We start from the raw sequence: 121896 nt of genomic DNA, 5'->3' as shown, positions 1-121896 counted from the left end.
CAGGATGTGGTCAGGCTCAATTTCTAGTTTCTATTATAGAATAGAATGGAAGGATATTTAGTTGAAACACATTTGGGCCTTGGCACTTTTTACTGATGTCATAGGACTTATTACATGGAGCGAGAAACCCATGACATTTGTATTGAGTATGATAATTTATACTATTATTAGAGGAAAGACGGCTTTTACTGCCTTTCATTCAGCCGAAGATGGTAATGGTGATATGAACGTATCCGTTTGAAAAGTCAACATGGCACTGAATAGGGGTATAAGTAATAGAAATTCTGGCCCAGATGTATGGTAGAGAATTACACATTTTCTTTCTTAAAAATTTACCCGTGTTGCTTTGTGGAATTATGTAGGGGAGAATAAATGATCAGCAGAGCAGTAATGTAAAGTATGAATAATAGGATTATTAGCAAAAGTTCCATAGTCACTGTGCTGAATAAAGATGCTGGAGGAGCAATAAGACAGTAACAGGCATATGTGTCACTATAATATCTGCTCAAATAGTCTTTGGAGAACAAATGTAAGCTGTATATTTAAAATAATGTAAGATACATCAAGATGCAATATGCACTTGGAAAATTAAGACTTTTTAGCAATTAATACATAGTTGGCATATTACAGATAAGTCTATATAGGACACAAGAAGCTACTGCTAGTAAGTTATTTTCTCCTTACCAGTGATATGTGAAAATCCTATCAATTATTCAGAGAATATTTTTTTTCAAATTATCCATGTTAAGCAAAAAATGCTATGTGGTAAAGAAACAAGTTCTTTTTGTCTTAATGTACAAGATATGAAAGAATCAAAGAATTCCCATCAGTTATATTTTTATTCTGTCATCCTAGAGAGAGAAATTTCCTCCAGTCAAACATTAATTTAGTGTTTAACTAATAAAGGTTTACTGTGGTAAACTGAAAATCTTCATGTGTAAGTATTTTGTCTAATGTTGGTATATGTGGCCCAGAGACTTTCTTCTCTCAGTTTGCTATAATGACAATTCATCTAATCCCCAAGCCCACTGTACAAAATAAAACATGTGGATGTCAGCCAAGCTAGTTGGGTGTTGTCCACTAAGAATTACCTGTCCCCAAAAGATAGATCAGAAAAAGAAATTCTGAATTGAGCCTAATCAAACTTGGAATTTGAGGTACTGATTTAAAAAATAAAATAAAATCAATTGAGCAAGCCACCAAACAAAACCAGACAGGAAATATTTTTACCTATAATGCCCCTTCCAAACTTGTTTCCAAGTGCCAAACACATTTTTTATTTGAAATGATAAAGACAGATGAAAATAAAAACTAAACCAACACACACAAAAAAACGTATCCCCTTTTAGGGCAATTGTATTTAGTGTTCCTTAGGGGCACATTTAAAGAAACCTCACATCAAATATGGTACACTCATACACACTGCTGGATTTTGGGTAGTTCTACTACCTGCTATGGGCTTGCTATAAAAGGACTAACCTGACACTTGAAAAACAAACAAACAAACCAATAAACCACAGACAGACACACAACAAAACCAAACATGTGTGCACTTAACTTCTTTCAAGAGAAGCAGCTGAACAAAATCTACATCTAGAAATGGATGAGAAAATGGCCCTGAAAACCTGCTATACCAAACACTTCTACAGACAAGGCAAGAATAAAAGCAAAAATCAACATTTGTTTTCCTGATTTCTTTAATATAGTCACCATATTACATGATATACTATTAGATTCCTTCTGAATATCTACTCTACAAACCTTTTGGTACACCAGTGGGAATCCTGGTTGAAAGAACGTTTGTTACCACCCAAGCCCTGGTAGTACTTTTAAGAACAGTAAACTAATTCATATGCTTGGACCATAATCAATGGGCAGTGGCATTCATAATCTAAAAATGGATTAATGCACACATTCAAATTACATTTTCAAATGAGAGTTCACACAAAGTCAATTTCTTTTCTCTAGTAGCTGTCACTCAAGAGGTGGGAAAAAAGGTTTCATTTCTTTGTTCTTTCATGTTTGTTTTCTTCTTGCTTGTGTGCTTCAATTTCTTCTGCATCTTTTCTTCCATTCATTTACATCCATTTTATAAGTTAAAAATTTTAATTTCAGGAAACCAAAGTCTGGTAAACATTGAAAATAGATCAGAGGACTCACAAACTCATCTCTGTATGATGTTAAATTAATGGCAAGTTGTTTTTTTTTTTGAAACAATAGAACAAAGCAAATCCAAAAATAAGCATATGCCAATGGCGCTGCTTATTTAAGCAACTGGCGTTCCTCGATGCTTTTGAGGCGTTTCTTCCGGGGCTGTACAAAGTCATCGTCTGAGTCATCGCTACATCTATTATCCTCTGATTCATTCTTGAATTCAAGTTTAGGAAATCTTTTTTCTGGATAAAGGTTCTTTAGAAGTTCTTCAAAATAACTTTCAAGTTTTATACCAGCATTGGCTACTTCTGAATCAGGCTGTTGGAGACAGACAGAAGTAGGAATTAAAAAAAAAACCTGAAGGCCCACATTTTAGACAGTTAATAAAAGCAATCATTTACATTTCGACTCGGGAGATGCCAGCTTAGGTAGGAAAGTCCATGAGATTCCAACCAACCAACCACCAAGAAGTCAGGAGTGCTAGCCTTGAACAAAAAAGCTCAGGGACAGCATCTAGGCCCTGAGTTCAAGCCCTAGGGCACATAGGCACGTGCGCACGTATGTACACGTACACACACGTACACACACACACACACACACTTCACTGTATTGTTCAAAAAGAGGTAGTAATGGATTGATTGGATTACTAAAGACAGATCAATAAAATGCCATAACCACAAAATCACAAAAGGGGTAGTTGTAGAACAAATGAAAGGAAATGTGTTGTAGAATGAGCAACACACTGACAATCCAGCACCAAGTCTTCAGTCTGACAGATGGAGATGAGAAAATTTTGAGAGAGAACTTCTGTACATAATATACTTAATATTTCAAGATAAATATCAACAGACTAAAGTCTTGAAATGCTATGGTTTAAGATATGAAGATAGGAATGACAATTCTTACACTTAGAATATTTCCTAAGTTGTCTCTATTAATTAGCTTTTTTGTGTGTGTATTTGCACTCAAAGTAAATAGGAATAAAGTCTTCCTAATAACCTCTTGTATACCCTGAAGACCTGAAACGGTGGGAATTTATTCTAGCATAGACATCTTGGTCTCTTTGTTGAAAAGGTGTTTGTTTTAAGATTACTTCTACACATTGTATTGCTTCCCCTGGCCCCTTACCTCATTGAATTCAGCACAGTTTTGAAAGATCAACCTGAAATCAGCTACAAAATCTTCAGGCTTTGTGTACATGTAATAATCCTCTTGGAGTCTTTTCTTGATAGTTGACAAGTCCATGGGATTTTTAATTATTCTGTAATAATCAGGCACCTTGCAAAATAAATGAGATAACACCAATAACTAACTGCTGCCTTGTCCTAAATACATTGTATAAAGAACATGACATGAAATTGGTTTCTATTGCTTTTCTTTTTATTTTGTCATTTTCAAGAAAGCTAATGGTAATATGCAGCAATTAAAAAAAAAATTTACAATGATCTATTTTCTACATATTGGCAAATGAGTTAAGTCAGTTTTACAGAAAACTTGTGACAATTATTTTCCTCACACATTCCCATAAATGTCCTATATAGTCCCTCAGCAGTAAATAAGAAATTATTAAATAAGAGTAAAACATCTAGTAGGATTTGACCTGTTTCTACTGTGCTCATTTTAAAACAATCTGCTTTGTTATTATAGAGGTGATGTACGGAGAGATTACAATCACTTGAGTCAGGTAATGAGTAAATTTCCTTTCATACAGTGTCTTTCCTCATTCTCTCCCAGTCCCCTCCCGTCTCCATCCACAAGATGTATAGTTCACTTTCATCAGTGTCCAGTGAGCTCCATGCTGCATTTTTTCACCCTTTCCTCCTTGAGTTCTATATGTTTCTTGCAAACTACTGAAGATGTACACTGGAATATACCATACACAAGGGAAAGACACAGAATCACCAAAAATGGAAAAAAATAAGAAAAAAAAAAGGTTTCCCTTGTTTCAGTATGCATATTGTTTTATGCATATGAAGAGGCCCGTAGACATTGCACCTTTGTGTTTCTCTCTTTTGATTTCACACTGTGTATCTAGAATTCAGCATAGTTCATCACATCCCAGTATACAGAAGATGCACCGCTGGTCTCTCTGAGCTTGTTGGGTGGAATACTCTGTAAATAACTGTTAAGTCCATTGGGTTATAGTGCCATTCAATTCAGATGCTTCTTTGCTTCTCTTCTGTTTGGTTGATTTGTCCTTTGATGAGAGTAGAGTGCTGGATCCTGTCTACATGCCTGTCAGGTGGATGAGATTCTCTCTCTTCAGATTGGAAGTGTTTTCTATTATTTTGTTGGATAGGTTTTCAATGCCTTTTAGTTTTGAATTCTCCCTCATCTATCCCAATTATGTGTAAGTTTGATCTTTTGGCTGAATCTTCCAATTCTTGGATTTCCGAGTGTTTTAGCCATGTCTTTTATTTATTTTTTTTTGTTGTTCTGATTTCTCTGTTTTATCCTCAACTCCTGATACCCTATTTTTTGTTTCACTTATTCTAATGCTTATGGGTTATGCAGTAAGGAAACTGAACCTTTCATGCTTCCACGCTCTTTGTTGAAGTCAGTTCTCAGGGTGTTAATTTCTTCTTTTAATGAGGTGTGTAGTGTTTCTATCTTTGCAAATCTTTTTGAACGACCTGTATAGTCTTTGTCATTTCCTCCATGCACTCTTCTTTTGGATATCCCCTTTTATTTCTTGTGTAGCACATAATGGGAATCGGCCACTGGGTCTAAGCCCAGGCCAGGACATCAGACCACCCTGCACAGAGCATAGCCCTCACAACTGACCCCAGGACACATTATACTATTTGTACCACCCAGAGCCAAAAGTTGCTAGAATGTCTGATAGAGAACCATCCAGCGAATCCACCACTGAACTTAATACACCCCTCTCCACCTTCAAAGAACTTAATACACAATCTGAATGACGCCAACAATCCCTAAATGCATAATTCACAATGAATGATTACAAAATTCATGGAAAATGAGGACGACAAATCAAATCTAAAAGCCAACAACAATCCAGGGAAGGACCCTAGGGAGAAGGGCTGCTTCCCACTATGCGTTAAAGAGCAGTTGTCCCAGTCTAAGTCCCCACTCAAGTCCTGGGCTGGCATCTTCTTCCCACAGGGTGAGGGCTGTGTTTAGGTCTCTGGGACAGGTGAGAGTCTTGAGGAGGTGGGGTCCTGCAGGAAAAAATCATCCCCACTCCAGTCCTGGCCTAGCAGCCACTAGAGTCCTGGTTGTAGTTTTCTTGGGGTGAAGTGTGCCATTAGGATCCTAACTGATAAGAGAGAGCTAGAGTGATTCCCTATTGCTCCACCACCATCTTCTGGGCTTCCCACTTCTCTGGGTTAAAATTGAAAATGCTGGGGGAGAGGGGAAGAAAGAGAGGGAGGGGAAATGAGGGAAGAGGTTAACAAATAGTACAAGAAATGTACCCATGGCCTAATGTATGAAACTGAAAAAATTTAAAATGCTGAACTGGCAGCGCTTTGCTTCATTTGCCCTGCTTCTTTTGGGTATAAAAGACCCCTTTCCATGGAAGCATTTCTTTCCATTTATGGGCTGGGATGTAGCCAGTAGCAGATCATGTGTCAAATTTTATTACCCTCTCCCTCCTAAAAGAGGTTTATTATTTTTTTCATCTTTGATCATCAGTTCTCAAAAGAAAGAAGTTGACTATTCTGTAGCTTTCTGGCCATTAATGGTGACTTTTAAACAGATTTATTAGTGTATGTTAACTGTAGGAAATAATTTTGCTGTGATATTTTCATACATGCAAAAGTTGATATACACAAAATATATTTACTAGTTTCTTCCTAGCATTGCATTAATTTTTAAAAATGTATCAAACTGTCAAGAATTCATTCAATTTAAAAAGGTATTTCAGACATTCATAGAAGAGTCTATTTTCAGTGGTAGAGCCCTCCTAACACTTTATACATCAAAGTCACATCAAAGTTTCAGTCTGAATGTGTTTGAAGCCAACAGTTGATCCACACCTATACCTTCCTCAGCTTTTCTCTACTATTAAAACTTAAAATCCTTTTAAGTCTAGACCTATAGATCAAGTAAGTACAAAATGACAGTAACACTTACAGTCAGAGGAACAGGGTCTTGAAAAGCCAGGCTCATTTCGTGGCAGTAAAGAAACAAAAGTAGGCGTTCACACTTCTAAGCAAAAATAAAAACATAACACATCAATGAAACGACAGCTTATTTTCAAGAAGAATTTTATAGGTCTCAAAGTGACAGTAAGAATTAAAGCTAGATTAATACAGGAGAAATACTGAATCCTGGTGCTTTATGCTCCTATAGTCATGAACTATAGTGCTTGACGATTTAGTACGTATATGGCATTTGAGAGTCTTTGCAGTTAAATGAACAAAGACCTTTGGTCTTTGTAATGATTGCTCACTTTACTTTGTGTGTGGTGAATAATGGTTAATATAGGAAGACCAGAAGTTTTAATGAAGAGATCCAGAGGTGGGACTATTTCCTCCTGGTGTCAGGTCCTAGGGTTCCACGCTTCGAGTTCTTTCCTGTTCTCCTTATACGCTCTCTTTTCCCAGTCAACACTCTGGTATTGTATCCGCAGTGTTTGTGCCTCCTGGTGTGCAACAATTCTAACACTGTTCTCTTTATACTTTAGCAGAGGGGCTTCAAAGTGTTGTAGTAGTAGTAGTAGTGTTAAATATTAAAAGCTGTTACATATTAGCTAGCTTTGAGGAATAACCTGGAATCATGTGATGAAAGAATGGAATTGACAAAAGCTCATCTCATTCTCTATTCTCAACAGATTCTGAGGAAGAAAAACTTAGGTAATAAGGATACAGTCTGTCCTACTCAGGTTGAGTATTTTTAAACATTTATAAAATAAATAAAATATAAATATATAAAATATGGTACTGACTTTTTAAAATTAAAAAGTTTGTGCTTAGTCACTTGAAATTTCTCTTCTTTTATTAAAAAATCATAAAGGAAAAAGCAGTCAATATAAAATGAATGCATGTTAAGATAAATTCTGTGTGACATGCTAGGATGGAAATGCTCGAGACTTACCCTTTTGTCTATTGGTGATAACTTCACAAGGCTTTCAGATTTCCTTTTTTCTGAGTTATGACTAGGAGCGTCACAATCATATTCAACTTCAGGTTTTGATAAATCTCGGCAAAAAGTACAAATCCATTCTCCACTGTTGGGATAATATAATTTTGAGTTTTTCTTTCTTTCTATCTTTTCCCAAGATACCCAGGCTGTCCTTGAACTCAAGACCCACTTATTGGGCTGGGAATGTGGCTTAGTGGTAGAGTACTTGTCTAGCATGCATGAAGCCCTGGGTTTGATTCCACAATACAACATAAATGGAAAAAGTTAGAAGTGGCGCTGTGGCTCAAGTGGTAGAGTGCTAGCCTCGAGAAGCTCAGGGACAGGGCCCTGGCCCTGAGTTCAAGTCCCAGGACTGACAAAAAAAAAAAAAAAGACCCTCCTGTCCTGCTTCAGCTTCCCAAGGGCTGGGATTATAGACTATGCCACCATATCTGGCTCTACTACACATTTCTAAAGCATGTCTCTCTCTCACTGCTTCCCTTTCTCATCTCCCCCAAGCCATCTTTGCTTTACTGAGCATGAATTTTAATCACAAGAGTAGTTATGACATACCTAACCTAGTAGATACAGAGCATCTGGCTCAGAGAGGAAATAGTAGAAACTTAATGCACAGGCCTAAGTGTATGTTAATAGTAAAGTCTAATGAAAGGCAAGAATGGGCTGGGAATATGGCCTAGTGGTAGAGTGCTTGCCTAGCATGCATGAAGCCCTGGGTTCGATTCCTCAGCACCACATATACAGAAGAAGCTGGAAGTGGCACTGTGGCATGCTGGCCTTGAGCAAAAAGAAGCTCAGGGACAGTGCTTAGGCTCAGAGTTCAAGTTCCAGGACAGGCAAAAAAAAAAAAAAAAAAAGTATAACTGTGAGATTTATCTGTATGTGAGGCAGATTTTCCCCCAAAGCCTTCAGGAAAAAGAAAACTACTAGTAATATTCTCAGAACTATAAGCTTGAAATTAATTAAATTTAAGGAACTATAGCCTTGAAAGAACTGAGAGATTAACCCAGTATCTCGTCATCATCATCATCATCAACTTATTGAGACATCTGTGACTAATAAAGCCCAGCGCCTGGGAAGTAAGATATACTCACTGTGGGCTGGGCATTAGTGGTGGCTTATTCTTGTAATCTTAGCTACTCAGGAGACTGAGATCCCAGGAATGATGTTTAATGCTAGCTAGGGCAGAGAAATTCAATTAACCAGCAAAAAGCCAGAACTGGTGGTATGACTTAAGTTTTTTGCTTGAGCAGGTGCCCAAGACTCTTTAAGGTCAAGCCCTAGTATCGGCACACTTACACAAAATGTCTTCGCTTGTGTAGAAAATATGCCCGATCAGCATTGTTCTTCATGGTAACTCCTGTACTAACTTGACTACTTATTTATGAGTGATGAAACGGTTTCACTATGTAGCGCATGTGGGACTAAACCTTCTTAATGGATGCGTTTAACCAAAAACTGTGAGAAATAGTGCAGTGTGAACCACCACGCCGGGCAGGTTTTCAATTTTAAATGCTTTAGTTCCCTAGTGCTGGGATTATGGGTGTGTACTGCCATGCCTAGGTCTGTTATTTTTGTGCCAGTACCTGTATTTGAACTCATGGACTATGTGCTATCCTTTAGCTTTTTTGCTCAAGACTGGTGGAAGTTTGGTATACCTAGCTTTTATTTATTTCTTAATTGTCATGGCTGACTAGGGTATATATGTATATATATATGTGTGTGTGTGTGTGTGTATGTGTATGTATGTGTGTGTGTGTGTATGAAGAACAAGGAAAAGGAGGTATAGAAAATTATATTAGAAATGTTAGTGTATGTATTTCTGCCGAGTCCAATTTAAATCTCTACAAAGATTTTATGTAATGAAGATCACCACAAGCAGTGCCATTATTTAAGAATATTCTTTATAGCACTAAGGATGGAATGCCATGCCATGTCTATTCTAGCCAGGCACTCTATCACTGAGCCACACTGAAAGAGTAGTGGGGGAAGAGAAACACTATCTTACCTTGGAAAATTTGCCAAGGTGGGCACATGGCAGGAGAGATGGAAGACTTTGGGGCACTTTTCACAACATAGAAGCTCTCCTCCATTCTGACACACCGCACACCAGTCCTCATTGGGGTCATCGTCCTTCCTCGTCTCCGCAACATGAAGGGGCGACTTCTGGGGGGCGTCCAGCCACTGGGCCTTTCCATTGGAGGAATTTTCCTGGAGCCCAGGCTGATCTCCTGTGCTGTCAGGGGCATCGGATCTCAGCACAGGTTCCTCAGAAGAAGAACCTTGGCTACTATTTAAGAGCAAGGAAGTAAGTATGCTTCTGGGATAGTTGGTCTGCAATAAGAGAGAGAACAGTGCCTGTGTTCAGGAAGGATCCTACTGTTCACAGCTGGCCCCTGTCCACAGTCCTCTCATCTACAGCTTCCCACACAGATTGGATCACAGGTATATGCCATCAGCACACGTGGCTTATTGAATGATATGGAGGGAGGTATCACTAACATTTTGCCCAGGCTGGCCTTGAACTGTGATCCTCCCAACTGATGTCTACCTCCTGAGTAGCTGGGATTAGAGGTATGAGCCACTATGCTGGGTGGACTTTCAGTTTTAAATGCCACATATATAATTTTCTTCCTATGGAAGATCGTGGAAGTAGGACCTGACATACTGACTCCAAACAATCCTCCTTTACACCACCACATAATAAATTTTGTATTAAGGATTTATTATTTTTTTAGTTTGTAGGAACCATTGTAACTGTTTAATGGTTAGCATCTACTTATTAGTGTATGTCTGTACTAAATATTGTTGTTTTTGAAAAATCTTTGTTTCATAGGGAAACGGTTCCAGTTTACTTCCCACATTTTTGAAAATGTGTAGTAAGCTTATATCCTAACTGTATTGCTTACGTCTATCTGCATTCAGATATTTGTTTCACCATAGACTGTAAACAGTTTACTTTAGAACCATAAAATATATTGTAACCACACTTCCTCTATAGGACAATCTTTTGTTTTTACTGATCACACTTACATACTCATCTCTATGACACTCTCCTCAGTGCAATGGGATGGTTTTTTGGGGGTGTACTATATGTAGTTGGCCTCGAACTCAGGGCCTAGTGCTCTCACTTGGCTTTTCCACACAAGGTGGCCCTCTACCACCTGAGCCACCCCTTCACTTCTAGCTTTTTGCTGGTTAATTAGAGACAAGAGTCTGTCTCATTTGTCTGCTTGGGCGTTCCCCCCCCCCCCCAACCAATCCTGAGGCTTGAAACTCAGCCTGGGAGCAGTCCCTGAGCCCTTTAGCTCAAGGCTAGAGCTCTGCCACTTGAGCCACAGTGCCACTTCCAGTTTGCTGGTAGTTAATTGGACATAAGAGTCTCATAGACTCCTAGGGTAGGCTGCCGAGTATCTAAGATTATAGGTGCGAGCCACTTATATCTGGCTATGAGATGGTTTTAAATACTGTACAAACACTGATCTCCCCTTGTGTAGTTTTCTGTCCTTCTGTTCTTGTACTAGACCGGTTACAGTAGGGAATACTTTTGTCTTTCCTCCTAAGAAGAGTATTACAAGCAACAATGTAATTACATTTTGAGGTCTAGATTCTTCATCTGATTCTTGTTTCACTATAACAACAGGGAAATCATAATTTTCGGGTGGTCCACTGTTTTCTTGTTTTATTCGAATTGGCTCCAACATGACCACTGGGACTTTGTGAGTAGAATCTGCTCCCGCTGGTTTGCTGGAAGAGCCAGAGCTATAAGCGTAAAAGGGAGAGAGAGAAAGAGAGAGTGCGCAGGACACCATGAAAAATCTAAAAATGTTACATTATGAACCTCACATTAAGTACAATAATAGCACTCTGGAATAATGTTTTATCTTCACAACAGTAACTATTATATTAGCAAGAAATGATGCATAACTGAAATTCCAACTGTTCAATTGCTATATGTACACATTCTATTTATGATAAAAATGCTTTATAAACCAACCTGTCTAAACAGTTACATTATATACCTGAAAAGATAAAATCTGAATTAAAATAATTCAGAGGCTCTATAATTTAATTGGATAATTAAACTTACTTAAAAATAGCATTCTTTAAAAGGCTCTAATAGTTTCCTCTATAGTAAGTAACAAAGAGAACTTTATGTTTTCATGAACAGCTTGTTAATGCATGAAAACTAGGACACATCACTTCTGGTGTTCTGTCTGATACTTAAAGAAAGTGGGGGAAAATATTACACAGCTACTGTGTTCTATAGGACTACAGGAAATGTTTCTCCTCAGAAAACATTGCCTTCTTTGAGTAAGGAAGTCAAAAGCAGGAGCAATTTAAATAGTAATAAAGGGAAGTGCAAAGCAGTAACTTAAAATAGAATCTCAATTGTAAATTTCTATTAGAGTAGAACACTGAGATTCTTACAAAACAATTGTTTTCCCTAAACTTGTTCCTATAATAATGCTGTGATTCGACTTAGTTTTTCCTGTTTCCTTAGTTGTTCCTTTCTGTATCAAGTACTATTTATTTTCAACTTGTAGACAAATATTTTTAATCTCTAAAAATAAGGTACCTAAATCTCTTTACTAATTTAGTAAATACATAGCAAGCAGAGACCAGAGAATTCTAATTAGAGCCTTTATGTACGGCTGCTCTTGGTCTCCCTGGGTTCCCCATCTGTGGGTTCAACCAGCGGTGAATGGAAACCAGTCTGGAGAAAAACACATCTGTACAAAATGCAGACCTTTTAGGGGTCACTGGTTATTCCCTAACCAACATGGTTATAACAACTATTCATATAGCACTTACATTCTATTAGGTTACATCTAGTTGAAGTTAAAGTGCATATTAAAAAGGAAGCATACAGGACAAGATGTGAAGGCTATATGCAAATAATACACCATATTTAAGAATGTTAATATCCTCAAGAGGGTCAAGGAACTTAATTCCCCATGGGTACTAAGGGTCAGTTGCTTTAGAATACTTTTAAGTCTGCTTACCTTCCTCGACTCCCAACGCTGGAGGCACTAGGTGAACGTATTGGGGGGTGAACGCTAGTCATAGTAACAGGTCCTGAGGAAATCATACATATTGATAAGTGAATGAATTGCTGTGGATTCAAAATCATTTCTACTGAAAGAACTCACTTATTAGTACTATGCTGAAATTGAAAACACACAATAAAATTTGATAAAACGGGGCTGGGAATGTGGCTTGGTGGTAGAGTGCTTGCCTAGCATGCATAAAGTCCTGGGATTGATTCCTCAGTATCACATGAACAGAAAAAGCCAGAAGTGGTGCTGTGGCACTGTGGAATGCTAGCCTGGAGTAAAAGAAGCTCAAGTACAGTGCCCAGGCCCTGAGTTCAAGCCCCAGGACTGGCAAAATAAAATCAAATAAAATAACTCATAAAATGGTGAGTAATTCCAGAGTTCAAGGAAAGTCTGTTATTGGCTTGTTAGACTAGCAAGTTTCTGATCTCAGCCCTACCTACTGACTTTGGGTGGGAGAACCCTTTGGTGTGGAGACCGTCATTCAGTAGAGAATGGATTAGCAGCACTGGCCTGTACGAGTTGCCAGAGCATATCTTTAAAGTATAACAATCAAACAGTATCTCCAAAATAGGCACTGGTGGCTCACCCCTGTAATTCCAGCTACTCAGAAGGCTGAGATCTGAAGACCACAGCTGGAAGCCAGTCCAGGAAGGGAAATCAGTGAGACCTCTATCTTCAATTAACAACCAAAAAAGACAGAAGTAGAGTTGTGGCTCAGTGGTAGAGGACTAGCTCTAAGCTTTAAAAAACCTCAGGGATAGTGCCCAGGCCCTGAGTTCAAGCCCTAGGACTGGCAAAAACATAAAACAGAAACAAAAAACAAAAACATCCAAGTCTTCCCTGTAGAGTAACCAAGTATGATCTCAGCAAGGACTCTACGTGACAGCAGAGCCACGGAAGACAACAAAGTGGTAGGGGTTGATAATAAAATAAGTTCAGGGAGGAAAACAAGTATCAAATCAAAACAAGACCAACCTGTGAAATATAATGAAAGTCAGACAGTGGCAAAATACGAGATGTTCTTGACCACTGCCATGAAAACAACGGTTAACTTCTGGTGGCAGTATAGATGCCAAGGCACTTTGTCCAAAGCCTACCTAACTCAGATGGCTTTAAAAATACTTTGATGACATTCAGAAATGTTTTGTCAAGCCCTCTTTTACACTCTCACCAATGAGTGTTACTACTACTTCAATCTTGGCTAGTTCAATAGTTAGAAACCAAATCTCTTTTGCTTTTCTTAAAATGAGTTTACTATTTTATTGGCTGTATAATATTCCTTTTTAAGGGCAGTATCTATTATGTCCTTTGACAATGCAAATATATTCATTATTTATATGAAGCTGTCATGTGATAAACAGCCTGTCATATTCTGTGCAAACTTTGTGTTTAAAATAAGGATATCCCCTTAAATTCTTTAACTGCATTATGTTTAGGTGACTGATGAAAGACTTAAGCAACTTTTCTTTCCTTATTTTCATTTAAAACCTGTATTTTGCTAAGGTCTCCAGGAGTAGTGCTAGAATGTTCCTACCTCAGAAGAAATGTGGAGGTATGTTAACAATTCTTAGAAGACAACAAAACACCAAACAAACCACCAAAGACTGATCTGTGTATGCTCACATTCAGAGTTGTCAGCTTAATTTATTAATAAGCATATAACACTATATTCTCCTAGAGTGCTAGAGTGCCTGTAAATTCTGTTGAAACTGAGGCCAAGAAGCGCAATTCCTGTTTCCTTTTTCATAAGAATGCTAACTTTAAATAACATAAACACTCAAGATATATCTTATTCATTGGTTTTAAAACAATGAGACAGAGGGGGATTTTTAGTCACTTCAGGTAGAGTTCAAAAACCATTTACAAAAATCAGAGAAGTTGACTTTACCTGCCAGTCCTGGCGAGGGCACTGATGAATTTGGTGACTGAACCGCTCTGTTTGAGGGCGGTCTTGGCTGGGCCTGATCTGTAGTGGAATCCTTCCTTACCACCACAGTGTCCAGCAGCATAGTACTGGAACAATCAATCTCAAAAAAACAAAAAACAAAAAAACCATTTCAGCAGGGAAAACTGCTTTTAAACATTAAAAAGCCACTTTAATCTCTCTCTCTTTCTTTTTTTTTTTTTTTTTTTTTTGCCAGTCCTGGGCCTTGGACTCAGGGCCTGAGCACTGTCCCTGGCTTCTTTTTGCCCTGTTGGTATCAGCAGCCATTCGAGAGCCCTGCTGACTCCCCAGTTCCTACACTATGGGTGCCCCTTCCCCACTGGAGACTTGGGCTCCTACACTCAGTCCCATCCCTGGGGGCCAGTTCCCCACTAGCTACCCCCAAAGCCCAAGCCAAGGGTTGGGGGAAGGGCCGTCAGTTATATTAAGATTGTCATTATTGTTTTAAACAAAACAGAGCAGCATAAATAAAGGGTTATCTCAATTCAATCCCCCCCCCCAAACAAACAAACAAACAAACAAAAAGGAACAATACTTGCTGGGTGCTGGTGACTCATGCTCTAATCATAGCTACTTGGGAGACTGAAATCTGAAGATTGAGGCTTAAAGCCAGTCTAGGCAGGAAAGTCCAAGAGACTCTTATCTCCAAATAAGCAGCAAAATGCTAAGGGATAGTGCCTTGGCCCGGAGTTTAAGCCTAGCACCAGCACAAAAAAATTACTTAGTGTTTTAGAAGCAAATATTCCCTCATGCCTAAACATCAATTTTTGCAAGCATGTCTATGTGATTAAAATCCAGTTCAGATCTCTTATATCTATTGCTTTTCTCAAAAAGGATTCTATAAGAGAACCACATCTTACAGCATAATGCCATAGACTGTAGAGTATGTAACGAATCAACTTCTCGTTCATGCCCATAGACAGTTCTGCATTGGTCAGTATGATCTAGCAGAAAATGTCTGATTACTATTATACAACTTTTTTTAATTTCTATATCCTCATTTTATCAGTCTAGCTATTCAGTTCCCAGTCTACCCGCCTATACCTTTAACTTCTCTCCTTTCCCACTTTGGGAATCATCTAGAAAACTTTTAATGCCAGGGCCCTGATAATCTTTTGTATGTCTCAATGTTCATAACTTCGATTTTTGGTATAGTGTTTTTTTTAATGTTTCTAGAATGACTTCCAGAAACAAAGCCTTTTATCTTTTACTAAACCCAGATTCACTGACAATCTTCAGCAGAGTTTGTGAATACAATTTTTTGTGCATACTTACATCTGGAAGAGAAGGAAGATTGTAAGAGCCTCCTCCTACTGACGAATTCAAATCGATCATAGGTGAACCAAAGCCCTTTCCGTCGCAGCCTGCAGCACTGGTGATGGTGGGACTGGAAGGCGTTGAGGACGTGCTGCTGGCGGTGGAGGGGACGGCCTGCCCGCTGCTGACCTGCCACTAGAGGAGCAAGAAGGCAAGTTAAACAGGCTGCCCACCCTCAGGCGTAGGTGGTGAATTGCACCTGGTCACTCTTGCAGACACAAAACGTAGAGACAGTCTGCTGCGTGATTTCAATGATAATTTGAATGAAAGATACAGGGATGGGGACAGGTATGCGTGATTTTTAGTGATCTTGTCCAATAATATAAATAAATAGCACCAATTTGATTGCAGGAGTACTACAGTACATAGTCCTAGGAACTGGAGGGTTGAAAACATACTTTTGGGGGGGGGGGGAGGGGATCTATTTTCTTCTTTTTTGTGTGTGTGGTTCTGGGCTTGAACCCAGGGTTTTATACCTGTTAGACGTTTTCTTCATATGTATACCAGGCCACACCTCTGGCCTGTACACATACATTTTCTTCTATCCCTAACTGAAATATATGAAAATAATAAGCATAGGGTTTTACTCATCTTTGTTATTTTTTATATGAACAGTTAATTAAGCCAGGTTATCTTAGGAGCTGAGATGAAATACAAAACTATGGTAATGTCAGGCTTGCTGAAATATAGAAAGGTAAAGCATTCTGTGTGGTTGCCTTAAAATCTATAAAAAGAATTGGATGGCTTGATGGACACATGCATGGCTGGACAGGCATACAGAATAATATGTGGTGAAGCAAGCAGAACAAAATGTCCTCTTTGGAATTCTTCCCAGTTCTAGTATGTTTGAAAATTTTCATAATAAAATTTTGGGGGAAGGGGAAAAAAACTGCCAGTCACACTCATATTGTATGGATTATATTACAGACAGATCATGGCATTTTAATTTTTTTAAGAACTTAATCATATGCTTTGCTGTAAAAACTATACACAGAACCATATGAATGGGCTGTGAAGGTCATTTTACCCTCCTACCCACTTCTCATATCTCACCTCCATATATCCCATCCTCTCTCAAGAACAATTATATTTTCCCGTGTAACACACACACACACACACACACACACACACACACACACACACGAGCTAATGCCTCATAGAAGTTCTGTTTTTTCCTCACATGGTATATGTAGGTGATCATATATAGATTAGTATATATTTTCTTAGGATCTAAAAGTATTATTAGTTTGTGTGTCCTACTATTTGTTAAATTAATCTATTAAAACAAATTTCCTACTATATTTTTGTCTGATTTGTGTTTAGATTTTTAAATTTATTTATTTGTTTATTTATTTGCCAGTCCTGGGGCTTAGACTCAGGGCCTGACCACTGTTCCTGGCTTCATTTGGCTCAAGGCTAGCACTCTACCACTTGAGCCACAGCACCACTTCTGGCTGTTTTCTATATATGTGGTGCTGAGGAATAAAACCCAGGGCTTCATGTATACGAGGCAAGCACTCTTGCCACTAGGCCATATTCCCAGCCTGTGTTTAGATTCTTGGTCAGAAGATACTTAGGGGAAAAATTTAAGTATAACTGGAGAAAACGAAAAACTGAAAATAAACATAATTTAAGATTTAAAAAAATGGAGGTTGGGACCTATCTTATCTCTAATGATAAACTAGAAATAACTATCAACTTCTCAATATTATTTAAGAAACTTTGGGGGTGGAGGCATGGCTCCTGTGGTAAGTGCCTTCCAATGAATCTAATGGGTCAAATACCAAGTTCAAGTCCCAGTTTCAGATTAAAAAAAGAAACTTTGTTATACCAAAGCCAAACCAGGTATACACACAGACACAGTGCGTTTATACATTTGAAAATACTTTCTGGTGATTGAAATGTTGTGAAATTATAGAATATCATCCTCTAGTCTTGGTTAAAAAAAAAAAGAAATCAAAATTGGCCTACAAGCCTTCAGCTGGAAAGACTGTTGACTCAGACTATGAGATTTCAGAGTACCAGATGGCTTTTAAAAATAAAGTAAAATATAAAGAATAATTTTACCTGAAGATATTGGGAATATAAGTGAAAAATCATCAGATTCAATATACAACCTTACCAGATTAGACATGTTGCAAATTGAAATTGTACCGTGCTATTTGTTTCCAAGTCTTCCTGAAACATTCTGTGGAATACAACTTGGATTTGTTAGAATACTTGTCTTTGAAAACAATGTGCTCATCTACAAGTTTACACACCAGAACTGTGAAAGCTAATCCTTGGGATTGGATTATACTGAGCCTAGAGAACTGGCTTTGTTTTGCTTGTTGATCATAAAGCCCCGAGATGCTTTCTCTTACCTTAGTCTCTATGAGTCTATCTGTGATGAACTTTGTGGTTCACAGTCATTACAGAAAATGAGAAAAAGCAAGCTTACTCTTGTTCTCATTACCTACTGCTTGGTCTATAAACCCAATGTAATTGGAAAGAGGCAGAAACAGTGTAAGAAAATGAGAAGAGAGTAGATATACCTGTTTAATGGCTTGTTGAGCCAGGAAAGCCATTTGTAGGGGGTTGGGTTTTATTGCTTGGCGTGGTATACTCTGGCTTGGTGGGTACCTTGGTTGCTGAGGATGAGGAGGAAGAACTGGCCCATTGGGTTTAGGGTTGTGATTTTGAAAGTTTATCAAACGTGGAGGGGACTGCTAGAAAGAAGAAATTTAACCACTTCAGTAATAATTACATCATATAAAAATGTTATAGAGATCTTTTTTTTAATTAAATTTGAAAAAAATGACAGAAACCTTTCAACAGATGAATGAAATTATTATTACTACTAAGATTACAAAAATGGAGGAAGGTAGACTTTCAGAATGAGTGTAATCCATTTCTAAAAATGACTTTATTAAGAAAGAACCTTGGGAATGAGGTTATTATACCAAGATGAATGTAGGCCAAAGGGAAAGCAGATGAAGGTCTACTGGGTATCCTTCCAAATTCTGGACTGTATGTGCAAAGAACTTCTTGCTTCTGACCTCCTCAAATGAAGTGATGATGGAATAATAGTTGCTCACATCTACTGAGTTGTATAATGCCTAGCGTTGCTTTTGTGTGTATTGGTACCGGGCCTACCACTCTCGCTCGGCTTGCTTGCTCAGTGCTGACACTCTGTTGCTCACACCAGCCTTCTGGTCCAGCATTTACTTTGAAGATGGAGTCTTGTGGACTTTTCTGACTGGGCTGCTTTCAAACTCTACTTCTCCGGGTCTCAGACGCCTGAGTAGCTGGGATCACAGATATGAGCCTCACCAGCTGGCTCAGATATTGATCTAAGTGCCTAACATGTCATTCATTTACTCTTTATTTTTTTGTGCCCATCCCGAGATTTGAACTCAGAGCGCAGATGCTGCCCCTGAGCTCTTTTGACAAGGCTAGTGTTGTACCACTTGAGCCACAGCTCCACTTTTGACTTTTTGGTTAGATCTCAGCCTCCTGAGTAGCTAGGATTACAGGTGTGAGCCACAGGCTCCTGGTTACTCATTTACTCTCAGCAATAATCCTATGAGGTAGCATTCTTATTTTACATATAAGGAAATGGAGATAAAGAGAACTTAAGTAATTTGCTCAAGATTAATATAGTAAGGTATAAATCTTGGCTTTGGACAAATAGTCTAACTCCAAGGTCTTAACAGCTCATTCTTAATGAAAACAGTTGGTATTATTAATAACATTTAAAAGCAAAGGAATTTCTTTTCTTACTGAGCTCTGTCATTGAACCATATGATATGAATACCTTGGCTTTAAAAATGAGAACACTAAAGATGAGAAAGCTTAGGTAACTTGAAAAAAAATCAAACAGTTAGTAAAATGTAATATTAAAGCTTCAAATCAAATATACCCTGTCTTACCATTACCAAAATGTGTACTGGTTTTTAGCTAGCTGTTAAGATATTATAGTCCCCCAAAGAAAACAGATTTTGTGTTGGGTATAGTATGGCACTCCTGATAGCCCAGCACTTGGGAAATTAAGGTAAGAAGACTACGAATTGGAGGTCACCTTGGTATTATAGGAAGAACCTATTGCCACCTGTATTTATGGTCGGTATGATCTGCACAGCCAAAAAAAATAGACTTAACTGCTTATGTATAGGATTTCCCAATACACACATACAAACAAACTGGTAGGAAATGAAGAACATAGGGCAGCAGAACAGTGTAAAGTTTACAGGACAGGGTAAACTAATAGGTGAAATATACAGATATGGACATTTGGTAAGAAATGATGAAAAAGAATGGGAAAGAAGGTCTAGAAGGCATAGAAAAAGAAGTGTAGGTAAGGTAAGGGCCACTAAGGTGAAAACTTTTCTAACTGGGAAAGTCTGGCTGTATAGTAAAGTCTATCCCCTACATAAATAACATAAATTACTACTAAAATTGACAAATGGACAGTGAGATCAAAAGCAATCTGGAGAAAAGCAAGCTAAAGGCCCAGAGGTTACTTCTGTTAGCTGCTGTTTATTATATACATCACTCGCTTCACATAGTATTTATCAATTGTTTCAGTTCATTACTTTTTAGTGGAAAGGCAATTAGGTGAAATGATGAGTTTAACCCTGTTCTGGTTAATAAACTACTCTACTGTGTCTCAGATATTTAAGAACAATATTAACATATGCAAATGTTCAGCCTAGGCTCTTAATAAATGTTTGCTCCTTTCCACATTGAGCTTCAGAAAAACACTTGTACAATGTCATTCTATCCTCAAGTTTCCTAATTTCAACTCTGCCAGTGCTCCATGGTGTCTAAAGCACATACTTCCATGAACACTCACCAAAGATCTTTTAAGTTGTTTTCTACTACTTTCTGTAAAACTTGGGTTGAAACAAAGTTTAAAGCAGTTATGAAGCTGGGTGCCAGTGGTTCACATCTGTAATCCTAGCTACTTAGGAGGCTGAGACATGAAAATATGAAAATCATGGGTTGTGGCTTGAAGCCAGCCTGGGCAGGAAAGTTCCTGGGAGATTCTTTATCTCCAATGAACCACTCAAAAAGCTGTGGCTCAAAGTGGTACAGTGCTAGCCTTGAGCAAAAGAGCTCTGGGACAGCGCCAAGGCCCTGAGTTCAAGCCCTATAAAACCCACCAAACAAAACAGGTATGCTAGGATATAACTTGGATTTCACATGCATTCTTTATTAAATTGCTAGAAAGTCATGAACTTCAAATTCATCATTATACCTCAGGCCTTTATAGAAATGACTTAACAAAAAACCAGGGTCTAGTTGGGAATATAACTAATTGTAGAACACATACATGCTTTAGTATGTGTAAGACCCTTGGTCCCACCTCAGCACCAGAGAAAAAACACTACTGGTGCCCATAACTTTAGTGAGGGTTGAGGGTCCTATGAAAACCATTAAAAAAAAAGTATGCCATTTAACTGCATTCTCCATAAACAGCAATATTACAGCTGGGGATGAGTGGATGCCTGTATGAATAAATTCTGAGCTAATAGCAAGTACAAGGCCTCAGTTCAAACCCCTGTACTGCCAGAAACAAAAATAGAAACCAAACCAAATTCTGGCCTGTTTTGTTGTTGAGAGTAAGAATACTTATCCTAGGTCTTTTAAATCCTATTCCATTTTATTTGTGTCATATATCACAACTACTTTAACTCTTTTGCAGAAACAGGTAGAATGTAAGTTAAAGAAAAAAGTAATGGAGAATGAGGATTTCTGAATTAAGACTTGTGGATGGGATATTTGCTCAGAAATAAAGCTTGAAGACGTTAAGATTCTAAAGAACCATATTCCTGCCCTTTTCTATTCAGATTCCATTTTGTCCCAGTTTCTAAGATGCAATGTGATTTTTCTAAGCACTGTTTTTCCAGAGACAACTGGTCCTTGAAGTATGAGCCATTCTGAAGCACTGACATAGGAATTACAGGTACACAGCTTTTCCAACCAACAACAGGTATGGGTTCTTTGGGAAAATAAACTATCTCCCATGCGAACTAGAAGGTAATAAACAGCAGATGAAAATGGATGCACCAACTAATTTTTAAGTTGTACTTATTGATAATTCGGTGTTAAGTGAGGGATTCCTAGTGTGGTAAATCCTATACTTAAATTAAAGATGGCAGACGTGTTGGTTATTGAAGGTTGAGCACAATTATACTACAATTATCTAAGTTAGGACAGGCCTGCTTCCAAATTTACCTGATGAGAGATGGAAGGTTGCTGGATGGGCCCCTGCATTCTAGGGTTTGGTAAACCCACAGGTGCTGGCCTCCGTTGCACCTGTTGCCTCTGAGCCATTACCTGTTGCTGCATATGCTGGAGTCGTAACTGAGCTAGGCTGATCTGTGTTGGAAACTTGGATAACTGGTTTGAAGGTAAACCACCTGATGACTGTGCATTCTGTTCCACCACAGGATTCTGCTTAGGCATTTGTGGCTGGCTCTCTTTATCTTCAATTACTAAAGAACCTAATTAAAGAGAAAAGAGCATAGGATAAAGGGTTTTTGGTATTTTTTTTAAAAGACTGGTGAAATGTCACATTTTATATGGATATCTTTGCTATACTTAATTACCAAGGAACTTTCTGATCCTAGGACTGCTGTGAACTCTTAAAAAACAAGAGAGAAGTTCAAAGAAGTTTTATTTGTACAGATTCTATCAACCAAATTTACCATATGAAAATGAGATTTTACAAAAAATTACTAATTTAACTTGTTAAAAAGAATAGTTAAGTCAGAGTAACCTTTTTTTTTTTAATGAAAAAAAATATTGAAAATATATTCAGTGAAGAGTGGCTTCTTTTTTTGTCCTGGTACTGGGGCTTGAACTCAGGGCCTCCCACGCTCATCATGGCTTTTTTTGCTCAAGGCTGGAGTGGCATTTAAAAATTTAAATGACTGGCTTAAGAGCTAAATTATCATGTGTTTACCATACAACCTATTGTCTATACTAAAAGATATGACGAAAATCTGATCTCACACAGATATGCAGTTGGAAAGGGAATCTGACTATTTCTTCTTTTTTGCCAGTCCTGGGGCTTGAACTGAGTGCTCAGGCCTGAGCACAGTCCCTGGCTTCTTTTTGCTCAAGGCTAGCACTCTACCACTTGAACCACAGCACCACTTTGGGCTTTTTCTGTTTATATGGTACTGAGGAATTGAACCCCAGGCTTCATGCATGCTAGGCAAGCACTTTACCACTAATCCACAATCCCAGCCCCGAGAGCTACTATTTCAAACATACAAAGCTAATGTTGGTTCTAGAAATAAAATCTAGAGTATGTCTGATTTTTTTTTTTTTTACAATCCTACATTTTTTTCCCACCATTTCAATGCTAGCTCTGGGCTGGGATGCAGCTCAGTGGCAAAGCGCTTGCTTAGCAAGTGCAATGTCCTGGGTTTGATCCTCAGCACCAAAACAGAAAAGACAAAACAAAAAAGTTAAAAATGATGCTAGCTCTCATAATGAATGGTTTCCAACTACAGTTTTAGAGCTTATGAGTATCTAGTGGCTTTATAACTTCAATAGCAGAGATGTATTTCTGATTTACTAAGCATTCATTCTAAACAAAAGTGTAGCTATCATTTATTAAAAACTTACTGTGCATTTGGTGCTGTGACAGATAGGTGTACATGCTATTTGTAAAAGGAAATGTTGAATAGTAAAGGGATCTAAGATTTAGAGACTGAAAGATTTATCAAAAGTCCCCAAAACATTAACCAAATATTCATCAAGTGCAATGGTTTTTACTAGCAACATTTCTCAAAAGCCATGGATAAACAAAAGTTTGAAATCTACTCTCCATCACCTCTCCTTTTCGGGAGATTTACAAGGTATAAACTTCATTGTAAATAAAATTACTAAGCTGTAGGAGGTGGACAAATATAGTCAAAATTCAAGACATGTATGTGAAAAAGAAGTGGGAACCCATGTGCCTGGTGATGGAAGGTGGGAGAACGATGTTAGGCTTGACGGATCAAGTTTCACTCTACACACATAAATGCAAACGCTACATTGTAACTCCCTTGTATAATCATCTGAAGTCATTTTTTTTTTAAATTACTAAGATGTAAATGACAGCTATGTTAATTTTTTAGTGCTTAATTTTTGTGAGCCAGCGTCTCATTATGTATCTCCGGTCTATCTCCAACTCAGTTATGTAACACAGGCTGGAGTGAAAATTTGTGATCTTCCTGCTTAGCTTCCAGGTGCTGGGATGCCAGGTGTATGCCAGCATGCTTGATAAATCGGTTTTCACAAACTCATTTAACTCATTTATCCTGTTCTGTTTTTAACTATGCAGATTCACCTAAAACTATATTCATTTTACATAAAGTTTAAATAGAATTCTTAGATCTATAATGTATTTAACATATTAAAACTGACAATGCTTTAAGCACATACACCGTTAGTGCAGATTTACTGTGTGTGTGGCAGTCTCAGTACGGAAGAATGCATAGTAGTATGGTAGGGTGTGGTAACCAAAGAGTTATATACATGCTTTGTATTTCTGAAGCTGCTTCATCACTTTGGTAAGGAAGGTGTAGGCTGCCTACTATCAATAGGCTCATGTCTATATATACTTCTAAAACTGGCCTGCAGGGGTCTCTTTATCACCTCTACTTCAAATATTCTTTTTGTTCTTCCCTTGAATGGAAGAGATCTGTATGAATGTAAGTCTATTTCTTCCTTTCCTAGCATGTTCCAGGAGCACTGGGCCTCTCTCCAGCCATGTTTTTTTCTTTTCTTACACAGAATCTAGCCTTAGGGATGAGACTGCAGCCATCTTTGATGATTCTGAAGCAAGTCAATGAATCTAAAAACATGTTACCAAAGGGAATACTGGTTTTTTATGTACAAACAATGCATAAGGAATTTTTGTTTTTGTTACTTCCCTGTGAAGAATTAAGGAGGCAAAAAAAGACTGGTTTAACTCAGCAAATAGCACAAGAAAGCAAAAGGGATAACTTCCTGCTGAACTGCTTGCAAAGATATTCTAACTCCTAATCATCATCAGTCTGTGATTATTTAATGAGCTCTAATTCTTAGGATCTGGATACTTTACTGTATATTTCAATTAGGTACACAAACACACAAATACCCATTTATAATTATTAGGCAAACTCTTCCCTAAATAAGATAAAGCCATTGAACCATTTGGTGATTCACAAGTGGACCTAAAGAAAAGCTGAGAACAGTATGAGCGATGATATTTTAGCAGAAAAGGTTCAATATACAACAACAACAACAACAACAAAACTCTGGGTTGGGGAGATGGCTGAGTGGTAGGGCACTTGTTTTGCATGTGCAAGGCTCGGGGGCTTGGATTCCCAGGACCACAAAATATATATTTTTAAATGTAAAAAAGTCCCTTATGCACAATCTAGAGGCAGACTGTTTGATAAATCTAGAGGAAAAAAAATACAAACAAGATTCTATGAGGTCGGAGGGTAACCCTCTTAAATTCCTATACCTACCCTGTAAGTCAATATAAGTATCTTCATATCACCGAAATATGTTTATGTACATGCACATTTGTTTCTATAGACAGTCATTAATCATATACTGGGGAAAAAAAGCATGTCTTTTAAAAAAAGTTAATGGAAACAAAGTGTGGGAGAAAATGCACATAAAGACCTACCTAAGTTGATAATATTCTGGGCCCAGAAACTTGGGTCACAGTGAAACTGGATGGTGTTATTTGTCACGGGGGAAGCATCACACCTGGCACGAAGGAGGTGCCGCAGCCGGTACGTAATCTAGAAGAAGCACAGAGACAAACAAGTGAACATCAGCATCTTTATCAGGAGAATAATGCATCATGTCCCAGTGAAGATCTAAAAACGTTCACTTCTATGTGTATGCCAACACACAATAAGCAACTGTAAGAAGCTTATAAAGTGGCTATGCAACATAATTTTCTTCTCCAAACACATTACATTTTGAAGTACATCCTCAGGTGCTAAGTTAAGAGTTTTTTAAGTTAAGTAGGTGTTACAAAGAGCCATCTTTGAAACTTGTTATACGACACTCCTTGCTTGTCTCCCATGAACATCTCTAATGTCCCATCCAGCCTTGGAAGATTTCACTTCTTGGCTTACTAACATCATCATCTCCAGCATAACCATCACAATTCTGATTTCAATATCCAACTACATGATCCTTCTCTGTCATTCCATTTCATTTTCCTTCCCGATTATTCAATATCTAACTTAAGTCCCAGGACAATCAATCATTTTCTTGCATGAAACCTTATTTCCTTTCTCAACTATATATCCTTTTTCTCCACTTTCATGAACCTTTTCCCCACAGAAAACATAATGAAGCACCCCACACTGATTAAGTCTTCCTGCTTGAATATAAATGGACTGATGCAGCAAGCGACCTCACTTTAAATAACTTTATTTATTTAAGGCACACTCTTAAGGCTATCATATGACATTCTGTTGGTTCATTCACTTTTCTACTTTCTCCTGAGTCACTATTACCTAACTTCCTTTTTCTTGTGAAATTTTTGGCATCCTCCCCAAACCCATTCTTATACTCAGCTTGCTTAGTATTTCATTGAGAAAAAAGGAGCAGGAACCTTCTTGTGATTCATCTTCAAATTCCCATCAGCTTGAGTACTCCCCCTCCTCCAACACCAAATTTTCCCCTTTTTTTGGTGGGGGGGGGGGGGATAGCCATCACCAGCTTTAACTTCTTCCAGCTAAAAACAAAACCACTAGCCAGGCACTGGTGACTCACACTTGTAATCCTAGCTACTCAGGAGGCTGAGATCTGAGGATCACAGTTTGAAGCCAGCCTGGGCAAGAAAGTCTGTGAGATTCTTGTCTCCAATAAACTATTCTTAACAGCCAGAAATGATGCTGTGGCTCAAGTGGTAGATACTTGAGCACAAAGAGGCTCAGGGACAGAGCCTGGACCCCGAGTTTGAGCCCCAGTCGGCAAAAACAAAAGAACAAACAAACAAACCCCCAAACCCACTGTCCTGAGCTTCTATCAACTGCCCTGTATATAAATGTAACAGAATCTTCAAAAGACTCACACACACACACACACACACACACACACACACACACACACACACACACACACAGAGTCTACCATTCATTCTTGCCTAAAACCATTATACACAGGCTTTCTGGGGCTCCACCTGCTCCCATGGGGCAGGTAAACTATAATGGTATAATTTCTTCCTAATTTCACTAAGCTGGAGGAATACATATAGGTTCCAAAGTCAAAATTATTTTTGAACTCTCCCCTTGAGCTAAAAAAAAAAATAATAAAAAATAAAGGCTTGGGTTCCCATTCCCCTTGCTGCATTGTATAACCTGTCTCCACTGTGGGTGCTTTCTCCTCTTCAGTACCTCCATAAGCACGGATGCCTCAAGGCTAAGCATTTCTAATTTTTCTTCCAGACTCCTCTATTTTCAGCAATCTCATCTAGTCTCATGGTTCAAATGCTTTTAAACTTCTCTGAACTCCCATTTCTAAATTGCTTACTCAGGATCTACACCTGATAGGCATCCCAAATCTACCTATCTAAAAGGGAACTCATTTAAGGGTTGTTTTGTGTGTGTCACACTACTGGCCTTGCAATCTTGATGGACTTTTTTTTGCTCACAATGGCGCTCTACCACTTGAGCCATACTTCCACTTTCAGCTTTTTGCAGGTTAATAGGCATTAAGAATGACGGATTTGTCAGAAAAAGAACAACTCTCCTTCTTTGTGCAAAAAGCTCAGGGCCAAAACCCAGACCTCGAGTTCAACCCTCATGAATGGCACAGAAAAGGAGGAGGAAGAGTAGAAGGGGAAGGGGTAGGGAAAGGGGGGGAGGGGGAGGAGGAGGAGGAAGAGGAGGAGAGCTTGGAAGTGGTCCTTCTTTTTCTATCTTATGCAACAGTTTGAGAAGTTACCTCTATTTAAGCCTTGTAAATTTAGCAGTGAATCTGGTTCCAGGCTTCTAGCTTTATTAATTTCAACTTCATTCTCTCTCTCTCTCTCTCTCTCTCTCTCTCTCTCTCTCTCTCTCTCTGTGTGTGTGTGTGTGTGTGTGTGTGTGAAGGAGGCTGGAATGGGATTTAAACTAGGGGCTCCACATTTGCTTGGCTTTCTTACTCAAAACTGGCACTCTGCAACTTAAGCCACATCTGCAGTCTAGCTTTCTGTTGTTACTTGTTTTGAAGATGGATGGGCTGGGAATATGGCCTAGTGGCAAGAGTGCTTAAAGATGGAGCCTCTTGCACATTTCTGCCTTGGTAGCCTTCAAACCATAATTCTCCAGTCAGTCTTTTGAGTAGGTAGGATGACTAGTTTGAGCTACCAGTGTCAAATTTTCTTGTTTCTGTGGATCTTTTTAGATTTGGTAGAGCATAAAATGTTAAATTTATTTAATCTAGATTTTCTAATTTATTAGTTCAAAAATTCCTTATCCATGTTTCAGATCTCAGTAATGTGTTATAACATCCCCATTTGCATTTCTAATTTTACCAATTTGTTCTCTTATTAGCCTAGATAAGGGTCTGCTAATATTTTATTTTATTTTTTACAAGTTCTGGAATTTGGACTCAGGGCTTCGAACTCTGCATGCTGTTCACTGCTGATGTTCTACCACTTGACCCACATAGGCCTCCAGCTTACCTTTTCAAATAATTAATTCCTTGTTTCATTGACTATTCATAGCATTTTAGTTGTAATTAATTTCAGCTATTTCCTTCTAACAGTTGGCTTGATTTTGTATTTTTAAGACATTCAGACACAGCCACTAGTTGAGACGTATTTATTTATTTTTCCATTTAATGGCTCTTTGAAACAGAATCTTGCAGTACGTTCCACAGTGGCCTGGAACTCAAGATCCTTCTCCTCTGTCTCTTGTATGTTACAGTTGTGCAGAATCATATCTGGCTTTTCTTTTGAGTTTTGTTTTTTTTAATGTAGGATCTCAAGCAATAAACCTCAAGTGGCTGAGATCTTAGGATCAAGGTTCAAAGCAAATCAGAACAGACAAATCTGTGAGACACATCTTCAATAACCATCAAAAAGTCAGAATTAGAGGCATGGCTAAAGTGCCAGAGCTCTGGCCTTGAACAAAAAAGTATGAGGTCTTGAGATCAAGCCCCAGTATTGGCACCAAAACAAAAACAAACGGCTTTTGTGGATCGCATAGATTGTGATATGTGTTTCTAATCGCACTGGATTCTAGAAATATTTAAATTATCTCTGATCTCTTCTTTTGAATGACCCATTGATCATTCAAAAGTCTACTTTCCAATCTCAACATGTTTGTAACTTTTTCTTGGTGTTGATTCTGGTAAATTTATTCCATTGCACTCTTGATAAAATATAAGAGATGACTATAGTTATTACTGCATTGATAAGACTTGCTTTGTGGCCTAAAATACAATCTATTTTGGAGAAAAATTCCATGAGCTGGATAGAAGACTCCACTAGATCTATAGTATGTTTAGCTGTAAAGTGTCTTCCTGGGTAATCTGTCTAGATGACCTAGGCATATTAGTTAGAGTTTGGTATTTATTAAGTTACCCAGTATTATTGTATTGGAGCCTATCTATCACTTGATGTCCATAAAGTATAGCCACAGAAACACACAATCTTTAGGCCTTTAGAAGGATTGTTCCTACAATTAATATGTGGTTAACTGTTTTTTGTATCTCCTCACTAATTGTGGCTTTAAGTACAGAGTATTCAATATGATTATAGATTCTGCTGCTTGACTTTCTTAGAGAAAGTTTGGAATATCATTTGCCACTGTTTAATCAGCTTATTTTTCTTTTTTTTTTTTCCTTTGGTGCTAGCACTGGTGCTTGAACTCAGGGTCTTAGCTTTTTTTTTGTTAAGGCTGGTACTCTACCATTTGAGCCAATATCTTCACTTCCAACATTTGGGGGTTAGTTAAGTATAAAGAGTCCATGTGACTTTGAACTATGATTCTCAGATTTCAGCCTCCTTTGTATCTAGGATTATAGGTGTGAGCAACCAATGCCAAGTTGTTTCATTTTCTTTTATTCTTTTAATGTTTAGGGTGTTTTTCTTTTTTTAATCCAGCCACAATTTGTCTTTGGTTGGAGAATTAAACCCATTTACAGTCAAAATTACTATTCATTGGTATCATTATTTCTGCATTTGGTTATTTTTCTAATGTTTGACTCTTTTTCTCTCACATTTCCTTATAGTAGTATTTATTCCTTTTTGTACTCTCATGGTTTTATTTATCTTCCTCTTCTCTGTGTAGGATTTCTTTAAATATCTCTGCAATGCTGGCTCAGTGGTTAAAAATTTTGTTAGTTTATCTTAGAAGGCTCTTAGCTTTCCATTCAACTTTGGAAAATAACTTTGTTGAATACAGCAATATAGGTTGGTAGTTTTCTTCTTTTAAGAGTTTAAAATATATCATTCCATGTCCTTGCAGATTTTATTTTCTTTAAAGAAATGTATTGGGACTATAATAGGTTTGTTTTATATATGACTTGGCACTGTAGTTTGATGCAGGGAGGTACTTTTCTAGTCATGACTGCTTGTGGTTCTAAATATCCCCTATACTCAAATGCCTATGTCCCAAAAAGTTAGGAAAATTTCTGAATATATTTTCCAGGTCTTTAGTCCTATACCTCAGTGCTCTTGCATACAGTAAAAATTTGTTTTCATCTCTGCAACCAACTCCAAAAGTCTCAAATGTTGTATTGATAATTTCTTACTTTTCTTTATTAGTGTGAAACAGTAATTAACTAACACAGTACTCAAGCTTTATTTATTTATTTTAATTCTGCTTGATCTGGCCACTTGTAAGGCTTTCACTGAGTTTTTATTTTTTTAATTAGATTTAATGAACTTTTCATTTCCAAGATTTGTTTCATGGATCTGGAAATGTGGCTTAGCAGTAGAGTTTTTGCCTAGCATGCATGAAGCCCTGGGTTCGATTCCTTCGTACCACATACACAGAAGGCTCTGTAGTTCAAAAGTGGTAGAGTGTTAGCCTTAAGCACAGAGAGGCTCAGAGACAGAGCTCAGGCCTTGAGTTCAAGCCCCAGGACTGGCAAAAAAAAAAAAAATTAAGTAACATGACAAATGTTTAGAATTACACCCAGTCACACTATAGGTAATCAGTAACTATTTTGCTATTACTTATTATTAAGTTCAACTGATGTGATGTACAAACAGGAGAGTAGCAGGTCAAAACTGAAGGTACATTTAAACCATGGTATTTTTAAAAAACAAAATATTTTGATTGCTGGGTGCTACTCAGGAAGCTGAGATCTGAGGATGGTGGTTCAAAGCCAGCCCTGGGTAGGCAAGTCCGTGAGACTCTTATCTCCAATTAACCACCAGAAAACCGAAGTGGCCACTATGGCTCAAATGATAGTGTGTTAGCCTTCAGCTGAAATGCTCAGGGACAGTGCCCAGGCCTAGAGGCCCCCTGATTGCCCCTCCCCGAAAAATAAATTTTGATCAATTAAAATTTGGAATAGATAAAAACAACACTTAAACAAAAACCAACAAATAGCTACATGTGGGTTTTTTGTTTTGTTTTCTTTTTGTGAGACAGGGTTACTTACTTAATATGTTATCCTTGCTGGTCTTGAATTCCTGAACTCAAGTGCTACTCCTCCCAAAGCCTTCTTGTGTTGTTAAGACTAGAGGCATGCACCACTATGGCCTGCCCATTTCTTAATTTTTAAGCAACCCAATGACTCTGCTATTCTAGCGAGTCCATTATAGAACCTAAGCACCATACTTCATCTTACCAGTCTCTTGCTGTAAAGTAATGCTGTACTGCTGCCACTGGAAACTGCCCATTTAGAAAAATGCATGACATGTTCCAACTGCTTAGAAAGTCCAGCCACTTCCTGTTGTTGCTGCATAAGTTTCATGCGATGGTCCTTTGCAAGGCTCTAAAAAGAAGAAAATAGTTTTAATCTGTGTGCATGACATTCACCGGTCATTTTCAGGTCACTGAATTGGCAACCACACAGACTATGAGCTCAAATAATAGCAGGCAGAGATGATGGGCATTGGTGACTCATGCTTCTAAAAAATCGTAGCTATCTTAGTTATTCAGGAGGCTGAGATCTGATGATCAAGGGTCAAAGCCAGCCCAGGCAGAAAAGTCTCCGGGAGACTCTTATTTCCAATTAATCACTCAAAATTGGGAAGTGGCATGTGGCTCAAAGCGTTAAGAGTGCTAGCCTTGAGCAAAAGCGCTCAAGGGACAGTGCCCACGCCCTGTGAGTGCCCGGGCCCTGAGTTTAAGCCCTGCAACTGACCAACCAACCAACAAAAAAAACCCTGAAATGTTTTTTCCTTTAGTGTGAAGGTTTGCTTTCTGTATAACAAAAAGTCTACTCTCCACACATTTTCAGCCCTTGGTTTTGGTTTTACACATTATGGACATTAGGGTCTGTTAATGTATCTTGCTACACAGAAAATGGACAAAAGTATGGATTCTTTATAATAAATATTAAATTTACTATTCACAGATAAAATGGATGTGCCAAATAGGGCAATGAAAACTGGAGTCCATCTGGGTTATTTTAAAGGTTGCTACTCAACAAGTTTATTCTTGACCTGACAAAGAAAGGGAAAAGGAATAGGGCTTTCTACCAGCTCAGCCAAATTTAAAATGTTTAATAGAAATAAATATAAGGGTTGTATTCCAAAATGGATTTAACTTTTCATTAAAGAATGAACCTAGATATGTATACTATTCAGTTCCAAATTAGGAAAATGCATATGAATTAAATTCTATTAGCCATTTAAGGGACTAAAAACAGTCAATGAATGTTTTTGTCAATCTAAGTTTAGAGGGAAGGTAATTTACCAATTATGCCATTCCTGATATTTGTGAGACATAAATGTTTCTTAGGAAAAACTGTAGTGGAAATAAAAATCTGTTGTAAACAGAAACTATAGTTTTTCTTCTCTGAGGTAACAACTTTTTGAGCCTTAGCAAAAAAAATTGGTTATAGGGCTGGGAATGCAGCTTACTTGTAGAGTGCTTGCCTACCATGCATGAAGCCCTGGGTTTGATTCCTTAGTACCAAATAAACAGAAAAGGCGAGAAGTGGTGCTGTGGCTGAAGTGGTAGAGTGGTAGCCTTGAGCAAAAAGAAGCTCAGGGACAGTGCTCACTCAGGCCCTGAGTTCAAGCCCCAGGACTGACAAATAAATAAAGCTGGTTATATTTTTGCCTTAAATATTTGCCCTAAAAGAAAAATTTGAGGGCTGGGGATATGGCCTAGTGGCAAGAGAGCTTGCCTCGTATACATGAGGCCCTGGGTTCGATTCCCCAGCACTACATATACAGAAAACGGCCAGAAGTGGCGCTGTGGCTCAAGTGGCAGAGTGCTAGACTTGAGCAAGAAGAAGCCAGGGACAGTGCTCAGGCCCTGAGTCCCCAGGACTAGCCAAAACAAAAAAACAAAAAAACAAAAAAAAAAAAAAAAAAGAAAAATTTGAATCAAGATAGATAGAAAAAATAGAGGCACATTATATATGTACACTGAAAATTATAGTCAAAGTAAAAATAATACTGATAGCCAAGTCTATCTTCATAAATTTTACTGGTTTATTTATCTGTTTTTAGAGTTCTTCAAGTGATTTTGATATAATGTTTGGAAAGTAGTGTATGGATTACTAATCTCTATGGAAGCAAACCAAAGTGACATCTGTTAAGAGCCTTGAAACCTTCAAATTCTTCTTTTCGTGTCTCTTCTTGCAAACAGAATACAAAAATCCTGCAGAACTTTAATAACAGATACTATAAACGGGGTCTCATTCCTTCTGTTCAAAGTATTTTTTATAGATTATTCTTTTTTTTTTTTTTTGGCCAGTCCTGGGCCTTGGACTCAGGGCCTGAGCACTGTCCCTGGCTTCTTCCCACTCAAGGCTAGCACTCTGCCACTTGAGCCACAGCGCCGCTTCTGGCCGTTTTCTGTATATGTGGTGCTGGGGAATCGAACCTAGGGCCTCGTGTATCCGAAGCAGGCACTCTTGCCACTAGGCTATATCCCCAGCCCCATAGATTATTCTTAATCTTTATTTCCTATATAGCTAAATAAGTCATGGGAATAACTTTCTAAGAAAGTCCTTATAATTTGGTCAATTATGAAATAAAGATGTCTTATTTTCCCTCAATTCTGCAACTACTAGGATTCCTTTATTCTCTTCTCATTTTAAACTACTTCTTGATTAAATTCCCCCTGCATCAACATACTCAGAGAATATTTATAAGCTAATGTGCACCATGTACAAAGCTGTAACCTCATACTACTTGAAGTCCAACAATGATTTTGGATAGTCACCTTTATGAGTTTTAAGAAAAGTCAGAAGACACGTCCCTAACATCTCTTGAAATGCTGCTTTCACAATTAAGACTGTAAAAATTTTAGAATAGGAGTTGTACAATTTTACCTCATTGCTCAAAAGATTAAATATGCACTCATACATGGCTTAACAATGGGAATGTATTATTAGAAATGTGTCATTAGGCACTTTCATCCCTGAGCAAAACATCATTGAGTACTGACTGACACATACTGACACAAACTAAGTTGGTTATCAAGTTACTAGGGGACAAAATGAATCCACTGTTGCATACATATAGCTTGTTGTTGCATGACTGTATCTATTAAGACTACATGTAACTATCAGTCAATTTTTCTAGAAAGTTTTGCTGAACTTGACCCCTTTGGCAATATAAAAATATCACTTCAACGAGTGTCTAAAATAAGTCATCTCTTCAACAGTCACATTGCTTTCCCCATGAGCAAGGCTATATATTTTGTGCTAGAAGGCATACAAGGGAAAAACATTCCTAGTACATTATAAAGCTATAAATGATTTATAATAATGTAGGACCTGGCCAAAAAAAAATAGAGAACAGAGATGTATTTTAAATCCTAAATGGAAACAATGATAGGGAAAGAAGTATGACTTCAAATGCACCAACACATTAGAAAACACAATCTTAAATCACTGCAACCTAGTGGACCCTGGCAGTAACTTACCTCTAGCTGATGTAGCAGAGCTTTTCCTTTTTTATTTATTTCTACCATCAGTGTGAAGATAGCAACTTTAATATCCTGTTCCACCTGCTTTTGATTTTGATTTACTTCAATTATTCTGAAAATTAAGTGAAAGGGGGAAAACATCTAAACTTTAATACAGATTTGTAAAACACTGTTTTAACTTGACATTTTGTCAAAATTAGATCAAAATGTTTTTAGCCCTAAAAAGCTTTGTTTCTGAATTCTTCTATTTAAACTGACTATCTTGAAGACAAGACAGGAGAAATAATTCTTCTCAAAGACACAGCCATTCAACTTAGTCCTAAAATCAAATAAATAATGTTGGAAGACTCTGAACACATTTTAAGAAAATATGGTTTGAGAAGATTATGATGACACTCAGGAAAATTAATAATTTGCTTTAAAGGATTGGGTGGGGACAGTAGACCAAAACTAAGATTTATAAATGAGGAAAGTGTAAATGTGATCTTATAGCATCTGAACTACTAAAGTTTTCATTAAAACTAAGTAGAACAACAAAGACAGTAAGTAGTGGTGTGTTTCATTTAATAACACATTTACCTTGAAATAAGCAGCAACACAACTATGTTTTATCAAACAAGCTCTCTTTCTTTGATTAGAGAAAATTGGGAATTCCATTTCATGGTGATGAAATGAATCAGAAAAAGCATAAAGCTCCATGCTTGAATGTTTTATAAAAGTAGGAAAGGACAATAGGGCATGTGCACAATGTTATGAGATTAAACAAAAAGCCTTATTTCTCCTGCTGCTTCTTCCATGGCTACTTTCTAAAATTTATGAACAGTAGAGATTTCATTCTCTGTTGGAAATTGGGTAAGATCATTATCTGATTCCTGTACTAATACAGGTTTAAGAAAACTAGGAAGAATTAACAAATATCCAATCTCTTAAAAATTCATTTAAATCTTCATGATGGTAGAATGGATGAATAAAGGAAAAAGCAGTGCTTGTTTGCAAATATCTGTATACATGAACATGATTTAGAAGCAACATTTCTCAGCACAGTACTTTTAATCTTACTATAAACAGGTAGGCTACAAAGAAATACAAGTGGGCTCAGCTATTACTCAGAGATAGAGGGCTCAGCTATTACTCAGAGATAGAGAGCTTGCCCAAATAGGGCTGTTGTTTCCATTTCTAGTGCTCTTTTCCACCCTCAAAAAGAAGCAATTAGCATCTGATGAATAGGTTCTTTAAATTTTTATCACAGTTCAGAAACCCAATTGCATAAACTACACAAAAAAGCAAATAAACAAGTCTGAAGAACCTACACCATCTAATTGTGAGAATTACCACATAAGCTACAATGATCTTTGGAGTGGGGGTATTGGCCAAAGGAAAAACACGACAGAATATATGCAGTGTCTAGAAATAACAAATAACTTACAAGGTGAACATATTTTTCTTTTTTTTCAAATTTTTATTATCAAACTGATGTACAGAGAGGTTACAGTTTCATACGTTAGGCATTGGATACATTTCTTGTGTGAACATATTTTTCTATGAAGGTACGAAGGCAACCCAATACATAAGCCATCTTTCCAAAAAATCATACGGGAAAGAATATCTATCTGTATGTTTTTTAAAAAACAAACACACACCTTGAACCACGGCCTATACCATAGTGGTAGAGTCAAGAGAGTTTCTTTCATTAAGTGTATACATCTTTGTTTTCAAATTATAATTTCTACTTTTTTGCCACTAGATGGGAGAAATGACTGCAATTATCTCTCACCTGTTTAACAAATGTTTACCACAAGGTTTCAATTGCTCAGAATCAAAAATTTTAAAGCCCATTTATTATCTGTTTGAAAAATCACATTATTCTGGTTGGAATATGGTAAAGGAAATAATATTTGGTTAATTCTAGGTATTACATGAAAGAGTATTTTTTAAAAACAAGAATGTTAACAAGCTAGTTAAAAACTAAAAAGTAACCACTCAAGTTAAGCTGTATGACACTTATGTAAAAATCACAGTACTGGGATAGCAATAGAAGGTTAATTCCTATTTAACAATCTCTTTTAAGGAAGTCAATTTAGAGAATTTCCTGAAATATTCTCAAGTGCACCACTAGGATGGACACAATTTTCCCAGTGAACCTAACTTATAGTTCCTTCCACATCTCCTTTTTAGGTTATTTCTGCTAGACATTTCTTGACCTACTTAGGCAGGGGCATGTTATTTTTGTATGCAAAACAACAAAGAAAAAGGATGTACCATTGTGTGTGTGTGTGCGTGTGTGTGTGTGTGTGTGCGTGTGTGTGTGTGTGCGCGCGCACCCTGAAGGACTAAAAAAATGAGCTTTAGACAACTTTCCTCCATTGCTGAATTCTGAAATGTGAGTTTGGGGACAGTTGCTTTTCTTTTTTTGGGGGAAAAGGCATAGCAAGTAGTAACTACCAACTGTTTATGCCTTCTATCACATAAAGAATAACAGGTATGCGAAATAGTGTGGCAATTCCGATCTCTAGTGTTCTAAACATTCCACTTCTTTCCTGGTAGCCCAGGGCAAACATTTGAAATTTGAGGAAACCTTAAAAGCAATTAGCATATGATGAAGTGTTAAAATATTCTACCACACTGACAAAAAATGGTTCATTTTGTCTTTAAACCTTGATGTTCCTTTAAAATTAGAGAACACCAGATCATTATAAAAACTTAGCAGATAAATGAATCATTACTGTAGTTCACTGTCACTTTAGTTTTTAAATTTCAAGGCTAAAAACATGCTTTTCAACACAAAAGTTTCTAAAAAAAAAAAGTCTTACTACCATGTATTGTTAGAGACATCTGATTACTACATACTTAATGAAGAGTCAAGAAAAATACTCTGTTCTGAAAGTAAATACATTTATATTAATAGCATAAATGTACATTTACCTGCTTTGGATCTGATTTCCTGTATATTTAATGTACTTTGTTTTTTCCATCAGTTTGGTGATCAGTGTATCTATTATCACTTTCTGATTCTGAAAAGCTTCTTCTATAAACTGATATCTGAAGAAAGCAAATAAGCAAATTATTTTACACAAATATCTATATAAAAACAAGGGTAAGAAAAATGATTAAGACAACAGAACCATAAAATAATCTTTAAGAATTACTTATGTAATAATATAAGTATAATGAACTATATAATACATATATACTATATATAATATATGTCATAGTAGGCAGACTTTTCTCTCTCACAAATTATTCCTTTAGGAATAATAATGGACACTCTTGAAATTATTTCCTAAGTTTAGGTTTACTCATAGTTTTAGAGGCTTAGATAGCTTAACTTGACAGACCTGTCAAAAAATAATTGAAGATATATTAGCTTTATTTTATTAAGTATTTGTAATTTCATAATTAGTAAATTTTAAAGTCAATTTTAAGCAATAGATAACCATGTCCTACAAACCACAAACATATGGCTTTAGATAAATGGGAGCTTGTGGAAGAGTCAAAATTCCTGCTTTAGGTAATACTACCCTCAGATTGTACAGTACTTACAAAATGCACTGACTTGGAAGTGAAGGCAATCTGGCAAGCTATGTAAGATGGCACAGGAGAAGCCCTAAACATGACAGGCAATAATGTCCAAGACCTTATGAAGAGCTTTGAGTTTTTCCATAAAACAAGTAACACCATTTCTAAATTAATACTTTTTTTTTTTTGGCCAGTGCTGGGGACTGGACTCAGGGCCTGAGCATGGTCCCTGGCTTCTTTTTGCTCAAGGCTAACACTCTACCACTTGAGCCACAGCGCCACTTCTGGCCATTTTCTGTATATGTGGTGCTAGGGAAATGAACCCAGGGATTCATGTATCTGTGGCAAGCACTCTTGCCACTAGGCCATATTCCCAGCCCCTAAATTAATACATTTTATAAATGTGATTGTAAATGTACAAGTGCAAATGAGCACTATAAATACATCTGCCAATTTAAAAAAAAGACAATTCTATTGGATTTCTTTTGTACATAACCAAATTACACTGTTAATATGGCCTTAGACAACTCAACATTTGATTTTTGCTTTGATATCTTAGTAAATACATTAATTATATGGTCCAGTACTTCCATTTAAGATAGTATAAAAGAAACAATTAAAATGGTCATTCTTATGTTGCTCCAAAGATCAATGTAAAAACTCCATATTACATTACTAGTTATGATGTTCTCAAGTTCTTTTTATAATCTTCATTAGGCTTAGGAAATTTCCTCTGGTTTCTCATTCATTAGGATTGTGTATTTAATTTCTGGTGAATGTTTCTTTGCCTCTATTGACAGTGTCATGTAATCTTTAATAAGACATTATTATTATTGTTATTATTTTGCTAGTCATGGGGCTTGAACTCAGGGCCTGGGTCCTGGTCCTGAGTTTTTGTGCTCAAGGCTAGTGTCTCTATCACTTTGAGCCACAGCTCTACTGTGTTTTTTTGGTGGCTAATTGAAGAGAAGTGCCTCTCATACTTTCTTGCCCAGGCTGGCATCAAACAGTGATCCTCAGATCTCAGCCTCCTGACTAACTAGGATTATAAGCATGAGCCACCAAAATGTATTATTTTGAATATGCATGACTGATACATGGAACAATGAATGCAATTATTCTAAGGCAACAAAGAGTTTATTTAACAAAGAGAAAGTAAAGACCATTCAAGAGAATGAGCAGCAGGACTCAAAAGCCTGTTGTCCAGGATTGTCTTACTGGTAGCCATTTCTCCCCTACTTCAGGGAAACAGGCAAGACCCTGCCCTAGGCAGTAGTCACAAGATAGTGGGCTGGCCTTGCTGAGGCCTCTCCCCCCGCCCCTCCCACCAGCATTGAAATAGTAAATGAACTCTGCATTCTCAACATAAGGCCCATTTGGTGGTGGTGGTTCAACATGACAGTAACTTTGGACTTGGTTTCTCATTTCTTAGAATTTATACAGCCTTTCAAGGACGGAACTAGGTTGTAATTTTCTACTTCGATTCTCTCTTGGTTTTTGGTATGAAGATTATGACTGGCTTCATAAAACAAGTTAAAGATAACTCATTTTCTCACTGTTAGTTCAGTGTTATTTTCATAATATTTTATATATCCATTAGTGAAGTCATGAGGCTACACAGTTTTTTACATGAGTTTTAAAGTATGGATTTACATTATAGGACTATGTCTATTTTACTTTACATTAGCTTCAGGAAACCTGTATTTTCTAACAATTTTTCCATTTCACTTAAAATCCTTCAAGTAGGGGCTGGGGATATAGCCTAGTGGCAAGAGTGCCTGCCTCCGATACACGAGGCCCTAGGTTCGATTCCCCAGCACCACATATACAGAAAACGGCCAGAAGTGGCGCTGTGGCTCAAGTGGCAGAGTGCTAGCCTTGAGCGGGAAGAAGCCAGGGACAGTGCTCAGGCCCTGAGTCCAAGGCCCAGGACTGGCCAAAAAAAAAAAATCCTTCAAGTAACTGACATATTCATTTAAAAGATATAAATTTTGGGGCTGGTATGTAGAGTGCATGTTCAGCGGCCTTGGGTTTGGTCTTTTAATACCTGAAGTAGATTCTTAGGGAATGCCTTAAGGGAGGAGTCCCTTTCATATTCTGGTCCCATTCCAATCCTAATTTGATATTAGCTCTAAAATTCCTTACATATGATTTCTGGACTTTTGTCCACTCCACTCTTGTTGCTATGATTGGCCCAATTATCTGGTCTGCCATGACTGGGAACATAGATCATTCCAAGTAATAATATATATGTGTATATAATATATACCAGTATATATTATATATTAATATGCATATAATATCTATTAATTAATATAGATCCTATTATCTCTATCACCATTTGCTAAGTAAAAGGCCTGTGGAGGTCAGATGTCAAGCATGCTTTGGTCAAAAGAAAGATGCTGAGACCTGTGCTCCTTGTGTTCTAGCAGCTGACAGTCCCGACAGGTCAGTTTGTCACATGTCTCACAGTAAAGCTTCAACTGCTCCTTTTTATGATAAGGACAAAACACTGGTCGCTGACTGGTTACACCAACTGCCTCTGCAGAAACAATGGGAGGCAAAAAGAAGAAAATGTAACTGTATAATAAATAATTATTTGTTGAATTCACTGATGTAAAAGAATAAAAGAACTACAACGTTTCATCTATATTGTTAACTACCATTAAGTATTATATTTTCAGCATTTCATTAAAAAAGATAACAGATTTTTTATTTCTAAGGTATAAAAATTCAAATTCATTCAAAGAATATAGTTGAAAGATCTTTAATGGAATTAATGTCTTGTGAAGATAGTCCTGGTAAGGTACAAATGAACTAGATATTTCCTATCATAAATGTGAAAAGAAAAAATTTAAAAATAGCTAATAAAAATGTGTAAGGGTGGTAGTTTACTCATTTTTCCTGTTTTCATAAAAATTCTAACAGGATAGAAATAATATTTGTGTTCACTTTTAAACAATAGTTACCTATGTGACTTGTCACTAGGTTCCCCAGTACAGGATAAAACTGAGAAATGCTTATGATGTTTACTAGACAAATAAGGATATAAACTATAATGACTGATTGTATAGTAAGTACCAATAATTTCATGAAAACTTAAAAGTAAAATCCAAACATTTCAGAAATAATTCCATTTTCAGAGATAACTATCCTAATAACCTAGTATGTGTTCCTCTGGTTGTCACTGTGTACATGTAGTATATACAGTACAGTGTTCTGTTTTGTGAAATACAAAATGGCACTGCACATTCTTTGGTATGATGCTTTTCTTATTTAACTCTACTTAGATACCTGTCTGTTAACACATTCATCTATCTCATTCTTATTTATTCAATTTTTCAGAGACAGTCTCAGTATATAGCTAGAATAGCCTGCAAGAAGTTATCTTCTAACCTCAGCCTCCTGATCATTCTTAAGGTATATAATGGGCCATCAAATAAGCAAAGCATCTACTAGTAAACAATGCTTTTTTATTTTTATTTTTGGTCATGGGGCTTGAACACAGGGCCTGGATGCTGTCCCTGAGGTCTTTTGCTCAGGGCTAGCACTCTACTACTTTGAGCCACAGTGACACTTCCAGTTTTTGAGTGGTTATGTGGAAATAAGAGTCTCATCAGGACTTTTCCCTTTAACGTGAGCCACTTGGCAGCTGGCCTATGCTTTTTTAATGAGACAAATATCTAGTGGCAAAGTTATTAGGTCATAGAGAAACAAACTAAGTAATATTCTAAAAACCCTATAGGCAAAGACACATACATGCATATACACGCACACGAAACCTAGAAACAGACTTCACTGTTTAAGGTACATTAACAACTCAAACTGGAAGATGCTTCTAGCATCAGACATTTGTATTCCTTTTAAGAATTATCTGCTTTCACAACCTCTGTCATTTTTCTGTCCAATCTTTTTGTCCAATCCTGTCTTAATGACTTGTATACACATTTGCCAAGTTGCCAGGTTTCTAGGAATATTTTTCCAAGTTGGAATGATTTAGTACATGTTTTCCAAATAGTATTTTATGGCTTTAACTTCTGAGAAATAGTTCAAGAAAGGGTCTTTCCTACTTATAAAATGTTTACTTTTTTCGTCCTCATAGGTCTACTTTTATAGTTTCCTTTTAAGTCTTTGATTTATCTAAATTTTTTTCAGATGGTTTTTAATCTTCATATAAATACCAGCAACAAATATAGTTAACATTCATATTTTTGGATCATAATACAAACTATAAAGTTTAAGGTAAAAATTAACAAAGCTCAAGCAGTGGTAAATTCATTCTCTGACCTCCTGAATCAAACCAGTCAGCAAATTATTCTTAGTATTTAATATATATCAGGATCCTTTACAAAACTATCAAAGTAGAAAAGCAAAAAGAAAAAAATTGTCTCTATTAACTTGCTCATAAATGCAGAATATTTTCAAAACAACAGTAACAAAGAAATCATAATTCCATCTTTAAACACTTACTCTAAGTTAGAAAAGGAAAAGAAGTATGTGTCACAACTAAGTTAATAACAACTTTAAAATAAAATAAAACTAAGGTAACCTAAGAGAAATGTAAGCTTAATGAATTAAAAAGCATAAAAAATATAAATCAGAACCTATCACCTAACCAATTCAGAATGGAAAAGGGAAAAGTGCCTAAAATTCAGAATGAAAAAAGAATAACAATAAAATTGGCAACTGCTATAACTTCAAAATAAGGCATCTACTGATCAAGAATACGCTTGCTGGATCAATGGGATTCATTCATTACAGCTCAATGGACTACTAGGAGTCAGGCCAGGTTGGAGCAAGTAGGTCTCTGGGGCATGCCTTTCAAAGATATCTTGTTCCTTCTCCTTTCTCTTGTTTCTATCTGCTACGCGGCTACCAGAGGAGAGGAACTTTGCCCTTCCACCTTTGCTACTATGTTCTGCCTAACCAGGTTCTTGGACTGAAACCTACCTCCTAATCAGCCAAAAAAAAAACCCTTTCCTTCTTTAAATTGTTCCTCTTTTATATATGTCAAGTGATAAAAGGCAAAGTTTAAATGTAGGTAAGACTAAGTATAGAAGCCCAGCGATGCAAAAATGGATCCCTGTTAATAATCTGAGTATCTTCACAGCTCCCTGCACCCTTCTTTTCTTTTCTTTTCTTTTTTTTTTTTTTTTTTTTTTTTTTTGGCCAGTCCTGGGCCTTGGACTCAGGGCCTGAGCACTGTTCCTGGCTTCTTCCCGCTCAAGGCTAGCACTCTGCCACCTGAGCCACAGCGCCCCATCTGGCCGTTTTCTATATATGTGGTGCTGGGGAATCGAACCGAGAGCTTCATGTGTAGGAGGCAAGCACTCTTGCCACTAGGCCATATTCCCAGCACCCCCTGCGTCCTTGATGATGTTCCTGCCATCTGGACTTTGGACATGTATCTTTGGTTTGTTCTGGACTACCTAGTTCGTGCCTGCTGTCCAGGAATAACCATTTATAGTATCTCTTTATATAAACAGGAAATGTTATCTACTTTTAGACTACCTTTATATATTGAAGAATTTGGATCTGGATTCATTGTTGCTTTCCTGCTTCTCCTAAGTTTTATCATACTGGAAGACTCAGGAGTTCAATGAATTACTATACTTCATTTTAGATACATACTCCACACCCTAGAACTTCCATTGTCCATAACTGCTCTGTTTATATAACAAGTACAACATCCCACTCTAGAAGCTTCTACTTTCAATTCTTGTTCATGACTCTTAAAACCACACCAGTATCTCTAGTTCCTATTAACTAATACTTTTGGCATCCTACCAACCAATTGCTCTCTACATCCCATTCAGTTAAAATGCCAAAAGACTTAAACATGCACCATTACATGCATCTTATATGCTAGTGAATTTCTCTAAAACCTGTTTAGGCAAACCCCAACTCTACATATGTCCAGTTCTTCTCTGTACTCAAAACCAGTCCAGAGGCTACCAGCAAATCTTCCTTAGCTGTAGCTCTTTCAACTGGCCTTATTTTGGCTTCAACCGAAATCCCCAAACCTTAGGCTAGTGCTCCTCTTTCATGTATTCAAACGGAACTTCCTAGGTCAAATTATAATTACCTATTTACTTCCAGACTTCATTATATTATTAACTTTTTCAGAATACAAAAAAAATGTTTTACTCACATTTTCATTTTTAATATTTAACAATATTCCTAGGCATAAATATACTGGTTGACTCTAATAAATATTAGTAAATACAACATTAATTAAAAGTAAAGTAATGAGCTGGGTATCAGTGGCCCAAGACTATATCTTAGCTTATCAGGAGGCTGAGATCAAGAGACCGAGGTTCAAAGCCAGCCTGGGCAGGAAGGGTTGTGAGACTCCTATCTCCAATAAACTACCAAAAAGGCCAGAAGTGGAGCTCTGGCTCAAGTTGTAGTATGTTAGCCTTGAACACAACAAAAGCTCATGGATAGTACCTGGGCCCTGAGGTCGAGCCCATCATCTCCCTCCTCCCCTCTCCAAAAACAAGCAACAACAAAAAATGGCAAGCACTAATGGCTCATACCAGTAATCCTAGCTATTGAACATGAGATATGAGGATTATGAGCAGGAAAATCCATGAGGCCCTCATTTCCACCCACCCAAAAGTTGGAAGTGGAGATATGGCTCAAGTGATAGAGTGTAGTCTTGAGCACGCTCAGGGCCAGTGCCCACGCTCTGAGTTCAAGACCTAGGACCAGCAGACAGAGATAGACAGACACACAGAGACACACACAGACACACATACACGAAATGCTGAGAGGAATATGAAGCCAAACATAAAAAGTAATGGTGGTAGGTGTGAAACATTATGAATGAAATTAACACCAACAAAATGTACACTTAAAATTTTAAGATGAGGGCCTGGGAATGTGGCCTAGCGGTAGAATGCTTGCCTGGCATGCAAAAAGCCTTGGGTTCAATTCCTCAGCACCACATAAACAGAAAAGCTGGAAGTGGTGCTGTGGCTCAAGTGGCAGAGTGCTAGCCTTGAGCAAAAAGAAGCCAGGGACAGTGCTCAGGCCCTGAGTCCAAGCCCCAGGACTGGCAAAAAATAAAAATAAAAAAAATTTAAGACCAATTTTACATCGCATTTGTTTTGCCAATATTAAGAAATATATGGCCAGATGCTGGTGGTTCATGCCTGTAATCCTAGCTACTCAAGAAGCTGAGATCTGCCAACTGTAGTTCAAGAAGTCCCCATGAGACTCAGCTCCAATTAACCACCAGAAAATGGAAAGTGGAACTGTGGCTCAAAGGGGGTATAGACTGCTAACCTTGAGCAAGAGCTCAGGGACAGTACCCAGGCCCTGGGTTCACGCCCCATGACAGGAGAAAAAGAAAGAAAGAAAGAAACATACGTATTAAGTAAACTTTACATATAATAGTACATATCATATTAAAAACCCAGAAAACACCATCACATAAAGAAGCAAGAGCTCCTTTGGTTATCCATGTAGTAGGCAGATACCACAAAGTTCATATATATATATATGAACACTAGAAGGGTTATAAAATGTTTGCATCCATTCCTTCTCACTTTCAACAAGGAGAAAATAAAATTTAAAGGTAATTTTTTTCATTTGCTGTACATTCATACCAAATTAAGACATTTATAGTAGCAGGAAGGTTGGGAATGTGAATGCAAGGCAGGGTTCTATATCTAACTCATGGTACTCAAATTCCAATTATAAATACTCATCTTTTGTATATACAAGAGTATATTTAATGCTTGTAAGTATATCAAGTTATTAATAGAGAAAATAGAAAATACAGTGGGAGAGATAAAGGGGGAGAAAAGGGAGGAACTGATGGATTACCTGGAGATACTTCCTCTTTCTGTCTGACCGTGTGGTCTTTGGTGAACTTCACTCTCTGATGGGCTCTAATGCAAGTCTTGCAGAGCCACTCAACACACTCTACACAAAACCCATTAGCTTCAGCATTGTCCTCACAGCTTGTACACACCTAGTGAGGAAAGGAATTTGTCAACTCAGATCGCTGAGAAAAGTGAAAAGCTGGTCAACACCATAGTCAGATCTAAATGACATGCTAATTATGCCGGACTCAATTCCTTCTTACCAGCCTTGGGAAGTTTAAATTGAAATTAAGTGTCAAATTATATGTATAGAAAATGGAGTAATATGCACAGGTAAGAATTACATTTTCATGTTACTTCAATCTACTAAATATTCCAGGCCCAGGGCTAAGTGCTGAGAACACAAAAAGCAGAGGAAAGCAAGCAGTCTCTGTCCTTATGCCTACAGCCCCGTACATGGAGAACAGGCTCCAATCCCAGTTCCCCTACCAACTAGCCTGGTGGTCTCCGGCAGGTTTGAGTACTCATCTTTAAAATGAGGGTAATAACTCAGATTTTTACTGAGCAGTTATAAAGATCAAAAGGGTAGGCATATAGTATTGTAATAATCACACTAATATGTAACTATTGAGAGGAAAGGAAATGTATGTGTGCACAAAAGTTGTATGAGGACATTAGATAAATGTACATAATGGGAATAGAAAGCAGGGAAAGCTGGAAGAGGCATCACCCAGTGAAAAGCTCTTCCTAAAAGATCCTATCAGTTGAATCTACAACTATTGGATAAAGTACTTTCTAGAAACAGTTGAGAATAATACAAACAACAAACTGCAGGCAAGGAGAGTGTGACAGGTTGAAAGAACTGGGAGAAAGTTAAGTATGATTAATGTGCAGCAAATCAGGGGGAGACTGGCAAGAGAAGGAGCTGTGGCAAGACAGGCAAGTTGCCTGACAATGCTGGCCTTCCTCTAAAGAGAGCTATGGAAAACTTTTAGGCACAACAGCACTGAAATGTGAAGCACGCATTAGATAAGGACAAGTATTTCTAGAAAATGTTTTTCAGTGGCTTCCATGAGGGTTGGTAGAAGGGGAGGTAAGAAAAGATTGGGTGTGAGGAAAATTTGGCTGGGATGATGCATTTGGTATGGGAGGTGCAGAGAGCCCATGTATTTCTAGTTTGTAAGCCAGGCAGATGGTGGCATCATTCTAAGTATAGATAGATAGTTCTCATTTATTTACCCTTCTAGGGTAAAAAAAAAAAAAAAAAAACAACACACACACACACACACACACACACACACACACACACACACACACACTCTTCCCCATGCAGAGGTTGCTGGATTACAGATATATGGATTAACATTTCCAGGAACTGAACTCTTCCTTTCCTTAGCTCTTATCCCCTTAAACTTTGCTGACACTGTTTGATACCTCTGACCTGTGCTTTTTGGCAATCACTTTGGTTCTTGACACCTGTCAATCCTAGTTCCCCTCAGTACCCCTCTGGTTCCCTTCCTCTGAATCTAGATTTCTTATTTCTGGGGACTATTTTTCATGTGCCTCTTTAGCATCAACTCTCACCCAGTTAAGGGAATGTTTATTTACATATCTCAAGAGAGAGCTCTAGTACAAGAAATGATTTAAAAGACAAATAGGAGCAAAGAGATAAAAAGGGATGATTTGCTGGGCACTGGTGGCTCACATCTGTCTGCAATCCTAGATACTCAGGAGGCTGAGTTCTGAAGACAAGTTCAAAGCCAGACTGGACAGAAGGTCCTTGAGGCTCTGTGGGTCAAGCAGTAGACCACAAGGCACAAATAAAAAAAGTTTAAGGACAGTGCCCAGGCCCTGAGTTCAAGCTCTAGAACCAGCACACACAAAAAAGGGGGGGTGAGGGAACTTTCAGCTAAACCAAGGTTGGAATGACCTGCCTTTCCTTAAGCATGTGAGTGAACACCTAGTGTTTTTGCTTGACTTCCAGAAACAAGGCCAGAATCAATTCTTCATATTCATATCTTTAGATACATAAAAAGATTGGGCCCAGAGAGGAGAGTTAAATCCTTCAGATTACAAAAAGGAAGTCTGTGAATATACCCTGCTTTATGATTCGGTCTTGCAAAGTCCATGTGTATTTTATATGTAGTTATATATAGTTTTAAGACTTTAAGTCCTTAAACATCAAAACTAAGATGAAACAAATAAAGCTAGCTACCAAGTAGGTATCTTCACCACACACAAAAAGATATTACAGTAACTTTAAAATATGATGACTTGATCGATTATCTTCTGGTATACATGTAGTAGTTGCTGTCTTTCTTGATTTCTTGTTTTGATTCATCCACTATATAATTTCCCCTTAGCTCAAACTCTACTCTTCTACACAGTCAGATTTCGTAAGCCACATGTGTGCAGTATATGCTGGTTTCACTTTATTTATTTTGGTTGGTTGTGAGGCTTGAACTCAGGGCCTGGGCCCTGTCCCTGAGCTCTTCAGCTCAAGGCTAGCACTCTACCAACTTGAACCACAGTGCCACTTCCAGTTTTCTGGTGGTTAACTGGAGAAAAGAGTCTCAAGGACTTCCCTTCCTGGGCTGGCTTTGAACTGTTCTCCTCAGATCTCAGCCTTTTGAGTAGCTAGGATTACAGGCATGACCCACCCATGCCAGGCTCGTTTCACTTTAGATTCTAACAACAGGTCGTGCAGGAAGGAGGTGAAGTGCAAGAAAGAACTTCTATGAGTACTGCTCTAGACAAGGCTGTTCCAGCCCAACTGGAGCACTTCCTTCCTACAGAAATAGTTCTGGTCTGGGCATCCAAATTCTAGCACCAGCCAATGGCACTTCCTCCTTAGAGGTTTGTGTTCAAATTCCGTATGACTATTCCTTTAACTTTTTAAGTTAAGTTTCTTTATCCTCCTGAGGCGTTGGGGATGGAACTCTGGGCCTTCCAATGTTAGAACAAATTCTCTATCACTGAACTACATATATACCCTTAGTTCATACCCCCCCCCCTTTTTTTTTTCCTGGGTGGGGATGGAAGGGTCAGTATTGGGGTTTGAACTCAAGAGTCTCTACCACTAGACTACACCTTCAGGCCTTTTTGCTTTATTTTTTAGATAGAGATCTATTTTCTTGCTGACGTCAGCTTCAGGCCTCTGCCTTCAGGCCTTCTGCTTCCCAATCAGCTGGCACTGAGGTCTGTGCCACCATGCTTGGGCCCTAATTTTTATTTAAAAAATTTTGCCAGTCCTGGGCTTGAACTCAGGGTCTTAGCACTGTCTGTGAACTTGTTGTTTAGTACCACTTCCAGCCTTTTCTGTTTATGTGGTACTGAGGACTCAAACCCAGGACTTCATGCGTGCTAAGCAAGCACTCTACCCCTAAGCCACAGTCCCAGTCTCTAATTTTTAATAATACCAAATTTTTGCCCATATTTCTTCGGTTGCCTCCCAATGTTGCCAATTCTGACTTTTTTATTTTTTATTTTGTCACTCGTGGGGCTTGAACTCTGGGCCTGGGTGCTGTGCCTGAGCTCTTCAGCTCAAGGCTAGAGCTCTACCATTTGAGCCACAGTGCTACTTTCCCAATGTTGCTAATTCTGATACTTTAAGAATTCTTTATTTTTTCAGAAAACATCTGAGGATTTTAATGACTTAAAGGATTGCCAATTGCATTAAAAACTAACATAACATACAATGTATAATGTGTGATTTTTTTGTTGTTGTTGTTGGGAGAATAATTATTGCCAGTGTAGTGAAGAACTAAGATTTTCATGCTGGGTGCTGATGGTCCATGCCTGTAATCCTAGCTACTCAGGAGGCTAAGATCTGAGTGTCATGGTTTGAAGCAAGCCCGGCAGGAAAGTCTGTGCAACTCTTATGGACAATAAGCTCAGAAAAAGCCAAAAGTGGTGCTGTGGCTTAAGGACAGCACTTGAGCCCCAAGTTGAAGCCCAGGATCACACCAAGATTTCTAATATAGAAAAGATATAAACCTAAAGTAAACTCCTACAAGTCTAAATTTGACTTGAAACATCTATATTCATATTTTCTTTTTTTTTTACTTTTTTTTTTTTTTTTTTTTTTTTTTTTTTGGCCAGTCCTGGGCCTTGGACTCAGGGCCTGAGCACTGTCCCTGGCTTCTTCCTGCTCAAGGCTAGCACTCTGCCACTTGAGCCACAGCGCCGCTTCTGGCCGTTTTCTGTATATGTGGTGCTGGGGAATCGAACCTAGGGCCTCATGTATCCGAGGCAGGCACTCTTGCCACTAGGCTATATCCCCAGCCCTTTTTTATTATTTTAATAGACATTGTTAGATTATTTTCCTAAAAGACCTAGAAAACAGAACAACCCAATGGTGATGAAAAGCATTCTGTGGTCTCTGTTTTTTTCTGATGTGGGAGACACCTGAATGTTTATATACACAATCTATTGCTGCGTTAACGGGGCTAGCTCAATTCCATTCTTTAAAGCTATTTCACAACAATTAGAAAGTTTATCCCCTCCACAAAGGCCTGGTGTGGCCTTCGATGTGGCCTTCCCACATTAGGAAGAATTGTGGATGCTTCTGAAGAATTTTAGCTAGAAGTGGCTATGTTCACTTACATAAAGTAAACCCTAAATTCCTGTGGTTTTCCCCAGAAATAAAAAAACTGAAAAACAAACAAACAAACAAACAAAGAGCACAGAAATTAGCCACATGTCCTACAAACAAATTTAAGATTAGTACAGCTATTAAGCATTTCCTAACCGGGTTAATAACTGGCCAAACAGTATTTAACCAGATTTAGTACCTTACTAAGTCTTCTGTTCCAAATTTGAGGAACTGCATAGAAGAATCATCCATGAATCAGGATCAGACTGATACTATACTTGGCAAATACTACTAGAGTACTACAAGTCATCCTCAGCCACCTGACGTCAAGATTTAAGAACAAAATAGAAACATTCTATATGTCAAACTGAAGTAGGGATGAGGAATCTACCTGGTGCCCTCTTGGCCACATGGTGGATGGTAGGAAATTGGGTTTAATTGGTGCCATCTTGTCTTTATGGGGGAGGCAGGGAAGTCCCACCTCTCAGGTGATAGGCCTAAATTCCTAGAAGCAGGGGACTTGATGATCTTGGGTTATTAACTCTTAAGATTCAGGTGACCTTGCCTCTTGACCTGGCCCTATTTAGGCCCAGACCAGCTCAGCCTCCACCCCCCCATGCCATGCCCTGTGTCCTGTTTCCTGTCTCTTCTCCAGCAGCATGGTGCCCCACTTCAGCGCTTCACTGGGTTTGATCTGAGTTGTTGGTATTGTTTTTCTGCTTTTTATTTCCCCTCCTGCTCTCAAGGCTCAGTTTTCTGACAGATTTAAGTGTATTTGCAGGGCTGCAGGAATTTGTGACAGGAATCCACCTTCATTCACTGGCTTTCTAATAAAGATTCTCAATTTGACCTCTCAAAATGTGGCTTCTCTGTTCTCTCACCATATAACAAAACCAGGCATGGTGGTACACCCTGGGTACATGCCCATAATTCCAGCCCTCAGGAATTTGAGGTCAGTTAAGGTTATATAGAGATCTCATGTCAAAAGTAAACAAAACAAAGCTGGGCACAATGGTGGTAATCCCAGCTACTTGGGAGCTGTAGATATGGAGGCCAGCCCAGGCAAAAAAGGTGTGAGAAACCTCATTAAGGAAAAACTAGGCTGCCATTCTTGTCTTGAACAGCTGGACACTGGTGGCTCCTGCCTGTAATGCTAGCTAGTCAGGAGGCTGAGATATGAGGATCATGGTTCAAAGTCAGAAAAAGCAGGAACGTCAATTAACCAGCAAAAAAACGGAAGTAGAGCTGTGGCTCAAGTGGTAAATCCCTAGCCTTGAGAAAAAAAAAAAAACCAACAAAACTCAGGAACAGGGAAGAGGACTTGAGTTCAAGTCCCAAGATAGGCAGCAAACCCATATATATATAGTGTGTGTATGTGTGTGTGTGTGTGTGTGTGTGTGTGTGACAAACTAGGTGTGGTGGCACATTCCTCTAGTCCCAGCAATGAGAAAAGCAGCAAAAATGCCTTGCATAAAAAAGGCTGAGGACTTGACTCAAGGAGAGGGGAAAACTGTGAGACCAGATGAAGTGACACTGTTCAAAGGGAATATACTCATTACCTAACTTATGCAACAGTATTCTCCCCCTCTATACAACACCTTTACAATGAAAAAAAAAAAAAAAGAGGTAGAGTATACCAAGGCACTGGTGGTCCATACCTATATAATCTTAGCTACTTAAGAGGCAGAGATCTGGGCCATGCCAGGCAGAGAAATGTACTGAACTCCATCTCAAAACTTACTAGCTGAGCAAGCACAAGGACCTGAATTCAAGCTCTGCTACTGTACCCTCCCTCCACACACGCACACACAAAAAGCAACAAACAAAACCCCACCAAAAATAAAACATTTGTAGTGTACAGAAGTAGAAAAGATACCATGGGGTATCTAAATCAAAGAATTTACACAACAGTGCCAGATAAAGCTTTCAAAGTAATACCATTATTACCATTATTACATTCATTTTTGTAAGAGATAAGATCTCATCATACCATGCAGGATGGCCCAGAATTCCCAGGCTGCTCTTGATTGGGCAAGGCTGGCCCCAGTCTCCCAATTGCCACTACACCTGACCAAAAAGACTTTCTTAATCTTTCAATACATGGTAACTGAGTACAAAGAAATGAAATAATGCTGAATAGACAATAGTGTTTCCCAATGGAGAGAAGCAGGACATGAGATAGAATCAGGGGCTTCTGTACTGGCATTGTCTTATTTCCTACCAAGATGAAAGGTCTCAGGTGTGGCTTCCTTGTTGGGAGACTCCTTCAGTATTTTTGGCTGCATCATGAGAAGATGGACAAAAGTTTGAGATTTACATACTTACCTGATTAGATTTTTCTACGGTACTGCTGGGAACCTCAGTAGTGTCCTTCACAAAAAAGTTATCTATGATGTGTCTCTCTGCACATTCCTGGCTGCACACTGGACATCGGATAACTCCAACTGGGAAAGACAAAATTGCATTCTAAGTTCTAATATAAATATACTGAGTCTTAAACCAGTACATGTCTTCTAAAGTATAATCAGTTTCTAACAATTTCCACTCATTTAAAAAATTATGCTTGCTTTCTTCTATATTCATAAACAATTTTATGTATTAATTTTATTATACATACAGTACAGATGTCATATATGTTATGTTTTGGGACACTGGTGACTGAACCCTGAGCCCCCCACACATACTAGGCAAGTGCTTTACCATTTAAGCCACACTTTCAGCCCATAAATCCTCATCTTAAATGCCATGTTCTCCCTGCAAGTAAATAACTACTTTTACTGTTTAGTGACTTCTTTAGCATTGGTTTTCAAACAGGAATGTAGAGAATGACAGGATTTTATGAACAAGGAACTTTTAAGTGAAATGCATTATGAACAAACACAAAGTAATCCAACCATCCATTTCATATGTAAATATCAACCTCAAGTAAGGAGGTCAGATCTGGCTAGTGTCATCATTGGCCACATGGTGGCACTGTAGAGTTTGATGTCTTGATGGGTGTAGCTGAATCCCTAGAGGAAGGGAAGTCCCACCCCTAGGTGATGGGTGGAGACAGGGGTGGGCACTGGGTCTATAGGTTACTGAACCTGCCAGTCAAGTGCCTGGGACTGGGAGCTTCCTGTGACCCTGCCCCCTGACTTGACCCTATTCAGGGTCAGACCAGCACAGGTGCCATTAAGCCATGCAACATGTCTCTGTCTTCACATCCTGTGTCTTGGGCTCCTGGCTCCTCTGTGGCCACCATGGCATCCCAAGTCATCTCTCCATTGGAGCTGAATTGGTTTGTTGGTATTGTTTTTGTTCTTTCTTCCCTCTCTGGCCTGTTTTCTAACAGTTAAGGGTATTTGCAGGCTGCAAGGCCTTTGTAACAACTGGCTGCCTGCAGACTGCTAATGCTCTAATAAAGACTCTAAGATTCTATCCTTCAGAATGTAGCTTCTTGGACAATTAACCTTACAACAAACCAACAAACAAAATTTTTAATTAAAACATACCAGGTGCTTGTGGCTTGCACCTGTAATTCTAACTACTCAGGAGGCTGAGATCTGAGGATCAACTGTTTGGAGTCAGTTTGGGCAGACAAATCTGAGACTTTCATCTCCAAAAAACCAGAAGTGGAAATATGACTCATGAGGCAAAGTGCCAGCCATGAGTAAAAAAGGTAAGGGAAAGAGGTCCCTGGTCCTGAATTCAAGCCTGACAAAGAAAAATAAATAAGTAAAAAACAAAACTAAAATAAAATTTAAAAAGATGTTTGAAATTGTAAGTACACGGGATACGCCATGTCTACTTTAGGATTTCAATAGAACTTTGATGAGCAAGGGCCACACGCCTAATAAATGAAACAACCACAAAGCCATAGTCATTAAGGTGTTACTTATGCAAAAACAAACCAAGCAGAGGGACTTTTAGCAGGAGAGGCCTTATAAGGTCCCAAGGTTTGGAGGTATGTCCTGGGCAAAGGTTGTGTGACCACAATATTTGCATATGAAATATTGCATCAGTACTGGACATTTACAGATATTTGGGGCTATTAATCCCTAAGAAATAGCATAGTCTAGCATAGCATAACATACTGTATTGGTTATTACAAAGATTCTAGAGATTATTTTTTAAATATTCAGGGAGGATGACCATAGGCTACATAGAAATATTATGCCATTCAATATGATATTTCACCATCTCTGGATTTTACTAAATTTCTGGAACTTGTCACCCCAGATACTGAAAGATGACTGTAGTTACAATAATCAGAAATATGTTACTGACAAAATAGACAGAATAGAGAACCTGAAAGAGACTCATCAATATTTTCAACAAATGGTTGGTAGAATTGCAAAGCATCTTTATGCTGACAAGTATAAACGTATCCACGAATTGAAGACTCAGCCCAGAAGTCAATTTTCCCACAGAAGAAGTCAATTTTCCCACAGATTCATCTACAGGCTGATATATTCCCATCAAAATCCCAGCTAGACTTTTGCACTTGTAGTCAGGTTAAATATTTTATAAAGGAAAATGGTATTAGAATAGCTAAACCAATTTTGAAAAAAAAAGTGACAAGAATCACTACACCCAATTTTTGAGATGTATATGGACATAGTAATTGAGACAGAGGAAGAGTGGGGAGGACAGTGTGGAACGGAATAGAAAACCCCCAAAGAAACTCGTAAGTGAACCAAGCTGATTTTTGACAGAATGTGAAGGCAATTTAATGGAAGAGAATCTTTTCAATAAATTGTACAGCACCACATGGATATTCCCATGGGAAAAAACTGAACCTACCTGAAACTTCATACAAATTTAGCTTAATGTACATAAAATTTAAATGTATACTATGGAATCACAAAACAATTAAAAATGTAAGACCACAGTGAAATATCACTACATACTTATCAGAACAGCTAAAATAAAAGATGGTAATACTCAAACAGGCAAAATATGGACAAACCGTGTCTCTCATACACTGCCCAAGAAAATGTAAAACAGCCACTTTGATAGTTTAATACACATGTTTACCATATAACTCAGCAAGTGCATTTTTGGGTATTCCAGAGAAATATACTTAAGTCAGCACACACCCACACCCCTGAAAAATGTTCATGGTTAAAAAACTGAGGTACATCCATACTATGAAATATTAATCAGCAACGATAAGCATATACAAGACATCAATTGGATGGATCTTGAGAGCATCAGTCTGAGTGGGGAAAAAAAGCCAATTTCTGAAAGTTACTTGCAAAAGACTTCATTTATGGATTTTTAAAATGACAGGATTTAAGAGGTAGCAGGACAAAGCAGGAAGGAAACAGCATTGGGGGTGGAGGGAAAAGGTGGAAAGGAAAGCTCTTGTGGTGGCAGAACTCTATTTCACATCTTGATGGCATGGTGATATGAAAATGAAGCTCTCTGAATTATTAAAGAGATTGCAGACTATTTGATCTCAGCTAAGTAGAACATCATGGAGAGATGGAATGTTGCATGCTTAGAGCCCAAATCATCTGGGACGACCTTAGACATTCATAAAAATAGCCATATACTTTGAAGCTCTGTATGTGACCAAACTTTTTCATGACTATTAGGGTAAATCTCTCAGAACACACTATTAAGCTTGTTTGCTATACAGTTTGACGAAAAACAGATTACCAACTCTAAAAGCTAATAATGCTGTGACACATGGGTTTGTGTGCGTGCGTGCGTGTGTGTGTGTGTGTTTTCTGGTCCAGGCGCTTCAACTCAGGTCCTGGTAGCTGTCTCTGCACTTAAAGCTTTTTGGAGGTTAGTTGGAGATAACAGAGTCTCATGTCTCATGGACTTTACTTTCTTGACTAGATTCCATGATCCTCAGATCTCAGCTAGGTAGGATTACAGGCATCAGCCGCTGGTACTTGGCAACACCTGGATTTTATAGAATTTTCCAGGCAATCTACCAAATGTCCCAATTAATATATTTATTATTGGTTTTTAATTTATTCTCCTTCCTTTTTTTGGGGGGGGGGAGTGCTGTTCTGGGGTTTGAACTCAGGGCCTACCTGGGCTCTGTCCCTGAGCTTAGCACTCTTACCACTTGAGCTACAGGGCCACTTCAGCTTTTTCTGAGTAGTTTGTTGGAGATAAGCCTTCCTGGGCTGGCTTTGAACAGAGATCCTCACATCTCAGCCTCCTGAACAGCTAGGATTACAGGTTTGAGCCACTGGCACCTGGCATTTAATTTTCTTTGTGCACGTAACTCCTGTAACTTCAGAGCCTACCATTCAAACTTGAATCTCTGTCCCTGGCCTTAGTCACTCATATTTGACTCAGAATAAACTGTCTCCTTTAAAACAGGATTGTTATTTTGCATAAATGGTTAGACAAATTTACAAATGTGATAAAGCAATAGAGAACTATAGGCATTATTGTCCCAAAGTCAATTTCTTGGTTTTGATATTGTAATATTGTTACTTAAGACATAAATTGGGTAAATGATGGAATCTCTACAACCTCCCATTAAAGAGTTTTCAAATGCCCTAAAACTGGTTTTCTTTGTGTGTATCAATTTATCATTATGATACAGGTGCAGAAATAGACCAGAGAATATGACTAACTTGACCAAGGCCAAAGATTATTGGAGCTCATATATGAACTGTAGAGCCAAAGTAAAGGACCAGAGTAATCAAAATCTAATTAAAACCCTGCATCTGTGCACACATCCCCCTTGCTACACTCCTATGGCTTAACCAATCAATTTTAAATGCATCAGTCCCTTGATCTGACCAATGACCCTTTCCAGAGTCCTTCCTGCCACCAAATGTGCCTAACATGCTTTAGGATTATTTTTTAATTTTCCTGCGGTGTGTGTTGATTTGTTAAAAGATGCTATGATGTATGCTAAGTCCCTACCTTCCCCAGAGAATGTATAAAAGAGCTGGGAGCCCTAGGCTCAGGGCCTCTTGCGTCACCAGCGTGCTGAGTGCACACAGGACGGAGCTAGCTCGAAATAAACGTCCTTTTTGCTGCTTGCATTGGTCTTGGTCTCTGGAGGATCCGAACTCAAGCATTTCAGAACCAATAACCAGCTAACTACAGTCAATGCCATTTCCTAGTATACTTTACAAGAATGTGTTCAAAAGCCACAGATTAACAGATCACAACATTATCATTGACAGGACATTAGTGAATTAACCAAAGAATTTCACTTGGTGTGGTCATGAATTCACCTAAATCAACTAAAAGGCAAATCAATCCTAACTTCCCTATAAAGTTAATGAGAAAATTAATTTTCATCCTTTCAAGTCTGAGCACATGTGCAATTTCTTTACAAAAATCAGAAGAATTTTAATTGTTCCAGAGTCTGTAGCAATTAAAATCTGAATGAGAAAAATAATTCTTTAATAATAGTGGACTTAAAAATTTTAAAGTAATCATTCATCATGTTTTAATGACTAAGGTTATTTCCATTTGTTATTTAAGTTGAAAACTTTGAAAAGGTACATAGCTTCTTTAAAGTCTGTCACCTTTTAAGAAACCTGCTCTTCCTTATCCTACTCTATTTCCTCCCGGCTATTTAAATCCTTCTATTTTATGTGTTTATAGTTACTCCCTGGCTATTTGGCTATACCAAGTAGATTATGCACTCCTTAATATCAGAAGTTTTTGTCTGCTCACTGATATCCCAAAGATGTGTGCTGGTGGCTCACTTATGCCTGTAAGCCTAGCTACTCAGGAGGCTGAGATCTGAGAATTGTGGTTCAAAGCCAGCCCAGGCAGGAAAGTTCATGAGACTCATCTCCAATTAATCACCAGAAAACTGAAAGTGGCATTGTGGCTCAAAGTGGTAGAGCACCAGCCTTAAGGGAAAGAGCACAAAGACAGTACCCAGGGCCTGAGTTCAAGTGCCACGACCAACAAAAAACTACAAATATCACATGACTGAAAAACAATACCAAAGTACTCATTTTAAGTGGAAAATGTAAGTTTCAGAAGAATACGTATTTCATTTAAGTTCACAATAGGGATTGGTGTTATAGCTTAGATGGCAAAGCACTTTCTTAACATGTACAAGGATTCTAGGTGCATTTGATCCCTCGTACTACAAAATAAAACAAAACCCAAATAGAGTCTCATGGGCTCATGGACTTTCCTGCCCAGGCTGGCTTTGAACCATCATCCTCAGATCTCAGCCTCCAGAGTAGTTAGGATTACAGATGTGAGCCACCAGCGCCAGGCTTCTAAATAGCTTTTAATACCCAAGAACAGATGTGTAAACTAAAGACTTGCTAGTGTACGCTGGCATAAACTAAAGGCTTGCTAGTGTACACTCGCACTGAGACTAGAGGAGAGTCTAAATACCAGTTACCCTTACAGCACACCTCAGTTCCAGGAGATAGTGTTGTTGTGAGCTGCCAATGGTCACATACTAAATAGCAAATCTGGGAGCTGAATTCTCTCTCATGTTATATCTGGTGCAGATTCTAGAGGCAAAAATTTAAGTAAAAATACAGGTTGGTTGAGGGTTTATCTCAATGATAGAAGATATGCAAAATCCTAGCACACAAAAAAAAACCACATTAACAAGACCGAACAAAACAAAACAAACCAACATGAACTTTACAGACCTATATTAGTCTTACTGCATATAATATTGAAATAATCTTTTGAGTCTCTTTTCTGTAAAACAATAATACATAACAATGGTTAGGACCACACAGAAACCTCGATGTGTTCTAGTTATTGTGATAAATATTTCATGTTCATTAGAACCAATTTTGAGGCAGGATTGTTGTGACAATATGCATAAGTGCATATGAAGGCTCTAATCTGGGCCAGTAGCTGGTAAACCTATGTATTAAGTCTTGTATCCTTTAATTAAAATCAGATGACAATAGTTGACTTTTCTAAAAGCATGACCTCATCTACTGGACTCTCTCCTCCAAGATTGATTTACTAATGCTTTAAATAAATTCAGAGTCATAGATATACCACCACCTAAGAAGGAACAACAAACTAAACAAGTCAGTAAGTCTCAAACTTGCATGTCTACCTGAACTTCATTCTCAAACCATAGGTATACCTTTCAGTACAAAAGACAACAATAGGACTGGGAATATGGCCTAGTGGCAAGAGAGCTCGCCTCATATACATGAAGCCCTGGGTTCGATTCTCCAGCACCACATATCTAGAAAACGGCCAGAAGTGGCGCTGTGGCTCAAGTGGCAGAGTGCTAGCCTTGAGCAAAAAGAAGTGCTCAGGCCCTGAGTCCAAGCCCCAGGACTGGCCAAAAAAAAAGACAACAATAAAAAAATAAACTTTCCCACATCATGTCATGTTATATAGCAAACACATCAAAGCCTAAGAGGAGGGAAGCCATCCTTCCACATACAATCCTAGAGAAGGTAGAACTGCCATGGAAACATAAGACAACCAGACAGGAAAGCAGGGAGTAAACGTTAAGGAGAAATAGTAAAGCAGACACTATAAATGGTTTCTCTTACCAAACAGTTGGGATTCAGAATATGTGCTGGAAACAAGACAAACAAGGAAACCAACTGTTTATTAGTTGGAACGAACACTGCCTGCATTTTAAAGGAAAAGAGCTGCTGATTGTATATGTTCATTACCCTTCTAAATTTAAGTTTCTGTGTTTACTGGAATTGCAAAGCCTATTTGGATCTAATTATAAGGTCATAAAACATGATTGCTGCAGGAAATTAATGATAGCTCACTAGTTATGCCCTTAAAAAGTAACTGGATTAAAAATGAGCTAACTAGCATGTACTTTTATTCTTTTTCCTACAAATCAAATGTAAGCTTTTGGGTTTTGAGGATGTGACAATGATTTGCTAACTCCTTTTGGTAAAGTTTTAGTTTCTAAATCTCTGCAGGACTTAGGAGTAGTTAGCACCTCTTTAGTTTTGCACTTCTACCAAAGAGAGGTTAATTAATGGTCTCATTTACATGTAGTGTGGTGGATCGCAGACCTAAGGAATGCAGAGATTTGAGGATCATAGTTTGAAGCCAGCCTGGGCAGGAAAGTCCATGAGACTCTTATCTCCAATTAACCACTCAAAAAGCTGAAGTGGCGCTGTGGCTCAAAGTAGCAGACCGCATTAGCCTTGAGCCAAGAACTTGGGATAGCGCCCAAGCCTTGAGTTTAAGCCCCACGACCAGGGAAGGAAAAAAAAAGTTAAATAATCAAACCATGAGATGGATCTCTCTTAGTGTCTATCTGCATCTGTCTGTTTCTTTATATCTGTTTCTCTGTATCCTCTCCCCGCCGCCCCCCCCCCCCCCCCCGGGAAACTTTACAAGATACAAATCTGTGCTCTGTCCATGGTCCTCTTATACATGCTATACATACATCTCTTAGCAACCGTAGTATGTTCTCAGAAATGTGTCATTACAGCTTTGTCACTGTGGAATCGAGGGTATACTTATAAAAACTAAGGTGGCTGCAAAATCGTAATATAATTTTGGGGAACTGCCATTGTTTCTGGTATCTCAGTGACTTAAAATGGTACGTGGATCATGATTGTATAACAAAGGAGTCAAGTAAGTGTTAGCTATGATAAACCTTCTTTACTTACATTTTTATTTTTGAGGTGTTAGAGATCTAATCCAGAGTGTTACACATGCTAGGCAGGTGCTCTGCCCCTAAATTGCACAACTAGCCTAGAAATTTACTTTTAAATATACACAGGTTGAAAAGAAAATAGGATGGGTACATACACATCCCAACAATAGGTATATGGTTCATGGCAAGACTCCAAATGGTTTTAGATAGAGTTGGTTCTCACTAGTTTCTCACATTTCCTCAAGAATAACTGCAGAATGTGCTAGTGAGTGAGGCAGTATCTTGAGACAAGTAGGAGTAAATAGTCCATTTTCTCCTGTCTCAGAAACAGGACATCCTTCAATATTTTAGACCAGTGAATCAAGTTGACTCCAGTTTCAAAATCCAGGAGGAGAGAGGCTGCTTTCTGGAGCCCCTTACCTGGAGTACAAAGACAAGATTTAACCTACCCTGAGCAGTTTTCCTAATCCTTGGGAGAACTTGTTTGCAAGGTGTGCTCAGTTCTACTGTTCTGATGCCTGTGAATAAAAAAATCTACTTTCACTTCATGTAACCTGTGGTAAGTGTGAATCTATCTCACTGGACTCCAGCAAGCAATAAAAATGAAGATCAAGATGTGATGAGCTAAAATAGTAACACCTGTTTCACAATATAACACCTGGAGAATTTTATATCTGAAAGAGTAGACTTCTAAACAGGGACTCCCACTAGAGAACACTGCCTAATGATAAAGGGGTTAATTCTTCAAGAAGACATAATCCTAAATGCAAATGCACTTAATTAACAAAACTTCCCAGTCTCTCTCTCTCTCTCTCTCTCTCACACACACACAGCTGAAAAGAAAAACAGGCAAATTCATATTATAATTGAGAGATTTCTACTCTCTTCTCAATAATCAACAAACCAGTTGAAAAAATCAAGTGATATAGACTTGAATCAAAGAACTTGACCAACCTTAAGGAACATGTCAGCAGAAGATAAGACATGTAAACAATAAAACATTTTACAAGAACTAAAAACATACAATGTTCTGTGACCAACATGAAATTAACTTAGAAATCATAACAGAACTGGGAAATCTCCAAATATATGGGAATTTAATAAATTCTTTCTAAATACTTCATTTGTTAAGAATGGTTTTAAATCTAATGACTTAAGTTTCTATCTCAAGAAGCTCGGTAAGAGAGCAAATTAAGTTTAAAGAAAGAAAAAACACAGTAAGGAGAAGAAATTAATAAAAGAAAATGGAAAAACATGGGGGGGGAAATCAATGAAACCAGAGCAAGTACTTGTCAATAAAAATTAATAACCTAGAAAGAAAAAATTACCAAAATTAGAAATATAAAATAAGGGCCATTTCTTCAGATGCTATGGGCCATATAAAAGGTTAGTATGGGAGTATTATGAAAAACTTGATTGAATGGCTTCATCCTTAGTAAGACAGAAATAATTACTAAAACCTCCTGTAGAAAAAATAATAAAAAACAAAACCGATATAGGTCTGTATCAGTTAAATAAATGGAACTTGTAATTAAAAATCTCTCCACAAAGATAAATCCAAATCCAAAGGGCTCCACTGTTCTAATAATTCTGAGAAGACAACGCCATTCCTAACTAAACTCCATTAGAAAAGAAACACTTTCCAACTTAGTTTATAAGACCAGCATTACCATGGCACTAAATGAGAGCTAGTCAACTACAAAAAAAAAGACAGAGGGTGAACAAATAGAGCAGTGGTACTCATTGGACACTATGTTGAAACTGAACTCTACAACTTGTGGGTGGGGATGATAGATAGGGAAAAACTGGGAGACAGCAAGGGAAGGGGTGACATTGTCCAAAATGTACTCTACCTGACTGATCTAACTGTAACTCCTCTGTACATCATCTTTATAATAATAACAATTAAAAATTTTAAGAAGACAATGAGCTATTTTTTTTAAAACCATTAACAAAGTATTAGAAAGGCAAATACAGAAATATATGTAAAGGATAATTACATGAGCTGGGCAAACATACCTATAATCCCAGCACTTGGAGACTGAGGCAGAAAGATACATAATTTGAAGCCAACCAGGGCTACATAAAGAATGAGTTCAAGCCAGCATGAAGTACTTAGGGAGATTCTCAAGAAAACAAACAAGACCGACTAACAATCTATCTTGATGGTAAAAGCAAAGATGCCCATTCTCTTCATTCCTATTTAAAGTTATTTTAATGGATACAAATAAGCAAGTTAAAACAAAATGCCAACAGACTGGAAAAGAAGTAAAACTCTATTCACAGCCAATGTGATGGTGCAGGAAAAAAGGAGCAAAATCTTCAAGAATCCACATAAAGACTATGTGTAATGGGGATAATTAACAAAGCATGTGCCAGACTTATAGTGAAAACCACAAAACAAAAATTAATGCAGACCTAATTAAAAGATACATTTAAAATGTTGTTGGATTGGAAGACTCAATATGGCTGAACTCTCCAAAACTTCAATCCCAATTAAAACCTCCTCAGGCTTTCATAAAAACGGACAAATTGATTCTAAAAATTATGAAAAATAACAAATTTAGAGGGTTTATGCTATGTGATTCCAAGACTTATTATGAAGCTAGAGAAATCAAAACAGGGTGGGGGGTTGGGTGTGGCGATACAAGCCTGTAATCCCATTGGGAGGCTGAGTAGAACTGTCAAAAAACCAAGTGTGAGGTAAGGTCCACAAAGTTCAGTCCTCAGTATCAGCAAAAAAAGAAAAGAGTGGTATTCAAATAAGGTTAGAAATGCAAACAAGAGAACAAAATACAGTTCAAAAATAGATATGTACATATAGAATGTGCAACAAATCAGTCTCAAGGAATTCTGTAGAAATGAAATAATCCTAGAACTTTTTCAGTGAATCCAAAATAAAATAAGATGTATTATACAAAAACTATAACCAAGTACAAAGAGACAAATCATAAAAGGAAAGAAAAAGGAAAGAAAAAGGATGGCTTCTTAGGAAAATAAAAAAGATAAAAGACTGATAGCCTACCACACACCAGCCACAACAAAGGAAGTCAAAAGACAGTAGAGTGCTATCTTCCAAGTGATAAAAGAACCTGCAGGCCAGGATCTTAAACTCAGCAGAAACATTAAAGATGGAGGAAGATTTACTAGTTGAAAAACTGACAGACTTGATAAAAAAAAAAAAACCAACAATATACTGTGATGTTGCCAATCTGATAGATTGTTTTTCAGATTCACAAGTTCATTTACTTTCAAGTTTTGATTTCATTTTTTCATAAAAGAAAAAATGCTGATAGAAACTTATAAATACATAAACCATTTACATGAGCTCAAAAGGTAAAAAAAAATCTATCCTTATCACTCAGTTCCAAGCCCTACTTCACTTCTTTCATTAAACCATGTTTTCTAGTTTATCCTTCCTAGACTTCATTTTTCTGTTCCTAGAAGTTCTCTGTACAAAAGCATTTCTCTTTTCTTACATAAAAAGGTAGATTATGTACTGTATTGCAGGTCTTGTTCACATAAAGTATATTCTGATGTTCATTCCATATCAATAAATATAGATCTAACCTTTTGTTTTCCTCATATTGTATGGGTATATCGTGGTTACACAGCAAATCCCCTTGAATGGGTATTTCCAATCTTTGGATATTACAAATAACACAATGAATAACTGTCTACATGTCACTTCATAAACAGAGATGTATATTTAAAATGAATTTCTAGAAGTGAGTTTAGGGGTCAAGATAAAAAGGTCTTGCAATCTTTTAGAAATTATCAAGTGTATGTGATTCTATTTCTTAAAGTCTCAAATAAATTATGTTGACAAATTCACTCCTTGCCCTGCAGTGAAAATATTATTCACTGCATGAACACCTCTTCATACATCGCTCCTGTATCTGCTGGTCAGAAATGGTGCAATTTCCATAAACTAAAAGCAACTGAGAACTATACTGGTAGAATTATTATTATGAAGCAAATAGTTTTAAGGTTGCTGTGTTAAGATTATCAGTGTTACAAATATATGTGAAATCAAATAACTTTAGTTTCATAATTACTTCAAAAGTCTTGAAATATAGTTGGTAGTGCCTTGTTCCTATAATTATATAGCATTCAGTGAATCAGTAAACTTAAAGTAACTGATGTGTCCAGTCCAAGGAAGATGAAAAAAAAAAAGAATAGCAAACCAAATCATACAAAATCTGTAAAGAATAATATTACTTGTCTGGGAATGTGGCTTAGTGGTAGAGTGCTTGTCTAGCATACCTGAAAAGCCATAGGTTCCATTCCCTAGTACCACATAAACAGAAAAAGCTGCATGTGGCACTGTAGTTCAGGTGGTTAGCTGTGAGCAAAAGCAGCTCAGGGACAGTGCTCAGGCCCTGAGTTCAAGCTGCAGAACTGGCAAAAAAAACACAAAAAACAGTAACAACAATATCACTAATATTATAGGTGTAGTATATAATCTTAGCTACTCAGGATTCAAAGCTTTTCCATAAAGGAAAAGTCCATGAGACTCTTATCTCCAATTAATCACACACACACAAAAACAAACTAGAAGCAGAGCTGTGGTTCTAGCAGTAGAATCCTAGCCTTGAGTAAAAAAGCTCAGGGACAGTGCTCAGGCTGAGTTCACGCCCCAGAACTGGCACAAAGAAACTAAAATCACCTTCCAGAGTCTCTTCTTTACTCTATGGCAAGTGCACCTCCTGGTAGCCTTATCTGTAACGTCCTCTCTAGAACTGTGAGTTAAGGCCACCCAGTTAATAAACTACTGCGGATCATCATCCAATGTTGTGTAAGGTGTGTTCGGCCATCCTCATTAAGTCCTCATAAACCCACAGCAAATTTCTTATTTAGTAGTGCAATGCTGAAAGCTTTTCTTTGGAGATCAAGAACAAAACAAAGATGTCTCATACGGTTTGATAGTTCTGTGATAATACTGTGAACCTAACTTCTGATTAATTGAAATAAGGAGCAGTGACACGAAGCAGCAGAAGAATTGGGAGGGAGGGGGGAGGGAAATCAGGAGAAAACAAGGGAGAGAGAGGGTAACGCTGTTCAAAAAGAAATGTACTCATTGCCTTACATAACTGTAACCCCTCTGCATATCACTTGTACAATAAAATAAAATTAAAAACCTGGGGCAATGGCTTGTTCAGTGTGCTTGCTGCTCTGACTTTTTCTTTGCTGTGTACCCTAATGCAGAAGTACTTACTTGCCAAGTCATTTCTGAGACTTGAGTCTCATTCCACTGTGGCACTTCAGATCTCAATGGGCATTCCCAACTTGTATATTTACCAGGAACAAAAATGTAAAATTAAAATATTATGTGTCTGTGAATAATTTCTAGTAATAACAAAACCTACTCTTTAAATGCCTAAGAAAAATCCTAGGAGAAAATGTGTAAAATCCCTATGGGATGCCTGGGAATGCAATTCAATGGTGGAGTTGTTTACCTAGACTTGTACAACCCAGGTTCAATCCCCAGTACTTCAGCAACAACAAAAATCCCTGTGAGGGGCTGGGAATGTGGCTTAGCAGTAGAGTGCTTGCCTAGCATGCAAGAAGCCCTGGGCTGATTCCTCAGTACCACATAAACAGAAAAAGCTGGAAGGGACACTATGGCTCAAGAGGTAGTTACTAGCCTTGAGCAAAAGAAGGAACCTAGGGACAGTGTTCAGGCCCTAAGTTCAAGCCCCAGGACTGGCAAAACAACAACAACAACAACGACAACAAAATCTGTGAGCATAACTACAATCATTTAGCTAGTCATTAAAGAAAACATAAGCCATGCATCCAAGCCATGACATGAGACTTAACAATTTATTCATTTCCCATATTCCAAATAATACCTGATTATTTTTGTGGAACTTAAAAGGTAAATTCTGATGTTTACATAAAGGTATAATGAATAGATGTTTCTGAAAATATTCACAGTGGTGATAAGACATTTTATCAGCCATCAAAACCTACTATCAAGCCAGGTGTGGGTGCCTCACACCTGTATTCCCAGCTACTGGAAGTTGAGATGTAATGATCATGGTTCAAAGATAGCCTAGGCAGGAAAGTCTACTGAAACTCTTATCTCCAATTAACTACCAAAAAGCTGGAAGTGGAGCTGTGGCTCAAGTGGTAGAGTGGGCTGGGGATATGGCCTAGTGACAAGAGCGCTTGCCTCGTATACTTGAAGCCCTGGGTTCGATTCCCCAGCACCACATATACAGAAAATGGCCAGAAGGGGCGCTGTGACTCAAGTGGCAGAGTGCTAGCATTGAGCAAAAAGAAGCCAGGGACAGTGCTCAGGCCCTGAGTCCAAGGCCCAGGACTGGCAAAAAAAAAAAAAAGACACAACTCAAGTGGTAGAGTGCTAGCTAGCCTTAAGAGCAAGAAAGTTCAGGTACAGTGCTCAGGACCCAGGTTTAAGTGCTAGGACTGGCATTCACCCATGCATGCAAATGTATATGCGTATGCATATGCATGCATGCAATGCAAATGTATACGCATATGCATGCAAATGTATACGCATATGCATGCAAATATATACGCATATGCATACGCATGTATGCACGTGTGTGCACAGACACACACACACACACACACACACACACACACACACACACACACACTATAGCCAGGTTCTGGCAGGGTGGCTCAAGCCTGCAATCCTAGATACTCAGAGATCTGAGTGTCACAATTTGAAGCCACCTGGGCAGGATAGGTTCTGAGACTATTTCCAATTAACCAGCAAAAAGCCAGAAGTAGAAGTGTGGCTCAAGTGGTAAAGTGCCAGCTTTGAGCAAAAAAGCTAAGGGACAGTCCCTAGGACCTGAGTTCGTCTCAGTATTGGCACACATACACACACAAATAACTTTTAGTAATATTCACAACTGTGATTTAGAGTATATCAATTCTTTTTCTCAAGCAATACCATTTTCAAGATGTCTGCAAGTGTACTGCAAAGTGTTTGCTTAATTTTTTAGGTATTTATCACTGAAGTAGTACCAAACTTTCTAACAGGATGCAAATTCCTAGCCTGGTATAGGCAGCTTACACCTATAATCCTAGCTGCTCAGGACGATGAGATCTGAGGATCACAGTTCAAACCTAGCCTGGGCAGGAAAGTCCATGGTAATTCTCATCTCCAATGAACTACTCTGAAAAAGCCAGAAGTGGCGCTGTGGCTCCAGTGGTAGAGTACTAGTCTTGAGCACAGAGGCTCAGGGACAGTACCCAGAGCCTGAGTTCAAGCCCCAGGGCTGGCAAAAAAAAAAAGAAATACAAATTCCTCTCCATATGTTCAAATATATCAGGTAATCTCTGTGTTGTACTTGTGTTTTTGCAGATATATCCTCTGAAACCTTAAGTCCTTCTAGCGTTAATCTTTCTCAAGTCTACTGTAAGCTTCCATCCTGGGGCTTTTATAATTATCCTGGGTATTTGCCTAACAACATTAAAATAATTAACTATGTGTTATGACACATGCAATCTAAATAGTTTCAAAATAACCACACTATTATAATCACTAGAGGTTACACAAAATAGCCACTGAGTGAAACAATGTTTCTTCCTATGCTTGACATACTTGAAAAGATTTACATGTTTATAAGGCAATCTCACCAATATATAATGCTACTCATTGGTTTTTCTTGGGGGGGGGGTGGTGGTAGTGGTGGTGGTGGTGGTATTGGCGTTTTGATTTGGTTTGGTTTTGGTCTAGTTATAAAGTATTTACATAATTCTGAAGTCAATATTACATTAGTCAAAGTTACATTACAGGGATCTAGGGTTCATCCCTAATTCTGTTCTCTCGCCCCCACTGGTAGCTATTTTTAGTCTCTTTTTTTTTGGTGGGTCACGGGGCTTGAACTCTGGACCTGGGTGCTCTACGTTTTTGCTCAAGGCTAGCAGTCTACCATTGTGACACTTGTAGTTTTCTGGTGATTAACTGGAGATAATAGTCTCATGGATTTTCCTACCCGGGCTGGCTTTGAACCATGATCTTTCAGATCTCAGCCTCTTGAGTAGCTAGGATTACAGGTTTCATCCATAGGCTCACGGCTCATTTTTAGTCTTTTACTTATTCTAAAAAATATACACAGAAACACATAATTTCATCACACTTCCTATAAAAGGTAGCTAGCTAATAGCTGAGAGCCTGTCATTCACACCTGTAATACATGCTACTCAGGAGGCTGAGACCTGAGGAAGCTGGAAGTAGAGTTGTGGCTCAAGTGGTAGAGTGCTGGCCTTGAGTAAAAAAGCTCTCAGATAATGTCCAGGCCTTGAGTTCAAGACCCCCAGAACAGGCATGAGCACCCATACACACTCAAATAAGACAGCAAATAACACACACGTTCTGCACAGTGCTGTTTCCATCTCACTAACCATCTTGGAATTCACTCCATAGTAATAGATCTTTCTTCCTTATCTGGTCAATGATATACCACAGCTGACTCCAGGAGTCAGTTATTGCTTTCACACCAAGCTTTCTTTATTACCAACTGTGTAGTAAAATATCCCTGGGCATACTTTGTTTTATATTTCTGCAATTGGATCTTGGAGATAAATAGAAGCAGACATTGTGGGTCAATGAGAAAGCACATTCACAATTTTGCTAAACAGTGCCAAACCTCTTCCATAGGAGTTTTATCATTCTGCATTCCCACTGACAATCCAGTCAGTGAATGGCATTAGATTCCTACAGTTTTACACAAGTATAATGCCAAAATACAATACAAGATCTGTTTGAAGGACAAATATTAAGTCTTTGTATCTCACAAATAGTTTTTAACAAATGTCTCACATACATTTACAGAGCATATTCAGTTGTATGCAGTATATGACCATAAAAATAGTTTATGCTTAAGTCCTTGATAGTCTTACAAAATTTTGCTTACTGATCTTGAACTGAAATGGATTTTATTTCAATAAAATCTATTATACTCTTCTGGGTGTAAATGTGTAATTCTTAATCCTCCTGCAGCCTTTTTAAAAAAGCAGCAAACTGCAAAATGGTATTTATTTACATTAAAAAGTGAATTACCGTGCTGGGAATATGGCCTAGTGGCAAGAGTGCTTGCCTCATATACATGAAGCCCTGGGTTCGATTCCCCAGCACCACATATATAGAAAATGGCCAGAAGTGGCGCTGTGGCTCAAGTGGCAAAGTGCTAGCCTTGAGCAAAAAGAAGCCAGGGACAGTGCTCAGGCCCTGAGTCCAAGCCTCAGGACTGGCAAAAAAAAAAAAAAAAAAGAAAAGAAAAAGTGAACCATGGCTGGGAATGTGGCTTAGTGGTAGAGTGCTTGCCTAGCATTCATAAAACACTGGATTCAATTCCTCACTACCATATAAACAGAAAAAGCCACAAGTGGTGCTGTGGCTCAAGTGGTAAAGTGCTAGCCTTGAGCAAAAGAAGCTCAAAGACAGTGCCCAAGCCTTGAGTTCAAACCCCAGGACTGGCACACACAAAAAAAGTGAATTACCTGTATGCAAACAAATGTAAAAAGCACAATCTGTTCTGCATAATAATTACCCATACACCGAATAATATATTCCCATCATGTGTCCTACCTTCTTTAATGATAGCTAGCCTAGTTCTACCTTGTGCAATTTCAAAACTGTAAACTAAATTCTTATTTGTCTACCGTATCTTTGCCCAACTTCTTACTCTTTTCTGAGTCTTTCAGTTTTGTGGTTACATCTTTTGTGAAGCCTGCAAAGTTGAATTGTTAATCTGAATTCTTTTCTCTGAATAGGGCAGTTAAGCCTGTATACTTATATAAGTAACAGTTTCATTCTGTCACAGAATACATAAATTATTCTGGTTTTTTGTTTTGTTTTGTTTTTTGGCCAGACCTGGGCCTTGGACTCAGGGCCTGAGCACTAACTATCCTTGGCTTCTTTTTCCTCAAGGCTAACACTCTGCCACTTGAGCCACCCAGTGCCACTTCTGGCCATTCTATATATGTGATGCTGGGGAATCAAACCCAGGGCTTCATGTATGAGGCAAGCACTCTTGCCACTAGGCCATACTCCCAGCCCTCTGCTAGTGGTTTTTTTTTTTAACTCTCCAACCCTTCTCCCCAAATACTATTTGTTCTCATAATGATATTCTTAGTCCTCTGTTAGAGCCTAATGATACTGTTATGACCAATATAGAAACCAGCTCCTTTCTTCCCTTCATATCCTTTCCATCCCGTGTCCCTTAGCAACTATTTAAAGTACTAATATGTGTTGATGACCTGGTTATTCAATGAAGGAGCCTATTACACCATTTCTTGGTTGTCTGTGTTTCTCTGTGCTGCTGAACAACTATATTAGAGCTATACTCGAATATCATGTTATACCTCTTTGTCACCCCTCATTGCTGCTATTAAACTCAGTTCTACAGTTAAACACAAGAATTCCCCACAGAACAACTTTCTGGTTATTTTGCTAGCATAAAATACTTAGTTTTGGCAGGGCACTGGTGGCTCACACTTGTAATCCTAGCTACTCAGGAGACTGAGATCTGAAGACAGTGGTTTGAAGCCAGCCCAGCAGGAAAGTCCGTGAGACTCTTATCTCCAATTAACTACCAGAAAACCAGAGGTAGAGCTGTGGCTCAAACTGGTAGAATGCTGGCAGTGAACAGAAAAGCTCAGGGACAGCTCCCAGGCCTTGAGTTCAAGTCCCACAACTGACAAAAAAAAAAAAAAAAAAAGAGAGAGAAAGAAAATCCTTACTTTTAATATACAAGAGTCCAGAAATAAATCGACATGACATCTTATATTTTATTTTTATAAAAGTAATGAGGTAGAGAAAGAATAGTCTATTAAAAAGAGCATTGTCTGCTGGGTATCAGTGACTCATGTCTATAATCCTAGTTAGTTAGAAGGCTGAGATCTGAGAATCTCAACCTGTTTTGTTTTGTTTGCAGTCCTGGGGCTTGAAATCAGGGCTGAGCACTGTTCCTGGCTTCTTTTTGCTCACGGCTAGCACTTTACCATTTGAGCCACAGTGCCACTTCTGGCCTTTTCTATATATGTGGTGCTGAGGATTTGAATCCAGGGCTTCATGTATATGAGGTGAGCACTTTACCACTAGGCCACATTCCCAGCCCCTAAGAATCTCGATTTGAAACCAATGTAGGTAGACAAATAGAGACTCTTATCTACAATTTACCCATTAAAAAAAAAAAAAAGGCAGAACTGAAGATAGATGGCCTGATTCTGGTAGAGGGTTAGCCATGGTGGGTCAGGGGCTGGTGGGTGGGTCACTGCTATTAAAAGTTGAATATCCACGGTGGCAGTGTTTTTTTGCTTTTTGTTTTTGTTTGTTCTTTTTCTGTCTTTTTGGGGGGAGGGGAAGGCAAGGGGCATACAGAAATGGAGGGAGGAAGGGCTGAAAAAATGCACTTAAGGTATTGAGGAGACACTATGTAGAAAATGAACTATGCGACTTGCGGGCAGGAATAAGAAAAGGAAAGTGAAGGAAGGGGTGAGGTCCAAAAAGAAATTTACTCATTACCTACCTGACTTATGAGATGGTGGCCCTGTGTACAACACCATAACAACAGTAACTTTATATATATTTAAAGTTGTATATCCACACATAAAATTACATTGTGCTTACACCTGATATAAACACTCCACCACATTGGCCACAGATCTAAACATAAAAATTTTAAACAATGACAATTTAATAATGGAGAAAGATGTTAAAGGTTTCTTAGAGCTGGGAATGTGGTGTAGCTTAGTGCTCAGGCCCTGAGTTCAAGCCCCAGGCCTGGCAAAAAACAAAAAAGGTTTCTTAGATAAGGCACAAAAGAACCTAGAAAAAAAATAGATTTCATCAAAATAAAAGACCTAAGGTCCCATGCAGAAACAAGGGTGGCACAGAAGTACAAGACAAAGGAAAGGGTTGTTTCTCCAAAAAGTAAGAATACTTTTAACATGGAGCATATCAAAGGACACAAATATTAACCTGAGGGAGTTCTTACTGCCGCCTTAGGACAATTTTATTATGAAAATTAATTAAAGGGAATTGGATGAAGAATTGAAGAGTAAAATAGATTATACCATATTGAAAACTTTCACACATCTTTAATGATAAATAAGAAAATGTCATTTGTATAACTATCAACTAATTAAGTGATATGACTGTAATTTTGCAATGACTGTAATAACTGATAAAAGCAAATCATTAGTACTGTCAATCTGAGTTTTTTGTGAACCTAATATTCACAGACACCAAATTATCTCCTAGGAGGCTAGTTATTAACTGTAATGAGGGTAGGGAGTTATCCTCATAATGCAAAACCTGGCTATAACACCTTAAACAAGTAACTAAAGGACAAAATAGCATTATATGTTTCCTAAAGTTCAAGAAAGGACACGTCTTTTTTTTTTAAATAAAAATGATCCAGTCTGCAGTCAGGAGAGAAACCACAAATTGAAAAGAAGCTTAAACATGTAAATTACTATTAATTACAGCAATGGATTGGGCTAATATAAAGTACAAGAATGCTAAAGAATATAGGCAAAATATCAGGTATACTCTGCTTTGTTCCTCTATGTAATGGACACCACACCTAGGCTGAGAAGAATTTTCCCCACCTCCCTGCATGTGAAAGAAGGGTCACCTAAGGCTGGCACTTGGACTTCAGTGTTGTCAGACCATTTGTTGTACAAACCACAAAACCACCAAAGAACTTCTCTGTCCCTATGCTTCATCTAACTAAGCCCAATCCCCAGCTTGCCAGAGAGAGAGAGAGAGACAGACAGACAGAGACAGAGACAGAGACAGAGAGTATTGCAGTATGTGTGCTGGTACTGGGACATGAATTCATGGCCTGGGCGCTGTCCCTTACCGTTTTGCATATTGAAGACTGGCACTCTACCCCTGTGTCACACCTCTACTTCTGGCTTCTTGCTCATTAGTTGAAAATAATAGTCTCATACTTTCCTGCTTTGGCTGGCTTTGAAAAATGATCCTTAGATCTCAGCCTCCCTTACTAGCTAGGATTTCAGGTATGAGCCACCATCATCCAACTTATACTGTTTGCAGATGAGAATGTCTATGCCGAAATTCACCAACTTTCACATTTTAAATATATATAAGTGTATATGGTATGTTACCTTGGTGAAAGACTTTTTTTTTAAGAGCACCTCTTTGGTCTCCAGAGACACGTTGACATGTTTAGGTCACAATGTCTACAACTTATTTAAATGTTTAGGAAAAGGAAACATGTATACAGAAAGAAAGAAAATGTCAAATCGAGTATCTGTAGGAAAGGCTATAAAAAGAATACTCAAAATGTTTAATGTAGCCTAATGTATGTTTAAAGATCATTTAGCTGGGTATAGAAATCTCAAATCATCTTTTCTTCCTGCAGAAAATCCTAAAACCTTTATTTATTGTCTTTAGAACTCAAAATACTGATGTTGGAGAAGACTGGTAGTCTATTTTGTTAAGTAATCTAGTCTCTCTCTTTTAATGGATTCCCAAAGTATTTTCTTTTTCTCTGAAGTCTAGACTATGTTTTGGTGGTACTAACCTGTTTCAATTCCTGGAGCACATGCTGAACTCCTCCTTTTTTTGTTTTTTTGTACCCATTCTGAGGCTTGAACCCAGGGCCTATGCTCAAGGCTGGCTTACTACCTACCACTTGAGCCAAACCTCTACTGCTGATTTTGCTGGGTAGCTGGAAATAAGAGTCTGTTGGATTTGTCTGCCTGGACTGGCTTCAAACTTTGATCCTCAGATCTCAGCCTTCAAAGATAGCTAGGTGTGAACCCCTCTCCTTTTTGAGTGTTTTATTTATTTTTATTTATTTATTTATTTATTTTTGCCAGTCCTGGAGCTTGGACTCAGGGCCTGAGCACTGTCCCTGGCTTGGCTTCTTTTTTTGCTCAAGGTTAGCCCTCTGCCACTTGAGCCACATCACCACTTCTGGCCGTTTTCTGTATATGTGGTGCTGGGGAATTGAACCCAAGGCTTCCTGTATATATGAGGCAAGCGCTCTTGCCACTAGGCCATATCCCCAGCCCCCTTTTTGAGTGTTTTGAATCAGGGTCTCACTTATATAGGTCAGATTGGCCTGGAACTGATCTCAATCTCAAGATCCTCCTATTTCAGGCTCTTAAGGGCTGGGATTACAGGTATGTTCCACCCCAGTCAGATATATTGTCTTTTTCTAGAATATTGTTTTATTCTCAAAGCTTGAATTGTGGAAATGGTTTTATGGTGGTTAATTGGTGATATATAGAGTCTCATGGACTTTCCTGCTTGGGTTTGCTTTGAATATCTTGGCTGGCTTTGAACTATGATCCTCAGATCTCAGCTGCCTGAGGAACTAGGATTACAGGCATAAGCAAACAGCATCTGATAGTCTTTTCTCTTCATCAGGAAATTCCTACTCTGGTCTGTTTGTTCTGCAGGAATCTATTCTCAGTGTGGGGCTGTGCTCTTTCACTGACTATTTCCAGCTGTCCCAGTAGCCTCAGACTTTTCTCTGACTTCCTAGTACATATATGCAGAAATCTGTACCGATATGGTACCCTCCTTGTTTCGACTACGGCCGAGAGAACTGTTATTGCAGGTCTGCTCTATTCTAAAGAGAAATTCTACCTTTTTGGGTTGTTGACTGTATCTAGACTACTTGATTCTAGATGTCCCTTTGAAGCTGGGGGGGGGGTACAAACCTGTAATCCCAGCACTTGGGAGGCAGAGAGAGGATGAACATTCTGGGTAATAGACAAGTTGGGCTTCTCAATGAAATTGTCTCAAAAGAAAGAACCGTAAAATAACAAACAAAACAAAACAAACCTGGGCACAGTGGCTCAGAAGCTGAGATCTGAGGATCACAGTTTGAAACCTTGAGATTCTTATCTCCAATTAATCACCCAAAATGCTGAAACTGGAGTGGTAGCTCAAATGGCAGAGTGCTAGCCTTGAGCAAAAATGCTCAGGGATAGCACCCAGATTCTGAATTGACGCCCCAGGACCCACATCAAAGTAAGTAGAGAACCAATGACTGGGCAAAATAGCTCAGGGACAAAATACTCACATATCATGTGTAAAGACATGAGTATGCTCCCAATACTAGGGAAAAAATAAAGATACAAGACTCTTGGCATTCACACACAGTGAGATCAAACAATACTCACACACAGTGAGAGCAAAGAATATTCTTAGGAGAGGAACACAAAGGCACAATACCTATGTGCATCTGATAATACAAAATAGTATTTATGGAAATAAAGAACTCCAGGAAATGGAAGAGGTTTTTGTCATTGTTGCCATTTTTTCTCTTTTTCTTTTTGTCCTGTCCATTTATGTCTTTGGGAAGGTAAGCAGAGGCATAGAAATGGAGGGACAAAAGGTGAACAAATGCAGCAGTGCTACTCACTAGACACTACATTGACAAGGAACTATACAACTTGTATGCAGGGATGGGAGGGAAAAACTAGGAGAAAGCGAAGGAAAGGGTGACAATATCCAAAAAGAAATGTGCTCGTTATCTGACTCATGTAACTAACCCCTTTATACATCTCCTTTATACACCTCTTTACTGAGACAAGAAGCATATCAGAATATCCATATTTTCACCCCATGTTTACAGTTATAGTGGAACACTGAGAAGCACTTCCTTAAATTACTTTGCTTCTTCTGAAAGGTGCTGGACAGCCTAAACGGGGAGGCAGAAGTCACTACAAATTCATGGTCTCTAGCAGCAAATGGGACTTAACCCATATATAATAGACAGCTGCAAAATTCCTCAAACCTTGTTCCACTGCTCTCTAACCCTGACATTACTATCAATCAGGAAGTCACTTCTTTCTGAAGACAGAAGACAGTGGGGCTCAAAATATGAAAACTCTATTTACTTTGAAGACGCACAAATGCATCTGCTGAATTTACATCTCTTCTTGCCTTCTGTCCTGTTTACAATAGAGAAAACATCTCCTTTCTAAAGTCACCAATGCTTCCATCTGTTGCCTTAAACAAGCTTCCTGCCTTCCCAGAGGCCTCATTCAGGATATTCAAAACATTCAAAATTCACTTGAAGCCCAGCACTGGTGGCTCATGCCTGTAAACCTAGCTACTCCAGAGGCTGAGATCTGAGGATGCTTCTCAAAGCCAGCCCTGGCAGAAAAGTCCCCAAATGACTTCTCATCTCCAATTAACCACTCAAAAAAGCAGAAGTGGAGCTGTGGCTCAACTGGCATCACCCTAGCCTTGAGCACAAAGAGACATGGGAACAGCACCCAGGCCCTGAGTTCAAGCCCCACAACTGACTGAAAAAAAAAATGCCTCAGCAGAAGAGCCTTTCTATTTTCATTTATATGGTACCTAAACCTTTGGGTCACAAAAACAGAAATGCACAAGACATCTTCCTTTACTTCCTGTTTCTGTCACTTCAGATAATCCCTTACACCTTTCCTCCCCTTCAGAGGCAAACTTTTCTAGAGTTGTCTGAACTTTCCAATTACAACTTTTGAACAATTCCTTGATCAAGTCTACTCCTAATCTCCTGTCTACTTTATCTTTCTCCCAAAAGATTCTTTTGCATTTTGCTAAATCACTAATTTTAAGGATTCTCTTACTCAGTCTTGCCCAGAGCATGATGCTGTGGAACACTGCTGTCAGGACATTACTTTTTCCTGGGGTTTTTTCTCCAACTTGTTCTCAGTCTCCTCTGTAATTCTTCTAGTCTAGTAACCATTGTCCTAGGTTTTTTCACCCTCACTATTTACCCAGAAATGAGAAAAAAAAACAGGAGAGAAAAAAAGAATATTCAGAGAAATGGTAGGAACTAACACCAAAACACAGGTAAGAAATGTGAGCAAGAAAGTTTAGTAAAAGTAAAATAAGTCGTATAACAAGTGGCACAACAAACAAGTAAGGTCTGTAAGATGGAGGACAGGAAGAAACAAATCAATATAGACCAGTATGCATAGACTCGAGCAACCCCCTGGCTTCCTGGCTAAGTTGCACATTGAAAGCATGCAGTGAAGGGACATCACTACATCCATAATCAAAGTAAAATAGTCATGATTTTCAGTCACTAAGGTCTTTTTTTTTTTTCATACAGACCTCCCTATGAAGCCTGGCTGGTCATGTATTCTCAGTTCTTCTGCCTCAGCCTCCTAAGTACATGGATTACAGGTCAAAACTACCACACTCTTAACCCTTTTCTTTTAAATTTGCTGTACTATTAGTCTGTATGGACTAGAAAGAAGAAATCAGGAAGAAGTTCTTCGAGACATAGGGTAGTTTTACAACTTCAAATAAGAAGATCTGAGCATACAGGGTTCTATCTCCATACTCCAAAGAGAAAAAAAAGAGGAGGATATGATATTTGGAGAAAAAAAATTGAGTCAATTCAACTGGCAGTTGTGTACCATTTATAACACATACACTTCCTAATATATTATTCTTAATATGGATCCAAACTATAGTACTAGTATACTCCAGAACATGTGACCCGCTGGGGATATGGCTTAGTGGTAGAGTGCCTGCCTAACATGCATGAAGCCCTGGGTTCAATTACTCAGCACCACGTAAACAGAAAAAGCCAGAAGTGGTGCTGTGACTTAAGTGGTAGAGTACTAGCCTTGAGCAAAAAGAAGCCAGGGACAGAGCTCAGGACCTGAGTACAAGCCCCCAGGACTGGCAAAAAAAACACCAAACAACAAAACAAGCAAACAAACAGAATATGTTGATTCAAAGGAATAAAATCAAGATGAAATAATTAAATGTCATGTTAATCATGAGAGCCTTTCACATGGTAAACTAATGCTCTAAGATACACTTATGGCACGGTTTACCATATAAGACATCAGTCAATTTGAGTCTTCTTGCAAATTTTGAAACTTTTGGGACCATATTTTCTTAGATTGGTTAAGATAATCGGTAATATTAAGCCTCACAGTAAGGCTGGTAAGAGCCTATGAATGCCAGCTCTGCCACTTCAGTGCCATTGTGCTCACAGATGAGTATCATCTTTGTGATAGCTGAAAATGACACTTCAAAGATTCAAATAATTTAAGGCAGGTAGGAAAAAAAAAATCAGAACTCCACCATCTCTATAACATCTGATAAAAATGAAACACAAAATGAGACAGCAAAGGTTATAGCTTTCTACTATAGAGCATAATAATTTGTGTCACCTAATTACATGTTCATGTCTCAGAAATGCCAAGTATCTACTATACACACTGGGAAGTCATATGAGTAAGTCCTGGAGCTAAGGACAAAGCTCACATGGTGGAACACACACACAAGTTCCACCCCTAGTAAAAGATACACAGAGGTGGGGGAGGGAGGGAGAAGCAAGAAATGGGGGAGGGGGAGAAGAGAGAGGGAGGGAGAGAGAGATGAAGGAGAAAGGGAGGGGGAGGGAGAAAGAGACGCAGCCCTGCTTTCTATGGACTCAGCCTTCTACATTATCCCAAACCAACAGACTTGTGAAGAGCCAGGCTTCTGTGGTAGCAACTGGAATTGGAATTTAGGATCCCTTTTTTGGTTACTGTTTTGAGGCAGGATCTCACTATCTTCCTGCCTCAGCCTCCCAAGTACTAGGATTATAGGAGTGCACCACCACACCCAAGGAAGGTCAGGTTTTATGATTGCGGGACACGTGATTGATATCTACAATGAAAGGATCTGACAGGTCACTGACATGAGGGCATTTTGCTTATTTGTTTTGCTTTTGTTGCCAGTCCTGGGGTGTGAACTCAGGGCCTGAGCACTGTCCCTGGCTTCTTTTTGCTCAAGGCTAGCACTCTACCTCTTGAGCCACAGCGCCACTTCTGGCTTTTTTCTATATATGTGGTGCTAAGGAATCGGGACTCCCAGGGCTTCATGTATATGCAGCGAGCACTTTACCGGTAGGCCATATTCCCAGCCCCTTGAGGGCATTTTGTAAGCAGCCTCCACATGAATCTTTCCCCGTGAACAGAGATGATTTATGCTAGAGGTCTGGTAAATGGCCTACAATGATACTCAATTTTTTTGATAGCCATCTTAGTTAAGAATAGGTATTTATGTCCACAAGCTTACTTATCCAAGTATGTATACATTATAATTTGACGGTTTGGGAATACAATCGGGCTGGCAGCAGAGAGATTGCTTTATAGTAGGGAAACTGTGTGCAAGGCCCTTCTTTCCAACCTACACAAAACTACATGTGGGTGTGTGCAGCCGTGACTCTCCCCCCTCAGGATATTCCTCAAGGCATATGTAAAAATATGCCTTGACATGCTTCTTTATAAAATGATATTTCAGTCTTATGACACCAGACATCAAACCCTGGGCCTCATGTATTGCTAGGCCAGCCATTCTATCGCTAAGCTACCTACCACCCCGCAGACCTACATATTAGTACTTTAAAAATGATCTTCTAGAGATCCTACAGATAAGGCAAAAAAAAAAAAAAAAGACAAGTTATAAAGAACAGAAATAAGTCAAACTATCTCCCTTATAGTCTACCTAGGAAATCCTAAGAACTCTACAAAAATATTAAATTTCATAATTAGATTCAGCAAGATGAAATGAACTGTTACATTTGATACTTGAATTTAGTATGATGACATATAATCAATAATGGTATAACTATTGGAAAGGAAATTAAAAAGTACCACTTCCATTGCCATTAAACATTATATTTCAATTTTTGTTTAAAAAAGCTATGTAATTTTAAAAAATCTATTAGCTCAATAGATGTATCAATAGAGTAATATAGGTCTATATCAATAGACCATACATACATGACCAATTGATTTTTTTTTTTCAGACAGAGAAGAGTTTATTGGGGGAGAACAAACTACTGCCTTGCATAAAGATGGAGGTGCGGGGAGTCAGAGGGGAAGGAAGGAGAGAGGGGGAGGGGGAGGGGAGAGAGGGAGAGAGAAAGAAAGAAAGAGAGAGAGCAATTGATTTTTCAATGTCAAAAAAGAAAAGTAGTCTTTCAGTGAATAGTGTTGCTTTTTTTTTTTTTAATAGTACTTTCATGTCCATAACCCTAACTACTCAAAAGGCTGAGGTCTGAGGATCACAGTTCCAAGACAGCCTGGATAGGAAGTCCATGAGACTCTCATCTCCAATTAGTCACCAAAAAAGCTGGAAGTGTAACTAGTGGTAGTGTTTTGGATTTGAACAAGAAAAGTGCAAGGACAGTGGTCAGGCCTGAGTTCAAGCCCAGAACTGCTACAAAAAGAAAAGAAAAACATGAACTTCTACTTATACAAAAATCTGCAATGGGTTAGATATAAACAGCACAGGATTAAAACTATAAAAATACTGGAAAAAGCAGAAAAAAACTGAGGGAGATGAAGAATCTAAAGATACAAATAGAACTGGATATGAAAAAATTAGACTTAAAAATTTTTAAACTTCACTCCTTCAAGGGACTAGACTAGGCTGTGGCTCAAGTGATTGAGCACCCTCTCAGAAAGCAAATTGCCAGGTGCTGGTGGCTTATGCCTGTAATCCATCCATCCATCCATCCATCTGTCCATCCCTTCATCCACCCATCCTTCTATCATGTATTTTTGTTACATATAAATACCTAAAATTAAGTTTAATCATTAGGGACAGTAACAAAAACAATAGACCAATTACAAAAATATACTTAAAGTAATATGAACTTGACCTCTCTCTAAAAACATCTTAGGATACAGTACTTATCCTCCTGTTGATGACGTTAGGATGGTAAAATGCCTATGTGGTACAATGCCTACGTGACAAGATGGGGTGAGGTGAATGATGTAAGCATTGTGATGCAAGGACAAGCTACCACTTCAGGGTTACCTGAACACAAGCACTGCATTCCAAGACAGCAGATGTAAATGAGAGGGCAATTATGTGACTAATGGGTATGGGGCATCCGTCATATACATGGGTTGTGTGGACCAAGGATGACTCATACCCGAAGTATGATGAGGTGAGATCTCACCTCACTACTCAGAAGAGCACCCAATTTAAAACACAAATTATTTCTGGGAGTTTTCGTATTAATATTTTCACACTGTCGTTGACCTCAGATGGTAACTAAAACCCCAAAGTGAAACTGTAGGTTAAGCGTTGGAGTACTCAACAGGACAACACACAGATTTTATATAGAAAAGCAAGGTTCAGATCATTTTAAACACTATTGATCCTTTACCATTAATCTCTTACTAGAAGATTTATAGTATTTAGCCAAGAATAATAATAATAAAAAAAAACAGCTAACAGTAATATGTACTGTCAACTGCCAGTTTTGGAGTAGGGAGCTGGTGGTTCATGTCTATAAACCTACCTTCTTGGGAGGCTGTGGTATGAAGATGGAGATTTGAAACTAGCATGCTGGGAGCCATCAGAAACTAAAAATGGGGCTGTGGCTCAGGTGATAGAATGCCAGCCCTGGGTAGAATAAACTAAGTGAGAGCATGAGGCCCTGAGTTGAAGCCCCAGTATGGGTGCCTGTGTCCACACTCATCCCCCACCTTCCTACTTCCCATGGGTGCTCACAGACACGTTTTGAGCAGTGGGAGCATAGCTCAGTGGAAAAAAAGCTTGCCTGGCATACATTATGTCCTGGGTTCATTCCCAGCACTGCAAAAAATAAACAACTTAGAGATCGGAAGCATTCTTATTATTTTATTCTTCCTTGACAAATGTGACCCCTCTTTCCAAGAGTGGTTCTTAGAGTTTGCTACTTTGTCTAAGGTTACTAACACAAAATACAAATGGTGAACTTTATAACATTTCTTCAAGATCAGCTTGTTTCCCAATTTATAATACCCAAAGAAAAACCTTTCTTAAGCTTGTCTCTTTTCTAACATAAAACTGCATAAGAAGAGAAATGACAGTCAAGACTGAGGTAGGTTGTCATCCTGCTTTAGCTGTGGTCATTCCCTCTACCATGAAGATTAAAAGTTCGTTTTGACCAAGGTTTTAGGCACCTGCTCTCAATGGGGGCTTGGTGGCAAATTTGTATCTAGGCATTTACAAATTGTACTTTTTTCCCCCTGTGGCTGATAGCTTTATTTTCAAGTTGAAACACATTGACATAAGAAAAAAATGTATTAGGATATATTGCTTCTGTGGATTAGGATTTAAAAGGGGGGGGGTGGTGCACCAAAGAATATTTTATAGAAAGGAAAACCAGATTGACAGTGTTGGGTACTACTATCCTATACCTTGAGTTTGGTTTTTATATCCCAAATATGAACCTTTGGATGGTGGCTAATCTCAGCTACTCAGAAGGATGACACCTGAGAACCTCAGCTTGAAGACAGCCCAGGCAGAAGAGCCCATGAGACTCCAGAGGTGTGAAACTCTCAGATTAGTAAAATCTGTGTTTCTGGAGTAAGATATCTTAAAAAAAAAAAAAAAAGTGCCCCATACAGGTGATTCCCTAAAAACCTGTTTTGCTTTGGGAGAAGGCAGCACTGGGGTTTGAATTCAGGGCCTCACTTGCTACACTGGCATTCTACCACATGAGCCATATCATCAACCTGGCTTTCTGATAGTTCTTTTGCTGATAAAATCTAGCTAACTTCTCTGCTGGCCAGGCTGGCCTTGAACAACAGTCCTCCACATTTTGGCCTCCTGAGTAGCTAAGATTAGATCCAAACCCCAAAAGCCTGGTTTCAAAATAAATAAATAAATAAATAAAACTGATTTTTGGCTGGGATTGTAGCTTTGGTGGGATTGTGACTTTGGTCCATGAAACCCAGAATTTTTTCCCTAGCACAAAATCAAAAAAGCAAGCAAACCTACTTTGTTTGGCTTTCAGTATTATCCATATGTATCTCCCTGAGAATCTTACATGAGATCTGCTGGAACTAGTTTTTCCCCTTCTTTTGTTTTCCCCATTTCCCACTGTTTTACCCTCGGATTCATCTCAATTAATCTGCTTAGCCCATGTAGAGAATGATCCACGATGCCTAGGACCAAGTGATTACTTTCCATTTCCTTTTCTTTTCTTCCCTTTCCCTTCCCTTCCCAACCCTTTCTCTCCCTTCTCTACTCGCTCCTTCTCACAAGGTCTTATTGTATGTAACAGGCTGGTCTTGACCCTCAAGATACTTGGGTCTTGCCACCCAACAACAGAAAAGGTATTACACAAAATTGGAAATTGGAATTACAAAAATGCCTGAAATTTCAAATTCCCCAAAACTGAGCCGAAGAGCTGGGTGTCAGTGGTGCACCCCTGTAATCTTAGCTACTCAGGGGGCATAGATCTGCAGAGCCTGGTTTGTACCAGCCTGAGCAGAAAACTCTGCTAGATTCCATCTCCAATCAACCAGTAAAATGCTGAACTGGAGGCATGGCTCAAATGGTAGAATACCAGATATAAGCAAGAAGCCCTGAGTTCAAGCCCTGGTACCAGCACAAAATGAGGAAGAAAGTAAAGAAGAAAGGGAGGGAGGGAAGAAAGGAGTGAGGGAAGGGAGGGAAAGGAAAAGACAGCAACCTCTCAAAGGTTGGAGACAATGTATTACTTAGAGCAACAGTATAAACCAAACTATCAACAATTTTTTGTATGTTCCCTGAGCCTCAGTTCCCCAGGGCAAGATGAAAAGGGCTATTTGACATCTGCAACAGGTCCTATAGGCTTTTTTTTTTTTTTTTTCCAGTCCTGGTGCAACAGGTCCTATAGGAAAAGAACACTAAATTTAATCTTTTTCTTTTTCTTTTTTGGCCAGTCCTGGGGCTTGGACTCAGGGCCTGAGCACTGTCCCTGGCTTCTTTTTGCTCGAGGCTAGCACTCTGCCACTTGAGCCACAGCGCCACTTCTGGCCATTTTCTGTATATGTGGTGCTGGGGAATTGAACCCAGGGCCTCAAGTATATGAGGCAAGCACTCTTGCCACTAGGCCATATCCCCAGCCCTAAATTTAATCTTTTATGTCAAAATTCCCTGCCCTCTTTGAGCCTTGCCCTCAGTCCTTTTGTTTGTACTGAGTTTTGTTTTGTTCGGGCTAGAGTCAAACTCAGACCCATACACTTCCTTCTCACCTCCCAAGTAAGTGGCTGGGACTTCAAGTGTGTACCACCATGGCCAGCTCATTGGTATTTTGTCCAAGAATTCTGTTCTCTACTTTCTGCCCTGCTCAGTAAATAAAACGCAACTAGTCCCTTCCTTACTGGTCTCACCCTGAAATTGTTTTCTGCTTCAGAGACAAGTACTTATGGGCCAGAGGAGTCCGTTCCCTTTGGGGGACCTCAGATTCTCACTCCTGGTGATAAAAGCACAATCTTCATGGGCAACTCTCAGGCCCTGAGTTCAAGCCCCAGAACCGTCTCACATTCACACACAAAGACAAAAACAACCATCAAGTGTTAGAATTTAGGTGGGCATGGTGGTTCCACACCTGTAATTTCGTAGAGAAATCAATAAAGTTGCAGTTCAAAGCCAGCCCATTCAAAAGTTAGCAAGGGGGAGTGGCACTGTGGCTCAAGTGGCAGAGCATTAGCCTTGATCTGAAGAGCTCAGGGACAGTGCCCAGACCCAGGGTTCAAGCCCCACAACCGACCAAAATAACAAAACAAAAGTTAGCAAGGCAGAGATGGGGAGGGGGGGAGGTTAACTGGGGGAAAGTGAAGAAAGGGGCAAAATCGCCCACAAAGTGATGTATTCATTACCTGGCTTATGAAATGGTTAACTCCTCTGTACAATACCTTAATAAAATATATTTTTATAAAACCATGATCTACCCAAACCATTAAATTTATACATCGCTTGACCTACTTATTTAATTAGTATATTATTTCAAATAACTAGACTCTTAAAATATTATGTTAAAAATGATTTTCACACTTGGTGCCAGTAGCTCGCACCTGTTCTACTCAGGAGGCTGTAAACTCCCATGGTTTGAAGACAGCCGGAGCATGAAAGTCCAAAACACTTTCATCTCCAATTAACCACCCAAATGCTGGGAGTGGAGCTGCGGCTCAAGTGCTGCAGTGAAAAGCCTTGAGCAGAAAGTCCCAGGCCCTGAGTTCAAGCCCCGGTAATCTCACAGGTTGAACTGACACACCTCCGTGTAACTTCTTTAAGAATAGATTTCCCAGGCAGGGGGAGGCACACCGCTGGAGTCCCAGCTCTCGGGTTTTGATGCCAAACGGGACTCTTTCAGAAACAAGAGGATGGCTATCCTGAGTTACACAGCAGAGTCCTGATTTCCAAAAAGAACAAAAAAAAAACCTGATTTCCCTTTCTCGCTTACTTCTCACTTACTTTAAAGGCCATGCTCAAACATCTGCACTATTAAAAAACTGAAGGAAAAAAACAAAACAACCACCTCACGTGTTCTTCCTACAGACAATTAGAGTACTTTTAACTTTAAATGCTTGAAACCTGTTACCGTTAGCAATGAGAACCTGTCAAAAAGTCTTTACATAGTAATGAACACCACACACACACACACACACACACGAACAGGAACTTCCAACCAGTTATCTACACATCCAGGAAAACATTGCATCCCAAATCACTTTGTTCTATTTCTTCTTACCCTCTACAGTCTTGTTCGAAATAAAATCTGGGAAAGAAGCAGACACGCAGACACACACACACACACACACCAGCGCTGGGTTCCTTTGTCCGCAGCAGAAGGGGGTGGGGGGGAGAGGATTGGGAACTCATTAAGGTAAAAAGAACCCAAACATCCAAGACAGGACAAACAGACGGCATCCAATCTGTAATCATCATCAAACAAAGTCTCCATCACTTAATCCTCCCCCACCCTCCCCTCCGCCGGCTCCAAGAACGCAGGTATGGACGCGAGATGATCGGGATCATATGGACCCGGACAAAGCTTTCTGCGGGAGGCAGCGGTAAACGGGATGCGGTCGGCCAAGACGCCCCCCACCCCAACGCGCGCGCGACACCCGACGACACGCACGGGACGCTCGGACGGAGCTCTGCCCGAGTGCGGGGCGCCCGTGCCAGCCCGGCCCGGAAGAGAACGCCGGGCGCATCCCGGTGTCCCCCACCCCCGCCTCCCCGACCCCCGAGCAGCACCCAGGGAAGTTGCTGCGCGCACCGCGGAGCGCGAGGGGCCCTCCATGTCACCCGCCGCCAACAGACCCCCCCCCCCCTTCTCCTCCTCCTCCCGCCCGCCTGCCCTCCCTCCTCCTCCCCTCCCCCGCCGCGCACCCCGGGCGCCGGCGACATGACAGCGGGTCGCGCCGCACAAGGGCGCTCGCTGCCTCCCGGGCTCCCCGCCCCGCCTTCCCATCCTCTCCGGAGCCCGCGATGGGTTCTCACCTTGGGTGGCGAACGGCGTGGAGCCGCTGGCCGGCGAGCCGGAGCCGGGGCCCGGGCCGGGGCCGGGCAGGGGCGGCGGGGTCTCGGCCGAGCCCAGCATGGGCACGGGCAGCATGAGGTAGCGCTGGGGCGCCGGCAGGCAGCGCTGGCAGAACGAGTGCAGGCAGGGCAGCAGCTTGGGCGCCCGGCTCTGGATGTTCTGGTGACACACGGCGCAAGTGTCCAACAGGTTGAGCGGGGCCGCCTCACCGCCGCGCTCCGAGTCCGGGCCCTGCCGGCTCTCGGCCTCGTTCTCCCCGCTCGGGGCCGCCGAGGGCCCCCCGGCGGCCGCTGCCGGAGCCGCGGCCGCCGCTGCCTTCTCCACAGCCACCTCCATTGTCCTGCCCCGCCGCCGCCGGGGAAGGGGGGGGAGCGCGGTCCCCGCCCGCCGCCGCCGCCGCCGCCCCCGACGACCTCCCCTTCCCAGGCCGCTCGCTGGACCCGCCGAGAGGAGGAAGCCGCCAGAGGCCCCGGGGATCCGCCTCCCCAGTGGCGCAGCCGGAAGAAGGGGGAAATCTGTCAGCCGGGATCGTTCCCGGTACCGCGGAGGCTGCGCCGGGTCGGCTTCGCCAACCGCTGCGGCGCGCGTCGAATCCGCCCAGCCCGCCCGAGCCTCGCAGCCTTTCTCTGCGGCCCCCCGACCCACCGCAGGCCCCGCCCCCGCCTCGCTCTCCCAGCAACCGAGGCGTCAGCCCGGAGCGCGCCGGCCAATAAGCGGCGGCGCCTGGGGAGGGGGCGGAGCCTATCGAAGCCCGCGGCGTTCCGAAGGGCGGGCGGCTGGCTGGGAGAAGGGGCGGGGCCTTCCTGGCCACACCCACCCCGGATGCCGAGACTCGCGGCCGCTGTTTCTGTGTGTGTGTGTGTGTGTGTGTGTGCGTGCGTGTGTGTGTGTGTGTGTGTAGCCTGTGAGTATGTGTGCGCGCGCGCGTGTAGCTCTTTTAAAGAAATGAAGGGTTCATTTGTTAACCAGCAGGCACTTAATTCGGCCCCCAGTGTTAGCTCCTCCCACGGGGCGGGGCCCCCCTACCTGGTCTACTCCGCGCCCTTAATTAAAGTAACTGCTTTGAAAACTCTGGCGTGACTACTGGAGCTGGGAGCCTCGTGAGGGGAGTAAGGGTGATGGGGTGGGGAGCTGGGGGGGGGGGGGGGAGGGAGCTGGGGGGGGACGGGGAGGGCCTGAGGAGGATGCGGTGGGGGCAGTGAAGCGCCTAGGAGGAATCAAAACCATATTGTGCGAAAGTGATGTTGGAGAAACAGCGTGGATTTTGAAGCCTGGAGTTATTCATCTCCATGATGAATGAATGGGTTGTAAAGAATGAGGAGGGAAGGTTCTTTTAAGGGATTTCACTAATGGAAAGGAGGTTAAATTTGGATTTTTCAATGACTAAAAGTAGTTCCTTTTCCAAGGGGTGTGTGTCACTGTGACATCATAAAGACTTAAAAATAAATCTCTGCTGCCCAAGCAATTTGTATCGGTGTTGTCCGTTTCCTCCATTCTCCTGATAACAGGAATTATACACATTTTAAAGCAGAAACTGGCCCAGTTTGGGAGACGCTGTCAAATACAGAAACAGGGAGACAGAAGCTGGTGGCTCACGCCTGTAATGTCGCTAGCTACTCAGGGACTGAGATCTGAGACTCATGGGTTCAAAGCTAGCCTGGGAGGAAAGCAGATTCTTATCGCTAATTAACCAATTAACCAGAAAGTGGCACTGTGGCTCAAAGTGGTAGAGCGCTAGCCTTGAGGAAAAGAGCTCAAGGGAAAGCACTCAAAATGTGAGTTCAAGCCCTAAGAGGGGGAGGAGGCGGGGATACAGAGGGTAGAGGAAAACTGCTTTGTACATATGTGGCTATTTTTTTTTTTTTTTTTGGCCAGTCCTGGGGTTTGAACTCAGGGCAGTGTCCCTGAGCTGCTTTTGCTCAAGGCTAGTGCTTTAACACTTGAGCCACAGCCCTACTTCCAGCTTTTTCGATGTGGTGCTGAGGAACCAAACCCAGGGCTTCAAGCATGCTAGGCAAGCACTCTACCACTAAGCCACATTCCCAGCCCCAGGAAATATTTTGATAAAACTAAGACCAAGTCCTTTCTGTGGTTCTTGCCTCTAATCCTGTCTACTCAGGAGGTTGAGATTTAAAGATTAAGGTTTGAAGCTAGCCTAGGAAAAATTGGCCAGATGCTAATTTCTAATTAACCACACAAAAGCCAGAAGTATAAGTGTTGCTCTAGGCTTTGATAAAACGAAGACAAACTAGCCCTCTGGCTGATACCTATCATCCTAGCTTTTCTTGAGGCTGAGATCTGAGAATCAAGGTTCAAAACCAGCCCAGGCAAGACAAGTCTGTGAGGTTCTCATTAGTCACCTAAATTTCAGAGCACTAGCCTTGAAGAGCTGTGCTCAAGCCCTGAGTTCAAGCAGTGGGCTGGGCACCGGTGGCTCACTTCTGCAAGTTCTAGCTACTCAGGGAAGCTAAGAGCTGAAGATCATAGTTCCAGGCAAACCTAGGCAGAAAAGTTCCTTGAGATCTTTTTACCAATTAACTAGCAGTAAACAGAAGTGGAGTTGTGGCTCAAGTGGTAGAATGCTAGCCTTGATTGAAAAAACTAAGGCCCTGAGTTCAAGACCCAGTACCAGCAAACACTTACCACACACATAAAAAGGTGACATTGGTTGTGATTATTTATGAGGAATCATTACTAAACCAAATATCCTAGTATAACAGCATAAAACACGAGAACTTCAAAACCCACTTGTGCTTTTAAAGAGATATTTAACTTTAATTACCTGTGGAGTGATTCAGTTGAAATGAGATCATTCGGTGAAGCCATCATAAAGACAAACTCTTTTATACTCATAAAACCTCTGAGATCAAATATGTGGGTTTTCTACTCTAAGAAATTCTCCATTTGACTGCAGACACCAACATCTGTACCGAGCTTCATTAGTGTCTGACCTCCAAGTGAAAGGGCTAGTCCCTAAAACTTGCATACCTCTTCCGATATGAATTGTGAGCACCAGCCCTTTGTCATACCTAGCCAGCTTTGTTGCACACCAGGAGCTCCTCTTGTCCTCCTCTCAGATGCAACCATTTGCCAGAGTAGAACCCGCAAGTCAGGAAAACATTTTACTTACATTTCTTGGTTCATTACAAAAGACAAATCTGAGCAATAGCCAAATGGAATAGGGCTGGGGGCGGGGGGGGGGGCCTTGTACAGAGCTTCTCTGCTCTTTCTGGAGGATGGATACCGGGGTAATACCAAGCTCCTAGCACCTTCTGTGTTCATTAACCTGAAAACCCTCCAGATCGGGTCAGCTGGGAGATTTTATGGCAACTTCGTTACTTGGGCATGATTAATCCACTGGCCAGTGGGAGGAAGTCAATTTCCAGCCCTTTTCCCTTACAGGAGGTCAGAGGGTGGGCTCAGAGTTCCAATTCTGATAAGCCCTTGGTTGTTTTTGTGGGCAGATGTCCTTCCTCAAAAGTCACCTCATTAGCATATACTCTGCCTTGGCCAGAAGATGCTTACTATGAATAACAAAAGACAATGTGGCCTTCTTAGATCATTCAGGAAATTCCAAGGATTTTGTAGTAGGTCTAAGGATCACAGTTGGGGGAGGGCAGAGAGCAAAAATTAGAACAATACTTTTAGCACCCCTGTCGCTCAGGAAATTACGGGAACCAAAGACAAAGCTCAATTCTAATCTGAAGGAATGGAAGTCTTTTCAAGAGAAAGTGAGACCAGAGCTCTCTTCCTAGAAGTACACCAAAGAAAAGCTAACTGCAGACTGAAGGAGAAAGCATCTCTTGGCACAGTCATGAATACAATTAGCCAGAATCTTGAAGTTGGACTTAACATAGAAGAAATGTTGTGGAAAGACAGACAGACAGACTGGTGGGGGCTTATTTTATTCCTGAACATCCAGACAAGCTCACACTTGAAATTCTGGGCCCCAAGTAGTGAGTAGAGGGGCAAAAGTTCAGAGTACAAGGGCTGTGCTAGTTGCTAATAGGTGGGTTTAAATTGGGGGTTGCTTAAGCGGAGGGTGGGGGTGGGGGGGTGGAAGGGCGGCAGTTAGGGCAATGTGGGAAGCCTGTGGCCAGAGCCTGTTTTCTGAAGCAGAAACAACTGGTTATCTCTTGCTCAAGCTGGGCTTTGAGATGTATCAGGGGTTTATCTGTGATACAGCATGTTTTCTGAGAGCTTATTTGGCCTATGCCTACTTTGAGTAAATTTTCCTGTTTAGTATGAAACGTAAACTCATAAAAATAAGTTGGGGTAGGTGGAGATGTTTGAATCCCTTATATTAGGTTATAGGTTAAGCTGGTATGATAATTTCATTGGCTCAAACTGTTTCAAGTTCAGTTCTCTTTCACATAACATGGCCATCAGTGAATCCTTCCAGCTTGGTATTCCATCAGGCCGTAAAACGTTTTCCTATCTACAAGGCCAGATCTAGCTACCAACACCCAGTGCTTTCTTTACTTTGGAAAAGAGAAACTGGAGGCCAGGCAACTGAAACAACACAAAAAAACTGAACCCCTACTGTAAGGTCCACTCCCAGGAGGGCATCATGCAGATGCCCCCCACCTGTTTAAGTCTGTGTCAGTACCTGTGTTACCTAGGTAACTGGCACATCTGGAGGCAGTTACCTCCCCCTTCTCTGAGGTCACATCCAATCCACCTGGCGATATCTCCCCCCTTTTCCTATATAATCTGGCTCAACAGGGTTCCCACTCTCTTTCCTTTTCTCTCTTACTCTCTCTTGGCTCCTTTCTCTCTCTTCTCCTTCCTCTCCTCTGTCTCCCCATGCCTCTATCTTGTGTGGGCTGGATGTTTGCTTTCCCCCCAATAAACTCTTTTCTACCTGAAGCCTGTGGCAGGTTTCCTTTCTGGTGAACCTTACACCTTCTTCTTGGCCATTGGATTTGTTACAAAGCCGCACCTAGCTTCTAGGAAAACTGGGAAGCATCCTTTTCAGTTGAGTAGTTAAGTGCCATTCTAAAACCCAGCAGGAGCAGAGAGTCTTATTACTGGAAGGGCATGGGGAAAATGGGTAGGGCAGGTAGGGCAGAAATTCCTAAAGGGGCTGGTGGTTCTTTACAATTCCACCAGGCTCTTGCTCTTCGTCTCCTGGTAACTATGGCGACAGTTTGAAGTCTATATGTCTAGATTGTTTTTGTATTTATATAGTCCTGTGGCATTGGGCTTTGTGTCCTCTCCCACATAGAAAAACACATAAATGGAATTGTGCTATTTATCTAAGATCTAGAGTGAGAGATGCACACACATAAACATTTCTGACATATTTTAACATTACAGTCCAAAGATCTTTGGGGTTTTGTGATGAGGGAGGCAGTACTGGGGTTCAAACCTAGGACCTCATGCTCTTCTTTGGCTTTTTCCCCCTCAAAGTTGGAGCTCTAGCACTTGAGCCCTACTTCTGGTTTTTGCTGAATGATCAGAGATAAGGCTCTTCAATTTATCTGCCCAGGTTTGCTTTGAACCCTGATTCTCAGATCTTAGCATATAAGTTACTAGAATTACAAGTGTGTCAGCCTGGCACTGGTAGTTCCACCTGTAATCCTAGCTATCCAGGAGGCTGAGATCTGGTTCAAAGCCAGCCTGGGCAAGAAACACTGTGAGACTCATATCTTTAAAAAAACTACTCAGAAAAAGCCAGAAGTAGATCTGTGGCTCAAGTGGTAGAGTGCCTTTTGCTCAGGGATAGAGTCCAGGCCCAGAATTCAAGCCCCAGGACAAATAGATAGATAGATAGATAGATAGATAGATAGATAGATAGATAGATTTCCAAGTATGAGCTACTGGTGCCCGGTACTTTTGTAAAGTCTTGATTTTCCCCAGTGCTAGGATTACAGGAGAGATTCACTATGCCCAGCTACTTCATTCTTTTGAACAACCACATAATGTAGTCAGTCTATGACACAGACACTATTATTTTGTAAGGAGGTGGGAAAGAAAAATAGAATTCATTCTTAATTTTGTATGGATGACTAGTTGTACCAATTATAGTCATCAAATTCATTCATCCACATCTCTCTCATTTGAAATACCATCTGTTATTTATCAGTTTTCCATATATGCATGGGTCTGCTCAGATACTATTTCATTCACTGATTTGTTCATTCCTGAATACTATTTTCACTTTTGTATCCTTATGACACTGAACTTGTCCTCCCCACGATCCTGGCATCTTAATAGATGATTGGGCCCTTTTTTTTTTTTTTTTTTTTTTGTCAGTCTTGGGGCTTGAGCTCTTCAGCTCAAGGCTAGCGCTCTACCACTTGAGCCACAGCTCCACTTCTGGTTTCCTGGTGGTTAATTGGAGATAAGTGTCTCACAGACTTTCCTGCCCTGGCTGGCTTTGAACCATGATCCTCAGATCTCAGCCTCCTGAGTAGCTAGGATTACAGGTGTGAGCCACTGGCATCCAGCATGATTGGGAGTTTTGAGAACTTGTAGAGCCAGAATGAAGGACCAGAGTAACCCCATATTGTACTAAGACCCCATTCTGTACCTGACTGACCTCACTGTACATCCTACCCCCCACCCCTCGTTTCCCAGTAAAGACCATATCTAATTGTGAGTGGGATTTCCAGTATCTAATCAAAACCCTGCAGCTGTGCACACATCCCCCTTGCTATGCCCCTATGGCTTAACCAATCAATTTTAAATGCATCAGTCCCTTGATCTGACCAAGGACCCTTTCCAGATTCCTTCCTACCACCAAATGCGCCAAACATGCTTTAGAATTATTTTATAATTTTCCCGCGGTGTGTGTTGATTTGTTAAAAGATGCTATAATGTATGCTAAGTCCCTACCTTCCTCAACGAATGTATAAAACAGCTGGGAGCCCTAGGCTCAGGGCCTCTTACGTCACCAGCTTACTGAGTGTGTGGAGGACCAAGCTAGCCTGAAATAAATGCCCTTTTTGCTGCTTGCATTGGTCTTGGTCTCTGGTGGTCTCTCGGGGGATCCGAACTCGAGCATTTCAAACTCTAGAGGTGGTTCATTCTTTGAACTTCAGCTGCATCTTGGGTTAAGCTACAGGAAAGTCTTGTTCTGGGGAATTCTTGGCCTTGATTGCCTCCCCCTAGATAACCTGTAACTAGCTTTCTTTGCTTCTGTAAAACACAGTTTTGCTAGGCTTAGTTCTTTTTTTTTTTTTTTCTTCTGACAGTTCTGGGGCTGGAACTCAGGGCCTGAGCACTGTCCCTGGCTTCTTTTTGCTCAAGGCTAGCACTCTACCACTTGAGCCATACTGCCACTACTGGCTTTTTCTATATATGTGGTGCTAAGGAATTGAACCCAGAACTTCATGTATACGAGGCAAGCACTCTACCACTAAGCCATATTCCCAGCCCTAGGCTTAGTTCTTCACGTTTGTCTTTATAAGCTTTATCTTGACTGCATTCAAGGCTATAAGGTTTTTAGAACTGAGTCCGCTCATAGTCACTGACTGTGTAATAAAAATTCATGATCTGACTGCTCAGATGGTGGCACTTCTCTGTATCTCGATAATCAAGTTCCTAATCATGTGTATTTCTAAGATGGCTGAGTCCACCCTTCATTTTATTACTTTTTCAAATTGTTTAGATTATTTTTGAATGTGTACTATTCTAAATAACATTTTGCAGTAAGTTTTCCAAGTTCTTGTTTCTCTTTTCTTTTTTACTTATTTAATTTTGGGATTTGAGCACAGGGACTCATACTTATTAGGTAGGCACTCTATCACTGAGCCATGCCCCAACCAATTTTCTTTTTTCAGAAAAACAAAATCCAATAAACTAATTGTGACAGGCATGGATGTGTTAGTCTTGTAAGTCTAGCTACTCAGGAGGCAAGATCTGTAAAACTAGTTCAAAAGCAGCCCAAGTAGAAAAGTCTAAGACTCTATCTCCAATAAACCAGCAAAAAGCCACACAGAAGGCATGGTTCAAATGGTAGAGTGCCAGCGGTGAGCTAGCAAGCCAAGAGAAACTATGAAGTCCTGAGTTCAAGCTGCAAAACCAGTTCATACACAAAAAGTAAAATAACTATGGGGTCTTTTTTTTTTAATGCAAGTATGGTGTTTTGTTTTGTTTTTGGTCCGTCATGATGCTTGAACTCTGGGCCTGGGCACTGTCCCTGAGCTCTTCAGCTCAAGGCTAGTGCTCTACCACTTGAGCCACAGCTCCACTTCCAGTTTTCCGGTGTTTAATTGGGGATCACAGACTTTCCTGCCTGGGCTGGCTTTGAAGTATGATCCTTAGATCTCAACCTCCTGAGTAGCTAGGATTAAAGGTATTGAGGTGCCAGACTTTGAAGTCAGGCCCCACTTTACCACGCCTACCCCACTTTACCACGTGAAACTGAAAATAAGCAGGCCCTGTGAGCAAACCCAGGACAAGCTTATTAGGGGCCAGCTGGTCGAGAACTCTAACGACTGGGAATGCTTAATGTTAGGTCCTCTCCCTGAGGGCTCCATGTAGATGCCCCCACCTCATTAAGTCTCCACCCAGTTACCTGGGTAACCTGCAGACCTGGAGGCAGTTACCTCCCCTTTCCCTGAGGTCACCTCCTAATCCACCTGGCCACACCCCTTGCCCCTGCCCTAAATAAAGCAGGGCTGGGTGGGGGTCGCTCTCTCTCTCTCCCTTCTCTCCCCTTTCTCTCTCCCTTCTCTCCTCTCTCTCTCTCTCCCTTCTCTCCGGCCATGGATCATCTTGGCCACAGGCCAGCAGTTCGGTAATAAACTTTCTTTCCTGCCTGAATACAGCGTGGTGTTCTCTTTTACCGGCTACCTACTTTAAAAACCTAACATATATGGTGCCGTGACTCGGGAAGGGCTTAAGAGTCAGGAGAGGCGGAATTCCCATCTATTTTTCTCCTTTTTCTGGGAGTATGCCCAGTCCTGACGGCCCTTTTTCTGCGAACCAAACTGCTGCGAGTAGCCACGCGCCACTTTTCACTAATATCATTGCTGGCCTCCACATCCACATCCACATCCACCTCCACACCACTTGTCTACCCTGGTGAGTGAAACTGCTGCTGCTCCGGTCTCTGCAGCTCCGTCCTCCGCTTCTGCCTGCCGCTTCTGCCCGGTAAGCTCATCCACTCACCAGGCGCCTCCCTCCCGTGCTTTTTGGGTTTTGCATCACAGTCACACCCGAGCCCGGACACTGCTAGCACGCCTCTTGACAGTGCAATGAGGCCTGCTCGAAATACTCGCTCAGATACAGTTTTTGCCACTGCAATGGTAATTGGTTAGAAGTCACTTATATTCAGGCTCTCTCTCTCTCTCTTTTCCTCTCTTTCTCTTCCTTTTTCTCCCTCTCTCTCTCATCTTCCTGCTTACTTGCTTACTTTATAAAATTCCCAAGTCGTACCATCGTTGTGTGCCTTGCTCACAAAGCTGCCTCTTTTCACAGACCTCTGAAACTGAGGCTTGACCACCAATGTGCTTTGTCAGCAAAGATATCTAAAAGTTCTTTTCTCTAGCATTGACCACATGGTTTTAAAATATTGGGCAAAGAAAAAAAAAGTCATTTACTATTGGAATTCCAAAAGAGTCTACTGCTGCATTTGTTAGTATGTCCATATAGCTATATATCTGTGCTAAAACTCATCACATCTACTGAGTTTTTGTCATTGCAGAATTCTGGCAAGTATTTGGTCAATTCTTGACAAGGTACAGGTAAGCTCTAGTCCCCTTGGTCTCCTTGTTGTTTTAATTGGAAATAAAAAAGGGCTTTTGTGACAAAGACTCCTTGGATTGCAGTTCGAAGCCAGCCAGGGCTGAAAATCTCTCTCAAACTCCAACTCCCAATTAATCAGCGAAGAGCCAGGCTGGAAGCATGGCTGAAGAGACTTATCTCTTACCAGACAAATGCTGGAAGTGGAGCTCAAGTGGTAGAGTACTAGCCTCGAGCAGAAGTGCTCAGGGACAGTGCCCAGGCCCTGAGTTCAAATCCTGTGAATGCCAACAGGGGCAAGCCATCCTAGCAACAAGCACCTAGACCACTGGGACTCAGCCAGTTCCAGGAACAAGTATCATGGAGTGGAGTAAGAAGAAAATGATCACATCCTAAATGGAGTCACTTTGTCTCGCCCTTTCAAAATTAATCAGAGCCGGGGGATCAAGAGATAGTAGCTTGTCCATCTAATGTCCATGCCTGAGTATAAGAACTGTCCAAGTCACCCAATTTTTAATTTTGTGCCCTAAACCCTTCCTTTTGCCTTAATTTTTTTTTGTCCAGCCCCTGCCTCATGAGATTTCTTCCAGGCTTCATTCAAGGACTGGCATCTACCACCAAGGGACCCTGCTGCTTGCCTTCTCCACGAGGGGCCACATTTCTGCCTTTTACCCCTAATGCTGACGCCCCTTGCCAGCAGGAAGCAGCCAGAGAGTCTTCGCCCTTTGTCATAACTATTAAAAGGCTGGAATGTTAGGTCCTCTCCCTGAGGGCTCCATGTAGATGCCCCCACCTCATTAAGTCTCCACCCAGTTACCTGGGTAACCTGCAGACCTGGAGGCAGTTACCTCCCCTTTCCCTGAGGTCACCTCCTAATCCACCTGGCCACACCCCTTGCCCCTGCCCTAAATAAAGCAGGGCTGGGTGGGGGTGGCTCGCTCTCTCTCCCTTCTCTCCCCTTTCTCTCTTCCCTTCTTTCCTCTCTCTCTCTCTCCCTTCTCTCTGGCCATGGATCATCTTGGCCACAGGCCAGCAGTTCGGTAATAAACTTTCTTTCCTGCCTGAATACAGCGTGGTGTTCTCTTTTACCGGCTACCTACTTTAAAAACCTAACACTTAACTCTAACTGCCCCTAGAATACCTCGAGCCCTGAGCCAATCAGATTTGTACCTGTAATCTTGCTTGCTTAAACACCTGATTGCTGTAACTTTGTCTTTGGCCTTTATAAGCTCTGTATAATCGCAGCCCGAGGCTGCCTCCTAACCTCTGCTGTGTTGGTGGGTAGGACAAGGCCCCGGCCGTGGCCCCGCTTGAATAAAGTCTTGTCTTGCTGTTGCATTTCGGAATGTCTGTGTCTCGGTGGTCTTCTTGGTGGTGGTCTCGCGACTTGGCACAACAGTATGAGCCACCAGGAGGCCCAGATACAAGTATGTATTTTTTTGGGGGGGGGGGCAGTCCTGGGCCTTGGACTCAGGGCCTGAGCACAGTCCCTGGCTTCTTCCCGCTCAAGGCTAGCACTCTGCCACCTGAGCCACAGCGCCCCTTCTGGCCGTTTTCCATATATGTGGTGCTGGGGAATCGAACCGAGAGCTTCATGTGTAGGAGGCAAGCACTCTTGCCACTAGGCCATATTCCAAGCCCTCAATTATGTATTTTTTGACCAGGAAATACATGAACCTAATGATAACTTTCAAGTATATATTGTGGTACCTTTGAATTACTCTTACTTTTATTATAGATAACTGTATGTATAATTATATCTGCCTCCCCCATAGAGATTTGGACTTCCCAGGAAAAGCATTTGTGTTAATTTTGTAATTTTTTTTTTCTTTTGGTGCTGGTCCCGGGGCTTGAACTCAGCACTGTGCCTGAGCTTTTCTACTTAAGGCTAGCACTCTACCACTTGAGCCATACTTCTCCTTTTGGCCTTTTGGTGATTAATTGGAATTAAGGGTCTTTGGACTTTCCTGCCAGGACTGGCGTTGAACCCCAATCCTCAGATCTCAGCCTCTTGAGTAGTTAGGATTATAGGCATGAGCCACTAGCACCCAGCTGACTTCGTAATCTTATACTAGAAACATAGTATAGAGTTTGGTATGGTGTGAAGACACATATTAGTTAACTTTGCATTGTTGTAACAAAATACCTGAGGCAGATAGTAAAATGTCTTATTAGTTTGGGAGCGCCAAGCACATGGTGCTTGCTTTAGTTCCGTTCTGAGGATGGCCTTGGTGATTGTAGTGATGTGATGGAAATCACCAAGTGGAAGAAATGATATGGCCAACCAGCCTCAATCCTTTCCCAGGCTACACCCTCAGCAAACCCAAGGAACACATTAGGTATCAAATCCCAAAGACTCAGCCCCCAAAAGCACCAAGCCTTCAATTACAATGGACCCTTGGACAGAAGTCATTCACACCACAGGAATCAACGAACATACCAATAGACTCTTTGCCTCCAGTTGTTAAACATCTACCTGCATAGTGCTGACTACGGGTAAAGGGGACAGACTCGAAGTTCAGTGGCCATCCAGCCCTCATTGCCTGGCATAGTCTCATTGCATACCAATTGCCCTTGTGTAGTAGTCACTACATCCTTTCATTCTCCAAGGGTTCACTTGGGACAATAAATATTTAGCTACTTTAGCTTTAGGGCACTCCTCTTAAGAAAGGATAAGCTGCATGGTAGCCAGGTGTGGAAATGCCCTATATGAGGTCTATATTTGAAAAAAACAAACCAGATCTACATTGGGGTCTATGTGATCTGAGAAACTCCATACACAACTCTCTCCTTCACTAACAACTTCATTTTATTCTGACATAAGGATTAGGCAAAGAATAAGGAAACTTGATGATGAGGACAATGGTTTAGATGTTAAAAAAAAAAAAAAGAACAACCAACACACCATATCCTGATCTGTTGTTAACAGAACAACCTGTGCTAGGCAGCTGCATCCTGTTGGCTCACAGCCTGCAAATAACAGCAAGTCCCAGCAACCATCATGGCCAATCAGTGACCTTCCGGCCAGTTAACATATAATTAGCATTCAGTTAGCCCAAATCTCCATCCACTCAGGTGCCATGACATTCCTGCTTTGTCTAGGGCCAAAAATCCCTGGCCCAACCTAGGAGAGGAGTTAATGACACAAAACCCTATTTCCAGGAAAGACCCTTCCCTTCTCAGGAAATAATGACTCATCAAGTCCACAAAACCAGAAAAAGCTCAAAATATTAGGATCATCAGGAAAGTTGTTTATTCTTGAGTGTGTCTCTTCTCTCCTAAGGGTACACTTTTGATCTGCTACCAGAAACTTGCTCCCACAAGGTCTCCTCTGTGCTGGTGTTTGAATTCTTCTGCCTCTACTTCTTTTTCCTCTTTTTCCTCCTCCACTTCTTCCTCCTCCTCCTTTTCCTCTTTCTTTTCTTCCTTTCAGCCTTTGTTTCCTCTCTTGGGCTTGAGCTCAGGCCACCTGGCTTGCTATCTTTCTCTAATGAGATCAAGAACCTTCTGCCCCAGGGATTTGGTGGTCTGGATCCAAAGACAATTCCCCAAATACTAGTGACAAATAAAAATTCATTTTTTAAAAAAGCCAGCACTGGTGACTCATGCCTGTCATTCTAGCTACTCAGGTGGCTGAGAGCTGAGGATCTCAGTTTGAAGCCAGTCTGGGCAGAAAACTGTGAGACTCTTATCTTCAATAAACTACTCAGAAAAAGCTGGAAGTGGTGCTGTGGCTTAAGTAGTGGAGTGTTAGCCTTGAGCAAACGAAGTTCAGGGACAGTGCCCAGGCTGAGTTCAAGCCCCAGGACTGGTACACACATACAGAATAAATTCACTAAAAATGTTTTTCACTGTTTTTAATGGAAAACACAATTATATTAATCCATATTTTCTGTTGTTAGTAACATAACATACTACTACAGATTGGCTAAGTTTTAAAGAAAAGAGGTTTACTGAGCTCTGGAAGTTTAAGGGTTCACATCTGACGATGACTTTTTTTTCTTTTTTGCCCATCCTGGGACTTGAACTCAGAGTCTGGCTACTGTCCCTGAACCTTTTTGTGCTCAAGGCTATAGTATTCTACCACTTGAGCCACAGCACCACTTCCAACTTCTTTGAGTAGTTTATTGGAGATAATAGTTTCATGGGGACTTTCCTGCCCAAGCTGGCTTCAAACTGCAATCCTCAGATCTCAACCTCCTGAGTAGCTAGGATTACAGATGTGAGCTACCAGTGCCTGGATGACTTTTCTTACTGCTAGAGTCTTGAGATGGCACAGAATGTCCTATGGCAAGGAAGGGAACACAAGTGTGTGTGTGTGTGTGTGTGTGTGTGTGTGTGTGTGTGTGTGTGTGATAGTGTTTCTCTTTCTCTTCTTGTAATGCTCCAAGATTCAATCATGAGTCAGTTATGATTGAATTATGAGTGAATTCGTTGATTCATGAATCAACATTCATGATTTGATCAGATTCAGTCATGAATCCCAGAGTTTTACAAGAGATACTCTTAATGGCCTTATCTAATTCTAGACACCTGCTGAAGGCCCCTTCTCTAAGCACTACTACAGTTGGATTGTTGCCACATTTTCAATACCTGAAAATGGGCATCAGTGTCAACTCATAGAGCTTAAGTAATGTATAAACCACACCCAAATAATAACCTAAATGATACTTAAATCCCAACCTATGTTGTACCCCAAGTAGTGAGATGACCTCCAAAAAGACCACCGAGAGCCAGACATTCCAAAATGCAAAAGCAAGGCTTTATTCAGGCAAGCTGCAGCTTGGGCCTCATTCCACTCACCAACGCAGCAGGAGATAGGGAGGAGGACCCTGAGCTGAAATCTCACAGGGTTTATAAAGGCAAAAACCACCAAGTTACAGTAACCAGGTGTTTACAGATCTGATTGGCTCTGGGGTAAAAACATTCCAAGGTGGACAGAAGTTACCAAAACAGTCCTTCGGCTGTCTGGGTTCTGACAACCTGCCCTGCTACATGGAGTATTTGGTGGCCTGGGCGGGCTCACAGTACCTGTTTATCTTTGGCTAGCATGGCTATTTCTCAGAGCTTGTGCAGGCCCAAGGTTACAGGCACAGAGTGGGGCCTGGCTGGCTTTAAGATAGCTTTGTTTAAGGAATTTACAGCTTCAACAGTTTCAGCACAAACAAGTCTAGTTCTTACAATTCAACATAAACAACAAGATGGCTACGGTTTCAAAATGGAGTCACTGCTGCCTCAAAGTAGGATTTACCTTCACTCTTCACCTCAAATACCACATAATTTGTGCAGAAACACGTGATAAATCATTAAAATCAGGTAATAGGAATATAAATGAAAATAAATGTGATTTGTACATAAAAATAAAACATAATGAAGGTTATTGTACTTGCTGAAGATGAATTAAATGTTTATGGTACAAAAACAAAACAGAATCCCCAAAAAAGAAGCTGAGTGTGGTGGCAAATGTCTATATAATCCCAGCATTGGGAAGATGGAGGTAGGAGGATTCCAAGATGGAGTCCAGTCTGGGTAAACTGGTGAGACTCTATCAAAACTAAACCAACCCAAAAGCCAACAACCCCAAGACTTGGTGGTAGATGGTAGACAGGACAGGAGAATCTGAAAATGGTGGTTTGCAATTTTCTAATGGACATTCAGCAATTCAACATCGAAGACAGGAATTTAGGAATGATTTCTTCTCTCTTGAACTGAAACAGCAAACAGTGCCTTCTGTGGACATGATCAATCCCTCATAATATATATCTGTTTAGAATTTTGCTTCCTTTTTAACTTAAAAAAATTTTTTAAAGTTGTTGTTATAAAAGTGATGTATAGGGCTGGGAATGTGGCTTAGTGGTAGAGTGCTTGCCTAGCATGCATGGAGCCCTGGGTTCGATTCCTCAGTACCAAATAAATAGAAAAAGCTAGAAGTGGTGCTTTGGTTTATGTGGTAGAGTGCTAGCCTTGAGCAAAAGAAGCTCAGGGACAATCCCCAGGCCCTGATTTCAAGCCTCATGACTGGCAAAAAAAAAGATGTACAGAGGGTCTTTGTGTGTATGTGTGTGTGTGGGGGGGGTGTTACTGTGGCGTGAGTCCAGGTTCTCATCATCTTGCTCAGCTTTTTCCCCCTCAAGGCTAATGCGCTAGCACTTGAGTAACACTTCCAAGCATTTTCTTTTGCTGGTTATTTGGAGATAAGACTCACTCTGATTTGTTTGCCCAGTGCTGGATTTAAACAAAATTCCTCAAACCTCAGCCTCCTGAATAGATAGGATTACAGGTGCCAGGCACCAGGGCTCTGAAAGAAATTTTCTTTATCTTTTCATAATTTACAGAAATGTCTAATGTAACAAGCTCTTTTAAAAAATCCTGTGAGTTCTAATCTTACTCACTTTTCCTTCTCTTTATCACATCCAACTTCATTCAATAGTTTTCTTCTTCTTTGTTCTTTTCTCTTTTTTTGCACTATTTCTTTTCACCTTTTCAAGGTTCTTAATTGTTTCACACTCAATCTGTTCTTTTTTTTTTTTCTTTCCATTTTTTATTCCCACATGACACTGAAGGGCTGACTATAGACAGAAGGATTTCTCACATGAAAAATGTTCTTGTGGAATCTCATCAGTGTGCTACGTTTGATTCTATATAAGAGTAGATCCATTCACAGATTTCCCACGAATGACACTCATGGTTTCTTTCCACTGTTTGTTTTTGAGGGAGCCAACCCTTCATGATGACTGAAGGCTTTCCCAGAGCTGCGATGTTCATAGTTTTTCTCCCCCGCAGATCGTCAGCCTTAAAGACTCTCACAAAGATGGTTTCTGTTGGTGTTTTCTGTCTAGTATATGTCCTCTGGTGTTGTCTTAGATGAGCTGATTGACTGAAGACTTTCCCACACAGATGAGACTCCTGAGTTCTCCCTCTAGGAGGATTGCTCTTATTTTCTAAGGTTTCAGGGTGTACCAAAACCTTCCACACCCAGGTTGCATTTGTGTGATTGCTCTCATTTCTCATCCTGGCAAGGTTTAAATGAGATACTGAATTATTCCACTCACTGATGACAAGCAACATTTTTTTCTCTAGTGTGTACTTTCTTAGGGTAAAAAAGGCTGGAGCAATAACAGAAAACTTTCCCACAGAACTGACACTCGTAAACTTCTCTCCAATGTGTATCCTCTCATGTATGGCACGCTTAGATGACATAGTGAAGGCTTTCCCACAGGAGCGACACTCATAGGGCTTCTCTCCAGTGTGTATTCTCTCATGTGCAGCACAAGAAGATGTCTGACTGAAGGCTTTCCCACAGGTGCGACATTCATAGGGTTTCTCTCCAGTGTGTATTCTCTCATGACTAGCACGATCAGATGGCAGACAGAAGGCTTTCCCACAGGTGCGACATTCATAGGGCTTCTCTCCAGTGTGCGTTCTCTCATGTCTTGCAAGATTAGTTGGCAGACTGAAAGCTTTCCCACAGAAGTGACACTCATAGGGTTTCTCTCCAGTGTGTATTCTCTCATGTGCGGCACGAGAAGATGGCCTAGTGAACGCTTTCCCACAGGTGCGACATTCATAGGTTTTCTCTCCAGTGTGCACTATGCTATGTGCCTTAAGGTTACATGGCCTTTTGAAGGTTTTCTCACAGATGTGACATTCATGCCATTTCTCTTCAGTGTGTCTTCTGTTATGTATCTTAAGGTCACTTGGCCTTTGGGAGGCTTCACCACCAGGAGGACACACCTGTGCTCTCTCTCCAGCATGTGCTTTTTCCTGCTTTCCAAAATGAGAAGACTGAGTGACCACTTCCCACACACAGAGGGGACCTTCATCTGCCCCTCCCCCAGTGGACATGTCCTCCTGCTGCCGGATGTGACTTGGCTGAATGGAGGGGTTAGTACACAGGCAGCTGTCATCAACTTCCTGTCTAGTGTCTCCTCCATCCTGCCAACTGAGCTCCCTGGGTTGACCGAGTACATGCCCCAGGTCTCTATCCCTACACGCTTTGTCTCCATCATGTGCAGTCGTATGGTGACGAAACTTTGAAGGAACAAAGGCTGTCCTACACAAACTACAACCATGTGATTTCCATCCAGTGTGAGTTACATTGTGTTTACAGCGTTCATTGCTCTCAACAAAGACTTTAGCACATAGACCACAGTCAAACTGTCTGTTTTCCTTGAGAGACTTACTGAATTGTCTAATGTCTAACGAATTCTTCATAATGCCATTGGCATTTAGATGATCAATTTCTTTGTGTTCCAGGTGCTCAGGAGTACGTGAATATTCATGGTGGTTCTCTCCCAGGTGTAGGCTAACACAGGAGATGTCTTCTGCATCCTTTAGCAAAGTCTGTGTCAATTAAGAGCTGTGAGTCTTCGTTTCTGTCGGTTCATTCCTGTCAAGTGAGTCTTGCAGATAAACAGATTTCTGCACTGACGGGGCCATGGGGACCTTATTGCTGGCTTGTTCTATGTAAAGACGGCCATCTTTGCCATGTAGAATGGAAATGCATTGATAAGTATATATGCACAATGAATGGGTCCCGGTACTCTTTGATGGACTCCAGCAGACAGGCAACCTCTGACATCACATCTCTCCACAGCTTCCTCTGTGCTGAGTTCATCAGGTCCCACTCTTTGGGGGTGAAGTTCACAGTTACATCTTCAATGTTCAGTGGTTCCAGCAAACCAGTCCAACTCCAATGGAGCGCTGACTTGGGACGCCATGGTGACTGGAGACCAGCTAGGAGAGGGGATACGGGGAAACAAAGATGGAGGGGCAGACCACTCAATCTGTTCTTGACAATAAAGCTGTAACACAATAAAAAAAACCCTTCAGGGTAAAATGAAGGCTAGCTACAAGAGCACTTCAAAGCAAATGGAAGAATCTCTTTCACTTAATATACATAAAAGCAGAGGCAAAGAAAACATCAAATACCAAACAAGTGAAATTCATTCCATGTGATAGTTTCTAACTAGAAATCATTGTGTCAAGTATATGTGTGTCAAATATATGAGAAACCATAATGTTTAAACTTCCCTTCCTGAAGGATATTTATTTAGCCTCTTTCTTTTTTTGTTGGTTGTCGGGCTTGAACTCAGAGCCTGGGTGCTATCACTGGGCTCATTTTGCTCAAAGCTATAGTGATCTACCACTTTGAGCGACAGCTCCACTTCTGTTTTTTGAGTGGTTAATTGGAGATAAAAGCCTCATGGGGACTTTTCTACCCAGGCTGGCTTTGGATGAGGACCCTCAGATCCCAGCCTCCTGAGTAGCTAGGATTATAGGCATGAGCCACCGTAATTGGCATATTTTTGAGTTTGAAAAGGCATTATAGAAATAAAAATAGTCAGAAGGTTAACATTTATAGCTATTATGATGAAACGTTGTTAATTGGATTAAGAATCATGAAACAAACGAAGGGGGAGGATGGAGGTAAAACAGAAGGGATTCACTCTACCTCTCTCTAATCAAACAGAGATTTAGGGTCTTAATACCCACCTCGCTCCAAAAGATCAACAACAGCAAATATACAAACAGAGAATCACAGGAATGGAAAGAAGAAACTTCACAACTTGCTACTCCACCTCACCCCAAAGGTTGGCGCCTCATACTGGGGCGTGGGGGAAACGGATGCTAGGACCTTGCATCTGCTACAGCCCTGGCTATTATTGGCAGGGAAACCCAGCCTGTTTACCAACAACCCAGATAAAGCTTCCCTCACTCACAGGGAGCCTGCCCCTTCCGAACACTCATGCCCATCCCGAAGGCTTGAAGCTAGCCTTCACAGATACCCTGCAGACCAGATTCAGTGCCTGGCTTCCAATAGGGAGCTCACAGGGCCAAGCCAAGAACCCGCACAAGCCTGTGGCCAAAAGCTGGCAGGCAGGAGCCTGCCACCTGTGGGGTGAACCTGGGCCCAAGCACAGACAACTCTGGGGCACCCTTGGGAGCCTGCTCCTTCTAAGCATACGCCCAGCCCATTCTGGAGGCCTGAATCTCCACCCTTTCCAGCCCCTACTGCAGGCAAGAAGGAGCTGCTTTCAGCTAGTCTGGGGACAACCATCCGCACAAGCCCTTGCTGGCCTAAGGACCCAGCATGGACTAGTCCACCCAGTGTGAGCTAGCCTGGGGCCAAGCATTGGCACAAGCCCTTTACTGACCTGGGTATCCAGCATGGACTAGTCCACCCAATGTGAGCTAGCCTAGGGCCAAGCCCAGACTGTTACCTGTCTGGTGTGAACATGCCAATCTTGGGCCATGGCCCTGACGTTCCCTGAACTCAGATGCACAAATAAAAAATGAAAGATGACAAGATTCATGAACAACCAAGGCAAGGAACCAAATCCCAAAGCCAACAACAATCCGGTGAGAGTGAAGAAGAGATGGAAGACAAAAGAACCATTGAAGAAATGATGACAGATTTGGTTAATGAAACAAAAGGGAGATGCAAAAACAGTTTCAGGAGTACAAAGAAGAATGACAAAAAAAAAAAATAAAAATCCAGGACTCCCCAAAAGATCTAGAGATAAAAATAGAAATAATGTACACTTCATTAAAAGATGAAATTAACACTATGAGAACTGATCTTGGAAACATAAAAAGTTCACTTTCCACAGCGCAAACCATACTGGAGTCCATAGGTAACAGAACAAATGAAATGGAAAATAGAATATCAGGAATCAAGGATAAAGCAGAGGAGCTTGAACAAGAAGTCAAAGGTATGGAGAAAAACACTCGGAACCTACCAAAGGAAAATCTAAGAATTGGCAGACTCAGCTAAAAAAATCAAATTTATGCATAATTGGGATCGATGAGGGGGAAGAATTCAATATGAAAGCCATTGAAAACTTGTTCAGTAAAATAACAAAAAATTTCCCCAATCTTAAAAGAGCAAATATCACCCACACTTAACAGAATCACATAGAACACCTAGTGGACAGGATCCAAGGAGAAACACTTCTAGACACATCACAGTAAAAATATTAGAATTGGAGAGCAAGGAATTGATTTCAAATGCTGCAAAATCAAAGAAGGAGCAGCATTACAATGGAAAAAAAAATCAGAATCACTGCAGATCTCTCCACACAATCTCTCAACACAAGGAGAGCCTGGAATGGTATAATCCAAGCCCTGAAGTCAACAACTGCCAACCCAAACTGGTGTACTTAGAAATGTTATCATTTACATTTGATGGTGAATCTAAAACCTTCCATGACACACAATAATAAAAGGAATTCACAAACATTAAACTAGAATTAGAAAGAATACTAAAGGCAGGTATATAGTCTGAAGAAAACAATTGAAATCAAGGAAACACATCAAACAAAAATCACTAGAAAGACCACCTTAGTAAGCACAGGAAGAGGAAAGTGGCAAAATACAAGGAAATCAAGAAAATGGCAGGAAACATAACACATCTCTCTGTAGTAACCCTAAACATTAACAGACTCCATTCTCTAATCAAAAGAAAAAGAACAGCAGATTAGATTAAAAACAAACAACACCAAAACAGGATACATCCATTCATTGTCTCCAAGAGACCCTTTTGAGAGTCAAAGATAAAACCAAACTCTGAGTGAAGGGATGGAAAAAGCTCTTTCACCCAAATGCACCCTATAAGAAGGCAAGAGTAGCCATATAGGTATCTGGGGGGAAAAGGATTTTCATTAAAATCAGTATGAAGAGACAAGGAAGGTCATTACACAGTAATAAAGAGAATAATCTATGAAGAGGACAATGCACAGTGGTCAATATTTATGCACCAAATAAATGGAGCACTTAAATATGTTAAAAAAACACTTTTGGACTTACAAAACAGGATAGATCCAAATACAATAATAGTGGGAAATTTTAATACCCTGCCCTCACCAAAGCACAGGTCAACCAAACAACAGATAAGTGAAGAAACCCTAAACTAAATGACACCATAACCCCAAAAAACTTAAGAGACATTTGCAGAGTTTTCCACCTAATAACAACCAATTCACATTTTTCTTGGCAGACCATGGGTCATTCTACAAAGTAAATCATATAGTGTACCCAAAGAACTTAAATAAATTCAAGAGGATTGGCATAATTTCTTGCATCTTATTTGACCACAGTGGAATCAAGCTAATTCTCAACAACAAAACGTATTTCAGAAAACACTCAAGCACCTGGGAACTGAATAACACCACTGAATAATACAAATGTTGTTGGGGATGTGGGGGGAAAGGAACCATATTGTACTGTTGGTAGGAATTTAAACTAGTACAACCACTCTAGACAGCAGTCTGGAGGGTTCCTCAAGAAACTAAACAGATCTTCCCTATGACCCAGCCATACCACTTCTGGGCATCTACCCCGAACACCATGGACCAGGATATGATAAGGACACTGGCACATCCCAGATTTATTGCAGCACCATTCACAATAGCCAAAATATGATTTTAAAAAACCCAGATGCCCCCAAATAGATATGTACATCCCCAAAATGTGGTACCTTCAATGGAATTTTACACAGCCATGAGAAAGAATAAAATCAGGTCTTTTGCAGGGAAATGGATGGAAGTAGAACAGAACATGTTAAGTGAGGTAATCCAAGCTCAGAGAGACAAATAGCACATGTTCTCTGATATGCAGAAATTGTATCTAAAAAGCATTGGGATATGATAAATTACACAGGATTCTAGACACTCACAGTGAGATCAAAAGAGGATAGTCTTAGGAGAGAATCACAAAAGTACAATACCCAAGCGCCTCTTCATATGTATACTAGATACTGAAATGAACTCCACAGATGTGGAAACAAAGGAATCTTTGCTCAATTTGTTTTATCTTTTGCTGATGATTCTGTATTCTTTACCTTATATACAGTACATGCACATACATATCTGTAGGATGGTGGGGGGAGAGCACAGAATCAGAGAAAAAATGGTGAAAAAGTACAGTAGTGGAGTGCAATGGACACTGACAAAAGTGAACTATACAACTCCTAGGTGGAGATGAGAGGGAAGCAATGGGAAAGAATGAAGGAACAGATGACACTGTACAAAGGGAAAGGTACCTTTGCTGGATGTATGTAAGTGTAACTTCTCTGCATATCACCTCTATAATAACCATAAAGTAAATTAATACAGAACTCATGATACAGAACAATATCATCATCATAAAAAAAGAATCATAAAACATGCACACAAAAAGTAGGGTGTGTTGAAATTTAATCCTGAAATCTTTAAGCATTTATTGAATCCTTGTTAAACATTTCAGTCAAGTTTTAGTTATCATCATTGGAAAAAGAAGGAAATGTAAATGCCAATTTTGTTATGTAGGAGGCAAAAAATGAGAAGCTACCTATAAAATGAGGGATAATAAGGTATCCTAAAAACTTCTAAGGAGTATTAGGCGGTGATGACCTGTAATCCTATCTACTCAGGAGGTTAAGATCTGAGGTTTAAGGTTTGAAGCCAGCGGAGGCAGGAAAATTCAGGAGACTTGAATCTTCAATTAACTACCAAAAAGCGAGGTGGAGTTGTGTGGCTCAAGTGGTAGAGTGCCAGCCTTAAGTAAAAAAGCAGCATTCAGGGCCTGAGATCAAGTTCTAATGCAAAAGAAACAAGCTTCCCCTAAAGAATGAAGGAGATACAAACAAACAAAAAACATGGCATAAAAAAAAAATGGCATATCCAAAGAACAGAGAATCAAGATGGACTCAAACTTCCTAAGAGCAGGCTAGAGAGTAACAGAGGAAAGCCTTCAGAATTATGAGGGAAAGCAATGATTATTAACTCAAAATATTTTCCCTATTATTCACATGGTTTTGAATAAGACAATATCAGTGCATAGTTTCAGAATTATGTGTATTTCTCACCTCTCTCTAGTCTAAAAGTAAATTTCATGGGAACAGTATCTCTGCCTATGTCTAGTGCTATAACAATATTATAGTGTTGCCTGTGTCAAATTAAAACTCTAGAGAAAAAGAAATCTTTGAAATAGGGGGATTTATTGAGCAGTAACAAATGCTAACAGAAAGAATTTGTATTTGGGACAAACCCTGCAAGCATAAGCAGCAAGTATAGGCAGCAGTTGGAAAAATGTCTGCCATGTCTAAAGGGCCAGAATATATATATTGCCTGTCCTGGGTCTTGGACTCAGCACCTGAGCACTGTCCCTGGCTTCTTTTTGCTCAAGGCTAGCACTCTGACTCTTGAGCCACAGCTCCACTTCCAGTTTTTGCTGTGTATGTGGTGCTGAGGAATGGAACCCAGGGCTTTCTGCATGCTAGGCAAGCACTCTACTGCTAAGCCACCAAGGCCAGAATATTTTATGTATTTACAATTTTTGTGCCAGAACTTGGGCTTGATCTTAAATTTTTTTTTTTTTTTATTCAAGGCTGATGCTCTACTACTTGAGCCACAGCTCTACTTCTGGCTTTTTCTGGATAATATGGAGTCCCACAAAATTTCTGCCCTGGGTTGGTTTCAAATCTCAATCCTCAAATCTCAGCCTCTTGAGTGGCTAGGATTGCAGACTTGAACCATTGGTGCTTGATGAAGACACTTCTTTGTGTCTTAAAAATTAAGTGCAGAATTAAGTGCATAAGACACTCTTACCTGTAACTTTTCTTCATAGGTCTCAGCATGTACAATGACCTACAGAGAATAACAGTCCATCAGAAAAGCAGATCATCCACCATGGTCATTACTCCCCTTGTGCCTGCCCACCTTATAGACCTTCCTGCAGTTCTCTAGAAAGCCTGTGCCTTCAAACTTAAGGTGAAGTGGTCTTTGGTAACTTTAGCTTATATCTCTTTTGATGTGCTACCTCTCTAAATAAGTGCTTTTCTGCTGGTCCTGGGGCTTAAAACTCTGAACCTGGGTGCTGTCCCTGAGCTTTTGTGCTCAAGGTTAGTATTCTATCACTAGAGCTACAGCTCCACTTCTGGCTTTTTTTTGTGTGTGTGTGCGGTAGTTTTAGTAGAGATAATAGTATCATAGTCTTTCCTGTCTGATTTGGCTTTGAACTGTGATCCTGAGATCTCAGCCTCCTGAGTAGGTAGGAGTATAGGCATGAGCCATTGGCCTAATAAGTTATCTTGCCCTCAGAACTTATCTTTGGGTTTCTGGCCTTCTGGGGTGTCAAGAAATGAATATGAACTCACAGTTACAAGTGCCTATGAGATAAATGTTGAATGTAGATATACCTCAAGTAATCTTGTGTCTGTGCAAATCTTCCTAGAAATTCCCATTATTTCAAATTCTCTTTTCAGGGTAACAGCATGCCTACCTCAAAATAAAGGGAAAACATCATTTCAAAGTAATAATTTCCCACATGACCCACAGCAAAAAAAAAAAAAATTCATATTGAAATCAAAAAGCCCAATCACACTTCATTCTCTGAGCATATTTCCCTTCTTTTATGTGAGTATCAATCATCCAGTGAAATAACTAGTTATTAGACTCAATTCATTATTCATTGCTCATAAATATTTGAACTGAATCAATCCAGATGAGATATGGTACTAAAATATGTAATTTGAAGCTTTGCTTTCTGTTGGAATAATTAACTTCAGGACTTTGTAGAATTTCAAGTGTAATTCCTAAACTTTTCAGTGAATGAATCTAGTCTGTACCTTACACTGGTAAATATCTATTCCTTACAAATATAAAACAATGTCAGTCTTTCTAGAAGTTATTGGCCTGCATAACTGGTAGTTGCTGTCTCCTTGTAAATTTTATAAAAGTATAATGTCACTAGGTACTGGTGGTTGATGCTTATAATCCCAGCTACTCAGGAGGCTGAAATCTGAGACTCGAAGAGCAAGCCTTGGGAGAGAAATCCATGAGACTCTAATATCCCAGTTAGCCAACCCCCCTCCCCAAAACAAAGCTAGAAGTAGAGCTGTGGCTCTAGTGGTAGAGGGCTATACCCTTCAGCAAAAAGCTCAGGGAAAGTATCCAGGTTGTGAGTTCAAGACCCAGGTCTGGCACCAACAAAAACAAAACAAGCAAACTACAATGTTATAAACATGATAGGGGAATAAATATGCTTAACTTAGAATCTAAAATCTATAGTCAAAGTCTTAGTTATGTGTACATATTTCATCTGAAAACGATATACTCTAAGGATTTTATTTTGTTGGAAAAATATGTCTGCATGTAAATAAATTCATAGAGAGGTGCTTTTAAGGGAGAGAAAAAAATCAGAGGGCTGGGAATGTGGTTTAGCGGTAGAGTGCTTACCTAGCAGGCATGAAGCCCTGGGTTCGATTCCTCAGTACCACATAAACAGCAAAAGCCTGAAGTGGTGCTACTGCTCAAGTGGTAGAGTTGTAGCCTTGAGCAAAAGAAGCTCAGGAACAGTGCTCAGGTGCTGAGTTTAAGCCCCAACACTGGCAAAAAAAAAAATCAGAGCAATGATTTTAATATTCAAAAAAGTATAAATAACCTATAAATCAGTATTGTGTTTACTTAAATACATTTTTACTACTAGTACTGTGCCATGAAACAGTATGTAGTATTTAAAAATTCTCTTGCTCAGGATATTGACTAGGAAAATATTCCATACAAACCTATGGGAACTGAGATATTGAAGGAAGAAGAAAGGAAAAAGAGGAAGAATGAACCGTGGAAAGAAAGGAGGATAAAAGTGGGAGGGAGAACGGAGGGAAGGAGGAAAGTTTGGAAGTAAAGACAGGGGAAGGGAAGAGGGAGGAGGGGAGAAGAGAAACCTAGAAGCCTACATGCCAAGTTCAGTGGTCTTTTCCTAAGTGACAGTGCAGGTGACTTTTGTGTTCAAAATACTGTGCTTTTCTGTTTTTTCTATAAGGAAGTTTTAAAATTTTAACGTTTTAATCTTTATTTTGAGACACAGTCTTTATATGTAGCCCAGACTCACATGAACTTAAAATCTGTTGTCTTCAGTTTTCCACATGCTGGGTTGATAGTAACATTGCAATTACAACTAGCTCAGTGTTTTTTGTTTGTTTGTTTTGTTTTGGTGAGGCAATATATTTTAAAAATAATGAAAATAGCCAAAGGGAAAGTTCTTGTGAGAGAGCTATGCCATAACAGAGTCAGACATGTGTATATCTCTTTCCACAATGTCAGAATTTCTTGAGTAACAATAAGTTCACAAGTCAAGTGAATGCGATTTTCTGCTATCCAGTACCCTTGAATTCACATGATGGTTGTGGCAGTCATCACAAGTTCTCTGTCCCAAACCCTAGGGTCTCATGTTTATTAAAATGATTACAACATAGCAGAAAGCTTGAAACATTTTCACATGGTATCTGGAATTCATCCAACTGAATGATCTGCCAAAGGTAAAAAATATCTCAGGATTTCCTTGGTGTCCTGTGTACTTCAGTGATGATCTAGGGCTGAAACTTCATCATGATCTTTCCTTTCTCTCTTCTCTGATTGCAGCCTGATGGAAATACCTCTCCCAGTGCCTCTAAATCTGCTACCTCAGTGCAGTGTTTCTTATTGGAAATAATGGCTGTCTCCTCCAACAAGTGTTTGTTGATGTAGAAGTTGCTGAATAAGAATGTCTCCTACTTCTCTTTCCACTAGGCCATGTCCCCAGCCCTGTCTCCTACTTCTCAATGATGACTTAGGCTGCCTTCCTCAAGGGTGTGGTATGATGGTGGATGCCAGTAGAAGAGCAGGGATCAAGCAGGGTGCTGGTGGCTCATGACTGTAATCTTAGCTACTCAGGAGGCTGAGATCTGAGGGTCACAGTTCGAAGCCAGCCTGGGCAGAGTACATGAGGCCATGAGGCTCTTATCACCAATTAACCTGAAAACAAAGTAGAGCTATGGCTCAAAGTATTAGAGTGCTAGCCTTGAGCAGAAAAGCTCAGGGACAGTGCCCAGGCCCTGAGTTCAAGCCCCATGACTCAGAAAAAAATAAAATAAAAGAGCTGGGATTACAAATACTTTATTTCCTCTCTCTCTCTCTCTCTCTCTCTCTCTCTCTCTCTCTCTCTCTCTCTTTCTCTCTCTTCGCCCTCCCCCCCCCCGAATCCTGGGGCTTGAACTCTGGGCTTGGGCACTGTCCCTGAGCTTCTTTTGCGCAGGGCTAGCACTCTACCACTTGAGCCACAGCTCCACTTCTGACTTTTTAAATGTGGTAGCGAGGAATTGAACCCAGGACATCATGCATGCTAAGCAAGCAGTCTACCACTAAGCCACATTCTCAGCCCCCACTGCAATCTTAATAACTACTTTCTACAACACTCAACTCACCCTTCACACAATGATATTTAGGCTATGGAAAGGCTGAGAAAGTGTGAGAAATGGCCAGAGGATTCAATGCCCATTCCAGAAGTAAATATCTCATTAAGCAATTGAATAAGACAAATATCACATGCTATGTTTCCCACGTGGACTCTAGATTGTGAAGAATGAATGGAAAAACAAGGATTCCTTGGACATGGTAACTGGTTGGTGACAAGAAGGGAAGAGAGTGAAAGGCAGTAAACATGGCTGAAGTGCTTTACACACATGTATAAAAACAGAATAACTAATCTGGTTTAAAATTATTTAAAAACAGGTAGAGGGGCTGGGAATATGACTTGGAGGTAGAGTGCTTGCCTTGCATGCATGGAGCCCTGGGTTTGATTCCCCAGCACCACACATACAGAAAAAGTCAGAAGTGGTGCTATGGATCAAGTGGTAGAGTGCTAGCCTTGAGAAAAAAGAAGCCAGGGACAGTGCTTAGGCCCTGAGTTCAAGCCCACGGGCTGGCAAAACAAACAAACCAACAACAAAAACCACAGGTGGAGAGGAAGAAGAAAGAGTAATACAGGAAGTTAATTTCATCAAAATATATATGGACATGTATGGAAATATATAAATAAGGGTTCACAATGGAACGTATTTGTACAATTACACTAATTGGAATAACTACAATATGTGTATATACCTGTATATATACACATATATACTTGTATATATACACAGTTATATATGTGTATATGTGTGTATATATGTGCACATGTATACATATACATACAGGTATATATGTGTATATATACATACAAGTACATATATACATATATATATATCTCCAAAAAACAAGTGTATATATCTCTCCAAAAAATAAAGACACCATTCTAAGAGCTGATGCAAAGCATAACTACAGGTGGATAAAGGGATTGAGGAAGGCATTGCAGAGATGACAGGCAGAAGGGAACAGGCAGGAAGTTTCAAAGTGGAAGTGGCAGTCAGGTGCTGATGGCTCATGCCTGTAATCCTAACTACTCGGGAGTCTGAGATCTGGAAATTATGGTTCGAAGCCAGCCAGGGCAAGAAAGTTCATAAAACTCTTATTTCCAGTTAACTAGGAAAAAAGCTAGAAGTAGAACTGTGGCTCAAGTAGTAGAGTGTCAGCTTTGAGTGAAAAAGTCAAGCACAGGTATTAGGCTTAGTTCAAATCCCAGCAATGTCACAAAACTAGGAGGTGGGGGATAAGGAAGAGTGATATAGAAGATGAGGTTGGAGTGGTTCATTATGAGCATGTATGCAAATGTCACAATGGAATCCTTCTTGTGCAACATATATATATATATACACACACATACACACACACACACACACACACACACACACACACACACACATATATAAATTTTTTGGCCGGGTACCTGTAATCCTAGCTACTCAGGAGGTTGAGATCTGAGGATCATGGTTCAAAGCTGGCCTGGGAAGTCCAGGAGGTTCTTTTCTCTAATAAACCACTCAGAAAACCGGAAGTGGCACTGTGGCTCAAGTGGTAGACTGCTAGCTTTGAGCTGAAGAGTTCAGGGACAGCTAGAATTCAATCCCCATGTGTGACAAAAAATATATCTTTTTTTGTCAGTCTTAGGGCTTGAATTCAGTGCCTGGGCACTGTCTCTGAGCTCTGTTTTGCTCAAGGCTAGTAGTCTACCACTTTGAGCTCCATTTCCGGTTTTCTGTTGGATAATTGGAGATGAGTCTCATGAATTTTCCTGCCCAGGCTGGCTTTGAACTGCGATCCTCAGATCTCAGCCTCCTGACTATCTAAGATTATTAATGTGAGCTACTGGTACCTGGCTTAAATTTTTAGAAAAAACCTTTAAGGCTGGGAATATGGCCCAGTGGTAGAGTACTTGCCTAGTATATATGAAGTCTTGGGCACGCTATGGCTCAAGTGGTAGTCTTGAGCAAAAGGAAGCCAGGGACAGTGCTCAGGCCCTGAGCTCAAGCCACAGGACTAGCAATATATATTAAAATAGAACTACTAAGCTTCCACCTGCTTTTATTTTATTTTTAAATTTAATTTAATTGTAAAGGTGATTACAGAGGGATTACAGTTATTACAGTCAGGTATTGAGTATATTTCTTTTAAACAGTATCATCTCTTCCCTCACTTCCTCCCTCATTTTTTTCCTCTCATCTGCCCCACCCCCATAAGTTGTATAGTTGAATTTCATCATAGCGTCCAGTGAGTATTACTGCTGAATTAGTTCACCTTTTTTTTTGTTTTTTTTTTGGCCAGTCCTGGGGCTTGGACTCAGGGCCTGAGCACTGTCCCTGGCTTCTTTTTGCTCAAGGCTAGCACTCTGCCACTTGGGCCACAGCGCTGCTTCTGGCCGTTTTCTGTATATGTGGTGCTGGGGAATTGAACCCAGGGCCTCATGTATACGAGGCAAGCACTATTGCCACTAGGCCATATCCCCAGCCCTTAGTTCACCTTTTGTCCCACCTTTTCTGGACTTCTCATTCCCTTTCACAAATCAGATAAACTTACATACAAGACAAAGGTATTGAAATAAAAAACAAGGACAAAAGGGGAAAAACAAAAAGAAAAAAAGAGAAAAGAATCCTGCAAAAGGTAAAATTAAAAAAATACCTTTTGTTTCCATTTCTCTGAGTTCATTTCAATAAGCATCATTTTATGTGATCATATGCACATAGCTCTTGAGCTCTTGTGATTCTTTCCTAAGAATATCCTTCTTTGGTCTCACTGTGTGACTGTTTAGAGTCCTGTTTAATTTATCATGTCCAAATGTAACTTTTTTCTTTTACTATTCATTGGGTTTATAAATTTATAGGCACATTCTAATTACTACAAATGATCCTCCAGCTTTTAGTTAATTCAGAGGCTCAAGTAAGTAGTTAATGCTTTTTGTTCGTTTGTTTCCAAAAGCAGTTTATAAGTGAAATTGGAGCTTTTAGACTCCAGCCCCAAACTCCAATAGTTTCACAGGTCAGCTCCATCTATGTCCCCAAAATGCCAAATGACAACACCTGGTGAGGGGAAGGGGCAAGATTTATTAAGCGGCAGCTACAGGAAAAACAACATTTCAGTACACTTGTGGGGGTGAAACGCAGGCATCTGTTTTAAGTGAAATGCACTGAGTTCTCAGTTGCACCGGTAAACAGAGGCGACTCACTAGCCCGGTGTTAGCATTTCCCTAGCCTCAGGTCCTCAGCTCCTCCCACTAGCCCCCAGATCCACCCATACCTAATGAGCCACTCCTACTCACTACCTACCTACTTCCCCTTTACCCCCAGAGAGAAGCTGCCACCTGGATAAGGTGCAGACGCCATGGTGCTCCCTCTCCCGTGGGAGCTATGGCCCCAGTAATAAACCTCCTTATGAACCTTCTTCTCCTGCCTGTGGTTATCTCCGCCTGGTCCTCTGGGATGTCCAAGACATGTGCTTTCATTGGTGCCGAAACCCGGGATAGGCTCCCCAGTGGATTTGCTCTCCCATTTCTGGGGGGGGGGGGGGGGTGTCCAAGCTGCCCCTGGGACCTATTCTGCTGTCCTAAGCCCACCCAGAGGACCGCCAAGGTAACTTCTGACTGAGTGCTCTATTTCCACCCACCACGACAACGACAGATTTGAAACTGATCAGGGTGAGTATGTCTGTGATTATCTCTGCATCCCTGGCTTCTTTTTGCTCAAGGCTAGCACTCTACCACTTGAGTCACTTCCAGCTTTTTCTGTATATGTGGTGCTGAGGAATAAAACCCAGGGCTTCATGTATGCTAGGCAAGCACTCCACCACTAAGCCACGTTCCTAGCCCCTGTGCACTCTTATCTGCAATTAAATGGAAAAAAAGAAACTGGAAGTAGCACTGTTGCTCAAGTGGTAGAGTGCTAGCCATGAGCAAAAGAGCTCAGGGGACATCATCCAGGCCCAGAGTTCAAGCCTCGGGATCAGCAAAAAGTGAAACAAAACAAAACAAAACAACAACAACAAAGAGCTCTACCTTCTACTTAATTTTCCCATGAATTTAATGTAGAGCCAGAGTGAAGGACCAGAGTAACTCCATATTGTACTAAGACCCCATTCTGTACCTGACTGACCTTACCGTAAGTCCTACCCCCCACCCCTTGCTTCCCGGTAAAGACCGTATCCAACCATGAGTTATGAGTGGAATTTTCAGTATCTAATCGTGAGTGTGATTTCCAGTATTTGTGAGAGGGATTTCCAGTATCCAATTGTGAGTGCAATGTCCAGTATCTAATCAAAACCCTGCAGCTGTGCACACATCCCTCTTGCTACACCCTTATGGCTTAACCAATCAATTTTAAATGCATCAGTCCCTTGATCTGACCAATGACCCTTTCCAGATTCCTTCCTGTCACCAAATGCACCAAACATGCTTTAGAATTATTTTTTATTTTTCCCGTGATATGTGTTGATTTGTTAAAAGATGCTATGATGTATGCTAAGTCCCTGCCTTCCCCAAAGAATGTATAAAACAGCTGGAAGCCCTAGGCTCAGGGCCTCTTGCGTCACCAGCGTGCTGAGTGCACAGAGGACTGAGCTAGCTCGAAATAAACGTCCTTTTTGCTGCTTGCATTGGTCTTGGTCTCTGGAGGTCTTTCTGGGGATCCGAACTCGAGCATTTCACTAAAACTGCTCTGAACATTAAAATCTACTCAAATAAAACAATACCAACATAGAGTCCATGTTTCTTTGGGTCTGGATCACTTCACTTAGTATAACTTTTTCCAAGTCCTTCCATTTCCTTACAAATGGGACAATGTCATTCTTTCTGATAGAGGCATAAAATTCCATTGTGTATATGTACCACATTTTCCTGATCCATTTGTCTACGGAGGGGCATCTGGGTTGGTTCCAGATTCTCGCTATGACAAACTGTGCTGCGATGAACATTGTTGTGCTGGTGGCATTACTGTGATTTTGTTTGTGGTCTTTTGGATAGATACCCACAAGTGGGGCTGCTGGGTCATAGGGGAGATCTATATTTAGCCTTCTGAGGAACTCCATACTGCTTGCCAGAGTGGCTGAACCAGTTTACATTCCCACCAACAATGAAGTAGGGTTCCCTTTTGGCCACATCCCCTCCAACAATTGTTATTGTTAGTTTTCTTGATATATGACATTCTTACTGGGGTGAGATGGAATCTCAATGTTGTTTTGACTTGCATTTCTTTTATGGCCCTTATTGGGAATAATTAGTACAGGTTTAGGAAAGTCATAACGGAGCATCACAAGGCCCAATAGCTGTACCCTTATGAACACATAAGATGATGCTAAGTGAAATGAACTCCATGTTATGGAAACAATTGTTATATCACAGTTGTAACTACTTTCAACGTCCCATGTGTATCTGTAGCTTCTATTATTGATGATGTTCTTGTATCACCTTCTTGTGGTTGTACCTACACTATCTCTGTAATCTTATCTGAGTGCATTGGAAACCGTGTATACTGGTATTGGATGCAGGAAATTGAAAGGGAATACCAAATTTGAGAGACACATGGTAAAAAAAAGACAAACAACTACAAAAGCAATACTTGCAAAACTGTTTGGTGTAAGTGAACTGAACACCTGGGGGGGGGGAAGGGAAAGGGGGAGGAGGGTATGAGGGACAAGGTAACAAACAGTACAAGAAATGTATCCAATGCCTAATGTATGAAACTGTAACCTCTCTGTACATCAGTTTGATAATAAAAATTTGAAAAAAAAAATAAAACAATACCAACAGATTAAAGGAAGGGGAAATGAAAACAGTGTCATGTAAAGTAATAGGTTCAGCTTTTTTTTGGGGGGGGGCAGTCCTAGGCCGTGAACTCAGGGCCTGAGCACTGTCCCTGGCTTCTTTTTTGCTCAAGGCTAGCACTCTGCCACTTGAGCCACAGCACCACTTCTGGCCACTTTCTGTATATGTGGTGCTGAGGAATCGAACTCAGGGCCTCATGTATAGGAGGCAAGCACTCTTGCCACTAGGCCATATCCCCAGCCCTAGGTTCAGCTTTTAAGATTCCAAATTGGTTAACTGGTTGAGCCACCTTATCCAGCTTCTCCCTTCTCACTCTTCTCTCAAAATTACATTTGTTTCTTTTTGGTACTGGGATTGAAACCCAGGGCCTCACACATTAAACAACTGCTCTACTGCTTGGCTACATCCTCATTATTGCCTACTCACCCTGGTTTTGTGCTGGTACGGGGTAGCCTCATGCTCTTATTTAGCTTGAAGCTGACACTCTATCACTTGATCCATACCTCCACTTCCAGCTTTGTAGTGGTTAATTGGAAATAAGAGTCTTAGGGACTTTTCTTCTCTGGCTATCCCAGAAAGGTCTCAGCCTCCTGAGTAGCTAGGATTATAGCTAGTAGCTAATATCACACTTCTGATGACAGCCTCCCAAGCCAGAACTTTTTGAGGAAGAAACCTCAGGTGGGGTAAAGGAATGTAATGTGTTGTAATGCACATCTGTAACCCCAAACATTTGGAAGATTGAAAATTCTCAGTGAAGCCTGGGCTTTGTGAGATATTAAAACAGGTTAACTATGGTGGATCT

At 40.1% G+C, this 121896-nt stretch overlaps 1 protein-coding gene across 5 annotated transcripts; it reads right to left on the bottom strand.

Annotated features, from left to right (window-relative positions):
- Nucleotides 1-1229: 1229 nt before the first annotated feature.
- Trim24 (tripartite motif containing 24) lies at nt 1230-88034 on the bottom strand. Of its 5 annotated transcripts, none has more exons than XM_048340288.1 (19): nt 87377-88034; nt 52899-53017; nt 45981-46128; nt 40557-40689; nt 37554-37670; nt 34629-34743; nt 31369-31515; nt 25244-25361; nt 21802-22070; nt 18117-18290; nt 15541-15717; nt 14209-14347; nt 12267-12339; nt 10854-11022; nt 9269-9594; nt 7216-7348; nt 6253-6327; nt 3283-3432; nt 1230-2472 (listed from the first exon to the last, which is right to left on the bottom strand). In XM_048340288.1, exons 1-19 carry the CDS (start codon nt 87750-87752, stop codon nt 2263-2265), a joined length of 3168 nt encoding a protein of 1055 aa, XP_048196245.1. In that variant the 5' UTR covers nt 87753-88034; the 3' UTR covers nt 1230-2262. The 5 variants fall into 5 exon arrangements, with proteins under 5 accessions (XP_048196245.1, XP_048196246.1, XP_048196247.1 ...); XM_048340289.1 differs by having other exon boundaries at nt 18117-18287; nt 87377-87773; XM_048340290.1 differs by having other exon boundaries at nt 21904-22070; nt 87377-87773.
- Nucleotides 88035-121896: the final 33862 nt, after the last annotated feature.

Source organism: Perognathus longimembris, chromosome 2 (assembly GCF_023159225.1).
Source record: "Perognathus longimembris pacificus isolate PPM17 chromosome 2, ASM2315922v1, whole genome shotgun sequence".
NCBI classification, from domain to species: domain Eukaryota; kingdom Metazoa; phylum Chordata; class Mammalia; order Rodentia; family Heteromyidae; genus Perognathus; species Perognathus longimembris.
This window is presented reverse-complemented; position numbering and strand designations above follow the sequence as displayed.

Coding starts and splice junctions, on each gene's coding strand:
- Trim24 (XM_048340288.1), bottom strand. CDS start 87,752: ATGGAGGTGGCTGTGGAGAAGGCAGCGGCGGCCGCGGCTCCGGCAGCG. Junction 18,291..21,801: donor AACCTTCCATCTCTCATCAG/GTAAATTTGGAA, acceptor TCTTCTTTCTAG/CAGTCCCCTCCACGTTTGAT. Junction 11,023..12,266: donor AGCGTTGGGAGTCGAGGAAG/GTAAGCAGACTT, acceptor TTACGCTTATAG/CTCTGGCTCTTCCAGCAAAC.